Source organism: Micromys minutus (genome assembly GCF_963924665.1).
Source record: "Micromys minutus genome assembly, chromosome: 22".
Classification (NCBI taxonomy): Eukaryota; Metazoa; Chordata; class Mammalia; order Rodentia; family Muridae; genus Micromys; species Micromys minutus.
The window spans coordinates 13,116,535-13,259,853 of NC_137957.1; the positions used below are offsets into that span (position 1 = coordinate 13,116,535).

General features: G+C 46.9%; 3 protein-coding genes across 4 annotated transcripts in view; 2 read left to right on the top strand and 1 right to left on the bottom strand.

Annotated features, from left to right (window-relative positions):
• The first annotated feature begins 201 nt into the window (after positions 1–201).
• RASSF3 (Ras association domain family member 3) lies at positions 202–61,036 on the top strand. 2 transcript variants are annotated; one of them, XM_080935254.1, is made up of 5 exons: positions 202–483; positions 53,176–53,283; positions 53,694–53,916; positions 55,789–55,898; positions 58,415–61,036. In XM_080935254.1, exons 1-5 carry the CDS (start codon positions 373–375, stop codon positions 58,562–58,564), a joined length of 702 nt encoding a protein of 233 aa, XP_080791380.1. In that variant the 5' UTR covers positions 202–372; the 3' UTR covers positions 58,565–61,036. The 2 variants fall into 2 exon arrangements, with proteins under 2 accessions (XP_080791380.1, XP_080791379.1); XM_080935253.1 differs by lacking the exon at positions 202–483 and adding an exon at positions 33,733–33,775.
• A 12,422-nt stretch (positions 61,037–73,458) lies between these two features.
• Positions 73,459–106,026, bottom strand: GNS (glucosamine (N-acetyl)-6-sulfatase). The gene is made up of 14 exons (XM_080935174.1): positions 105,767–106,026; positions 100,093–100,152; positions 96,987–97,193; positions 94,996–95,061; positions 94,497–94,595; positions 93,105–93,272; positions 91,162–91,244; positions 90,240–90,358; positions 88,121–88,224; positions 82,658–82,759; positions 79,853–79,960; positions 79,200–79,310; positions 77,817–77,977; positions 73,459–75,582 (listed from the first exon to the last, which is right to left on the bottom strand). The coding sequence occupies exons 1-14, from the start codon at positions 105,935–105,937 to the stop codon at positions 75,504–75,506; spliced, it is 1,638 nt and encodes a 545-aa protein (XP_080791300.1). The 5' UTR covers positions 105,938–106,026; the 3' UTR covers positions 73,459–75,503.
• A 16,372-nt stretch (positions 106,027–122,398) lies between these two features.
• TBC1D30 (TBC1 domain family member 30) overlaps positions 122,399–143,319 on the top strand; it is a gene marked incomplete at both ends in the record, with an annotated part of 72,809 nt that continues 51,888 nt past the window's right edge. Inside the window, 2 exons of the mRNA XM_080935305.1 lie at positions 122,399–122,759; positions 126,240–126,404. Of these exons, the coding sequence (XP_080791431.1) occupies positions 122,399–122,759; positions 126,240–126,404 (526 nt within the window). The remainder of the gene's footprint in view (positions 122,760–126,239; positions 126,405–143,319) is intronic.

The following is a 143,319-nucleotide window of genomic DNA, read 5'->3' on the forward strand; positions in this document are numbered from 1 at the left end:
GGACTCAGCAACGGCGGCACGTGGGGTGGGACCTGGGCGGGGCCTCGACGGCCGGGGGCGTGGCCTGTGCTGGGGCTGTGACTGGGCGGAGCGGGGCCTGAGGCAGGTGGGTGGGGCCTTGTCAGGCGGGGGGCTGGGTTCAGGAGGGGGCGGGGTCGTGGCGCACCAGAGCGGGGAGGCGCCTGGAGAGGGCGGCGGAGACTGAGGGAGGGGACCAGACGGCGGCTTGAGCGGCGGCCGCAGCTGCAGCGGGACGGCCGGCCGGCGGCTCGGGGCCGCGCGCCGGGAACCTCACGGGGCGGTCGGGCGCCGCATCCGGGCCTGACCGCCTGCGCCCCGGGGAGGCCCCCTGCGCGCCACCGGACCAGCAGCATGAGCAGCGGCTACAGCAGCCTCGAGGAGGACGCGGAGGACTTTTTCTTCACCGCCAGGACCTCCTTCTTCAGGAGAGCGCCTCCGGGCAAGTCCCGTTCGGGTCAGCCGGTGAGTGGCGTGCTGGGGGTCCTGGCTGGCTCCACGTGTCTGCGCCCTCGCCGGGCGATGCTCGCCTGCGGGCTGCGGGGCGCCGAGAGTGGCCTTTGCCCTTTCGGCTCCTGGAAGGTGTCGGGAGCCTGTGCAGTGGGCGTGGGCCGCCCGCGGCGAGGGAAGGAGGTGGAAGGGCGCGGAGCCAGACGGCCTGGGCCGCTCTGCTGGGGACGCCGGCTGCGGGAGCAGCTCCAGGAGCCGGGAGGTCCCCGGACCACTCGGGATGGCTTCTCCGGTAGCCCTTCGGGGGTAATGGCCGGCTCACCTTGCGGTCCTAGCTGCAGTTTGCTTCCATGGCCCTGAAGTGGCTTGAGGGCACGCAATGGCCTGGAGGGACCGAGCAGCCCCCCGTGGGAGCAAGCTGCGGGGCGATCATAGGTGATCACTAAAGTCTGGGTCCTATCCGGTCCAGTTTGCGGGTGCTGCACACGTCCTAGGTAGACTTAGCTCCAGAGGGCTGAGCTTTACGCCGGTTTCTTCCTTTTTTGGAGGAAGGGTGCCGTGGGAAGCGTGGCTTGGGAAAAGTCAGTACGGGAAGTTGTGCCAGTTTCACAGATCGTGACAGGGATTATTTTTTTTTAGGGGCGTCTTCCAAACGGGGCACTTTGGCCGGACTTGTAAGGTCGGCGCTTAAACCGGTGGCCTTCTGGCCCTGGAAGCCGCACCAGGGAGCGTAGCCAGCTCGGTCACACTTTTCAGATATAGGAACTTTAACGGAACAAACTTGTTGCTCCTAAAAACACTACAGACGCACACCAGAGGTTTCCGTCAGCCCTGGAGATGAAAAACAAGAGAAACTAATCGTTCAGGGGCCCAGTGATGGAGATTGTGGTGGAGAGGAACCTCTGCCCAGATTGCCCTTGCCAACCCTTTTAAGTTTAACAGGCCATTTCCTAAAGCAAAAAATCTTTATCAGATTTGGAAGTTCTAGGCTTTTGGTCTATTAAATTTCCAAACGAAAAGGAGGAGGAGGGTGAGCGGCTAGGATGAAGTCAATATTGCTAACAATTGCTAACTCTTGTGAAGGGCTTAAGGGTATGTGGTCTCATGCTTTTACCCTCAGACTTAAGGCTACTCTCTTTACTAGGGGACCTTTCATTTTCAGTAGGACGTGCTAATGGATGAATTTGGAAGTCAGAGATAAGCCCCGCCTGGTCTACCTCCTGTGGGTCAGTTTTTGTTTTTGTTTTTGTTTTTGTTTTTTTTTTTTCTTAGTTTTTCCCTCACTGTAGGTCCTTCACCTCCTCCCATTCACCTTGTAAAGAGCTTGGGCCAGTTTGAGCTCAGTGTATTCCAGAGGCGACTAGTCATTTCCAGAAAACCTGGGGGGGGGGGGGTTCTTGAATTCTACTGGGGTCAGCCAGAATGTTGTGGTTGAAGTTAAGTTTGAGAATCTTGTTTGGGCTTTTAAAAAGTTGAAGCTGTAGCTGGGGAAGCTGAGAGTAGAGAGCTTGCCTAGTACTTATTGCATAACATGGGGGCTGTGGTTCACAGAAGTGTCTGTCTGTCTGTCTCCAGACATGTTAGCAGGAAGATCAGCAATTCAAGGTCATCATCCAAAACCCAGACACACACACTTCAAGCAGCATTTTTTTTTCTAGGTTTATGTACATTTAGAGAGTCTAGATTATAAACATCCACTTTGGTAATCGTTGTCTACTTGTGTGTATGTGCAGGTCTGTACGTATCGTGTAATACTGTGTATCGAGGTGAGGGTATGGCGCGCTGGAAATCAGGGCAGTAAGAGCCACTTCCTGGGCCCACCCATTCCCTGTCTTATTTTGAAGCTCTGTGGCCTGTTGATTCCTTCAAACATAGCAAGCGGGATGCAATAAGTTATAGGAGTGCACGGAAGAAAGGGTTCCTGGTGAGAAGGGGTTCTGCTGTTTGGTTGATTGATTTTTGAGACAGGCTCTCTACATATAACTTGGCTGTTCTGGAACTCCTGTGTGAAGCAGGCCCCACCTGCCTGTGCCACCTCTGCTCCTGCAGCCATTCCTGTCTGGACCGAGAATGTCAGCAAGCAGCTTGTGTTTTATTTAAAGAAGTGACTGTATCTTAAGTTCCTGATTGCAAGCTTGCAAGTGAGGAAGTAACGCCCAGAAAACAAATCCGCACTGGCTTAACATGTCTTCTGGGTTGGGTCAGATAACACTTTTTTACTTTGATATGATTATGAGGTAAGAGATACTTTTTCTTTCCTCTATGGAGCTTATTTATTTATTTTTTTGTTAATTAATTTTTAAAAGTTGGATATTCTCTGTATTTACAAATGTTGTCCCCTTTCCCCCCACTTTCCTCCCCCCCTTCCCCTCCACTTGTTTCCATGAAGGTGCTCCCTCTCCCAACCACCCTCTCCACCTCAGTGCCTTGGCATTCCCCTACACTGGGAAATGTGCCTACCTGGGAAAGCACACCTTCAGAAACTTCTCCCATTGATGCCAGACAAAGCTGTCCTCTGCAACATATGCAACTGGAGCCATGGGTCTTTCTATGTGTGCTCAGTGGTTGGTGTTTTAGTCCCTGGGAGCTCTGGAGGGTTTGGTTGGTTGATAATATTCCTTCCATGAGGTTGCAGATCCTTTCATCTCCTTCAGCTCTTTCTCTGGCTCCTTTGGGTCCCAAAAGAGACACTTCTTACACAGTACATTTACCTCTTCCCTAAAGGATGGTGAGAGCCCTTGCCGCAGGATCTATTCTTGATAGCAGAAATACCCCTCCCCCATGCTTAAGTTGGACCACCTGCTGGGAAAGCTCGGAAGTATGGTTTCAAAGCCAGAGGGCTCTGCTGAATACAGGATGAGAAGGGAGGAGTGTTGGAGAGTCAGGGGTAGACATTTTCTTTCTTCTTCTGCCAGGCAGGGAGACATCCAACTTCTCTCCATCTCCAATGATAACAAAAAGAGACATAAAGAAAATGGTGTCCTTTTCTCTTTATATTTTGTACCATGTTAGTCTTAAAAAAAAAAAAAAAAAAAAGGGAATGTGGATGCTGCTCACCGCATCCTACCTCATGGTTCTCCCCCAAACCGTCTGGAACATTGATCTTAGGAGAGAGACTGCTGAGTGGTTGTCTATGGCAGGCAGGAGCTCTGATCTTCTGTTTTCTTAGCAAAAGGATAACTTAAAATACCATGTTCCCTTGTAAGTATGGATGTGTATATATTAAGGCTTTCTTAGAATTTCGAGTCCTTCTTGCACATAACTTCATGACAGCGCTCAGTTCTGGTTCGTGGATTCACAAGGCTTCAGAGGATCTGTTTTTAGTTTTGAGCAGAACCACAAATGTTCTGTAGTTACTAAAATCAGACTGCCTAGAACTGTAGGACACACTCACAGCCTAAAACTATTAATGCAATCTGCTAAACTTACATGTGGTCGTTGTTTGTTGTTTTTTTTTTTTTTTTTTTTTTGAGACAGTCTGATGTAGCCCAGGTTGGGTTACATAGCTCTGTATGTAGCTAAGTAAGACCTTAAACGTCTTAGTTCTGTCTCCACCTTTAGAAGTGGTTCACAATATCAGCAGTATTTTGGCTATACCAATTTTAATCCTATATAACTGAATACAAGCATTTCCACCAGCGGTGCAGTTTTCTTTACTATTTTATTTTATGCATATGGTGTTTTGCTTGCAAGTGTCTGTATCCTACATAGGTGTCTGGTGCCTGCAGAGACCAGAAGAAGTTGTCAGAGCCCCTGGAACTGGAGTTAGAGGTAGCTGTGAACCGCTACGTGGGTGTTGGGAATTGAACCTGGGTCCTCTGGAAGAGCAGCTGGTGCTCTTAACAGCTGAGGCGGCCCCCACCAGCATTTTTGCTTGGCACAAGCTGTTTGCAGCGTGCATCTTGCCGACATGACTATCCTTACAGTCTTAATCCATTCAGCATTTGTGATTGTGTCAGCAAGAAGCACAATGGCATATTTCTGTAACTGGATTTCAAAAGGAAATCAGTCCCCAGCCCTTCTGTAACCTCGAATGAGCAGTGTTTCCGCTTTTGGCAAACATGCAAGGTTTAGAATTATTTGGGAGTGGTGACAAAAAAAATCTATGAAAAAAAAAGACTAAAAATATCCAATAATGTGATTCTTCTTTTAAGCCTTCCTTTGGCAACTGGTGCCTGTCATACTGTGACCATTATTTGTCTAGTCACACACGAGGTTGACCCCATTCTTTGTGGGGTCTCACCCCCAGTTCTTATTCCTGAATGTTAGCCACTTGCTTTCCCCTCCCTCCCTGGCATAAGTGACTGCCATTTCAAAAGGCCACATTTGGAGGCTTGAAGGCCATTAGTCAGAAACCATGGTGGAAAACTAGGGTAGTGTATATGTCCAGGTACGTCTTGTATGATGTATGTATCATAGCAAGTGCAGCTTAGCTCTCTGCAAAGTTATATACATCCTGCTTCTTAAAGTCATGGGGTCCTTCAGTTGAACATGTAGGTAGGGAAAAGTCTGACTACAGTGCCTGAACCAAAGACAAATTCAAAATCAGACACACAGTGAATCTCTGTGCCTGTCACTGCTCAGTGTATTTATTGGTTGCGACAGACTTCACTACACTCAGGTTCCGCGCACACACCCTGGGCAGTTTGCACAGTACCTGTTGACACACCACGCAAAGTTAATGGCTGTTGCCTGAAACGCCTCGTGTGAGACTGTTCTGTGTTTCGAGCTACGAGGTTCTGGTCAAATAAATAAATGGTTTTCTGCTCATATAGAAACATTATGCTTAAGTTATAGGGAACAAAGATGATTTTTTTTTCTGTTATTGTTCTTCAATGTGTAAATACCAGTTTAGCATATCTTTGAATTGTGCTGTGTTAGCTTATTTACTTTTGTTTTTGAGACCGGCTGTCTCTATGTAGCCTTGGTTGCTCTGGAACTCTGCATGTAGGCCAGGCTAGACTTGAATTCGTAGATACCCACCTGTCTCTGCCTCAGAGTACTGGGATTAAAGGTTTGTGGTACCATGTTTGGAAAAGCATTTGCTTTTTAAAAAAACAAACAAACGAATGAATGAATTTTGGCTTGGGATTAGGACAGAACTAACTCTTTTTCTGAGATGATCCTAAACATACGTTTGCCATTTTGTATGTGTGTGAATTTGCATTCGAATCATTGCCAACAATAATGGATATAAAATCAAATATCAGCCAACTCTGAAAAATGCTGAAGATTCTGTGTCTGACAGTATCAGATGTTCAGTCAAGAGGTAGGTAATTCCTCATGTACAAATAAACAAGCATAACTCTCCTAGTATGCAAACTTGCTTTTGTCCTTAGTGTTGAAATATTTCACACACACACACACAAAGAATTGTTATAAAACAAGTTCCCTTAAAATAATTTTTACCCCTATTTACTTTCTGTGTGTCTGTGTGCACCTGTGCGTGTACACACTTACATGTGCCTTGGTGCTTTGTGAAGGTCAGAAGACCACTTGTTGGAGGCCCTTGTAGGCCCTGGAGGCAGAATTCACACCACGGATTGGCTTGGAGGCAAGTGCCTTTCCTGTTGAGTCATCTCAATCTTTTTTTGAGACTGGGTCCTTTGGAGCTCAGGCTGGCCTCAAACTCATGATACACTGGCTAATGTATCTGATAACCTTCAGTTTCTGATTTGGGCGCTAGCAACAAGTCAGAGTTTCCTGCATGGCAGGCAAGCACTCTACCAACACAACTGTCTCCAGCCCCTAAAATACATTATTTTTTCATGATTTGACACCAATGATGTTTGGTTCTGTGTGCCTCTTTTACATACCCATAATCCTGCAGTCAAGTTAAAAGTTCCTCTGGAGAAAAGGGAATTTGACTAGGAACAGTTCAAGCAGCCCTGATAATAAATAAATAAATAAATAAATAAATAAATAAATAAATAATAATGCAGGGAGTTCGTATTCTCTGGGCTGTGCAGGCATTACCTGTGAGACCCAGGTGTCCTCCGTCCCATGTGTTAGCCTCTGTTTAGTTTTCAGACAGAAGCTCACCATACTGCCCAGGCTGTGTAGGCAATCCGTGGTCTTCCTCCCTCAGCCTTCTCGGTGCCTGGAATTTTAGGCACACACCACAACTCCTTGCTTGCAGCTTCTTGTTTCAAGACAGTGAACCACTGCTTTGTATATTCATTTCGTGATTAATTTATTCAGTCACCTTTGAGGGTAGGAAACTGTAAGCAGAGATGATCAGGTTTCTGATTAACCAAAATATAAACCAAAGTAAACAACCTTGTGATCAGATTTCTGGTTAACCAAAATATAAACCAAAGTAAAAAACTTCCTTTCATTTTCCTAGCCCCCTTCCCCTCCTCCCCTTCCTGTGCTTTTCAACTGAGTCTCAGGAAGCACATGATCACCAACTTGCTCAGTAGCTGAGGACCATCATTAACTCCTGATCCTCCCGGCTCTACAAACCAGTGCTGTAATTAAAAGTGTCCGGCATCATGCCCTGATGGGGTCCCGGGATCTACCTAGGGACCTTGTGTGCACTTGGCAAACAGTCTGTGTAAACAGAACTATATCTCCAGCTGATAGTTTTCATTTCTCTTAGTCCAGTTAACTCTGGCTTGGCTGTCAGCAGCTGGTGAAATGGCTTTTATTTTTAGTTACTGTTTTTTTTTTTTTTTCTCCCCCAGTTCTGATGCTTGAACACAGGACTTAGAGCTAGGTAAACATTCTACTAGTGAGTTACACCCCAAATCCTTTACTATTTTTGTCTGTTTGTTCCAGGCTAGGTAGACCAGCTGGACTCCAGCTCCCAGATAACCTGCCTGCCTCTGCTCTCCGGTGCTGGGATTACTGCTATGCACCAACATGCACAGCTAAGTCTTTTTTAATGTAAAAAGTCAGCTGTGCTCTTGACTAGAGGGTAGAGACTGGAGTGCATGACTGAAATTTGAAACACATGTGAAAAACTGTCCTAACGGGCTCTTGGGTTCATGTGACCCTGTCCAGCACATTGGGGTCTCGTAGTTAGTTACCAAGCCCATGAAATGTGGCTGGCCTGAATTGAAATGGACCGTAGGTTAAAAAAAAATACCCATCAGATTTTAAAGACGCAGTCTTAAGAATGTGAGATACATCACAGTAGTTTATAAAGATATGTTGAAATGTTAAAAATGCGAATATGAAATATGTGACCTGCTCTCTTGAGATGTAGTTTACTCATCTGCAGAAATCATCTGTGTTGGACGACTCCTGAATAAAACCATACAGTGAAACATGTTACACATACAGATGACAGTGCTTTAGGCATATTGGCCTAAATTAATCTTACCCATTCTTAAAAGCTTTATTTAAGAACATTCTACATTTATTTACTTTCAAAAATTGTTTTATTTGTCTTTGGAGGCAGTCTTCTCGCTTATGTAGACCAGGCTGGCCTTGAGATCTGCCTGCTGCGCTTGGCTCTAGAGTTCTGGGATTTAAAGGTGTGTGTTACTATGCCTGACCTACATCTACTTGTGTGTGTGTGTGTGTGTGTGTGCGCGCGCGCGCGTGTCTGTCTGTCTGTCTGTTTGTCTGCCTAACACAAATACCACTGAGCAGGTATAGAGGTCAAGGACAGCTTGTCTGAATCGGTTTCTTTCTATAGGGTGAATTTGGGGGATCAAAGTCAGCTTCCTAAGCTTGGCTGCAAGCGCCTGTATCTGCTAAGCCTCTCCATCGTCACCTGTTCAGTTTTAGACACCTGGAAACTATAAGGGTATGCATATGGCTGGAATTATATTCTGGTTGGATAGGTTTGCATATTAAAGCTGACTTAAAATCTTCATCATCTGGGTGGCAGTGCCTGGGGTCGGGGGTACCTGCCAGGCATCCTTGGAAGAGTGTTGTCTGGGAAGGGGGGCTTGCTCACTGCTGTGGGGAATAGTTCCTTCGTAGCCCTCGCTGGGTCATGCAGATCGGCATTTTAAGGTTATGAAACTTGTGTGTGGGGAACCCCCCCACCTCACCCCCATATGGATGTGAGCTAACAGGATAAAACTGGCTTGAAGGCATGCTACATGAAACTCTGTCCCGTTTACAGAGAGAAGGGGACTCATGATTTCAGAGTGTTAGAACAGAGAGCTTAATACGTATTTTAGGTGCTGTGATTGCTAACTGCTGCTCCATGATTCAGTTGGCTAAGAATAATTTACTGATGACCCTCTACCATCCTCAAGTTCTTTCTCCAGCTACTAAACAAAGGGAGCTAATGAGAGGAGGGAAAAGGGATACATTTGGAAACCAGAAGAATGGATGGATGTCTTAGAAAGATACTGGCTTTAAAAAGACTTGGAATGGAATCAACCAAGTTTCACTTTAAATAATGGCCCCCAGCCAGTGGTGGTGGTGGTGGTGGTGGTGGTGGTGGTGGTGGTGGTGGTGGTGGGCGGGAGTGGGGTGGGGGGGAGCAGTGGGGTCCAGTGAGAGAAAGATGGGGAGGGTGCTTTTCTAAGGTCATCTCCCCAGTGCTTGCCTGCATGCTAGGCTGGGTTTTAGGGATTGGGGTGAGTTCTTGGGCTCAGTTACTACTCTGTAGACCATCTTGAGCCTGACAGCTCATCTCCGTTCAATCACAGGGTACTGAGATGGCCTTTTTGCCCATGCCGTACCATGTGTCAGTTTCCTTCCCTCTTCAGGAGGATAATGGTGTCTGCATGTGCTTCCCGTTGTTCACGTAACTATTCACTGATGGGTACCTGGGTTACTGTAGCCTTTGAGTGGCCAAGCTGTACCGATGGGTGAGAGGCCTGCTTACAACCTTGCCACGCCTACTCAGAAATACCATTATTGAGTATCATTTGGCAATTCAATTTTTGATTTTTTTTTTTTTGAGAATGTTTGAAGTCCTGCTCTTCAGACCGAAAACTCTGGGATACTACTGGTGATTTTAGCTTTCATTTGATGTCTATATTGTGGTTTATTAAACAGATTCTAGGCTCCGTTTATTGGAAAAACACATCTGCGACCAAATATATCAATAATTTCTACAAAAGAACTGCAAGTACTACTTTTATTATTTCGCCACTGGAGTTGGATGCAGGCCGGGTGGGGGCAGGGTTGGTGCTATGCCAGTGAGTACTTTTTATATGCTGGTCATGAACATTTTGAGTGTGAGGTTTTTCCATTATGGGTTAATCTTTTTGGATGTTCAGACATGAAATGGTACCCGGCATGAGTTCAGACCACTTGTGTGACTGTGGCTCTGGGCTGCCTTGGCTTTTATTTTAGTCAGTTTCTTTGTACCAGACCCATAACTCGCTTAGCCGTCAATGCAGGGGAAAGAACCAGTTGTGGTGGCCGGGAACTGAGGGGCTGAGGTAGATTTCAAGGGTAGCCTATGTTGCGGAGAACCATCCTGTCTCCAACAGCTTTAACGCCCAAGAGCTCACTGGGTGTCTTGTTCTTACTTGATTTCCATTCCTGTAATTAGCAGCGACTTTAGTATTTTTCTGTTTTGAATCTTTTTGCGTGAGCCTGGTTCTGCCCACGACCTCTGACCTTTTGTCTGTGAGGCTGGTAAAATCTGGATGACTCCAGTTCAGAGCCTGGTGATCAGATGGTTCCCTTTTCCTGTGGTCGGGTGAACTTCAGGCTATCACTATAATAATAATAATAATAATAATAGTTATTATTATTATTATTATTATTATTATTAATTTTTTTCATTTCTTACCCTGTAGCAGAGGGACGTTCCATATTTTGGGGCTTTGAAATACTTGAGACCGTGTTGCAGGCTGACATCACTGAGACCCTGGCACTCAGCTTCTGGAATGGCTCTTGCTTTCGTTGTCACGTAGGACAGGCATTGCCAGGAAGGCAGAGCCATGGAAGAATGGGGAGCCGACTGTGTCCCCCACTAACCGCATGAAACGAGACTGTAGTTGCTGTTTGTCAGGAGACATTAGGGAAAGGACGGCAGGACAAAGGCCTGAAACCCACCCAGCAAAGAGAATTGCAGCGCTTGCTAGGTTTGTAGTGTTGCCAGAGGCAGTAAGTGGGAGTCCAGCATCACACCCACAGAAGTTGGTGCCTCTAGAGAATCCCTGTTGAGTTGTTACGTTCTGACTAACTCCTTTCTACGCTGATGGAACTTTTTCTTCCTTCAGCTTTTATTTTTTTTTTTTTAATTTGTGTATTTTATGTATATGAGTACACTGTCCCTGTCTTCAGACACAGCAAAAGAGGGCAACGGATCCCATTGCTGATGGTTGTCAGGAATCGAACTCAGGACCCCTGGAAGAGCAGACAGTGCTGTTAACCACTGAGCCACCCACCCCCCCTTTTAAAGCCAAGAAAACATTTCTAAAAGAATATTGCTGGGTGGTGGCAGTGCCCACCTTGAATCCCAGTACTCTGGAGGCAGAGACAGGCAGATATCTGTAAATTCAAGGCCAGCCTGGTCTACAGCGTGAGTTCCAGGACAGCCAGGACTGTACAGAGAAACCCTGTCTCCAAAAAAAAAAAAAAAAAAAACCCAAAAAAATTGAAAAAGAATTCCTGTTTGGTTTTAGGGTAGATGGCAAGTGAATCTATATTCTCAGTTCTGGTATTTGTTGTCAACGTGGTCATAGGTGTTTTTACATGCACACGATTTCGTTTTCAAACTGCAAAACAAAACCAGTAAGAGAAACTGTTTGAAACTGCACAGGGAGGCAGGCACCCATGCTAAATGAAGTCTAGTTTGCTGTTGTGACTTGTAGTCAGTGGAGCATCCTGGAGAGGAGTAGAATGGACTTCGGTCTATTGTTCGCAGGGTTTCTGTGGAGCTGAGATGAGAAGTAAGTCCAAGCGATTTTACTGCTGCTCGATGCCAGCAGATGCAGGTTTTATGGCATGAGTCGTGAATTCAGGGAAACTGGACCACAGTGAGTAATTTCCCAGCTATGGGAAAATGTAAATATTATGTACATAGCTAAAGAAACAATAACATTACGTTTGTCTGTTCCAGGTCTGTCCCTGTTTGTTTATACAGGCTTGCTGATGGCTGTTCTTCAGAGCCAGTCTTCCTGAAGGGGAAGGTGCTGCCCTTTCAGAGTGTTCTGAAGTTGGAAAGTTGCTTTCTTGAGTTTCCTCTGACCACCATTGATCGTGTTATACGGTCGTTTAACACGGAACCACCTCGCTCAGTTTGATCCTTGTTCTCTGTTAGAGGGAATTGGCTCTATAATTATTATTCTTATAAATTTCTAAATTCTTATTATTTTGTGTGTATGGGCCTTTTGCCTGTATGTATGTTCATGCACCACAGGTATGCACTTCAGAAGTTATGAGAGGGCATCGTATCCTCTGGGCCTGGAGTTACAGACGGTCGTGAGCTGTCACGTGGATGCTGGGGATAGAAACCATGCCCTCTGGAAGGAAGAACAGCCATTGCACCAGACCAGTGGTTCTCAGCCTTCCCAAGACTGTTCCTTTAATACAGCTCCTCATGCTGTGGTGACCCTCAACCGTAAAATTATTTTGTTACTACTTCATAACTGTAGCTTTGTTACTGTAATGTAAACATCTGATGTGCAGTCCCAAGGGGTCTTGACACACTGGTTCAGCCCCTTCTTTAATCACTATAATAATCATTCTTGCCAGATGGTGGAGAGAATCTGGAGGAAGGCTCTTTAGGGTAAGAACTACTTTTCAAAGGTAAATCAACTTCAGGTTCATCCTGCTGGAGGGAGGGAGGTCTGGTTCAGTTTTGTTTGTTTCTTCTCTGTACACACACATACTGCAACACACACACACACACACACACACACACACACACACACACACACACACAGACACACACACACACACACACACACACCATTCTGTTTGTATGAAGGTCAGAGGACAACTTAATGGGAGTGAGTTATTTCTTCCCTTCTGACATCTGGATACTAACTCAGGTCATCAAGCTTTTTAAAAGCTGATACAGCTGGGTGGGCTGAGTATACATCCAGGCAGTATACAGCCGGGCGGGCTGGCAGTGGTGGTGCTGGTCTTTGATCTCAGGACTCAGAGGCAGAGGCAGGCACTCTCTTGAGTTTGAGGCTAACCTGGTGTATAGTGTAACTTCAATTTTTTTTCAAACACCTATTTTGAAGGACGGCTCTTAGACACTTTAACTTCCCTTCTAGCCCATCACTTACCAGAGGTAGTGGGAAAGAAAGGATATGGGGGAAGTGGAGCTGTTTAGAAAGGTTCTTTGGAGCAACTCCTGTCTATGTTGTCTGGAGATTGGCAGTTCAGTCCATAGGTTAGCAGCTCAGTCCATTCCCAAACCTTACAGATATGCCAGCAGTCCAGTTCAGTAGAGTCTGAATGGCAAACAGGAGTCAGCAGCGGTGGCACTGCCTAGCAGGGACAGCCAGGCCTCAACCTCAGCTTGAGTCAGCAGGAGGGACCAGGAGGAATTCTAGTAGAAGCTTGGCTCTGCCTCTCAGGGAAGCTAAGATCAATGAAGACTCAAGACTTGCAGCCATTACACAGTAGCTGTATCAGCAAGCCAAGCCCAGCCTCCATCACGGTCCATGGAGTCCTATTTATACCCTCCAAACACCACATGTCCTCCGTGTGTCCTGCCTTGGCACGTGTGTCTGTCTCAGCTGATATCTGTCAATCAGCCCGAGTCCTAGAAAGAGGCAAGAAACCGAGGCACACCACCAGATGTTTTTTGGTGCATTTCTCTCTATGGAGTCCCAACAAATGCAGCTCAACTACGCACTGTAAGGTGGACCAGTACATGTGTGTCGTTATCAAAAGCTCCTTCATCACGTGTCCTCCTACGTGCTTGCTTTAGCAGAACATCCTCTCTCCAGTGTCTGCTTCAGCCAAATGAGCCTGCCTGAGCCTTTCGCCTGTGTCCATTTCAGTTAAACGTCCCTCATGTGTTGCCCTACCAAAACATCATCCAAGAACCCTTAAACTTCCGCTTTAGTACAGAGTTCCAGGACACCCAGGGCTACACAGAGAAACCCTTGAAAGAAAGAAACAAACCAGCTAGGCCTGGAGCCATGCTGGGGAGGTAGACACAGGAGGACCTCTAGAGTTTGCTGCTCAGGCTCAGCGGGAGCCTTTGCTTCAACAATGCTAGGTGGGAAAACTCTTATCTTAACCTTTACACACACACAGATGAACACACGTGCACAATGCACATGCATGTATGGACATGAATATGTGGTTTTTTCGTGTAATGCTGGGATGGAACCCAAGGCCTTGCGCAAGCAGGCAAGTGGTCTAACACTGATCTCCAGTTGGATATATGTTTGTGAGTGATGGATTGACTGGAGCAGCTATGCACAATAGTTTGAGTTTAAATCAGGCTAGCTGTGTGCCTCGGGCAAGCCATCACACGCCCCTAAGCCCCATCCGTAAACCAGCAGCCTGCATAGCATTAATAAATGTTAGCAGTTGCTATCTCTAAGAGATCCCACCCACTACATGTTAACTGAGCAGACCCTTTAACCGAGCAGACCGAAGGGAGAACTCAATGGAGCTGAGATTTAAAGTGAACCATACAGTCGGCCAAAGGACGGGAGACGACACAGCTAAGTCTCTGGCTGTACTGACTTAAATGGACAGGGCACCTCAGTGTTGTTGATAAGGAACGCCAGTTGTTCCTGGAGGTTATTACCATTATTTAACTGCTTACCATATCTTCTCCACGGTGTTCTTGTTTACCTGGGATGGAACTTTGCCCCCCTCTAAGCCTGAGGTCGCCTAATATCAAGATGTTACCAGCTTTTTCCTTTTAAGCAGGCCACCCTGGCTTGAGAGAAGATATTTGATCATATAAAAGTTTGTTTTGAAGTGTAAACTCCCTTGCTTCCTGGCACTTGGCCTGGCTGCAGGATCCTCACTGGGAGTTCTGTTCACTTGGGTGACACCATGCTTCCTCTTGGGGGCCTTTCCTTTTTCCTACAGAGTCCTGTGCTCATTGTTTGGGGACTTAGTCACTGTGCTTCTTCTGGTGTACATGACATCAGATGAGATGAGATAATGTCCACCTACTGGGAAGGGAGCAGGAGCCATGGCTGCTGTCCTCTGGGCTCTGTCCTAGGTTGTGGCTGGCCGCTCAATCTTCTCCCACCCACAGTGTCCGTCTCAGCGGGGAGGGACTGCTGACAGCTCTGGGGATTGCAGCCCTGCTGGATGCTTGCACACTTTGAATGGACTTGCTTATGCTTGAATGCCGAGTTGAGGAAGTGCAGCCAGTCATGGGATCTGTTTGTCCAACCCTGCAGAGTTCCTTTCTACTCTGGGGGTGGGGGTGGGGGTGACATTTGGGATTTTTTTTCCTTTGGTGACATAGAAGTGAATATTCAGCAAAGGTTAACACATTCTCTCTCTCTCTCTCTCTCTCTCTCTCTCTCTCTCTCACTCACTCATTCTGTGTGTGTGTGTGTGTGTGTGTGTTTTGAGACAGGGTAAGTTGTGTAGCTTACCTGGAACTCAGAGATCTGCCCACCTCTGCCCTGATGATGCACCCCTGCTGTCAGGATAGTTTGCTATTTCAGGTGTTGGCATTGTTGATTAGCGACAACTTGGTAGGAATTTTTACTGAGGCAGTGTTTCTCAGTATGTTGGCTGGCGAAGAGGACTAGAAGACACCTAGGGTTTTTTTGGAGGGAGGGGGTGGAAGGTTAGGGTTATTTTTGAGGCAGGATTTCTCTCTGTAGTCCTGGAACTCAATCTGTAGAGCAGGCTGGTCTTGAGCTCAGAGCTCTGCCTGCCTCTGCCTCCTGAGTGTTGCTGGGACTAAAGATGTGCACCACCGTGCCCAACGAGACAGCTAGTTTTGAATTTGCCATTACCATTTCTGGGAACTTCGAAGTCTCGTTTATCAAGCTCCTTGAGTATTGGTTTCATAATCTTTAAAACAGATTCTGAAAGAGGAATGATTGCTGTACTCTTCATCTCAAGTCTCTCTGAGCTTCCAATCTGGCCTGGAAGACCTGTTTAGAAGTTTACAGAACAGTTTTTACCTGTATCTTCTAGTGTATGTAGTTGATTGTAAATTTTCAGCTTGTGTCATATTGCAAGGAATAATGAATAGTTTTCGAAAAAGAATCCCATCTCTTTTGTTTATTTTCATCTGCAAAGTGATTGAAAATCAGAGCACTTGATATCTGAGTTTAAATTTCACTTGGAGTCAATTTTGTTGTTTATGGAGAAATCTTGGGAGAGATGACATTCTGGTGCATTGTTGGGCATATCAGGGGGCTTGCGAACTTAGTTTTCTGTCTTCTAGATAATCTAGATTGTGCATTTGACAAAGACAGAATGCTCTCTGGTCTATATAATACTGTAGTTACCAGTTGGTTTCTAGAGGACCACTGTGGGAAACCATCCTTGAGCATTTTGTTATGAAAGAGTGCACACACTGAGAGAGTGCACACACAGAGTGCACACACTGAGAGAGTGCACACACTGAAACCTAGACGGTCTCTCAGCCGGTCACTCCATATGGCCTGTTGGTGCAATAGGAGCTGGAATCAGAACACAGATGTGGGGGTCTGTGGGCCTTGCCTTTTCTTTTTTGTAAGTAGAAGGAAGTATGTGCTAAATCACGATGAAAATATATATTTAATGATACACAGACAGGCACAGAGTCTTTATTACCAGATGAGTATGCTCTGTTTCAATGTCATTGGCAGCAGTGCACACCCACCACACTACTCATGGAAGTGTTGTCCTACAGTGTTGTGAAGGCTGTTGCTTTATTAGACTGTGTGCTTTATTCTCTCCTCTCTCTCTCTCTCTCTCTCTCTCTTTGTGTGTGTGTGTGTGTGTGTGTGTGTGTGTGTGTTTGTGTGTGTGGTGCCTGGCACAGGAACAGAGAGAGCCCGATTGATTTTTGTTTTATAGTTACTGGCATTGTCCAGAGCCTTTGTGTATGCTGATTGTTAGTGAATTATATCGCCGGTCTAGTTGCATTTGCTAGTTTACCATATGGTTTTAATATGGTCAGACTTGTGTATGAGCTGTAATCAAGAAGGAGAAGTTGGATTAAGGCAGAAAAACAAGTGGCTTGTTGTTTTGTTTTTGCTTTCGATAGAGTGATAAGAAGTGGTAATAGGTTCTGCATTCACGTGGAAGTGAGAGATTTCATCTGGAATGGAAAGGGCTTTGGCTCAGGGTGGAGAGACCCGGCTCCTGGTCCACACTGCTTTATTAATCCTCCTAATTACTTCTCCGACAAATTTTTTTTTTTTTTTTTTTTTTTTTTTTTTTTTCTGGAGTGAAGGAAGGTTAGGGAGGATTTCTTTTCTCATGAATGTGTTGGAAGTACACAAAGGGAACTGAAGCGAGTTGAAATGAGCAAATATGAAGAGTTGTTTCTCTTGTGAAGGAGGACATGTTTTGAGAGAGATTGAGGGGCTCATGGTATATTTAATTCACCTATTTTTGGTGCCAGACAAAGTACTACACACACAGTACTACACACACAGTACTGAGAAAACCCACCAGTGGTGCTGTGCTGTTTAAGAATCCAGTCGGCTTGCAGTATAGCCCAGTTGAGAAAGTGCTTGCCGTGGAAGCATGGGGACCTGAGTTCAATCCCCAGAGCCCATATCAAAAAGATGTGTGTAGTAGCTGGTGCCTGTAATTACAGCTCTTGGGAAGTGGAGACAGGCATGTAGATCCCTGGGACTCATCCAGCCAGCCTAACATGTGGGTGAGTTCCAGACCATCAGAGACCCTGTCTCAAAAACAAGGCAGTCCTCTCCTGAGGAACAACACTTGAGATTGACCTCTGCTCTCCACATGTGTATGCACACGTACTGTTCACACAAACACGCACGCACTTGCATACACAAATAGAACCCTCTGCTTAGTAAGCAGGAAGGACAGAAGAGGTGTGGACTGGCCACTGTTGGGTTGGTGCAGCATGTAGTGGGGAGGAAGTGTGCTGAGAAAGAGTTTAATTTTTCATTTGCTTCTAATATCTCCCCTTTTCCAACTGGTATGCACTTACACTGCCAGTAAATGTTCTTCAGGATACTGTCTTTAGCTGGTTAAATCCTATTAAGAAATGATACAACTTGTTTACACTGGACACTTCTCAAGACTTCCTTGCCTACTCTGTAGTTTCTTACCCAGGCTCTCTATTTTTCTGCTTCTTTGATATTGTCTTCCTCTGGTTGCTACTGTCCATTAAGGATTGTCTTACTGAACAATGAAAACTATCACTCTGGATAGCTCTGCCTATAGTAGGCATGCAGGTGAGTCATGATTATGGGAGGGTTAATGTGAGTCATTCATCTTTTTCTCCCTCCCCAGTGAAATCCCTATTGAACCCAGGGGTTTAAGCATGGGAGGCAAGTGCTCTACCCCTGAGCCACATACCCAGCCCCACTTCATTGGTTATTTTACTTTAAAAAGGGAAACAAAACTACTTTTATGTACTGTGTGTTGGGACGTTGGCTGTCAGAGAGCAAGTCTAGGAGACTCTTCTTTATGTGGAGCCTGGGGATCGAACTCAGGTTGTAAGGCTTGACAGCACATGCCTCGGCCTTCTGAGCCATCTCTCTGGCTCCACCTAATTTTATATATTTATAAAATTTATGTATATATAAAATATAATAAATGCATTGTGTGTGTATGTGTGTGTGTATTTTGCTTGTTTTGTTTTGCTTTTTTGAGTTTTGAGACAGGGTCTCACTATGTTGCCCTGGCTGGCCTGGAACTCACTCTGTAGACCTGATCTCCCGCTTCTGGGATTAAAGGTATGCCTCGCCATGCCCGGCTGACTGTTTTCATCTGAGTGATTTATTGTTGTTGAGACACTGTGTGTCCCAGAGTAGCTTTGAATCCTGTATAAACGAGAGAGACTAGATCCCTACAAGTTGTCCTCTGACCTCTGTAGGTGTCCTGTGGCACTTATGTGCTGTGTCCCCTTCCCTCAGAGATACATATGAATATGCACATTCATGAGCAACACAAATAAATAGAAATGTAACAATTAAAAAATACTCACAGAGACCTAGAGTTTAAAAAGATGCTGGGAATACCAAGTCCTTCTTTGTAGTGTCAGACATATGGCTACTGTCACAGTGTCTAAGTGAGGCTAAGTTGTAGCCCTCCTGGTGGCTGTTTAGTGGTCACTCAGTGGTAGGGAGATCCCAGCACTATGGAGTCTCTGGGTAAGATTGGTGATACCGTGCCACCCCTCTAATCAAAGTGTCACGGCTTCTTCAGCAATAAGGTCTTACAATCAGGTTCTGATAGGCAAATCTTGGAATGGCAATAGCCTATTGTTTTGGTCACTCCTGACCAAACCAACTTTCTTATTTTCTTTCTATTAGGGTTTTTCTCTCTAAAGCCCTGATTGTCTTGGGCTCACTCTTGTAGACCAGGCTGGTGTCATTCTCAGAAACCTGCTTGGCCTTTTCTCCTAAGTTCTGGAATTAGAGGTGTATGCCGCTATAAACTATACCTTTCCTGCCTTTTTAAATATTCTGACTAGGGTAAGGTGAAATATCAAAGTAGTTTTAATTTGCATTTCCCTGAAGTCTCAGGATGTCGAGCACTTTAAAACTTTTTCTTAGTATTTGACTCTATTACAGTTCCACAGCCCACTTTTAATTGGGTTATCTGTTTTCTTGGGGTTTTGCTTTTTGAGTTTTGTATATTCTAAATACTAATCTTCCATGGGATACAGAGCTGGCAAAGATGTTTCCATACTATAGGTGCCTCTTCAGATGATTGGCGGGTTTACTTTTTATCACAGAAACTTTTCAGTTTTGTGAACTTGATTGTTGGTCCTGTTTGTTTCTTGGTGTAGCCAGAATCCTATTCAGAAAGTCTACGGGGGACTGTATGCTGAAGTCTAACATTGAGGTCTCTGATCGATTTGTGGTTGGTGTGTGTGCAGGTCAGAGAAATGGTCATTTGATTTGATTGTATGTAGATGCTCCACTTTCCCAGCGCTATTTGTTAACATCTTTTCTCCAATGTGTTTTTGGCTGTAGGTGTGGGTTTATACCTGGGCCCTCTGTTCTATGATATCAACCAGGATATGATGTCTGCTCTGGCCTGTGTACCCTGCTGCCCTTACTCCTGTGACTTGGTAGCCCAAGCTGAAATCAGGAGTTGCCAACAACAGTTCTTTGTTATTCAGAATTACTTTGACTAGAAAACTGCAGGGGACCGAGGCAGTGGGGAAACCAGAGAGAAGCACTACTCTGGTGATCATGAACTCATAGTAGCTGTGGTTGCCTGCATAAAATCTACAAGATTAAGCCACAGCCACTCAACGTTTTTTGAACAGAGGACGGGATCAGGAGAGTCCCCCTCCCCCAGTTCAGTAACTGTTGACAGTTGATGGTTTCTGAGGGAAGTCTTGAACAGGACCACCACACCCAGCATTCCCCACTCCCCCATGAGTTCTAGGAATCAAACTCAGGTCCTGGTGACTACCCTATCTTCCCATTCAAGTCCTTATCTCTCTTTAGTATCTTTGACGCAGAGTGTACGTGTCTATTTTAGGGTTTTACTGCTGTGAACAGAAACCAGGATCAAGGCAACTCTTATAAGGATGGCATTTAGTTGGGGCTGGTTTACAGGTTCAGAGGTTCAGTCCATTATCATTAAGGTGGGAGCATGGCAGCATCCAGGCAGGCATGGCATAGGAGGAGCTGAGAGTTCTACATCTTGTTCCAACGGCAGCTAGCTGAAGGCTGACCTCCAGGCAGCTATGACTAGGGTCTTAGAGCCCACACCCACAGTGACACACCTATTCCAATAAGGCTAGACCTCCTAATAGTGCCACTCCCTGGGCCAGACATATACAGACCATCACAGTGTCCCAGGCTGCCCTCCAACTCTTTCATACATCCTCAGCTACAACTCAGGAATGACCTTAACTTCCTGATCCTCCTACTCTACGGCCCACACCCTCCAAATTCTGGGATTACCAAAGTGGGGCCCTCACATCCTTCTGAGGTGGCTTATCTCTGCTGGGAGGAAAATGTACTGATTACCTAGTTTAACTGCTCTTATGGCCTTTCTGTTGAATAGGCCATAAAATCTGCATCTTTTTTTCTGCGTCCCTTTTCAACTGTTGTTGCAGCTGTGAAGTGAAAATGTTTACTAAACAGTAAATTCTTTGAGTCTATGTGGGACACAGGTGGTCTGAGGTGTCTGAGCTCCCCTGCTGTTCTGTGGCTTAGTGTCCCTTCCTTTTCGATTTAGCATTTCTACCCTCTGACTGTTGGCTTCATCTATAGGGTCCTGACTGTGCAGGATTCTCAAAAGAGTGCCTGGTGGGAGGTCTCGGGAGCCTCTGGCACCAAGGTGGTTTCATGGAGTTCCCTGAAGGCACCTACGCTTCTGGCCACAGCACATGCATGGTGCCCTTCACGTGTGCTCAGACATTTGACATGTAGTGTCCATAAGGCCTTGGATGAGGGTGTGTCTAAGAAGATGCACTGAAAGAGGTGGTGGGGTAGAAGAGCTGGGCTGGCTGGGCATCCAGGGTGACTGTCACATTCACAGAGATCAGAAGAAAAGGGCTGAGTGCTGTGCTCACGGAGCTTGGGCAGTGTGAGGAGCCAAGTAGGTACAAGCCATAGGTTATAGGGAAGTTAGGCTGGAATTTAGTGGAGATGTACTGTCTCTAAAGCAACGGTTCAACCTTCCTAACTCTGTGACCCATTCATACAGTTCCTAATGTTGTGAACCTCCCCAACCGTAAAATTATTTTCATTGCTACTTCATAGCTGTAATTTTGCTACTGTTGTGACTAGTAATGTAATCGTAATCTGGTATGCAGGATTTCTGATATGGGTTGAGAACCGATCTTCTATAGCAGAGGTCACTGAGATTTCTGAAGACATACTCAAAGCTTCACTATTAAAGACATTTGGAGGCAACCCCTGGGCCTTCAGTTTCCAGCCGTCCTATTTCCACGCCGACTACATTCATTGTCATCTGAATCTCATGCACTTACAACACAAGTGGAAATTACAGTGACTATGATGAATGTCACCTCAGCTGCAGAGAAGCTGGGGATTTCCGAAAGCTTCATTGTGATTAAGAGCGGTCTCCAGCCAGGTGTGGTGGCTCAGGCCTTTCATTCCAGCACTCAGAGGCCGAGGCAGTCAAATTTCTCCCAGACCGATACAGCCTGGCCTACAAATCATGCCCAAGACGTCCAGGTCTCTGCTATACAGAGAAACATTTCCTTAACAAAATAAAAATTAGTAGATCTTTGACATTTGTTTCAGGGAATAGTGGACAAAGTTCTGAAAGCTGGTTGTATACCACTGATAGTTTCTTTTTCTCTTAGATCAATAAGAGAATTTAAAACCTGGTGCATTTTTTAAGGGAAAGTAAATCACACTCCTCCTTGTCCACACACTGAGATCACTCAGGCATTCACAGTGCTGCTGAGTGTGGATACAGCACAGAGCTCTCTGTCCTGTATACAGTAAAACCGCCTTTCCTCTGTAAGGAGCTCACCAGCCCAGCCTGTGTGGGGACCAACACACTGCAAGCAGTAGCGGGTGGGTGGGTGAGCTCAGAGCCACTCACTCAGCCCTTCATGGAGACCCGTAACATCATAAATTCTGCCTCTATGGTAGCTGACGTCTTCCTCAAGCTGGATTTGCACCTATTGCAGGCACAGGAAGCTAGAACAAAGAACTTCTTTTGTGTGGTATCTGTCATCTACCTGTCTGTCTGTCTGTCTATCTATCTATCTATCTATCTATCTATCTATCTATCTATCTATCTGGTAGTATTTTATGTGTCTCAGACTAAGAATTTGCTCTGTAGCTGAAGTTAGCCTTGAACTTCTGACCCTCCTGCCCTTGCCTCCTAAGTACTGAAGTTATAGCGTGCTCCATCATCCTTGGGTTTATGCTGTGCTGGGAATTGAAATCAGGGTTGCACATAAGCTAGACAAGTACCCTGTTAGCTGAGCTATGTGCCCAAACAAAATTGTTACAATTAAAAGTCTTTTTTTTTAAAAGATTTATTTATTATATGAATGTAAACACACTGTCACTGTCTTCAGTCAGAAGAGAAGTGGGCATAGGCTCCCATTACAGATGGTTGTGAGCCACCATGTGGTTGCTGGGAATTGAACTCAGGACCTCTGGAAGAGCAGACTGTGCTTTTAACCTCTGAGCCATCTCTCCAGCCCTGTTTTGTTTGTTTGTTGTGTTTTGTTGTTTTATAGATATCCCTGGTTATCTTGGACCTTGCTGTGTAGTTGAAGATTTCCTGAACTTTTTCACCTCCTGGTGCTAGGATCATGGGCATTTTATGCAATGCTGGGGTCTGGTGTTGGGTATCCAGCTCAGGGCTCTGTGAGTGCTAGGTAGGCATTCTACAAACTGTGCTACATCCCTCTGCCTTCTAATTCATGAAACCTTCTCAAAAGTGCTCAAGTGGCAGGCAAAAGGTGCCTGGAATTTCCAGAACAGCAAAGAGCATGAAAGGGTCTTTTGGAAGTTGCCGGGCACAGTCCCTCCAGCTGAAAAGAGACTGTGTTTCCTTATCACGTCCTTCCTGCTCCAGTCACCCAGGTGTGGTTTTTGGTTTCCAAAGTACCCACTGGACTGGCTTTAAGCTGATGGTACCAGTTTCTTCATAATCTTCTACTTCCTCTTTTAAAGAACACTTATGAAACTCTTCTTCAACAAGGCCCTCAAAACAACTTTGCTGTGCAATGTAGTCATTGTCCAAAGTCTCTCACCCACTGGCAGATCAGCGGGAGGCCCTCACTGGTGGATCTGGTTCTGTGGTGGATACTTCTTGACTGAGGTACCTCTGGTCCTCTCACCTTTCTGCAGTAAAATAATGAGGAGGTAAACGCTGATTCATAACAGGACTGTGCTGGTTTGAAAGAAAATGGTGCCACAGGCTCACAGGGAGAAGCACTGTTAGGATGTGTGGCTTGCTGGAGTGGGTGTGGCCTTATTGGAGGAAGTGTGTCAATGTCAGGGTGGGCTTTGAGATCTCAGATGCTCAAGCCAGGCTGTGTGGCATTTTCTCTTCCTGCTACTTGTGGATCCCGATGTAGAGCTCTCAGCTTCTCAGCTACCTGTCCAGCACTGTCTACCTGTATGCCACAGTGCTCCCTGCCATGATGACAATAGACTAAGCCTCTGTACTGTAAGTCAGCCCCAGTAAAACGTTTTCCTTCTCAGGAGTTGCCATGATCATGGTGTCTCTTCACAGCAAGAAAACAGTGGTAAGACTAGAATTTAAAAAAATATATTTGATAATGTCATACATATGTACAATATATCTCTACATATCCATCCAACTCCCCCAGATAATGCCAACGTACCCGCCACCTTCATGCCATCCCCGTTCTTTGTAACCTGCAGAATCCAATTATTCCAACTGGGATGTCAATTGCACAATCTCACTGTCCTGTCATAGCTCTAGTAAGTTAATGGATGCCGTGGTCGTAGTCATCCAGATAGCCTTCCCCATCCTTTGGCATTTTACATTCTTTCTGTCACTTATCCTCGGCATTTTGCCAGTTGTGAGTGTCCGTGGTACTGTTCTCCACTGCTCTGGGGCAAACACACAGTGTCTTAGTCAGGGTTTTACTGCTGTGACCAGACACCATGACCAAGACAACTCTTACAAGAACAACATTTAACTGGGGCTGGCTTACAGGTTCAGAGGTTCAGTCCATTATCATCAAGGTGGGAACATGGCAGCATCCAGGCAGACATGGTGCAGGGGGAGCTGAGAGTTCTACATCTTCATCTCAAGGCTGGTAGCAGAATATTGATATAGATGGATAGGGTGAGGGTCTTAAATTTCGAACTAACAGTGACACACCTACTTCAACAGGGCCACACCCCCTGATAGTGCTGCTCCCTGGGCTGAGAAAATATAGAAACCATCACTAACAGCATGTCCATTTGAGTAAAACCACAGTAGGAGGTTGGCCTCTAGGGTTTATGTTCTATACAGAGCCATACCCAAGTTCATAGTATCAGACATGAATTCCTATCTGTGAAGCAGGCCTCACATCCAGTCAGAAAGGAGTTAGTTACTGCATAACAGTCACGCTACTCGACCAGTGCACACCTTGCTTGGGCCATTGATCTGCAGCTTTCCGCGTTCACAATCACAGTTGGTGGCTTCTCCTGCAGCTTCCTAGCACCTTGGAAGCTATTCGGCAGGGTGAGAGTTTCTAGGTCAGTTCCAGGTTGATTTCTGTGTGTCCTGTAACCAGAATGCGTTGTACAACAGGCTCTTACCATCTAGTTATAGCAAGCAACCCACAGCAGTGGCAGTAGCCTGTGTTGTGTGAGGGTGGGGTGGAGGACCTTCCTCACAGCAATTCATAGGGAGGTATCCAACACCTAGCTCTGAGACTTTCATTTAATGATCCACGTCTTCTGAGGGAACCATCTATGCAGGGCACTGTTCAAACTAATTTGAAAAAATATATTTTTAAGTTAGCATCCAAAAACTAAGGATAACCTTAGTTTCAGGTTATCCTCTCCCACTCACCCTGCTTTGACCTTCATACAGTAAGGTCATGGAGTCACTCACTGACTTGTGGGATTCTTCTCAAGCTTCCAAAGATCTTCATTTTCACCTACCTTCGACTTACATATTTTCTTCTTAATGACCACATCACTTGCCTTTGGACATATAAATGCACATGAATATGCTTATGCCGATATATGTGTTTGTACATCTATGTGTAATAACAGCTTTATTGAGATAAAATAGGTATGCAGACAACCCTGGGAGTATTTACTGTGCGTCGAGGGGGTGATGTTGGTATCCTGTATAAGCTGAGCACTGTGAACATTCTTACATATATTTTGGTGGAAATACACTCTCATTTCTTTTGGATAGTTGCTTAAGAGCAGAGTTGCTGTGTGTGGAGAAGGTAGATGCTTGGCTTTGGTACCTATCGTCGATTTACGTCCCACCATCCATATATGGGATCCCACTCACTCCACGTTCTTGCTAATGGTTGTCTTAGATACGATGCCCTGTGAGCCCCAATCTTGTTCCATGCTGGAGAGCAAAACAGGACTTAGCACATCCCACGCCTTGTGTGTGTGTGTGTGTGTGTGTGTGTGTGTGTGTGTGTGTGTGTGTGCAGACGTGCAGGTGCCTAGGGAGGGCAGAGGCCTTAGGTTTGCTGGCACTGGACTTAGAGCAGCTTTGAGTCTCTCAGTTTCCAGGCTGGGAAACAAACTGGCTTTCTGCAGAGTGCCGCACTCTCTCAACTGCAGAGCCGGCTCTCTGGCCTTCCCTGTGTGGTTTTCAATTGTCTTCACGTAGAAGCCTGAGAGAAGGTGGCCGATCAGTGTACCTGGGCAGAATGAAAATACATTGCCAACATGGCTGTACTCAGCTACTACTAACCAGTTAGGTCTGCCGTCTCAGGGACAGGCAAATGCCCACAGCAAAACCCAGCGGAAGGCTCCAAGAGCACCAGGAAAACAATCAGGACCCTGCTCACTTCTTATTTGACAGTCTGGGCTAATAAACTCAGTTTTCTTGCATTCTCTCATGATAAGAGTCCTGCTGAAATTTAAACAAAAGATCACACCCCTTCAGGTTCCTGTAGGGAAGTGAGACCTGGAGGATTCCAGGGTTTTGCCTTTCAGTTTCTTTGTTGAAAGACTCAGGGAAGCCCCTGGCTCTTGGAGATCCCAGCAGCACAGCTGGGGACGGGCAGTTCTGTCTTATTCTTGGGGAACCTGCATTTCCTGGTGTGTGTGTGTGGGGGGGTATTACCATCAGTGTGTCCAACTGTTACCATTACCCCCATCCTTGCCAACGTTTGTTATTTTCTTCTGGTAGCCATTCTAACCAGACTGAGACAGGATCAAGAATAGAGCTGTGTGCTTGTTCCCTTGAGTTTGAGGTGGTGTGGGGGCCCCTGGGATGTCTGTAGCCTACACTGGCTTAAGCCTGCTGATAGCTGAGGATGACCTTGAATTTTTGATTCTCCTGCCTGAGTGCTTCATAAGAGATGTGTACGCCACCATATAAACCTGGAGCTGGGGATCGAACCTAGGAGTTTCACGCATGCCAGGCAAGCTCCTTACCAGCTTGCAACCAACTGCTAACTACATCACCAACACCCACTAGTTTGGTTCTAATTTGCATTTCTGTGTAGGCTAAAAATGTTGAGCATTTTTCGGTCATTTGTATTCAGCCCCTTGGAGCTGTCTCTTCGTCTCGGGTGCTCACTTGTTGGCTGGATTGGTTTGTTTTCCTTCTGTCTTAAAGAAAGATAGTTCTTAACTATTTGTCCTTTGTCAGATGTAGAGCAAAGTGAAGATTTTTCTCCCAAGTTTTAGGCAGCAGGTATGAGTTCTCTTTCTTCCCCGTGTCGTCCGATCCTGCCTCTCAGTTCTTGGCTTTATTTCCTGAACTGTTGGACTCTGCCTTACACTGGCGAGTATTTTACGTTTGAGGTCTTGCATTAAAGTCTTCCATCCATTTTGAATCACTTTTTAAGAGTTAGATTTTTCGATTTTGTGTTATATGTGAGTGTTTTGCCTGTGTGTGGGTATCTGTACCATGTGTGTTTGGTGGCCCATGGAGGTCAGAAAAGGCCCCAGATACCCTAGGACTGGAGTTACAGGTGGACGTGCACCACCAAATGGGAGCTAGGAGGGGAAAGTAGGTCCTGTGCAAGAGCCAACAGTGGTTTTAGCTGCGGAGCCCTCCCTCTCTCAGGTCTGGGAATCATTCTTCTAAATATGGAAAAAACGTCCACTGTACCCTAGGGGAGCCTTAAGTGTACCTTTAATTAATTGCACCATGGATTCATCTGTTCACCCTGTCAGCCGTTCTTGCTGATTTGATCAGCAAATCGCCCATCTCCAGGCAGAAGAGGGAACAATACCTCAAAGGCAGTCCTTCCGTGATGACTAATATTGCCTGAAAACCTGCCCAACTTCTTGCATGTCCTCAGCACATTGAAATAAGTCCTTTCTCACCTGGGGAGTCTGGTTTTAGGAGTCTTGTAGATGCCTCTCCTATGAGGTTTCATTGAAGTGGTCAGCAGCTTAGAAGTTTTATATTGACTCTTTCATTTTTGCTTAAAATACACGGAGCCACTCCTTGGAAAGTCCCTGCACTGGTCTTGCTTTTGGTTACACAGTCCTGAGACTTCCTACTTGTCCACATGACCTCATTTGTTTGGCCAGATCTTTGTCTGTTGCCAGTACTGCCAATAACATAGGCTTCTTTTTTTGTTTGTTTTTGATGCTGGGCACCAAGCCCAGGTCCTTGCACACTCTACCTCTAAGCTACCCCTAGCCTAGGCAATGTATGTCTTAGTTGATGCAACAAAACACAATGTCCAAAAAGTAAGCAGAAGAAAGGGTTTATTCAGCTTACACTTCCAGATCACAGTCCATCCTTGGAAGAAGTCAGGACAGGAACTCAAGCAGGGCAGGAATCTGGAGGCAGGAGCTGATGCAGGGGCCATGGAAGAGTGTTGCTTACTGACTTGTTTCACTTGGCTGGCTCAGCTGGCCCAGGACCACCAGCCCAGGGATGGCTCTTCCCCATCAATCTCTAATTGAGAAAATGCCCTATAGCTGCATCTCACGAGGATCTTTTCTTTCTGAGTTCTTGCTTGTGCTGAAACAAAAAACTAGCCAGTATATCTGTTTCATTTTATTTTTGAACTAGATCTGTACCTTGGTTTTATTTTAGATTATTTATCTTTGAGAGTTTTTATATTTTTATTTGTATGATGTTTTACCTTCAGTTCCATAGTCAGAGCATTTATTTGTTGTTCTGTTTTTGCCGATGCACACGGGTTACTTCACTAAAGCTTGTGTCTAGGCAGCTCCCAGACTCAGCGAGTGTCCGATACAAAGAGTGAAAGAGGACTTGTTCTTCCTCCCTCCTTTCTTCTTCTAACTTCACCTCTGAAAGAGTTCCCTCAGTGTGGAATAGTGTAAAGCCATGGTGACTGCAGAAACCATAACCTTAGAAGTTCTTAAATATGTAGAACTCAGAAACCTTGATTCTGTTTCAGCGTGTAATTTGTACTAATATTGTATTTATATTTGAAGTCTTGGAATTTGTGTTGGTCTGCCAAAAATGGAACCGACCACAAGTGGGGGAGGCTTAGACAATGGAAATGTGTCACCTTTGGGTCTGGAGGTTGGAAGCCAGGGATGGAGCTGCTTCCTGAGGGCAGAAGCAGGATCTGAGGTAGAACTTGCCCTTAGCTTGGACGAGCATCCTCTCTCTCCCTGTGTGCCATGCCAGAATGTGAGGGCACCAGTCATGGGGAGCAGAGCACACCCTAACGCTTATGCTGAAGTAGTGACTTCTGCAAGGGCCAGCGATGAGGTACTGGAGCCTGGACTTGACATGTGGAGGTAAAGACACAAACTAATCCATAGTAGGAGCTTTAACAACCACCTATGGCATTTCTACCGAGCATTGTACACAGGGTAGAGCATTGGTCCCAGTTCAGGTTGACCCCCAAGAATATGCAGGTTGGTGGGGAGTCACTGATAGTGAGTCCCTTCTTGATGGGAGCCATGGAGCAAGTCTGTCTCTGAGGGAGAGTGCTGCCTCTTGCTGCTTACCAGCTCTCTGACTCTCAGTGCTGCCTAGAGCCAGCATGGACACACACGGAGCCCCTTCACCCTGGGCACCAGAATCTTGCCGCTATCCTGAATTTTAATCAGAACGCCCTGCTTAAAGCTGGTTGGACGATGTGACTGTTTTCCCTCATCCCCAAGTACATGACTGTAGTCATTTCCTTATTTGCTCTTGGCAGTGACTCCAGTGAGTGCTGTTAGTCACTTATGTGCTGTGATGTACTGGCCGTCAAAAAACCACACCAGCACCTGATGTGTGGAGCAGTGGTTCTCAACCTGTGGGCTCTGACCTCTTTGGCAAACCCCTATTGCCAAAAATATTTACACTGCGATTGAAAACAGTAGCAGAATGACAGTTATGAAGTAGTAACAAAATTAAAGTTACAGGAATATGCCTGTAGAGAAAATTGTCTTTGGGGTTGTTGGTGGCGTGGGTAGACTGGAAAGAAAGTACTTGCTAAGAGCCGCTAGATTGTAAAGTCGAAGGTCATACTCATGGGACAGAGTGAGCCGTGATCTTTATGAGTTTAGGGTTTTTTTTTTTTCTTGATTGTTTAAAAATGTAAACAGATCATGGTAAATATACTTAAACTGTTGAATTGTATTCTTAAGAGAGTTTGTCACTGTCTTGTGACAGACATGCTTAACTATCTCTCTGGATGTATTTGACCAAATAGGGAAGGTTTGCTTTGACTGTGGGTGTGGGCTCCCCAGCCAAAGGTGAGCAGAGCAGCCGCAGATCCATCCCTCTTCATCCGGCCATGATGGAATGATGGACAGCGCCCTCAGACAGCCAAGACAAACTCCACTTCCTTACGCTGCTTTTGTCAGGTGTGTGGCCGGTTTCACCTTCTGGTCTTTTCATTCCCCTAAAGGGTCGCAGTGAAAGGCAGAGCAGGCAAGCACTCGTTTTTTCTGTGTGCAGAGATACTTCAGGGTCCCAGTGGGAGCTGTTTACACAGACCAAGTCTGCAAGCCCAGAGATGACAAAAGGGAGGCCTGGCTGAAGCCCGCTCAGGCAAAAACCGATTAGAGACAAACAGGCCACCCTACTCACTTAATGGAAAACCCAGGATTTCCTGATGTGGGTCCCTTGATTGTTTAAGGACCATCAACCAAATAGTCATCTGAAGGAAAATAGAAGTTTGACAAATGCAGCGACTGTGTGAAAGAAATCAGTCTCGAAGGGGTAAACACACATCCAAGTAACCGGAGACACCAGGCTCACAGAGCCAGAAAGGCAGGGACGGAGGACAGGGAGTTAGAGTCTAATGGGACAGGGTGGTGTGGGGGACAGTTATGGGACAGATGGTATCGGTGGTTACATGGCTCTGAGCAACTTAGTACAAAACTGAACAGCTCGTGACTCATTGGCCTGGACCTTTGATCTTCGCACTTAGGAGGCAGAGACAGGAGGTCTTCAAAAAAGTCTTTAAAACCCAGTAGGATAATTTTTTTTCCTGGCCTGAGATTTCTGTCTTCTAATTCGGCAGATGCAGGGTCTACCACCATGTGGTCTTTGCCAGACTTACGGTCCTTGTAACTTGTGAGGTCACTTTGTTCTCCACCACAGACTGGCCTGCATCCACTGCCAGACCTTTCCTACCGAGGTGTGCTGTGCCCCTGAACGGAGGGACACATCAATCCTTCCCTCTCATCTGTTGTTTAGAAAAGTCAGCCAATGCAGAAGCAGAGCTCTGTCTGTCCAGAATCTAAAAATAGGTTTCACACCTGCATCATGGAATGCCGTCACTCGGGTGGCGGCAGTCCACCTCCGTCGGTCTGTAGCTCCAGAGAAGCCCAGAGGCAAAGGGCTCCAGAAACCGGGCTTTGCATCTAAACATTTGGTTGTCCAAAAAGAGCAAAGCTGGGAGGCAGCTAAGCCGATGAAAACTTGAGCCGCCCTAGGCCACGAAGTCAACCCTTGGAACCCTTGTTTTAAAAAAAGAGCAGGTGTGGGTGCACCTGCAGCTCTGGAGCCATTGTGGTGCTGTGGGAGGTGGAGTCAGGATCGCCTGACCGCTGGAGGGCCAGGTCACCTGCAGTCCTTACTGCCCAGTGACAGCCAGGTCACCTGCAGTCCTTACTGCCCAGTGACAGCCAGGTCACCTGCAGTCCTTACTGCCCAGTGAAGCCTCACGTATGCGTGCACTTGCTTATCCGTTCATCTCTTGTGTCTCAGAAATACACACCATGGCACCGGGGCTGGATAAGATTGTGTACACAGGTGTTTGTAATCCAGAAGGAGTTTATGAGAGGTGTGTTTACTTTTAAACCTGTGTTACGTTGCTTCTCTATAGTGGGAAATGTGGATCTTTAAAAATAAAGGATCCCTTTAAAAATAAAGGATCCCTTTAAAAATAAAGACACAGTGTCTCTTGAAGAGTAAGTCATGTCTGTTATGTTTATAAAAAGATAGAGTGGGGATCTTCTAGGGAGGTGTGGTGAGGTGTGGGGGAAGGGGGTGACTCTGGTGGACTCATGTTGAGGAATCCCTTCCCCCTAAGGAACAAGCCACTGGACGGTATGGAATAGTGTTTATTCAGGGCATGGGGAGGTGAGTTAAGGGGGGGGTGGAGGGCGGCCATGAGCACGTGGAGATGGGGGGGGAGAAGAGAGCAAGAGGACAAGAGAGTAAGAGCAAGAGAAGAGGGTGAGGAGGGACAAGCAGCCCCCTTTAATAGTGCCAGCATACCTGGCTATTGCCAGGTAACTGTGGGGTGGAGCTTAGACAATGCTAACAATTTCTGCATTCTAAAAATTCTTGAAGCAGAACCCCTCCTGGGTGTGGGAGGAACAGCATATTCAGGACCAGCCCCTATGCAGCTTGAGTTATATAATGCCATCTCCTCGCTAAGGAGGAGACCAAAATACAAACCGGGGCTTTATGTAAATGAAGGAGAGTTCATTTTTAGAATATTACTTGTGTGTGTATTTGCATGTGCACGCCTTTGCTGGCCAGAGTCATCGTGGTCCCCTGGAGCTGGAGTCATGGGGAACTGGATGCTGGGAACTGAATTTGGCTCCTCAATAAGAGCAATGTGTTCTAACTACCAAGCCGTCTCTCCAGCCTGATTGCTTTTTTTAAAATTATTTATTTTATGTATATGATTGCTCTGCTGCATGTACACCTGCATGCCAGAGGAGAGTATCACATTACTTTACAGATGGCCATGACCCACCATGAACTGGAGTTGAACTCAGGACCTCTGGAAGAGCACTCAGTACTCATAACGGCTGAGCCATCTCTCCAGCCCTCCAACCTAATTTCTTGAGGACAGAATGGCCCGGAAGTGTGAGAGCCACTGGGACCATGACCCTAGTTTCAAGGACATTCCTTGGCCCCATTAGAGTGTCCGGAGGCCTGGCTCCTCATCTGCTAAATAAATTCTTTGAGGGAGGAGAGAGGTGAAGTGAGGTAAGGGTGAGGATGTGGTATTTTTGGAATAGTTTGAGGTACAAAGAAATTTCCTGATAAGATTAGATTCCTCCGGGGTGAAACTCTGGGCACACAGACAGCTCAGAGAGCTTGGCCCTCAGCTCTTGCGTCAACTTTGATGCCATGTCCTAAGGTGCCTCTGAGGTGAGGAGAGATCAGTTCTGTGGGCCACCTTATTTTGGGCTGAGGTTTGTTTGCAGCGTTGACCAGAAAGCATCTTGGCCTGGGGATGTCATTCAGTGAATAGAGATCTTGCCAAACATGCATGAAGCTCTGGCCTCGGGTCCCAGCACTACATCAGCTGGGCATGGTGGCATGGATCTGCACCCTGAGACTTAGGCCCATGCCTTCAGGCTTGTCCTAACTGAGGGCAGTGCTTTCTCTTACCCCATTTTTTCAATACTCGGGGAGTTTCAGGACAGCCAGGGTTAGACAGAGAACCTGCTTCATCACAAAAGACAAAAGCAAAACATTGACATTTGTTTCCAGTAATATCGAGTACATAATTTGTAGCTTTTGATCTTCATAAATTCCCTTCAAATTTTACTGTATTCTAAACTGTGATGACCTTAAATTGCGCTTTCTCTCTCTCTCTCTCTCTCTCTCTCTCTCTCTCTCTCTCTCTCTCACACACACACACACACACACACACACACACACACACACACACACACCCCGCTAAGTCGGGATATGGGGGGACAAAAGTCATGAGAAGACTTTTTGCTTTAATTTGTTGCCTTTTAATGCAGGCCTCAGCACAAGGTGATGTCATCTTAGAGGAAAGAATGTCTCTGTGTCCTTGAACTCACAGAGATCCACCTGCCTCTGTCTCCCAAGTGCTGGGATTAAAGGCATGTGCCAACTTCCTGCCAGCAAAGACCTAAAACCCTAAAGTTGTACATGCTCTTGACCTGCTACATTTGGAAGCCATTGTACTGTATGCCCGAAGGGAAGATTAGAGTCCTTTGTTTGAGGTGCTTGAGAGCTTGTGTTGGTCAGTATTGTGGAAAAGCTGCCTCAGCAGGTTTGGTGCCCTGACAGAAAAACACCGCACAGTGCTTCATAAGGAGTTCCTACTCCTCAGTATAATCTAAGGGGCGACAAATTGATAAGTTTGCTTTTTTCTTATAGAAGTAGGAAAACTGATTTTTAATATGTTCTCTCTTCCTTCCTCCCCTGACCCTTTCTCCCTCCTTCCCTTTCTCCCTCTCCCTCCCCCCTCCCCAGACTCAGGGATCTGCCTGCCTCTGCTTCTCAAGTACTGGGATTAAAGGTACTTTAATGTGTTCTTCCATTGACTAAAATATACTGTGTAGAAAACGTGGAAATGAGGGGAGAGCGGGGTGAAGCTGTGAACAGGTGGCTTGTATCCAGTGTCCTTGTTCTCTGAAGGACCGCACCCTGCTACAGTGCATGCCTGGGGTGCTCAGTGCCTGGGGACTTGGCAGCAGAAGACTGTTGTAGAGAGTAACTCCTTGCTTGTAGACCTTGAGTTTAGATCCTGGTCTCCCTCAGACCTTAGTGGTGGACAAGTGCCCTTTGCTCCTGTGTTGGTGATGATGATGATGATTTCTTAGATAAGATCACCTGCTCCGTGCACAGCAGGCTCTCACAGTTCTCCCCACACCTCTTTGTCCCTTCATTCAGAGGTGTTTATTGAGCCCAAGTGCTCCTGGCTTTGTTCTACAGGCCAGGATCCAACTCCTGAAAATTGCTACCAAGGGAGGTTTATTTGAAATAAAGAAGATAAATAAAAATACAGCGTGGATTCAAGCCCCTCTCCTCTCTATCTATGCACCAGAACTAAGAAAGCGAGGTTGTAGCTCCTTCCAGCATGTGGGAAATCTGGGTGCAGTTCCTGACACTTGTTTTGGGGTTTGGGGTGTGGATCAGCTCTTAAGAAGCATTTGTGTAAGCACAAGGCCTGGTTTGAATCCTCAGTACCCACATAAAAAGCAGGATTTGGTGGCGTGCACAGACCTATAACCCCAGCACTGAAGAGGGGGAGACTGTAGAGCTGGCTTGCTGACCAGCCAGTCCAGCTGAATTGCTGAATTAATTCCAGATCCGTTGAGAAGCCTGCTCTCAAAAACAAGCTAGAGAAGGAATTGAGGCAGGCAATAAACATTGACCTCTGGCTTCCACATGCCTGAGCACTCATGTGCATGTACACCCATACACACATGTGCATGCGAGCACACACACACACACACACACACACACACACACACACACACACAGAAAACTTCCATGGAGTAGTTTTATGCATGTGTGCCTATGTGTGTGGAGGGAAAGAATGCTGAGTGATTGTAGCTGCACACTTTTCATGTGGAATGTGTCTTTAAATCCCAGATGGGGACCAGACCTCACCCTTGTGTTGAAATAAAACTTCCTGTCTGTCCCTGGCCTCGTGGGTCCTGGATCTTGCCTGACTAGGGATGAGGACCCCCAAGGAGAAAGCACAGGGCTTGAGGGAGAATCGAGTGTGTGGTCTTCAGATGGAGACTACTTAGAAGAGTGTCAAGCGTTCAATAAATTTAGTCATTATAGGAGTCAACCCTGATACATCCTGTCATAAAATTCAGAGCTTTAACTGGAAGCCAGGGCCACTGTCTTGGGAAAGTGTCTTGGAAGCGGTTCTTATACAAGTACCAGGTGTGGAGCACGTACAGCCTTTCTCACTGGTCTCTTCAAGTTCCCTGTCGTCTCTCCACCTACCCTGCCCCTGCAGCCATCTATGAAGACTGTGTTTAAAGCAGGAAACACGGACCTTTGACAGGGCTCTTGACCTTGCTACCTAGAGAATGGTCAGGGGGAAGACAGATATCCTCAGTCATTAGGTCTCCGAAAGTGTGTGCACAGAGGAGGTCGGGCGGTTGAGAAATGCAGTGCAGATGTGGCTCATGCTCATGGGAGGAGGATAAAACCAGACTGTGATGCGTTGGTTCTCGGCCTCCCTAATACTGCCACTCTTCACTCCAGGTTCTGCTCAGCCATAACATTGTCTTGTTGCTCCTTTAGATCTGTAATCACACTACAGGTAGGAGTCATGATGTAAATACCTGTTTTCCAGGCGACCCCTGCGAATGGTCATTTGACCTCCCCCAAAGGGTCATGACCCTCTGCTTTTGTGACTTTCAGTCTGGCTGTATCTTGTTTCTAGACTGAGTTTTCAGTTTGGAGAATGCAGAAGCCACCTCAGGGGTGTGAACTCACCGTGTTTTCTTAACCTGCCTCTTAGTGGGTTGCCTTTTAGTTTTGGGAACACGGATTCTGCGGCGTGTGGGAAATCACACTCTGAGGTGTTCCCTTGGTGCGGCAGCCCCTTATTTCAGTCTTCTCTGGACAGTCCCTGATCTCAGTTTAATAGCCATTGCTAAGTCAGTTTATTGACAGGTCCCTTTAAAAAAATATTGCTCGGGCTGGAGAGATGGCTCAGTGGTTAAGAGCACCAACTATTCTTCCAGAGGTCCTGAGTTCAAATCCCAGCAACCACATGGTGGCTCACAACCATCTGTATGTAATGAGATCTTCTGGTGTGTCTGAAACAGCTACAGTGTATTTATATATAAAATAAATAAGTAAATCTTAAAAATAATTGCTCTATCCCACACCACTTTGAGAAAACCAGACTTCAGAATTAACAGGTGCAAAGCACACCATGGGGTGTGGTACTTGGTCACCAGGTCATGTCAGATCAGCAGAGTGCTGAGGAGCTGAAACAAGAGAAGAGTCAGTGTCTCCATTGCATTTGAAGTGATTTGTTTCTGCTCAGGAGATTTGGGATGATTAAGATGGGCTCATATAAATGCATCTAGCCTGAGATGCACGCCAAGGCTGAATCTGACCAGTTTAATACGTTTTTAGAAATAGGTCACTTTTGTTTTTGTTGTTTTCTTCTAAAGAAAAAGTTTTACCATGTATCTTCTTCATCTGACCTTGAACTCTCCTTGACCCTGTCGCTTCCACCCCCTCAGATGCCAGCCTTTGCCAAGTATTTGCCATCCCACCCAGCAGCCCAGCAAGCTTCTTAATATTTTGAGAGCTCCTGGGGACAGGTTGCCCAATTTATAAACGTTATTTTACTGTTTATCATTATTATAAAATGCCAACCTTAATCCCAACACGTGACGTCACCAGATTGTGAAGAAGGCCTTTTAAACAAGGCCCTCGGAGGGCATAAGGTTCATTATGTTCATTTTGCCAGCAAGAAACCAGGTCTAGAGCTGAGTGCGGTGGCACATCCTTAATCCCAGCTCTCCAGAGGCAGAACACAGACGAGTGGATCTGTGAGGGAGAGGCCAGCCTGGCGTACATTAGTGAGTCCCAGGACAGACAGCCATGACTATGTAGAGAGACCTTGTCCCAAAAGAAAAAGAGCAGGTTTAGAGAGACCAAGAGATGTAGAATGTGCCATTAGGTTGCTTTTCCTGAGGGCAGCCTGAGTCGGAAGGTCTGGTGTGGCAGTTTGTGCCTTACTTTCTGCCTTGGGGACTTTTCTTTCTCAGAGGCTTGGCTTTGGAGGCAGAAGGTCACCAAGCCTCAGCCCCCGGTTGCTGTAGCACCCAAGGGCCGCCAAGCACCGCCTGGCTGGAATGTTTGCCTTCTCAGCCTTCTGAAGATGCCCAGAGGTTTCTAGCTTTGCTTTCCTCTCAGTGACTCTGTTTACCTGGAAAAATGACTGAGCTACTGTTGATTATTAGCGCTCACAGGAGCGGGGTCCAGTCTCTGCCTTACTGGGAAGGAAGGTAGAAAACCAGAGCAGACAGTTCGGTCACTAGATACCCTGCACACTCACCCGGGCAGTAGATATGGTTTGTGTCAGTGTCTCTTCCGGCATTTCTCATGCTACTGTCATTGTCTCCCTGGGAGCTGGAGCCACCTGGCAGTAGACTGGAGTCCCCAGCACTCAGTGGTTACAGTGAGTTATAGAATGCAGATCACCTCTTCACATGTGTCTGTGCCCAGACTACCCTTTGAATGATAAGGGAAGTGAAGCTTACCTCGCCGTGTTTCTCACCAGTGAGCTGGCAGTGACAGCATGCCACCAACAGGAGATGGGAAGATCAGAGTTCAAGCTCATTTTAGGATGACGTAATAAATGAGAGCTAACCTGAGCTACGTGAGATAGTGTCCGAAAGAAAGACAACAGAAATACAGAATGGAAGGAAGAAAATCAAATCGTCATTATAAGCGTTGTTAAGCTACACTGGGAACTCCGAGCTTCATCCTGGGGAATGCTAAGGACTCACCATGGATTTTCCTGGGTCTTATGATGCTGTTGTTTGTTACTGTTTGTTTTGTGATTATGGCCATGCTAGACAAGTGCTTCGTGCCAAGCTGCTGTATCCCACCTCCAGACCTCAAGCTGAAGGATACAGGCCTTCAAAGACTAAGCCCGGCTCTTACATACATAGGGACGGGACCAAACCTCCACATTGTCTTCGTGAAGCATTTGTTAGAAAGGGTGGGCTGGGAGCTGTCTCTCAGTCCTCTCCAAAGCAACCTGTGTACCTTGGGGTACTCACACCTCTGTGGTATAAATGGGAGAGAAAGGTGACCAGCATGGGTAATACTACACAGCCCTTTGAGAAGGGCTGTGACGTTCTCAAACTCACAGATGAGGATGAGGGCGGCAGGCTCTCTGGAAAATAATGCTGAGTCTTCGATGAGCCGGTCTTGGAAGGGCCGACAGAACAGGAGCCTGGAACTCCAAGGCTGGTATCTTTTTCCGAGAGCAGCAGGTGCCGCCAAGCCCTCTGGAGGCTGAGCATCCCATTCCAAATTCTGGAATTTGCTTTGGCTCTAGCTTTGGCCTGTAGGGGCAGTTTTAGAGGCTTAGGGAGGCCCAGGCTTGCCCTGGCTAGGGGACATCTAAGCCATTGTTAGGTGACATTCTGCTTAACTGGTGGTTGGTGCTCATCTGTGCTCATTTCTCAGGGCTTCTCTAAGATACACAGAGGAAGGCAGCCGCAAACTGCCCCAGCCCAGAGCAAACACTTGAGCATGGGACGGAACTAGTTAGCAGCATGGATTGCTTATTCTGTTTGAAGATGAGGGAAACAAGCCACAACAAGGAAAGCCAGATATTCCTTTCTGAAGGCCTTTCCCACTTTATCCTTCTTCCCTTCTCTTCCCCCCCCCGCACCCCCCCATGATGCTAGACTCTAATACTGGTTTGAACCCCAAACCCTAAGGATATGAAATCGCTTTCTCAGAGTCTTCTCGCGTTCTTTTCCCCTTGCAGGACTAAGGTCGGCAATGGCTAACTGAAACAGACTCTAAAAATACCTCCTAGCAGCACACTAAGTGTTTTTTCTTTGTCTAAAATTAGCCCACTCGAGCCGTGTGTTCTGGTTTTCCAAAGCCCTCCATTGCTGCCCTGGGTTTCTGTGCCGGGTGACATGTTGATAAGGAAGCCAGCCAGTGGTTGACGGAATGACAGGGCGGTTTATGGAGGGGCCTCCTCCCCAGGACCCTTCCCCTCGTCTTTGCCACGCTCATCCTGTACCTACTGTCTGCTCGGTGGCAGCTACCCTCACATTCTTCCTGCCACTTCTGTGTGCTACACGAGCCCTTCAGGGCTGAGCTCATGTTTCTTCACAGTCCCCTCTGCCTAGTGCAACTATTTGCTTTAGTATTTAAATGCAGGATAAATATTGTCAGAGGCCAAAGCAGGTCCATTAACTAAGCAGCAGGAAGCAAAATATCATTTGGTGGTGGTGTCTACAAAGAGATTTTTTTTTTCTTTTCACATGAAAATTAAGAAGTTGGGAGGGCTGGAGAGATGGTTAAGAGCACTGACTGCTCTTCCAGAGGTCCTGAGTTCAATTCCCACATAGTGGTTCATAACCATCTGTAATGAGTTCTGATGCCCTCTTTGGGTGTCTCTGAAGACAGTGACAGTGCGCTCACATAAATAAAAACATTTATCTTAAGAAAATAAAAGAAAATTAAGAAGTTGAAGGAGGAAGGAAAAGTAGCCAAGAGCCCATGGCCCCTGGGGCTATAGGAACTGGGACCCATCACTGGTAGAAATGTTGGGATTGGTTACCTCCTATGCACTGGCTACTTCTAAGACTTTATCTTGCTTGTTTGTTTATTTGTTTATTTCTAAAATAGTGCCTTTTCAAGAGTTTATTCTGTTCTGTGAAATCTCCAGAGCACTTTCCTGCCTGTGCCCATGATCAGTCGAGGACACAGAAATAAAGTGCCTGGAGACTGAGTCATCTCCATCTCTGATAACAGATGAAGCCTATGTGGAGGGGCGTGGTTTGTCTCTGGACAAGCTACCTTCCTCAGGCTCCTCTTGGCTCACCCAAGTTGTGCTGGGAATGTAACTCGGTGGTAGAGTTGCCTGCTAAGCATGTAGAAGGTCTTAGGTTCAGTCCTGTTCAGCAAAGTGGGGCATGAAAATGACCCCAGTAAAGTTCTATGTCTTTCCAACTTAACATACTCATCTGACAGCAGGAGTTTTGCTTCGTTTTCCTGGACTTTAGAGTCCATTTGGTAGACAGGGCACGGTTCTGGAGTTGGCTGGGCTTCATGGTCACAGTCACCATTAGCTTTTATCTGTGCATCTGTACAGAAGGGATAAAAGTCCGACCTTGGGTTCATGGTGGGCTACAGTGTGCCATGAGTGGCCTGGACCCCTGCTTGGCCCTCTCACTCCCAAAGTATGTATAGTGCCGGGTCCAGAGTCACCCGGCCAGCCTAGTGTCTCTCCTGCTCAGTGCTGTTCTGTTCTGCTTAGGGTTGTCCGCAGCAGAGTGCTACTTGGCTGTTTATTGCTTTCTTAATTTGGGAGGGGAAAATGTTTCTAAGCAAGTGAAGTTTTAAATAGAAAGAAATTCCTATATTACATGTACCCTAGGCCAACTCAGTCACACCTGGAGTTGATTTTTGTAGTCAGGGGTTGGACAGCATCCCTTGTGTGACCCCGAGGAACAAGTGTCCTTCGTTCTATACTCTGACTTCTAGAACACCTCTAACTGCCGGTTTGAAAAGTTAAGTTTTGATTGCATGTTAGAGGGCTCCACCAGAGTTGCCAGGGCAGGAAATCGACAGTTTAGCTATAAGGGTAGAAAAGACAAAACCCTTCACATCCTTGCGGAAGGAGTCTGGCCTGAACTAGTGACATTCCTTGCAGTCCCTGGTCCACTATTTCCTTAGCTTCCACAGTACAGCATCCTGTGTCCTCAGGGCCACTTGTTCAGGCGATGCTACATGAACCGACCCTCCCCTGATGTCTTCAGCCACTTCCTGTCTGCTCTTCAGCATAGACCAGAGAAGGGCAGAGCTTCTCTACCGTGTTCACTAACTTGCACACAGTCCTTCAGCTAAATCTATCTCTCCCCTTCCCTTCAATGGCCAAATCAACCCAGGCCAGGGCTGCTGGCTGACCCTCTGGACAGTGGGGGAGGGCCTGCTGCTGATCCTCCAAGCCAAGGAAAGGTGGAGCTGGCTTCCTCTGGCCTTTCAGCTTCCTGTGCACATCACTGCAGGAGGAAAAGGAGCTGGAGGCTGTGTGAAACCTCGGCATAGAAGAGCCTTCCCCCTCCCCCCTGCAAAGAGACAGTGTAAATTACAGACAAACACTAATAACAAAACCACAGACAGCCCCCATCCTAGGGGCAGCTGCAGGGCAGCCTGTGTTTATAAATTAGTCAACTGTGTGACATTAGGAGCCAACTATTTTGGCTGTGTGTGTGTGTGTGAATGTGTGTGCCTATTGTGTGCACATGTGTGAATGTGTGAGAATGTCTCTGTGTGTGTGTGTACATGTGTGAATGTACATGTACTTGTGAGTGAATGTGTGCATGTGTTTGCACAGACCGTAGGGATATTTCTCTACCTTAGAGCTGTGGTTTGCTCTCTCTCTGGCGCCTCATTTCTGCTATTTGTGGGTGCACCTGGCTCTCAGCCTTGCCTAGCTGGTGTCTGTTGATTTTGTGGGGCAGTAGGCATGTGAAACTGGCACTCAGTTCTGGTAAAGTTCTCATCTGCCTTGTGATTACTTTTGCTTCCAAGGCTATTTGTTTTTCATACGGAAAAGGCCACTTACCAGCCCCAGACTCTACTTCTTCCTCCTGATTGAGCCAACCAGACACTGAAGGCGTTTGAAATGTTTGTAGTTCTTACATATTTTTCACAGAAAAAGAGAAGGTGTGTGTGTGTGTGTGTGTGTGTGTGTGTGTGTGTGTGTGTGTAAAACACTATTAGCATTTTGGCATACTTCCATATTTGGGCACTTTATTAGGTCTCCCAGGCTGGCCAAGTAGCCAAGGATAATACTGAACCTGGTGCTCCTGGCTCTGCTCTGAGTGCCGGCACTGAACGCATGTACTACCACATCTGGTTTATGGGTTTCAGGACTTGAACCCAGGACTGCCTGCATGCTGGGCAGGCACCCTGTCTGCTGTGTTGGCTGTTTATTTATTTATTTGCTGTGTCCGTACTTGGTAGAGCAGTGGAGTGTCTTCCCTGGCCTTTCAGTTAGAAACTCTTCCATGAGCCATATGGTATGTCAAAGGATATGATGTTATCTGGCCCCAATACTTGAAATGGTTTTCCAGGTTTTGAATGGATTCCTTGGTGATGGCTGGGTAGAAATTCTTTACTTGCCAAGTGTAGCATCATCCCACACTCTGATTACCAGACCCTTAACTGAGTACTTCTTTGACAAAGTAACCTGCCTCCACCGCTCAGCATGTTCTCCATCAGAGTGTGAAGGGTATGAGGTAGTGCCTGTGAAGTAACTGTGACAAGATTGACCAGGGGGAGCTCTCCAACCTCTCTCTACCTTGACTAGAGAGACTGTGGAAGAAGAGAGCCGCAGAGTGGGGCCGAAGATGGGGACACCTCCTACTCCTTGGTGTGGAGTGGCGATGTCCTTATTCTGAGCCTTTGCTGTAGGCCTTGCCAGAGCCCTCTATGGCAGGAAGTAGGAATGGGCTGGGTTCACTGAGCAGGGCAGCACTGCTGCCCTCCTGGTCTGACCAGCCTGGTTCTCACACACTGGGACAGCTCACACCTGGATCCTTCCCACATTCTCCTCCCAGCTGCCCCAGAATAGGAGGCAGGAAGAGGATCCCCATAAAGGATGTCAGGGAGTTCCCTCTGCCTGGCTCCTGCTTGTCTTTGCTCTCAGAGGGTGCAGTCTGACCCCACTGGCAATAAGAAGATAATCCTTGGGGCTGCAGAGCCAGTTTCCAGATGGCTCCACCAAGGTACAATGGCTTGCAAGCATCCTCCTGGGTGCTGGGTTTCATCCTCTGTGGTCCTCAGTGTCCTTCTGAGAGACAGGCCACCAAGCGGGGCAAGCACTTTCATTGTGTCTTGCTCTTGGCAGACAGTATTATTTAAGCCATGCCTTTTAAGGCCTAGGAACCAGTTTATCAAAAGAGCCATCTTGGGGGCCGTGCAGGGTACTACAAGAGGAATATTCTGACAAGGGATGACTGGGCTGGATTAATGGGAACCAGTGATCTAAACAGTTTAACCTAAACTTCCTCGTGAGCTTTTCAGACTTATTTCTGTAAAAGCAAGCACTCAGAGCTAGGATACTTACTGGTAGAGTAAGTCTTAGGATCTGCTAGGCTCTGCAGATCCTTAGTTCTGTGGACCTGGGGTGTATAAGATCAAGCAAGTGCTAATAATGCTTAATTAGTGAGGCCTCGGAGGGAAGGAATCAGAGCTATGTAATTGTAAGCCATAGTGGAGTTCAGTGTGACCCCTTGGACACAGTCTTCCCGTCGTTCTGGCCATTGGTCTTTATAGTTCTGTTACCTGAAAACTCAGCATCTAAGTTGGAATAAACATTTTATATGGTGGTAACTTATACTTGTAACAGGAAAAGGAAAGACAACACAATTCTTTCCCGTAGACCTGTTTCAGATCAGAGTCTCCCTGCGTACCTTGTGCATGCAGTGCCTGCAGAGGCCAGAAGAAGGCGTTAGATCCCCTGGTTGTGAGCCTCGTGTGGGTGGGTGGGAATAGAACCTAGGTCTTCTGGAAGAGGAGCCACTTAACCACTGAACTGCCTCTCTAGCCCCGATTTCTGATTTCTGATTTCTTTTTTGTTGGAGCTGAGGCTCACCAAGTCCCGGTCCTGTGCTTGCAAGGCAAGTGCCCTACCACTGAGCAAATTCCCTTCCTCACCCCCAATTTCTGATTTTACTACGACTTCTTTTTCCTCTTTAGTTGCCAGGAGTTTTGTTTGCCCATGTCTGCCCTTGACTGACGTAGCCCCTGCTGGTGGTGGAGCCATCTGCTGGGTTTCTCAGCTGGTCCTTCCCAGGACCAGCATTCCTTTCTGGCTGGTCTCCAAAGGAGCCTGTTCGATTTCCTTTCTCCGGAACCTGGCCTTACCACAGAGTTTCCAAAGTGTCATGGAGGCCGTGGCGGTATTTGATCTTACTTCCAGACTCTGACCCGGTGAAAACTTCCAGTGCCCCTGGGCTGCCCTGAGGTTGGGGGGTGGGGGCCCTGCACCCTGGTAGCAATTGCCCTTAGCTGATGGCGTGTGACCGCTGGATGACTCTAGGGTCTTCCTCCAGATTGCCCAGTGAGATGCTTAATCTGTTGGAATCTGGGGCAGCAGGTCTGTTACTTTTTCTTTGCCTCTTGCTTCTTTCCTGCCTCTTCCAGACACTTTATTTTTGTCAGTTTTTCTAATCTTCAGCACACTTACTTTGTAGTACTTGATTAGGGGAACATTGCAAGCTGGTAAAATCGAGTGTTAGATGATGTAGGGGGACAGAGACCAGAGTTCAGGGCTGTTGGTCATCAAGGAACAGAGGCTTTTTGAGTTGGCATGTTCTTAAAAAACCTTCTGGCTCTGGGGAGGCCTGGGCTGACCTTTGCCCAGGCGCCGGCTCACCTGCTACCTCATTCTTTCGATAGTTGCCTAGGCAGATTAGCCACATTTGTGTGTGCATGGCCTCTCTCTTACTTCCTTTGCTGCCCCCCGCTAAGACTAGCTATGAATTGTGCCGTTCAGAAATGAGTAGCATTGTTATTGATTTCCTTTGAAAACGTTTCAACCTGTGATGTCTAAGGCTGAGATACATTATATACATAATCTGGTATACGTTAGGGTCCGGACCTCAGACTGGGGCACTCCTGGAGAGATGGGGCCACCTCCAAGTGTGTTTTCTGGCTCCAAACAAACGAGTGGCAGTCTGCCGATTGGCACGGGACCCGGTTTTAAAAGCACGGCCATATAGGGTATTGGCAGAGTGGTAACTGGGGCTTTAAAGAGTGAGGTCATGGGAGGCCCAGCTGAAGCGCTTTAGTGTCACAACTGCAATTAATCTTATTAACATGGTCGGCCTGGGATGCTTTCACAGCCTGGGCGTGCCGGGGTGTTTACATGGCACACTTTGAAGGGCTCTTGGCTTTTGATGCAGAAGCATATAAAACATTGCCTCTGATACAGCAAAGCCCCCATACGCCTTTGCAGTTATCAGGTTTTGAGCAAGAACTTGAATCTGGTTGATAAAACACGCAAGAGGCTAGATAGACTGCAAATGCAGACTTGCAGCCAGGCTTCGGGACCGACTGCGTTGTTGTACAGGATAGAGCCTGCCTCTCTGTTCCGACCCAGCTGGTTTGAACACAGTATTCTCCCGGTAGATTTAAAGACACAGAAGGGTGGCTGAGAAGCCTTAGAAGGTACCATGAATGCTGAACCTGGATGTGTGTGATGTGTGCACCTCTGGGCTGCTGTGGGAGGGATGGCTTCCTGTGTGGAGTTGGCTTGCTGGGGTGGCAGTGGGAAAGGGTGGTGACAGGTGGGGGCTGTGTTGACCTTCTGAACACGCTGCATTGTAAGAAGAGATTGCTGCAGACCAAGCTTCAGACAGTAGCGGTTGCTTAGCTTTTGTCATCTGTTTAAATTTAACTTTCGTTTGCTTGATTGTTTTTCTTTGTTTTGCTTTTGTTTTTTTTCAGAACAGGGTTTCTCTGTGTAGCCTTGACTGTCCTGGAACTCAAGAGATCTGATTGCCTCTGCCTCCTGAGTGCTTGGATTTAAGGCCTGCGCCACCTCCCGGCATTAAAAAAAAATTTTTTTTTCAATTAATAGTTTAAAATACCCACCTTTGTCCTCTGGTGTCATTTTGATTGTTAATAAGTAGCCTCGGGGACAAAGGATGCTTCAAATTACCAAGTTTGACTGATGTATTTTAGGCGTACTAGTTACAAAACCCAGAATACAGACTAAGTGAACAGCTAATGAGACACTAGAACGGTAACTCACCATCATCAGACTGAAGGCGGAGGCTAGTGGCTAGCTGGAAGCCAGCTACATGGTGAAGGGAAAAAAATCTGTTTCTGTTTAATGCACTGACTGGGTCGCAATTAACCAGCAGTGCCAAAAAAAAGTCTGTTCTTCGCTGGGTGCTTTTACCGATTCCCTAACTGCAGGGCTTCCCAGAGCCTGAGCCTGAGGGGTGGTATAGGACATACAAGAATGGTGTGCACCCTATATCGTAGGACCAACACTCTGGGGAGGCACAGCTCCCTCTACTTCTCAGGCACCCACTCTCCTATCTGCTTTTCTGCCTGAGCCACCTGTTGCAGTAGGGATGACTGGGTGGGGGTTGACCAGAAGGCTGCAGGCTGAGTATCTTCTGGCTACATAGGAGGGTTGCCTGCCTTCCAGCTGAATTCAGGCAAGATAGACTCCCCAATCCTCACAGGGCTGGAAGTGCAGTGCCAGCTCTCAGAATCTTGCCGGTTAAAAGCGTCTCACTCCATCTGGCAGGACAAAAATCCCAACTTCTGAGTGGCCAGTCCAAATCAACATGCCAGGACCACACACCAAGAGAACCACACAGTCTCTCTGAACGTGGCACCCGTGGGTTTGTACACATGAGTGAACTTCGGAGGTCACAGACCCACCTTGAGCGTCTGTCCCGGGTCCCGTCAGGAGTCTCCCCTCAGTACACTAGCATGTGCCCCAGTGTGTTTCACTTTAGCATCCCGTTACATTGTCTCCAATTACATGGTTCCCTTGGTGATTTTTGCCTCTTCTTTGTTGGCATCAGCTGGTTGTTTTTTAGATTTGTGCGGTCCAGTGGAACAATTGAAAGACACTTGGAAATAGTTTCCCCATTTCACCCTCGGAAGCCACATGTGATTGATCCCTGCCTGCTGAAGGCTTGGGCACAACATGGCTGCTGGGTAGTTATGGTAGGGATTGAAAAGTTGTCCCTTGAAAACCTTCAGTATCTTAGGAGTGTTTCACAGACAGCTGAGTTAAATACAGACTTGTCCCCACCATCCCTCCTTACATAGGAGGTCCAAGGGGCCCGCTTAGGACCTTGAAGCATTAGCTCTGTCTGACAGCCCCTTCGGCATCCAGCCCATCCCATGGCTGGTCTCTACTTTGTATATCTAAAAGACTTCTCCCCAATGTTGTATACTGCTTGTTATACTTTAGATCTCAGTTTAGGAGCACATGCATGCTTGTTTTCAATCACTCGGCGTCAGTCGTGTGAAGCATGCCTATAACCCCAGTACTAGACGTGGAGGCAGGAGGATACCCTCCGCCTCATACATAGCAAGTCCTCAGCCATCCTGAGATACAAGGGATCATATCTCAAAACAAATCAAAACCCTTTTCCCCATTCCCTAGGAAAATAAAAATCTTTCTTGCTCATCTGGAGCCAGGGTTTCTCTGTGTTCTCTTTGTACCTCTATAGTCTAGTCAGGGTTTAAACTCACAGAGAATCCACCTGCCCCCGCCTCCACCCCCACATGCTGGGAGGGGCCTTTTTACCTGTCAGTCAGCCCTGCCTTTGCTTGCTGTCCTGAACTTGTTTCTTTTTTCAAGGGCAGGGATTGAGCCCGGGTCTCTATGGAGACCAGGCTGGCCTTCAACTCAGAAGGCTGCCTGGCTGAACACTTGAGTCCTTGCCTGCATCACTGCAGGGCAGTGAGCATCAGGACTGCAGGAGGAGCCTCTGTAGAAGACAATTAGAAACCTGTGTTGTTAGTTTTCTAGTGGCTACAACCAGATATGCATGGCAAAAAGCAACAGTCTGGCATGGTGAGGAACGTGTCAAAGCTGGAGTTGCCTGGTCCGTGGTGCTCACCAGGAAACCAAGGAAAAGGAATGGCAGCGCTTAGCTGGCATATCTCTAACCCCCCTTTATTCAGTCCAGGACCTCTGCTCAATGGGACTTTGCTGCCCACAGTTGGGGTGGGTCTCTTAATCCACTGCAAGCACAGAGTGCCTCAGTAATGTGTTATGTGTTTCTCAACTCAACCAAGCTGACATTTGCAATTAACCACCACAGCCCCACCATACACTGTGTTACTTCTTCCCTGGAACCAGGCCTGGCTGGAATATGTTTATCGGAGTCAGTGACTGGATTCAGTTCACCTTAACTAGCCCTGAAGCCCATCTGCGGCCAGGGCTTTGGGGCTCACTGCTCCAGGAAATGGGCTGTTTTAGGGTGGACAGCACTAGATACGTTATTCTCTGTGTAATCATAAGTCCAGAACGGATTCTGTCTCCGTGTAAACAGTACCTGAGGCGTCAGTAGGCAGAAGCCTGTCTTCAAAGCGGGAGGTGAGATGAGAAGCAGGAATTTATGATTACAGTCTAATCTGGAAGGAAAGCACTTGTTCCCCTGGTCAGGTTACCCTTGGCTGAAGCAGGCTGGACCCAGATCCATCGGGTGTCTGAGAGCCAGGAGGAAGGGGGAGTGCACCATTTAAAGTCCGTCTGTCCTTCCTCTCTCCTTGGACAATCTGGGGTTTTGCTGTTGGTTTTGTTTTGTTTTGTTTTTCTTCCCCTAGCACCCTGGGGAAGATCTGTAGCTTGCTTATCTTCCTTTCCCTTTTTAAACTTTAATATTTGTGGGTGTGGTACACTCCTGAATGGGCACATGTTTGGCGGGTGGAGGCCTCTCTTAGTGGATTTTGAGACAGGGTCTCTGTTAGTTGCTGCTGTATATTGCAGACTAAGTGCCCTGCGGTGTTCACGAGTGACCTATCTGTCTGTCTCACTACAGGAGCTCTGGGCTTTGTAGGGGTGTGCTACTGTGCCCAACTTTCTCTGGGGAGTCAAACGCAGGTCTTGACACTTGATGGCAAACAGTTTACCCACTGAGCCATTCCCAAAGACCCTCCTTCCACAGAACCCAAGACCTTGGGTGTCTCACACAGCGCTCTACCTATGACCCATATCCCCAGTCCTGCCTTATATCCGAGAGGCCGTGGTGCCAAGGGAAACAGTCACCAGGCATGAGTGGGTGGGGCCCTGGGAGTAAGGCATACTTCACCGGGGCTGTCATCTAGGAGGGGCGGGAAGGCGGCAGTCACAACTGCCTCTCACTGCTTGAAGTCCTGTTTGGTACCAGTGAGCACTGATAAATAATTGTCGAATGATGGCTGGTGTTGTATCCTCTCAGCTGCAGGAGGCCTTGGCTTTGTTCCACAGATCTTATCTCTTAATGAAAAGGCTCTTGTTCCCTGAAAACTCAGTGGTCCCTAGGGGCTACAACTTTCTCCTTCGCCTTTGAAAACTTAAGTTCAAAGCTAGGCTTGGTGATTAATGCCTGTAAGCTCAGCACTGGTTGTATAAAGGAGGCATGTGTTTGCACAGTTCACAGATAAGAGAAAGCCAGGGCTCAGAGGGGTCCTGGGACTTGCCTTTGGTCACAGGTAGAAGTTGGTAGAGCCATGATTTCAGACCTAAGTGAAATTCAGATTTCTTTACTAAGCTAAATAAGAGGTAGTGATGGGGGCATATTCATCTCCCTGTGGCCTCCCTTTATGGTTTGAGTTTTTGGGGTTTTGTTTGTTTGTTTGTTTGTTTTTGGTTTTGTTTTGTTTTTGCAAGATGAAGTTTCTCTGTTTGGCTTGGTGCTTTGTAAGCCCCAGACTGGCTCCAAACTCACGGATTCATCCACCTGCCTTGGCCTGTCCCTCCATGAGCAGGCTGTTTGAACTTTTGTTGTTCAGTGTTTTTTTTTTTTTTGTTTTTTTGTTTTTGTTTGTTTGTTTGTTTTTTTAATTCTGATGTCGCTTTAGAGTTAACCAGGAACATGGGAGTGTTCTCAGGACCCCTCAGATGTGTGTGGGGTCTGTCCTCGGAAAGCCTGTGAGGAAGAGTAGCCTCAGATGCAGGTCTGTGTCTGTGAAGTGGTGGGTGTGTCTCTTCTGAGAAAGTTCACTGCTGAGAAACAAACAGCCTGGAAATGGGGCCCCACCCTGGAAGTAAATCTGACCTAAATTATGCTCCTTGGGCATGGTGGCTGAAATGCCAGGGATAGAACTCTCCGTGTGGCTTCAGACAAAAATGACTTGTAACCTGCCAGGCAGACGCTCTGGGGTGTGGCACCAGCCCCTCCCTGGCTGCCAAGGGCAATAACCCTGCATTATTCACAGCGGCTGCCCCGTCCTTCCCCGCCCTGCCCTGTGAGAATCCTGACTGTAGTCCGCAGCACCACTGCTCATCCCTGCCTCTGCTTTTTGCCATTTTTCTCCCCAACTCCTTCACCCCACCTGAGGTGCATTTTCTCCTGTCTCCCCCTCCTGCAGGGTTGAGAATGTACACCTAGTTGTTCTTTCCCAGGCTGGCAGACTTGGGAGTCCATCTTAAAGGCTTAAACAATCTAGAAGTTTTCCAAGGTTGTGGTCCTTCTCCCATTTGGGCCCTACCTGAAGTCAGTGCCATTTCCCGCCCCGTCCCTGCCCCTCTCCACCCAGTCTGTGCGTTCTATCTCTGCACTGTCTGCAGTTGAAGTACCTTTGTGTGCCTGGTACATTCACCTGGGCTACCCAGGGAACAGGCACCTTGAGATGGGACAGCTTCAGTGAGTCTCCTATCCCACCCTCCTCAAGCAAACCTGTGTGATTGTTACCTGAGTAGATACCCTGCCCCCATCCCACCCCCAATCTATTTATTATATGTAAGTACACTGTCTTCAGACACACCAGCAGAGGGCATCAGATCCCATTACAGATGGTTGTGAGCCACCATGTGGTTGCTGGGAATTGAACTCAGGACCTCTGGAAGAACAGTCAGTGCTCTTAACCACTGAGCCATCTCTCCAGGTCCCCCCACCCTTAAAAAAAAAAAAAAAAACAGCTTTGGTTCTCAATTTCCCAGGGTTTACTGTCCAGTTGATCTTTGAATAACAAAGTGCTCAACCCAGAAGGCCCTGAGCTCCAACCCTCTGGATGTTTTCCAGTCTTCCCTCTGTTTAGTCTCTGAGAAGTAAAGATAACCGTCCGTATGCATTCCTCTGTGTTCAGGTGTGGGTTATCCTGGGGTCATGGCTCCTTTGATCTTTCTCATAGTGCCTGTGGGCTTCTGGTCCAAGGGGCCTGAGTCCAGGTCCTTGTCTTTGCTTTCTAGCACTGCCTTTGCCCCCTTCCACTCTTTTCCTTGGGATTCTTGCCTGTGTGAAGCCCCGGATACACGTGCAGTGCTGTTTGTGTGCAGCTAGTGGTCTGGGGGCCCTTTAGCGCCCTTGATCCCTTACCTGGAGCCCTGTCCCTCGCTCGGTCTCGAAAGAACAGCTATCAGATCAGATTAGATCAGATCAGATCTTTGCAGGCAGTGCTGCTCTAAGGTCAGGAGCTCTTCAGATATGGCCTACTCCAGACTCCAGGAAACGAGCAAACAGACTTGAGAGGGGTGAGCAAGCCCCGAGGCCCAGTGGTAGACTAAAGAACATCAAGAAGGTAGCCTGGTCCTGCTGGAATGCTTGCCTAAGAGCCATTCTGTATTCCGATGGCACCCCTCCAGCGGCGCCCATTCTGATCGTTCCTGGTGTATTTGTGCCATTGCCACACAGTGGGGAATACCCATCCAGCTGTTAGCATGGCGTGCTCTGGCTAGCTGCAACAGGCATATCTTCATACTCTCCTTTTCCAATCTGCCCCCACAGTTTGAATCCGAAGGAACACATGTTCTTTGCATTTTCAAATGTTGGTCTACACCAGAGCCTTGGAGACCTATTTAGTGAAAAAGAGGTAGGATCTGGATTAGGACAGAACTAACTGGAACTTCCTTGGAAGGGCCGGTTGACTGCAGACCTCTCCCGTTTCCTGCCTATACCACAGAGAGACTAGCTAGCTCAGTTTTTTGAGAAAGTATTAAATGAAATGCCCATGTGGAGATACTTACAGGCTGCCAGACAGTTCAGCTGGTGAGCGTCGCCGGGCTTTGGGATCAGGCTCCACTCAGCAGCAAAGTTTCTTCTGGCACGTTAATTCACCGGCTAGAACTCACGTGCACACTGGGATAATTACACCAGCTTTGCGGGCAGTTAGGAGTTTTACATGTGATCCAGTCTGGTGCCTGGTATCCCTGACTAGCCAGACAGTTAGGCACTGTGGGTACATGGATATACCTGTTCTAGTTAGGCTTCCATTGACAAGATAAGACTATGACCAAAGCAACTTGGGGAGGAAAAGGGCTTTCGTTTTCTTAGAAGTTAGTGTGTCGGAGCTAGGCAGGAACTGATGTCGGAGACCATTGAGATCTGCTTGCTTACTGGATCGCTGTACTGTTGGTTCTGTGTCAACTTGACACAAGCTGGAGTTATCACAAAGAAAGGAGCCTCCCTTGAGGAAATGCCTCCATGAGATCTAGGAGGGAGGGCCCAGCCCATTGTGGGTGGAGCCATCCCTGAGCTGGTAGACCTGGGTTCTATAAGAAAGCAGGCTGAGCAAGCCAGGGGAAGCAAGCCAGTAAGTGACATCCCTCCATGGCCTCTGCATAAGCTCCTGCTTCCTGACCTGCTTGTGTTCCAGTCCTGACTTCCTCTGGTGATGAACAGCAATGTGAAAGTGTAAGCTGAATAAACTCTTTCTTCCCCAATTTGCCTCTTGGTCATGATGTCTGTGCAAGAATAGAAACCCTGACTAAGACAGACACTTGCCTGGCTTGCTTTTGTGTAGTGCCCAGGACCACCAGTTCATGCATGGCTCCGCCCACAGTGGGCTGGGTCCTCCCACATCAATCATCCAATCAATCAAGCATTTGTTACTGGGAAAGAAAGGCCAAAGAGACTAGGTTGTAGGGACAAGAAGACCATATGGTGGGGTAGAGAGACTCTGGTCACTTATCTTGGCACTTATTTGGAAGGTAAATATGCCCTCTGGTAATTGTGTAGTCTGAGGTTGGTGATTATTGCCAGTTACTTAGTTTTTATTTTCTACTTTCTGCTAATGTATACTATAAAGCTGTAGAGACCAGGACATTAATAAATGTACTTAGGAGAAGCTTTGGGTATGCCAGGCACAGTGGCTCACACTTCAATCTCGGCACTCTGGAAGCAGAGGCAGGCAGGTCTCTGTTAGTAGTTCTAGGCCAGTCTGGTTTATATAGCAAGTTCCAGGCCAGCCAGGGTCACAGAATGAGACCCTGTCTCAAAAGTAATCATGCAACTAAGCAAACAACTTTGGAGGTAGAAATGCCCAGTAGCAGGTAGTCTGCAGAACTATATTTTTACAGAAGGAATTTAGCAGAGACAGATTTTTGGACTAATATTTATTAAAGTCGTTGGTGGATTGACTTCCGCTTCAGGGAGAGATGCTGCTCTTGTGGAACAGGGATGAAACCTGGTTTATCTGTACACACCTCCGCCCACCCCCCCTCCCCACCCGTGGTTGTTCATGCGTGATCATGGTTTGTTTTTCTTCTAGGATGTGGAGAAGGAAAAGGAAACACACAATTACCTCAGCAAGGAGGAAATCAAAGAGAAAGTTCATAAATACAATTCAGCCGTCACAGACAAGCTGAAGATGACCTTAGTAAGTACCTTCCTGGTTTGCCTGGCTCTCACTGAAAGACAGATGGGGTCAGGGAGCTGGCTGGGGCCGGGGTGAGGAGAGAGAGACACAGAGAGAGTGTGTGTAAAAGTACAAACTGTCAGGTTTGATCCCCGAGACTCACAAAAAGTCCAGATGGAGCAGTGCACACCTGCAATGCCAACACTCCTACAGAGAAGTGGAGAGCTGTGCACGGGCTTCAGCACTGGTAGCCTAGAACACCCAAGAGCGGTGGCAGCAGACACAGCAAGAACAGAATGAAGGACCCCCGCCTGAGGTAGCCCCCTCTCTGCACTCTTTGGTGAAACTGTTTTTGAGACAGAACTGGGTAGAAGTTGTTCACCTTCCCATGTGGCTTAGATCCGCTCAGTGTGCCCTTCTTTGTTCTTCAGAACTCAGACGGGATTTACACTGGCTTCATTAAGGTGCAGATGGAACTCTGCACACCTGCCCAGACCCCTCCCCACCCCAGCAGCAGCGGCTGCGTGAACACACTTCACATCAGCAGCGCAAACACCGTGGGGGAGGTGATCGACGCTCTGCTCAAGAAGTTTCTGGTGACCGAGAGTCCCGCCAAGTTCGCGCTTTATAAACGTTGTCACAGGGAAGACCAAGGTACGTGGCCACACTTAAAATGAAAGCGGTCCCTCTGTCCTGTCTCTCTTGCTCATTAGCAGAAGGGCAGCTGATAGATGCCCTGCCAGAGGCCAGAGACAGACTGGAAGCCACACTCTGAGGGCAGATCTTTATGATTGCTGGCTGTTTGTACTTTTGAGTTGAAGAGTGTTAGGCCTGAGGGTCTTTGAGGCATCTGCACGCAGCAGGCAGGTGTGGAGGGTTTGCTGGTCTTGCTGCACAGAGGGACAGGCTTAGTGAGGGTGTAGTGGCAATGATTTTAATGCCTGTAATGCACCAAAGGTCACTTATGTGGTTGAAGTTTTCAGTAATGCTTTTACATTTGCAGCTCATGTGCATGTGCTAAGGCTCAGTAAGCCAAAGGCACGCTTATAACTCACATGTTAAAACAAATGAATGCTGATATCAGGTCTACCTGAACTTACACAAATGCCCAGTGGATAGAAAAACATTAGATCACCTCACAAAATAGGATGGGATCTCCGGGAAGTAGTTTGAATGGAAGTTGAGGTCTATAATTGTAGTGGTAAATATTTAAAAAATCAAAAGGTACCATGCCACGCTACCGCTGGCCACTCTCTGTCCCCAGCAGTCTCTCTGACTACATGGCTACCCCCATCAGTGGCCACCTATCTGCTGCTCTCTTGTTGTTCTGTTCACATTTCCAGTATATGGCCCCTGTGGGTATAGTCTCAATTCCCTGTAACCCGGTAAAATCAAAACTCTAGAGGCATGTAATTTATCAATCAGATTTCTATCAGTAAATTTTCACCTCACAAAATGTCCACACAATTAACTCAGAGCCATTTGATATTGATACAAACTGCCAACCTAGATAAGACAAATTGTCCTGTGATTCATCCATCCCTTATAAGATATAAGGTAGCCAGCCATCTGTGGCTATGTAAAGCCACACAGATCCAGGTTGTCCTTCTCTTCCTCCATCTTGGTTCTTCTCTCTTCTTTCCTCTTCCTGTCCCGTCCCTCCTTTTCTACTGTCTAGTCACATATCGTTATCCTATGCCCACCTGCACATAGACATTCATCTACATATAATCCAGGCAATAATTACATGATAGCAGTGTCCTGTAGCTGCAGAGGGTGACACACAGCCTTCTCTGAGCATGTACATTTGTCAAACACAGGCTCTTTGAAATAGAAAGATAGGCAAGTCAGAAGCCACAGGCTCAGCAGCCTGGGGAGGAACAGCCATCAGGAAACTACAGTGCAAGTTGCACACAGGGAAGATCTGATGACAGTTTTAGCTTGCTAGCAACTTTGCCAGCACAGGTGGGCATCAACCATACAATCTAAAATGGCAGTGTCCTGCTGAACCGTCACCCTAATGGCTGGCAAATCTTCAGACATAAGAGTACATCTGTGCATCTAAAAGACACACTGAGCTTGTAGGACAAGCTCCTGGCCTGCTGAGCTGCCAGTCCTTACTTAATCTGCAAAGAAGTTTGCTCCTGGAGCTCTGGAATCAAATAGTTTGGTCGAGATGCTTTTGTAGTTTTTAAAGGTGTTAAGGTCCCTCCCCCACCCCAACATTTCCCATCTTTCTGAAAGGGTCAGAATCATCATAGTATATGTGATACAAATTCATTTCTTCCTATTCAAGGCATGGTGTATACTGGGCAGTTTGTGCCCTTCTGATCCGTGGTGTTAGCATGAGAGAATGGTGATCTAGAGGCTTGAGGAATTGTGGCCTGTTACTGTGGTGTGTCAGAATTGTGTGTGTGTTTCTGTGCGTGCACACACACTTGTGCATGTTTGATGTGGCCTGTTACTGTGATGTGTCAGGGTGGGGTGGGGAACTGTCTGTAACATGCTGTTTGTCTCCCTTCCCAGTGTATGCCTGCAAACTCTCTGACCGGGAGCACCCGCTGTACCTGCGTTTGGTAGCAGGGCCCAGAACCGACACGCTTAGTTTTGTTCTCCGAGAACACGAAATTGGAGAGGTGAGTGGGGGGTCATTCTGGTGGCATCAGATGACACAGAATAGCTGGCCTGCTTTATTGCTTCAAGGAGCTGAGGGGGGCAGCAAAAGGGAGAGATAGTTAGCTTACGGTATAATTCTCTGAACATCATAGTGCTGTGTGCTCCTCAGAGGTGGGAGGAAAGAATCCTTACTTATGCTCACATGGAGAGCAATGCCCACCTCTTCCCAGCTCCATCTGACTCTAGCTGTTTCTCCTTCATATCTGCTGCTAAGAAAAAGTCTAAAGGGAAAGAAGGAAACCCGACGGTGTGCACCGGCATCCCCTTCCCTCTCCGTCCAGTCAGATGACTGGGGACTTGTGTCTCTCCTGTCCTCCCCTCCCCATGGAGGCTGTATTGGGTGTTGCAGTAAATAGTACAACGTGATTCTGTTGCCTTCGTCTCCACGTGGTTCCCTTCTCAGGCGGTTCACTCCGCCAGCTCTGTTGCTCCTGTCCCGGGTGGATACAACCACCCTGGCGTGTTGTTTTCACTCACTTCCCCTTGGCGTGTTGTTGCCAAGCCTTAGACACACACATCCCAACTCTGTGGTGGGCTTTATGCACTCCACCACTGCACCCTTTGAACTCCTTTAAGTAGTCACATCAAAGCACACACCAAACCACTCTGATCCAATAGGTATAATATAATCTGCTAACCTTTATAAGTCAAATGATCTTGTACAATTCCATCCCTTATAAAACATTCAATAACAACCTTATTTATGAAGAGATGGGACGAGAGAAACATAAACATCTGTCTCCATCTTCGTTCCTCCCAGAATCTCTCCTCCTCTCCTCCTCTTCCATTTTCTTAGCCTTTTCCCCACCTACCTCTCCACTGTCCAATCATGTATCACCTTAACATCAACCCACACTGGGGTGTCCATTGAAAACCACTTCAGGGTGCCACGTAGATCATGTGCCTGCTTTCAGTGATCCTGGAGCAAACTCTGCAGCGCAGGCACTCAGGCTCGACACTGAGGTGTCCCGTGGACCAGTCCACAATGCTGAGAGAGCCGGCTTAGTCAGAAGACCTGGGCTGTGTCTCAGCAGGAACACCACACAAGGCAGCCTCTGATTATCCCAGCCACTCGGGAAAGGTCTAGAAAGTAGTACGCACACGTTCCTAAAAATGCTTACTGTTCTTGTTGTATATGTGAATGTACTTTGTGGGCACATGTGCCACAGTGCACACGTGGAGATCAGAGGACAGCCTTCCACAGCTCAGTGGGTCACAGGGAAGAACTCGGGTCACTGTGGTTTTACACAGCAATTTCCTTGATATTCACTGCTTTTTAAAAGAAAATAAAACCTGTTTTTAAAAATTATGTTTTATTGTTCTGTGCGGATGTGTGGACATGCACCTGTCATGTCATACGTGTAGGCGTGAGAGAGGAGTCTGCTCTCTCCCATTGTGTGGGTCCCAGGGATGGAACTAGTTGTCAGGCTTGGCAAGAGGAGCTGTTAACCACAGAGGCATCTTGTTGCTTTCTCTCCATTGTGTGTGTGTGTGTTGAGTGTGTAACTTGTGTGTCTTATGTGTGTGTGTTGTGTGTGAGTGTGTGTGTGTATGTCTTCTGAATGTATGTTTGAGTGTGTGTGTCTTATAAGTGTGTATGTGAGTATGCGTGTGTCTTGTGAGTGTAGTGCCTGTGTGGGGAGGGGTGCTGTTAGTTAAGAGAACTCGGCCTCCAGGACAGGAACCAAACCCCAGGTATTGAGCTACCTCCAGCTGCCATGGAAGGCAGGCTAGGCAAGGGAGTTTTAGTCATTACAGTCTTGACTGTGAGCCGGGCTTCAAAGTGGCTCAGTGAGACCTGTTAATAAATAAGCCTAGCATTGGGTGGGACGGGAAGAGGAAAGGTCCCGGAGGCCTTCTCAGGAAGGTAGGTGTGAGGCCTAAAGGGTGGCCAGAGGATTGGTAGGCCAAGCAGAGCAAGGAAAACGGCACTGAGCTGAGGTACTGAGCAAGCCAAGGGCAGGGCTGGAAGGTAGCGCATTTCTTCTCTCATGTAAACGTTCAGGGGTGCCAAGTGTTCAGGAATATTTAACCACGCGTACTTACCGTGGCTGTGTGTGGGGGAGGGCTTCGAGCTAGAGGTGAGGAGAGAGAGCAGTAGAGCGAGAAGTGGGGAAGGAGGCTGTGCAGGGTGAGGAGTGGGTGAGGGGAGCTGGGGCAGCAGATACGGGCTGAAGGACTCTGCGGAGTTGAGATTGTAAGGAGGGGGAGGGAGGCAAGACTGAAGACAGCAAATGCAGGTGTGGGGAGTTGGGGGGGGGAGGGCTTGGTGTCACATGCCACAGTAAAACCAGCACTCAGGAGGCTGAGGCAGGAGGATCACGAGTTCAAGACTAGACCATACAACATAGCAAAATCTTGTCCTGGTGATGGGAGGAGGATCCAGCCTCTCTTGGTTCCGGGGAGGACACCGAAGTGATCCTGTCTGGGTCATTCCTGGATCCTGTCATGGCATATTTCTCTTTGCCCCCGACAGTGGGAAGCCTTCAGCCTACCGGAGCTGCAGAACTTCTTGCGCATCTTGGACAAGGAAGAAGACGAGCAGATGCAGAGCCTGAAGCGGCGCTACACAGCCTACAGGCAGAAGCTGGAGGAAGCCCTGGGCGAGGTGTGGAAGCCCGGCTAAGGCAGAGGGCTCTCCCGCCAGGAAGGCACAGCTCGGGGACGCATGAGAAAGCCGCATGGATCGCCTCTCTTCTCGGAGAGCTGTCTTCGTGCCCTGTCTTCCTCTCTTCTCTGTAGACACAGTTCTCAAAGCCTGGTCACACAGCATCCTGCGCCTCACGGACTGGCACCAAGGACTCTGCTAGCTTGTTCTGTTCTGGCAAGGCGATGTTACCTCTTGCAAGCTGTGAGCCGTTAGGCATCATGCGCGTCCTGGAGTCCTTGGACGCATGGACTCTGGGTTGATGCTCCCTGTTTTCTTCTGGTTACTTTAACGATGTGATTTTGGTAAGCTTCGGGACTCGGAGGTGAGCTTTCAGGCTTTAACAAGCAATCTCTATTTGTCCTGTGGTGAAACTGCCTGCTTAGTTTCTTCTGTTAGAGCAGTCTGCCCACATGAACTGAAAGACCCGGGAATTTAGCAACTCTGGGGGATCGGGAAAAGATTGTGGAGGAGTTTTGACGAAGAAAGTAAAAAGTATGTCGGGAAGGCAGAGGGAGGCAAGGGCCCAGGGCTCGGGGAGTTAGCATGGCTTCTAAGTTAGTGTTAGAGGAGAAAGGCGTGTTTGTCTGTAAAGGAGCTAAAAGCATTCAGGGTCGATGTTGAGCTCAGTTAAAGATTGCTTAATTTGCTAGTGGTAAAATGTGGGGTCAGAGCCAAAGAGTTAGGAGCTCAGCCCAAAGGAGGGGTCCATGAGCTGTGGTCGCCCTGCAGCGGATTTAACCTTGACCAAGGTGTCTGTAGGTAGGCTCGCCTCAGCTGGACCTGACCTGTGCGTCCATTCCGAGACCTGCTGGCGTGGAGTGGACGGTCCAGGGTTTAGCTTCTCTGTAGGTGGGGCCTGACCATGTGCTGGTTCCTGTTAATGTAGGCTCCCCCTTCCCCCCAGGAGGTTGCTCTCAGAGTTAAAAAGGAGTTTGGTAAGGGCAGCTGCTTCCCCTCAGCTGTTAACTAGAAGATGCAGCAAGGCCAGGGCTCACAGCACACTTTGTGACAAGCACCCTCTTTCATCTGTCCCGCCCTTCCTCTTCCCTGCCCCCTCCAGCCCCACATCACCCTCCAAAGTTGTTCTCACAAAGTAGAAGACAGGGATGTTCATTAAAGGCTGGGCCCTACCGCATCCTTGCCTCTTAAGAGACCTAACCAAGGGCCCCAAGGGAGGAAAGTCCACACCCAGCCGACTGCACGACAGGCGTTCATTATGGAACTATTTTAACACAAGTGTCATGTCCCTTCCAACCAAAGAGACGCATGTGCAATAGGCAGGCGCAACGGCCTCATTTCCTGCAGCAGCTTACAAACGGAGGGGACGGTGCTCCGTGCTTCTGGGGGTGGGGTAGGGCTTACAGTCGGTCTGTTTCTAGTCTAGATAGATTTTGTTGTTTATAAATTCCCAAGGAATTGTTAGCACGAGGACACCTGATGGGATCTTTTGGAAATTCCAAGGTGCTCCAGCTCTTTGCCTTTCTGTGAACCGTGCCTTTGATGGAGAATCTGTCCCCTTTGAGGTGACTTGTCCCTCCTGACTTGTCAGAGAATGTCGCCCCGTGGGAGGCAGATGCGGGTGTGGGTGATGCTCCGAGAGCTCCTGAGACAATCGGATCTTCTAAGCTGTTAGGAAGAGTTGGAAAAAAAAGTAGAGCTAGCTATGAAATATGGATGGCACACCTTGTTTAATTTTGCATGTGATTTCTTTTCCGTGCATCAGTGAGGTTTAGAGACATTGTCATCCAACACGCTGCCTTTGTCATTCAGGGAATGCCTTCATGGTTCTTGTACTGGTTTTGCCATTCAGACTGTGGCTTGGGTTTCGTGTGTGCTGCCACCAGCCACCTGGCCTTCTAATGACTCCTCCCCGTGTGCTTAGTGTTTGCGGAGCGTCAGTTTCTCAGATCAAGACACTGTCAGAACCTAAAGTAGCAGCTGAGAGGTATCTGTGAATTTTTTTTTTTTTTAACTTGAAGTAGACCGTATGAAGCAGCGCCCTCTGTGTTCATCCAAACCTCACTCGATGGCGTGCGCACTACATTTTGTGACTCGGGAATGTCACTGTATCGGAGATCTGCCAGGCCGTGCGTGGTTCCTGAAGACTGATGTTCTCTCTCAGACACTGGTTACTACAGCAGCAGAATTAGAGCACAAAGGAAGGAAAAGGCTCCAGAGGCCAAAGATCTTCCTTTTTTAATCCGTTGTTCAGATCCCGGGGAAGCTCACCTTTACTGCGATGCTGTTTTCTCTTCAGAATGTGATGGTACAGGAGCGGGGTTAAATGAAGGCTGGGGCAGGGAAGCATTTTGAATCTAAAGTTAAAAGCTATATTTATAATGTTGATGAGTTTAAGTTTTATTTTTATAGGGCAGATATTTTTTTCTCCCCTGAAATTGTGTCTGGAATGGCAAAATTGTTTCTATTATTAAAAATTGAAGTTGTTAATTGATAAATTCGTATGTCTTTATTTATGTCAGCACGCTAATATATGTGTAATACATGTAACATATATACATCTGTGTGTGTATATACATATGTACATATGTTTGTCATGGTTTTGGAACAGTTTTTTTTGGAGAAGAACATGGTTCAACGATGTTTACAAGGTATGTTTTAGTTTTGTTTTTTTTCTTTGTTATTCTAGCTCTGTTTCAATGTTTTAAAATATTAAAATTGTTTTCTGTGTGAAAACAAACATATGCCTTGGGAACTGTAAGAACCATGGGAGGTGGACTTCTTGCTCCCACTACCAGCAGAGGCAGGAGGTTCTCAGAGGCCCGGCCACCCCCTGCTGTTCTGTCTGGCCATTTTTTACCTGCAGCCAGCTACTTCCACAGCAGGGTGTGTTTGGCTTAGGTTCCTGCAACTGGTTTTACAAATGATTGGAGAGGCTTGCTTGGATTTGATGGCAACAGTGTCCCTCTTGTTCTGTCCCCAAGGCTGCATGAAGCGTTCTCTCTACCATGCTGCCCCCTAGAGGCCTCGTTGGGACAAGGGCTGAGCCATGGGAGGAATAGTTAACTTTTTTGCCACCTTTTTTCTAAAGGCTCTGGGTAGGCATTTCAGCATGATTCCTGACTCCTCACTCCCTTCCCCAAGACAAATCACAGACATGAGAATTTCTCTTCACTAAAGGCAGGTCATGGAAGCAAGTCTTCTGTCTCTTTCTGTCTTGGAGCTGGACCTCAAGGAATCATCAACTTGTGAGGCTGGAGAGATGGCTGAGAGCTTAAAAAGTGTTGAACTGAAAAAGATCAGTTTCCAAGCATCCACACCGGGAGCCCACAGCCTTCTGCATATAGCTGTCTCAAGGGAGATCTCAGGACTCTGGCCTCTGTGGGCCCCTGAGGGCCCCTGAACTCACAGGCCACACCCACACATGTCCACATAATTAAAAATGAAAACACTTAGAGAAAAGGAAGCGACCTTGGGTTGAGTTCCATTCCTCACACTATGTCAATAGTATTGTTAATAAAAAGAAAATTATTTGTCTGAAGTGCAGCATGAGACTCCATTTCTTTTTTATTTTTTTAAAGATTTATTTATAAACACACTGTAGCTGTCTTCAGATACAACAGAAGAAGGCATCAGATCTCATTACAGATGGTTATGAGCCACCAGGTGGTTGCTGGGATTTGAACTTGGGACCTCTGGAAGAGCAGTCAGTGCTCTAAACCGCTGAGCCATCTCTCCAGCCCCCCTCCCCCCATTGATTCCATTTCAACTGCTGTTTATGCTTCACTGCAGGCTTGTGTAGTGAAGATTCTATTAGCATTTCACAACTGCCCCACCCCTATTTGGAGAGCTTGGGGAACAGTGCTTCTTGCCCGGTGACTTTCTTTGTATTTTATATTAGCTCATACAGGTGGGTATCTCCCAGCCTTCTGGGAGCTGTTCTCATAAAATGAGTATGAGGAAGGGGGCCAAGGGAACCCAGATTTATAGCCATGTAACCCAGGACTTTGTTAGTGTCTAACGTGTAGTGAGTTTGGGGGACTAGAAGAGGCCATCTTGCAGGTGCCCGCCGCAGGATTCCTCGCTTGCTGGTGGGGAGTTTTCGTATCTTCCAGGCTCACACCGTGGATCAGTGTTGTGAGTGTAACACACAAGAGGGACAGACTTCTGAGGATTTGTTTTTGTTTTCAGTATACAAACACTGCATTGGGGTGCTGTCAGGTGGTTCTAATTCGGTGTTTTGTTTTGCTGAAAGGGGAAGTCTCTGGTACAGCCTAGGTCAACATGTCAACCAGGTGCTAACCATGTACCAGGCCTTATTTAAAAGGCTGACGGTGTAGCAATGTATCTGTTACACAGGCAGTGGATTAATGTGAATGTTACACTCAAGGGTGAGGAAACACTTTGCAGGGCGGTCCCAAGGCAAGGTGTGAGTGATTGGCAGGCCTCTGACAGCCTGGCTTCTCAGCCATCTTGTTCTCAAGCTCCATAAAGTGTTCCGCAAACTGGTTTGCAAAGAACAAACACTACATCCCCTCTGAGGGGCAGATTTTGAAAAGCAGGCTTGTTCTGGAACAGAGGGACCTTTTCACCCATTTATTTGCTTACTGGTGATTAAGCTTCATTGATGGGAGTGGGGTCATTAGGGTGGTGGTTCTCAACCTCTGGGTCATTACCCCTTTGGGAGTCGAGTGGCCGTTCCGTGGGGGTGACATATCAGATCTACTGCATATCAGATATTTACGATTCATAACAGTAGCAGAATGACAGTTACGAAGCGAATAATTTTGTGGTTGGGCGGGGTCACCAGACCTATGAAAGAGACACAGCCTTAGGAAGGCTGAGAACCACTGATTTAGGGCCTAATCCTAAAATACAGAAGGAACTGGCTTGGGTTTCCTTTGAGGTCCAATACCTGGGAGGAGTAGGGGGGCAGGGAACCGTTTCCTGTGTTCCTCTTGCAATTGGTCAGATAAAAATTCCAATTAAAGAAGGATCGGGAGCAAGCCAGGCAAGCCACCCTAACTTGCTGTTGGGTTGAGCCTCAAGACAGGCACCAGCTTTGCAATAAGTATTTAGTCTGCCCTGGGCCGATTTCCGACGCCAGCCGATACTTGCTTAATTTGTGTTGTAGAGAGAGAGAATCTCTAGTCAACAGGGTGGAGAGGAAGGCCCGTGGAAGCCTGAAGGGGCGGGTCAGCTGAAGAACCACTTCCAGGTAAGCCCTATCTTTCTGCTGGGTGGGTTTAGGCTTTGGTTTGGTTTCTGGTCTGGTTTCATCTTGTTTTGCCTTGCTTTTTGGCAAACCACTCCCAGTTGACTGTGGAGTGATAGGGGTGAGAAGCACCTTGTGATTTAAAGCTCTGGTTTCTGAGAGACACCCCTGTGAAGACATCACAGACTTCATTTGCACCAGTACAGAGACTCGGCCATCTTAACAAGCTCGCAGCCCCACGCCTGGGCACCGAGCTCTTTGTTTGAAGCTCCTGTCTTTGTTTTTGAGGAAGGTGAGTTGAAACTCTGAAATGTTTATACACTTGGCAGCATAGATCACTACACTTTCAAGGCGTTCTCTCTCTTTGTTCCGGAGAAGGAATTACTTTAGCCAGTCAAGTTTGTGATAACTATTTGTTTTGTTTGGTCTTTTGAGATAGTTTCTATGTATTTCTGGCTGCTCTGAGACTCACTCCATAGTCCAGGCTGGCCTTGAACTCACAGAAATGCACCTGCCTCTGCCTCCCAAGTGCTGGGATCACAGGTGTGCGCTGCGGCACCCAGGTGCTGCCGGTCTTCCCATCACCTGTCTCATTATTTGTAAATTCTGCCCCGGGCCTCAAAAAGAAACTCCCAAGCCTCTCGGTTTTATTAACTGAACAATTTTTCTTTCTGACAGGCTCTCACTTTGTAACCCAAACTGCCCTATAATTTAGTGTGGCGCCATGCTAGATTCCAACTTGCGGCAATCCTCATGTCTCAGCCTCCATAAAGTGAGATTCCAGGAGGAATGACCACCCCCTGCCAGGAAGCGCAACAGTGCTAGGATCTGGGAGGATTATGTGTGGGGAGAACATGGTGTCCCCACCACCCCTTCATGGGAACAAGGTACACTGTAAACAGTCAAGTGTGCTGGAAATGACTCCAGGTGCTCTGAGTGACGGCTGAGGAGGCCAGAGAAGTGGGGGAGGGGTTACCAGCAGGCTACAGAATTTGAGAGTCTTTAAAATGGTGAGCTGGCTTCTGAGGTTCTTTTGACAGCATCTTATGTCTGTTAGGACCATTCTGGAGGTTTTGTATTCTCTTGTTCTGAAGAAAAAAAAAAAAAAAGATGAGGTCATCCTTGGCAAGGGGCACATCTGACATCCCAGTCAGACTCAGTTGCCCCTTGTTTGTTTTTTCTGGGAAATGGAAAAGAGGTCTAAGGAGACTCAATCCAACTGCCTGTCTTTCATGGTTAAAACCCTGGGGTCCATTTCCACCTCCACATAGCCAAGTGTGGAAGTCTGTCTCTAGTCCAGCACTGAGAGGCAGAGGCAGCAGCAATTCAAGGCCCTCCTCAGCAGCACAGTGAGTTCGAGGCCAGCCTGGGCTATGTGAGACCCTGCAAGGATGAAAAAATGGGAAAGGCAGAAGTTGTTGCCACGGGGCTGCTGTGAGGAGGACGTGAGGCAGCGGATGAGGGTACCCGCACACTGCCCATCTCGGAGCATCTGGGTACCATTAGCCTCCTTTCTCAGTTCTTATTTAACACTAACATCCTGTCTGTCAGTCCCCAAGAGGAACCCCTTTCAAAGCAGAAAAGTTTTTGTTTAGGCATCAAAACATCGTATTTGCACATTCAACAGCATTTTGCTCTGTGCGTCGTCCCTTGGATTTTAGATTTTATTTTCCTCTTGCCCTTTGTCCTCTGTTGATAGTGTAGACACTTGGTGGGGTTTAGAAGAATATGAAAGGGGCTGGGGGAGATTGCTCAGTGGTTAGAGCACTGACTGCTCATCCAGAAGTCCTGAGTTCAATTCCCAGCAACCACATGGTGGCTCACAACCATCTGTAAAGTGATTCATTGCCCTCTTCTTTTGTGTCTGAAGACAGCTACAGTGTACTCATATAAATAAAATAAATATAAAGAAATGGATCAATTATCCTAGAAGACCATGAAAATACACCTGTATGAGTTTGTGTGAGGATGTTTCCAGAAATATTTAAGTGAGCAGAGAACTCGATGGGTCTGTGCCGGACCGTCCTGGGCACTGGGGGCTGGTTCATCCCGGGTGCTGGTCTGAGTAAAGAGAAGCAAATGGGTTGTGGGAGGGTGCAAGCTGGAGTTTGGATCCAAAGAAGTCCTCACAAATGCCAGGTGGGTGTGACAGCTGTCTGAAATTCCAACCTCAGAGGGCAGAGCTGGTCCCAGGGCTAGCTGCATATGGAGACTAGTTATACCGAAACCACAAACCTTGGTTTCATTGTGAGACTGTCTCAGCAAATAAGGTAGTGTGGTCAAGAAAGATTCCTGGCCTTTGATCCTGGCAGAAGCAGAGACAAGTGGATCTGTGAGTTCAAGGCCAGCCTGGTTTATGTAGTGAGTTCTAGGTCAGCCAAGACTACACAGTGAGACTTGTCTCAAATAAATGAGTACCATAATTTTGTTTTTAATTTAAATTTTTTGGGTTTTCAAGACTGGGTTTCTCTGCATAGCCCTGGCTGTCTTAGAACCTACTCTGTAGACCAGGCTGGCCTCATCTCAGAGATCTGCCTGCCTCTAATCTACATGCATGTGTGTATGCACATGCACACCTCCACACACACACACACACACACTTTCTCCTCTCTGTAAGCCTTGTTAGTTTCCTAATGTGAAAGGAATTTGGTTTTGTGGGTTTTGTAGCACGTGAGCTTGAGCCTCAGGTCTCCAGCAGGAGAACCCTGTGTCCTTCCTTTGAACTATAGGCACCTCCAGCCCCTACACGATCATGTAAACTCTGTGCATTGAAGGTAGGCAGCTAAAGGAACTAAAGAGCTGGAGAGATGGTTCAGAGGTTAAAGAGTGCCTGCTGATCTTCCAGAGGAGCAGAGCTGCCAGGGCCCGTGTTGGACATCTCTCAACTGCTTGTAACTCTGGCTCTAGGAGATAGGGCACCTTCTCAGGCAGCTGTACGAATGCTTATACACACACACACACAAACACACAAAAATAAATCTGGGGTTTTGTTTGTTTCTCTGAGACACGCTTCTCCATGTAACCCTGGCTGTCCTGGAACTCACTGTGTAGACCAGGCTAGCCTTGAACTCACAGATCAGCTTGCCTCTGCACCCTGAACTCTGAGATTAGAGGTGTGCACAACCGCTGCCCGACGAAAATGAACTTTTTAAAAAGAACTAACATAAGGTAATGCTTGTGGGGTCTCAGGTGTGAGCTGGTGACTTATATTTCCCTGAGGTTCACCCATTTTGTCTCTCTGGCTCTCCCTTTGAAAGCTGGCTTTTTCTCTTCCGTTTCTGTCACCTTCAATTTTGACTTAGGAGAAGTTTTTGATCTTGGCCTTATGGGTTTGGCCAGACATGGTTGTGGAGGCCGAAGGTGTGTGAGCCAGAGGGAATTGGATCTGTGGCGCGGCTACTGCCAAGTGTCTGTTTGTATTTTTAAAATGTATGCTTACAGAAGGAAATGGATTTAAACATAGAACACTGGAGCGTGTCGGGCGATTGGCCGATTTACAGCCTTCTGCTATGTCATAGAGGCAGTTACAGAGCACGTTCTTTCCTGACATCTGTCATTTCTAAGTCAAGGCGATGCCCGGTGATGCAGACCACAGACCGAAGCTGGAGGCCTCCATCTGTGTTTTTTGCCACAGTCTCTATGGCTGTAAATTCTCACCCCCTTCCTAAGTGGGAGCATGGAAGCTTGCTTACATCTATCACCCCAGCACTCCTGAGGCTGAGGCAGGAGGAGTGTGGCTTCAAGGGTAGCCTGGGCTACAGAGTGAAGTCCTGTCTCAATAGCTCTCAGGGATAATCACAACAATAAAAACATTGGGGGTAGGGCGCTGGAGAGATGGCTCAGAGGTTAAGAGCACTGGCTGCTCTTCCAGAGGTCCTAAGTTCAATTCCCAGCAACCACATGGTGGCTCATAACCATCTGTAATGGGATCTGATGCCCTCTTCTAGTGTGTCTAAAGACAGTGACAGTGTATTCATATAGATAAATAATTTAAAAAATAAAATCAAAACAACAACAAAAGAAAACCCCAGATTCCCTCAATTGGTGATTTCCTTGAGGCCAGACATTATTTTCTCTGAGCTGGGGACTTCCTAAAGGTGTGACAACAGCTTTGTGGGCAGCTTGGAGATGAAAGGGCCCTCTCTAGCCACACCCAGTTGCTGCTTTAAGGCCAGTTCTGCTGTTGCGTTTGCCCCTGGCTGAGCTCTGGGCGGTGCCTTGGGGGCATTGTAGGGAGGAAGCCAGGATCATGGGCCTGAAGGTTCTCAGTCCTCAGTCCGTGAGGGGGCTGGCTCGCTGAGGACTGTGGGCTTCGTTGTGGCAGCATCTGGGACAGTGCAGTAGAACCCGAGGTGTCATATTGACCGAGTCCTCACGTGGGAGACACCGAGTGGCCTGGGCCCTAGGGGTGTGAGCAGAATAGAATGGCTGCAGTCCGCTGCCATCCCAGCGCTCAGAGGAGGCCCCGGGAGGTGCTAACAGGTGCTTTCTGCCTGCTATCAGCTTTGGGGGAACTACAGAAGCCCACTGGAGGGGGGCTGTGATGAGCTGCCAGCCGGGGAGCCCATTAAAATAGTTTCCAACATATGCTGGTACATTTAGCAACCAATCCACAAAGACACATCTACTCTCTTTCGTAATAGGTGGGGACTCGTGGCTATTTATATTCCTGGGTATGTAACATGCGTGAACTTAGTGGGGCGGTGCTGGGTTTGCACAGTGGGCAAGTGGGAGCGCTCAGCTTCTTGGTTTTCTGAGAAAAGTGCTGCAGGCTCCTGGAATGCCCTAGCTGTTTGGTTTTCTGTTTGTAATCCTCCTGCCTCCAGGAAGATAAGGACTGAGGAGGAAAGACCACAAACTGTCATAATGCCGGGAGTACAGTCACCGGGCACTGAACCTGAACGATGTAGCTCTGTCCCCTTTGGAGATAAGTTGAAGAACTGTTCTGTTCTGCTGCAGGAACCTGTAATTAAAGAAGGCAAAAAGAAGGGACAAATCCTGAGACTGCAGAATGAGCAAAGCTTAACAGAAAACTGGATGTGAGGCAGAGGCTGTAACTCAGTGGTGGGGCAGGTACTTAATGTGACCTAGCAACCCTCCTGTCTTGGTCTGCGTTTCTGTTGGCTGTAATAAGACCCCAAAACCAAAAGGAGGAAAGGGTTTTGTTTCATCTTCCATCATCCTGGGAAGTCAGGGCAGGACCTCAAACAGGGCAAGAACCTGGAGTCAGGAGCTGATGCAGAGGCCATGGAGGGGTGCTGCCTACTGGCTTGCTCCTTATGACTTGCTCAACCTGCTTTCTTATACTAGTCAGAACCACACACCTAGAGTTGACACTGCTTGCTTTTTTATACACCCAGAACTGTGGTACCACCTCCAGAGAGTTGGGCTCTCTCACATTCATTATCAACCAAGAATTTACCAAGGGCTTACCCACAGTTCATTCTGGTGGAGGCATTTTCTCAGTTGAGGTTCTCTCTTCCCAAATGACCCTAGCTTGTGTCAAATCAAAACTATCCAACATTGGATCTGTACCCCCATCTCCTCCAGCCAAAAGACAGTCTAAAAGGTCCATCTCCCCTCCCCCCTTTTTTAGAAGGATGACCCTGGATGAGCTTGCCAAGGGAATGAACATAGTTTTTGGTTTTGTTTGTTTTTAAGATTTATTTATTATATATAAGCACACTGTAGCTGTCTTCAGACACACCAGAAGAGGGCATCAGATCCTATTACAGATGGTTGTGAGCCACCATGTGGTTGCTGGAATTTCAACCCAGGACCTTTGGAAGAACAGTCAGTGCTCTAACCACTGAGCCATCTCTCCAGCCCTCCCCTTTTCAGACAGTTTTGCAGTGGCCTAGAACTCACCACCCAGCCCAGCCTAACCTGGAGCCCACAGCAGTCTTTCTTGGCCTCTCATGTGTGGGGATGACAGGTGTGGTGTCATCAATCCCAACATTAAACCTGGATCTTTGAAATCCTGATTTTGATCTTTAATATTTTACCAAGCAGCTTTTTGAGCTTTGAAAACCTAAGCTGGGGGCTGGAGAGATGACTCAGTGTTTAAGAGCACTGACTGCTCTTCCAGAGGTCCTGAGTTCAAATCCCAGCAACCACATGGTGGCTCACAACCATCTGTAATGGAATCTGATGCCCTCCTCTGGTGTGTCTGAAGATAGCTACAGTGTGCTTATATATAATAAATAAGTAAAAAAAAAAAAAAAAGACCTAAGCTGGGGTGGGGGGATCTGTCCAGTGAATTTTGTTGTTTTGAGACAGGTACTCACCATGTAACTCTGGCCGGCCTATACCTTGATAATGTAGACCAGGCTGGCCTCAAATGCACAGAGATTCACTTGCTTTGGCCTCCCAAATGCCAGGATTAAAGGTGTACACTACCATACCTGACCCTGACATGAGATGTAAAGGCTTAAAAAATATAGGTGCTTTTTATTTCTCTGTGTTCTAGGAACCTATTACCTTCAGTTAGGCCAAGAGGATGGAGACATGTGCATGTACACACACACACACACACACACACACACACACACACACACGAGAGAGAGAGAGAGGGGGGGGGAGGGAGAGGGAGAGAGAGAGGGAGAGAGCTCTAAAGTGAGCAGCTTGGGTCTCACAGAGAAGTGGGGGAGGGTCATACAAGTTTTTGTTACATAGTCTCATGTAGCCCTGGCTGACTTCAATCCCTAGTTAAGCTTGGCCTTGGAGCCCTGATCTTGCTCTGCCTCCTGAGTGCTGGGAGTGTTGGGAGGCATCGCCCTGCTCCAAGTGCTTCCCTTTACGACTGAGTTCTAAGAACTCTCCTAAGCTATGGTACTGTAAGGGTTGGTGCTCATATTTCATAGTCACCCATTTGTGTGCATATGTACATGCTTGCTGTGGGTGTGCGTGCACATGCATGTGGAGGCCTGAAGCTGACATTGGGAGCCTTCATTAATTATTTGGTTGAGACAGGGTCTCCCAGTTGAGCAGAGTTCACTGATACTTCCAGTCTAGTTGGCAGGCTCATCCCAGGATTTCTCTCCACTACAATCACAGCTCGGGTCTCCACACCCATGCGGCTATTAGAGATCCAGTCTCATTCCGCACACTGTGCTTGTCCAAGGGGCCATCTCTCCAGATCTTTGGTGGTCACTGAAGAGGATCTTGCTATGTAGCCAACACCGGACTTGACAGAGTGGCTCTGAGTGTTAGGATTGTAGTTGTCAGCTGCCACACCTGGTCCCATTTCTGAGACCTCAGTACAGGGTTTTCCAACTTGGGTCCTGTGGATTCTGTGGCTTACGGACCAGACTTTATTGAAGAAAGGAGGGGGGAAACAAAGACCCTTGTAGAAAATCTGGCTCCTGGCTGGACAGATGGCTCAGCAGTTAAGAGCACTGACTGATCTTCCAGAGGTCCTAAGTTCAATTCCCAGCAACTACATGGTGGCTCATGACTATCTGTAATGAGATCTGATGCCCTCTTCTAGTGTGTCTGAAGACTGACAGTGTACTTATATATAATAAATTTTTTAAAAAAAGAAAAAATCTGGCTCAAAGGGACAGGTACCATCAAAGTTAGTTGGGTCTTCTCTGGTATTGATTATTTGGTTATCAGCACTGAGTGCTCTCGGCATGGCCGTGAGATAGAACTTAATTTCCTATTTCCTAAAGGATGATTTGCATGGCTTCCCCCCTTTATTTTTTTGGTTTGGTTTTTCAGGTGGTTTGTGATCAAGCTACACCCTTGTTTTCTGGTTAGCACTAGGCATCCCCTCAAGAGTCTGACCCAAACATCTGCTGATACTACACATGGTTGAAGGACAGAACTGACTTCCAGAAATTGTCTTCTGACCTGCACACACATGCACATTTGTGCCAAGTGTGTGCACACATCCCCCAGATTAGAACATATAAAAGTGCAGTGTTCATCTTAATGACTTGCCTACACACACACACACCCTTCACCTTAAATGCAGGGTTATAAAGCAGCTCTTCTGACCACATCACAGCAGTTGATGGCTGCTCTGGCTTCTAGACTCCATTGGGAATGCATCCGACCAGGTGACCTCCTGTTTAATTAGCCAGCTGAGAGGTGTTGGGTAAGAGTCCACTGTGGCCCTGAATAGTTTATGAGAGTTATTTCTCAGGACTGTTGGCAGATGAGCAACTTCAATGGATGAGGCAGTCTTCCTCTGGGGCAAAGAGCAGGCTTGCTGCCAACAGGTTGCTTCCACCTAATGCTCATTTGTAACAAACCCACCATGTGTGTTTCCTCAGTATAGGAATTTACCTGACACCCACCAGTGTTGGGGGAGACTGACAGGCATGTGCTACCTGCTAGCCGAGCCCCAGATCCAGAAGTGACTCAACATTGTGATACACACACATTAGTTCTTAAAAGATTTTTAGTTAAGTGTGTATTTGTGTGGTTTCATTTGTGGGCACAGTACCTGCAGAGACCAGAAGGGGGCATTGGATCTCCTGAGGCTGGAGTTACAGGTGGTTGTGAGCCACCTGATGTGGGTGCTGGGAACCAAGCCTGGATCCCCTCTTAACCTCGGAACCATCTCTCCAGCCCCCAAGTCACCTTATCCAGATAGTTGATCTGTTAATTTTTCAATGCTTGACATCTCCTTGGTCTGTGAAGCAACCCTTGATGTCTCTGGCTGGTAATTTGTGGCCAATTGTTTTTCTATGTTGGAACAGAGTCAGTTATCTGTCAGGACTCTCTCTCTCTCCCGTAGGTGAAGAAGCCTCACCAAATTAAGTTTACGTGGTGAACGGGGTGGGACCCAGGACTTTTGTGCACAGAATACAAGCTCTATTGAGCTGTAGCCCCAGCCCCTGGCTATTTTTATGTTCCACCAGCAATGTAGTCGTAGTTGTGATAGACTAGACAACCTTTATGTCTAGGATTAGATATTTACCTCTGTAAGAAAGTTTGACTCCTGCAAGATGTCATTTTTCTTCTAGGGAAAGCGCTCAATCCCCGAGTTACCACAGTAATGCACCATCAAAGGTGAGTTAGTATTTTTTTTTTTAAAAGATTTATGTATTATGAGTTCTGTGGCTGTCTTATAGCATCTGATTCCCTTACAGATGGTTGTGAGCCACCATGTGGGTACTGGGAAATGAACTCAGGACCTTTGGAAGATCAGTCAGTGCTCTTAAGCACTGAACCATCTCACTAGCCCCTAGTCTGTTTTCTTAAAAGCTGCTCAAAGAGGCTGTAAATCACTTTTCAGCATGTTTTCAAGAATAGTTTACAAATATTTGTGTGTATGCAGGAAACTGTGGAGGTTAGAAGAGGCATCTGGTCCCCTGAGCTGGAGTTACAGATTGTTGCTAGCTACCATGCTGGGGCTGGGAACTGAATTGGGGGACCTTTGCAAGAACAGGTGTTCTTAGCTACCGAGCCATCTTTCCAGGCCTTGGATGACTAGCAGGGACTAGTGTCCAAGAGCTTTCCAGGTGGAGGGCATACATGAGGAGAAGCCCATCCTTACTAGGTTGTGGCTAACCTAGCAGCCAGAGGCATATCTCAGGGACAGGGCTGACCCTAATCCTTTAAATGTCAGCCCTGGGTTTGGTCCCTAGCACCATGAAACTAGAGAACGCCAGGAAGCAGCCACCTTCCTGTACCTTGTGAGAACTGCTACTTGTGGACTAAAACAAAGGACACATTCCCACTAGAACAGAAGTCAGTTTTAATTCATTGAAAAGTGCAGCAGTGACCAGGGTCCGTTGAAGGGCACTTTCTAAGTGAGCGGCTGAGAGGACAGGTCCAGGGCAGAGTAGCTTCTACAGCAGGTGATGCGAATAAAAGAATTTACAAAGTCCATTGAGTGCTGGTGAGCTCAAGAACCTCAGGACGCCCATCTGTCCCAGCGGTGATCAGCTGATACCCCTTGCTTTTTCTCAAGAATTCTGGGCTGCCATCTTTCATTAGGAAAAAAGTAAGATGATAAAAGATACTCCTAAATCTGAGAAGACTTCTCACAGATGAAGGTGTAACTTCCATAGCCACTCTTTATATAAAAACCCGGCGCTGGCAATTCACAAGGTGTTTGCAACAGTACCCTTGTTGAACTCAAGGACACTGTAATGTGTACCCTACTTTGAAATCGTGTCTGAGGGGCAGTTTTAAAACTGGGAATCTTTTAAGGCCAAGTCCCTGCATTTCATGTTGGTGTTAATGGTTCTCCCCTTTGCAAAGGCGGCACACGTGGACCTGGCCTTCAGAGGGGGCGTCTAGACTGTGAGTCTGGAGCACGAGGCCGGCCTCCTGCAGTGTGTCTCTCGTGCAGCCGTCTTGTTACTAGCTGAGGTCTACTCGGATGTCTGCAGGAACTGGAAGCTACAGAGACCCACTGTGTCACCTGCTCTGCGTGAGGGCATCGAGGTAGGAGCACCTACTACAGCTGTCATCACTCTGATGTCACCACAAAGCAGAAGAACAGGACGTCACAGTCTGAGGCCTGGTAGGAGCGGCTAACCTTTGTTTGGGAAAAACCGTGGCCAACTTTCACTCGTTCTCTGATGACGGTTAGAATCCGAGTGGAGTGAATGAGGCCAGTATCCACACTCAATTTTGTAACTTTTACTTTCAAACTTAAATTTTCCTCCAGAGGGGCCACAGCAGAGGTGTCCACTCCACTGCCTGCTGGCCTCCCAGTATCACCAAAGTCGCTGGGGTCACATGAGGTAAAGGAATAAACTCAATGGCTGTTCCCCCAGCATGGCCTCTGGAATTCTCAAAGTGGCTTCTAGCTCTGTCTTACGAGTTAAAGCTGAACTCACTGCCTAGAACAGGATGGAACCGGGCTCCTCATTCCGTGCTGTCTGGCCAGCGCTCAGCCCCCCTCTGTGGAAATGTCAGAGTGGTACCAGACTTTAAGGAATACAATGCCATCTGGCAGCGAGGAGCCCTGGCTATTCAGGACTGTGAGAGAGAGCTTCTGTGGGAGCCGGGGAGGTGGAGGAAGATGGTCCTTCCCACCACCGAGACACTAATATTTTCAATGACAACATCAGCTGATTGCAACCAAGCAGGATGACTTGTGTGTGACAATGACACTTGAGAACCCCCAAGGCCGGCACTTTTAAGTGCGGCCCTTCTGCCCACTGATCCAAGAGCCAGATCGGCTTGCTCATGAGCCAACCCCCCCTCCCCCGCGGTTCCTTCTCCACAGTGCTTCTGGGCTCGCTCCGTGCTCGCAGCCACTGAAAAGCTGAGGGCTTCTTAGGGCAGAGCTTGGGGTGACAAACTGCACATTCGCCACACCACAATGAACGTCCTTTCTCTATATGTCCACAAACAGCAGCTCTTCTGAGGGCTGTGCGTGTTTTTGATGGTGAGGGGCTCAGTGTGAAAGGCTATACAGCGCTTTTGGTTTGGGGGCTAGCTACATACCAAAGGCTTTATCTCGCTGCCCTGAAGTATTGCCATTTATCTGAAGAGTTTTACACATTCAGACTTCACCACGCGGAGACTCATACACTGTGCCCAGCCAAGATGAAGGAACAAGGAGAGGACAGAGACCTCAGGAGTGGTGGTTGTCATCTGAGAGACAGGTCAGCCACTTCTGATGGGGTCAGATTCACAGTACTGGAAGTCAGCTGACTGGGTTATTTTCAAACAAGACTTGAGACAGCAAGGCCAGAGCTCCCCGAGGCACGGGCTCCTACTCCAACCACGTCATCGGAGAAGGGTGTGCAAGGATCCAACTGGGCACACCTGCTACAGAGGATGCTTCGAGAACCTTCTCATTCGGACACTGCCGTGATTGCTGAACATGAGACGCAGGTCAAACCTGTATCTGAGGGAAGGAAAAGGAAGATGTCACGTGAACTCTAGCTAGCCATGGAGACTTCAAAGGCACATCCTCCAGCAGAGAGCTGGCCGGAAGGACTGACACACGGAGCAGGAAGCCTGGTCGGAAGAGGCTGTCATGTAAACGTGATTTCAGTCGCTGAGAGCATTTCCCACACAAGCTGTGAGTCGAGGAGAACAAGGTTAACTATAAGAAGCAGGAGGGAGCTTCCTTCACACAACAGCAACAAACATTGCTACATGGCTTTGGCTGGGCTGGAAACTGCTGTGTAGACCAGGCTGCCTCAGGCTCCCGAGTGCTGCGCTCTACGGCAGGGAGGCTAAGGAAGGAGAGGCGAGTCTGAGTCTAAAGCCTCCAGATGGAAGGGCTGGCCTCACTTAACCTCCGCCACAGTTCCGAGATCTTTCTTTTTATAGCCACTGGCACCTGGGACCACATACAAACACAGGTCTCACATGAGTGCTTGTGCTAGGTTTATGAATTTAGATAACTCCAAACTGTCTCTGACCATCAAAAAGAAAGGCAGCTACGTAAAATGTATGGATCCCCCAAAGTGAGTGCTCAGTGGGAACAGCTGTGACACATTGGCAGATCACGGCACTGGGGTCACCAAACCTGCCTGGGGGCAGATCTCTGCAGCAGCACTTTTTAAAAAAGACGTATTTATTCATCATTTAAGTACGCTGCAGCTGTCTTCAGATCCCATTACTGATGGATGTGAGCCACCGTGTGGTTGCTGGGAGTTGAACTCAGGACCTCTGGAAGATCAGTCGGTAACCGCTGAGCCGTCTCTCCAGCCCTGCAGCAGCACTTCTGTAAAGAGCCAGATGCTCTGATCAGGACTGTGGACCATTTAGCCACAGACACTGTGTAAGAAACATGTGTGGCTGGGTTAACAGCTTGTGCCTACAGGATCCAGTCTGATGCAAGAGGATCCTAGAAGGCCAAATGTTTGGCAGAAAAGACTAACCTTGGATGATAAATTAAAAACAAACTCACTTGGTGTTTACATGCAGCCCACAGAGAGCAGCATCTCAGTGCTGAAACGTCAGGGTTGAAATAAAATGCTGGAGAACAAGACCATGTGCAGCCTGTGACCCCGGGCAAATCGCATGAGTAGTTATTGACAGTGACAAGCATGTGCCTGGGCTCTGGAAAGCCGACAACTGATCCATGCCCAGGACAAACAGAGCAACACCCGCAGCCACCGTGCTCTGGCTGTTCATACGATGTGGCGGGTCAGCGTTCCAGCGGCTAAGCCAGCAGGGATGGCTGGCCACATGTCATAATCCCAGGGATCTCTCCTTTCAAGGGTTTAGTGACAGCTTTCAGTTCCAGACCAGCCTCGACTATACGGCTAAAAGCATTAAGTCCATCTGGTTTGATAAACACTGTGCAGACATCTGGGAAGGGGAAGGCTGGATAAAGAAAGCGATGGACCAGGTTTACGGCACTCCCTCCACTCAAACATTGCTTGATTTAAGGTAGATGCATTGTCTTTTCTGTACAGTTACCTAGCTATTTAACAGATTTTCCATGTTAGGAAGGCATGGTGGCTAACACTTAATTGTGGCAGCACCTGGGAGGAAGAGGCAGCTTGGTCTACATATCAAATTCCAGGACGAGAGACCTGTCTCAAAATTTCCAGCTGCGGTTTAAACTGAGGGGATCCCGAGAGGACGCAGGTGAGTGTTGTCTGACCAGCGTGGCTGTCCCATTCTGACCGTGTGTGGACTCTAACAGTCCACGAGCCACTTCTCTACTTGTTCACCGCCTGGGCTCCTGGGCAGCGGCAGGCAGTGATCTGCAGGCACAGCACTGTAAGCAGATCCAGAGGGAGGCAGGCTGGGAGCACAGGTGAGCAAGGTCCGTTACATTTGACAACGGTTTCCCTAAGTGTTCAGTACTCTGAGAAATAAAGCATGCTCTCAGACCAGGGCTGGGTGGGATAGGCCAGAGCTATCCAGTGCCACCAAGTGGAACCTAGGACAAGAAAGCAGGGCTGAGCTTGCAGCCACAGCAGCCACCGAAGGTACAGAGCCAAGTCCAGTTTATTTTCCCAACAAAACAAGCTGACATAGCAGGGACACAGCATCCTCTCAATAAAGCAGAAGACCAAATACTGCTCAAAGCACAAATGAGCCCCTAGCTTCCCTCTGTCTTCCAGAAGAGCCTGACCTCTCGAGACAATGGCAGAGTCACTGAAGACAGACACTTACCCAGGGTCAAAGACCCCTGGAGTGCGACAGGTTGGCCCGGAACAGGACTGGAGCATCATCAGCCGGTAGTTCATCTTTCCCAGAAGCTCGGGGTCTATGCTCTTAGCAATGTTGGTGATCTGGTCTGGATCTGCCGTTATGTTATAGACTTCCACAAACACCTTGAGGTAAAAAAAGGAAGGAGGAAAGAAGAAAGCAAATGTTATACTGAGTAAATACTCCTGCGGCAATTATTCCTAAATGGGAAGGGAAGGAGGAGATGGAAAACCAAGGCCTGTCAATCATGGGGTCTAAGGCTCCAAGATCCACACATGATTGCGTGCTGCGCTGGGTACACTGTGTCAGACATGTGGTCCCAGGTGGAACTGCAGCTCCCTGCCTACCCCACATCTTCAGGAAAGTAACTGACCATTCAGAGCAGCAGTTCGCAGCTGGTGTTTTCCAGGGGTCACCTAAGACCATCGGTGTCCTGACAGTAGGTTAGTTATGAAGCAGCAATGGAACGAGGAGTCGTGTTACAGACTCAGCGTTAGAAAGGACGGGGACACTGGAGAGTGAGCACAGGAGAGCCCTCGGTGGCCTGGCCTTAGCGTCAAGACACACTGCCACTACTCGTGAGGGGACGCTGGAGGCCACACTTTCCCCTTGGACTTAAGCAACAGGGTGGAGGAGAAGCATCCTGACTTCTGGAGCAGTGTAGTCTGGGATGGTTTGTGCGCACAGTAGGCAGACTGCTGGGCATCGGCACCTTCCACAGCACACTGCTCTCCAACAGAAGGCCAGGACGTGGGGGTGAACGTGGCTCTAAGGCCTTTAAACCTCCGCCCTCAGACTACCACTCACATTACAAACAGATACACAGGTGGAGGACAGCTCAGCTGGAGGGAATCTTGCTTTCGAGCTGTACAGGAAGATGGGTCCATTTTGAAGGACAAAGGTGAGCACAGGCTGAGCACCTGCCTGACACTGCACCCTGGCGTCCACAGAAGCCTTCAGATGACCTATGCTTATCAATGAGGCTCAAGCCCCATCTTCTCCACCTTCTCCTGGGTAAGCCAGAGGCTGGCCAGCCTATTGGGAAGTGCTAGTTCCTGTCTCTGAAGCACCTCACTGCTAGCCCTCTGGCCAGGCCAGTGAGATTCTGAAAGAGCCAACTGTGTGGAGGTGGTGCAGCGAGAAGACTCCGATGAGAACACTCAGAATGAAGCTTTCCATGACACTGACCTTGTGAGCTGCAGGAGACCTGAGGGGGGAGGTTGGGGGTGCAGAGAAGAAACACACCTTCCCTGGGTAGAGCTCTGGGGTCATCTCATGCCGCCACCAAGCCCAAGCAATGGGCACGGTGTGGGGGTGGAAGGGGTGTCCAGGCACACGGCTCCTCACCTCTTGGTCGTCGAACTCGCAGTACTGTAGGTTCCACATTGGTGACAGCGTCCTCACGCAAGCGTAAGTATTGTTGTACGCATCCTCACACACACAGTCCGGGAAACATTGCTGGAGGAACAGTTTACAAGGTAAATGAGGGCTGTTCTGACCGTTTCACAATCTCAGCCACACAGGCTGGCTGAAGACAGACACCGGGAATGAGAAAACTAGAAATGAGTCACTCTGCAGGACTATCTGAACGGTCATCCCAGGGTGAGAAGAAAAGCACCACAAAGGACCAGACTCATGTCTTCCACAGTCGGCCGTGTCCTTTAGACACAGTTTAAACAAAACAGCCCGTCTCTGTTCTTCCCTGCTGGCCTGGAACTCGGTCATCTGCCCAGGTTTTCCTGGAGATGCGTGTGCAACACACTGGGCTGGTTCCTTCACTCAGAGCACTTTGCTGTCAGGAGAACCAATGCTCCACCCCCAAAGCCTGGCCAACGTGGCTGTCACCAGTGATAGCGGAAGTCATAGGGACAAACCCCATCTCTCCCGCTGTGAGGAGGGGGAGAAGCGGGCATGATGCCAGCAGCGTCGTCACTCGGGTGACAGAGGTGTCTAAACAGCACCTGCCGTGCGGTGACGGTGACGGAGGATGAGCTACTCACAGACACTCCAGGACTCAAAGAAGGACAGGTCGGGTCGGTGACATTACGCCCTTCTCCTTGATACTCCACCAGGACATCTGACCTCCAGGTTAAGTTACTTTCCCCTTTCTAGAAGGAAGAGCAGACATGGCTCCTTGAGGCACGAACTGATAAGTGAGCAGGCATTCACACCGCCCACAGGCCCGAGACAGCTCCCTCCCTAACTAAAGGGAGTGCGTGGTAAGACGGCCGTGCGAAAGCTCTGCGGTCATTTATGGTGCGCAGTCTTTAGAGTACGGCCACACTCCTGGAATGCTTGCTTTACTGATCCTCTAAGGTGTGTGGTGCAGGCGATGATGACAGCCAGAAAACAGGAATCCAAGGTGGGGCAGGTGGCTGCGGTCAAGGCGGGCGTGCATACAACGCCTAGCCTGGCAGAGGCTCTGCATGCCCTGAGCAGCGGAGAGACAGGAGGTGCTGGGGCGAGGGGTGCAGGCCTTGCACAACCATAAGTCACGTACAACCCATACATCCCGTTTACTCTCTGCCACACGCTAGCAGTGTGGAGAAGGAGGCAGCATTGGGATGCGGACATTTGAGACAGGCAGACACACTCTGGCAAAGGGAAGCCTCTAGGACGGGCCATCTGGGGATTAGAAGCAGATGAACTCAGGAGAACATACGTCCAGGTGGGTTGTGAACCCCAGCATTTAAGAGGGAGAAACAGGAAGAGACTAGGGCTGAGAGCCAGGGCCTAAACCTTTGGAGGCCCTGAGCAGCAGGCAACCTGGGCCAGGGACATGTCTGCAGCACCAACTGCTTGGGGGGCTGAGGCACAAAAACTGAGATCCCATCTCTCGGAGAGAGAGGGAGAGAGAAGGGGGAAGGGGGTGGGGGATGGCTTTGAGTAAGGAAGAGCAAAGCTGCTTCAGAAGCCAGCCAAGGACAGGTGCTAAAGGAATAGAGAAAGACTGAAGGAGACCAGCTCGGAATGGGACCCTTTTATCAGTCTAATGTCTTCAACAGCTGGGTAGCAGCATGCTTGACACCAGCCATCTCAAGCCCTAGGGTCGTCTTTCTGCTGCTAGTGACGGATGCAGGGTCTCACACACGACAGGCAAACCCTATGAGGGACACACGTGCACAGGAAGCTGAGCAGCGCTGCTGAGGCGGGGTCTCTAAGTGTGCTGCTGGATCAGCTGCGAACGCAAACTCCGAGGCTGATTCATTAGTCTTAGCAAGCCCCTGGCACTCGTGTGTCTGAGAACCGTGCTTGGAAAGGCACTAGAGCTGGGGAATGGGTACTAGCCTGTACGAGGCCCTCAATGTCAAGAAGGGAAGGCCGTGTGTGTACGTTTATGTTCTGTATGTACATGATCTGTACATCTGCCCAGCTCAGTAGCCCCAGGATAAATGAATGGGACTCCACTCCAATCTAACTTCACCCCGAAGCCAGGGCTGGGTTAGAAGTGGTCCCGAGGCTGTGAGCTGCTGACCTGGCCCGCAGGACAAGGCTAATACAATCCAAGAAACGATGGCTCTTCCCTGCATTTCGGTTCACTTAAAGCCACATGTCAGCTGACCTGATCTGCAAGTGCACCATAAAACAGCATGGTGGGGCCGAGACGCTCAGGACTGACAACATGGATGGACAGACAAAATGCATGTCTCCCTGGGAGAGTGGGACTCAGAGTGAAGTGCAGACAGCACAGCTCCATTCGTACTTCCAGGGACGACGACTACACAGAGGTAAAGGGCTGGAGGCCGCCTGTGGGCCGGGAAGGGAGCAGCGGTGTGTGTGTGTGTGTGTGTGTGTGTGTGTGTGTGTGTGTGTGTGTGTGTGTGTGTGTGTGTGAACGATGACCGGGGATGATGGAATGCTCTGGAATTAGACTGACAGCCAGACAACTCCAAAACACCAGAAATGCCTGAACTGTCTGTCCCCCCTCATATGTGCCATATGAACGGAGCTGATCTGAAAGTGGCTCGTCTTATTAACAAGGAAATGTGAAACTGACCAAATCCTGTCTTGCACTCAGCCAGCTGGCAGGCACTAAACAGACAGCTTATATAGCACATAGGGATTCTCAACAGGATGAGTCTGTGAAGCTGGACCACCAAAGACACTATGCGGGAAGAGACGGGCAACCAGCTCACGGTACATTTAGGTAACGGAGTACCAGATAGCCGAGAACAATATGGATCCATCTTGGAAACAATCTACTGAATCTTGAATCAAGCCCAGATAGTGCGGTATTGTGTGTGTGTATGTGTGTGTATGTTTAAAGCTGTCCCAAACTGTTTAAGGTAACATACATAACTACCAACAGAAAGGTGTAACTGGTAATACTGGTCTCTCTCAACCTGTTTCTCCCTCCCTCCCACCCCCCACTTTGGTACCCAAGGCCTTCTGCCTGCAGCTGCGCCCATAGCTAACACTCAGGTGGGAAACGGGCCTGACGGTTGGTCAATCCCAGCCTCCAAGGCTCTGCAGGCAGCAGGCTTCCTTTACTTCAGCATCTCTGACTGACCCTCCACCACCTGAGTCTCCTACAAGGTTACTCATCGCCCTCTCCCTGGCTTACTCTATAGGGACTGCAACCTCTACTCTCAGACCACAGATTTCTTCCTGGGAGGAGAGAGGAAGAGGATACAGGCAGCTGAAGGTGACACACGGTCCAGTCAGACTTTTCCTTCAGGGAACTGCTTCCCGCCACAAGGCCGGAGACAAATCCTGCTCTTTGCCTCAGAGTTAGTAGCTTATCTCTGTCCACCTGGAGTTAACTTCGGGACTGGGCTCTGGGTTGGCGCTGGCTTTATACTCACCAGGATGGGCAGCAGGGACATCCCATCCATCTGTGTCTTGTTCAGGTCATAGCCAGCGAGGTCCAGGATGGTGGGACCCAAGTCAATATTGGAGACCAGCATCTGCGTGAGAGAAGCGATCCGTCTGAGACCCAGCTAGTCTCATGCCCCTTTCCCACCCAATAACCTCTCAGCAGCATACCGGACACCATGACCTCCGGATAACCTGCTCTCCCACCCAGGGACAAACAGTCAACTGCAACTCAGGGCATGGGCTTGTGGGTCGCACTAATGCCCTGCAAGTCCCGTACTTCCCATGTCTGCGTGGTTACTATCGGGCATTCGAGAAGCCTCTGTAATTTCCTCATCGTGAACACGGGCACTGCTGACTCCCCCTTGGGTCAGCTGCTCACCTACTTGGAGTTCACATTTGCTCATTAAACTTAACCCCCCATGCATTCCTTAACATTTTTTCAAAGATTTTTTTAAATTAAAGTTAGGTTTACTGGGAAGCTGCTCTTGGGTGGGTGAGTTTGCTGGCCCCACGGATGGAGGCAAGTTGCCATGGGGAAAAGGGGGTGGGGGAGAGATGATTTATGTATTTTTAAGTGTAAAAATGCCCCAATGTATGTGAATGTATCACAGGTACGCAGTGCCTACAGAACCTTCCCTCTCTCCCTCCCTCTCCCTAGATGGGGTCTCTATGTAGCCCTGGCTGTTCTGGGACTCACTATGTAGACCAGGCTGTCCCCCACCCACAAATCAAGGAAGATGAGCTCATGTTATTATAGTCTTCAAAGTGACCACTACTCTGTCCCCAATTTATTTTAAACAGGGTCTGCCATGTAGCCCAGGCTAGTCTCAAACTCGTGATCCTCCTGCTTCAGCCTTTTCAATGCCAGGTTACAGGTGTGCTCCAGCTGCCTGGTCTTGCAGTAGACTGTGAAGGCCACAGAGAACTTACTCTAATTGGTCAGCAAATTTCCTTAAACAGCACAAAACACTGCTTTAATGAAAACACTCTAGGGCCCGTGTGATGGCCCAGGGGGTACTAAAGGTCACTAAGCTTGATGACCTAAATTCAATCCTGGGTCCCACAGGGTGGAAGGAGAATCAACCTCCTCCCCACAAGCTGTCCCCCAACACGTGCACCATGACACATGCATACATACGCATAATTAAAAAAACTATATTAAAACAAACATTCTAGAAACCAGAAGCAAAAGTCTTACATTTTCATCTCAACTTATTCTCTTGGTTAAGAACATAGTTTTACTTTTGTGTACAATACTTCTAAGGACCTAAACCAACATGGTTCCATTTAAATACAGTGGAGAATATGTCAGTTTTAATGTTAAAAAAAAAAAAAAAAAACCTTTACTGTGTGTGTGTGTGTGTGTACAAGCACTCACATGTAAGCTAGAGGACCTCAGGTGTCATTCTAAGACAGAGTCTCTCATGGGCCTGGGCTCAGTGACAGCCTCAGCGAGTCTCTGGCTCCTGCCTCCCCTGTGCTGCGATCACAGCGTTTTCCAGATTCTGAGGAACGAACTCAGGGTCTCATGCTTAGGTGGCAGCTTGGCCTACAGGGTGAGCTCCAGGCCAGAGAGCCCTTGTCTCAAAAACAAGATGAGAAACCAGGCGCGATGGCTCGGGCCTTTTATTGGAGCACAAAGAGGCCCTCTGGGAGACAGACACCAGCCTGGTCTACACAGTGAGGACAGCCAGGGAGACATTGTGAAACTATCTCCAAAAAACAAAACAAACAAACCCCCTCAAAAACCCAAACAACCTACCAACCCTCCTTCCCCTCAAAAAAAGAACACAGTGAACAGCTCCCAAGGAACACTACGTAGGCTGTCCTCTGGCCCGTGTGTTACACATGAAGTACATCTTTTGAATTATGGGCAGCCCAACAGAAAGATTGAAAAAAATATCAAGTAACTGTCATTTTAAACTTAAAACCAAATTGGAAGGGCTGATATGACACGCAGGGGCAGAGCCAGCGCTAACACAGCCTGGCTCTGAATCTATTAGCGTGTCTTGGCAGCTGTCGTGGGTTCCATTCCATGGGGACAATTCAGGAGCAGCAGTCCATATGTCACTGAAAGTGCACCAGAGCTGTCTCCAGAGAGTAACCAGACCCACAGACATGGGTCAGTTTCCTTCTTTCAAGACCCCTGGGTGAACTGAGCAGCTTGCTCACGGTTGGTAAGTCTGGATGTAACTAAAAGATCACCACAGGAGAAACACGAGCCCCCTAGAGTCCAGGAGGTGAGCGGAGGAGCCCGTGCCATAGGTGCTTTTCGGAGTTAAAGCAGGGTACAAGATAAACTGTGCATGCTAAAGCAGTAAACACCCAATATGAAAATAGTAATTATCAGTCTCACCGAAACACCCTTCAGATTCCAGGCTGCATGTTGGGGAGACACTGCCATAAGGCCTTTGGCTCAATGGCAAAGCCTGGCAATGCCGGTACCGATCAAGTCATTACGATTTGGCATAAGAACCACAAACACACAACACGTCCTCAGGATGCTTTCTTCCCATACACATGCATGGACCTTCTAGAAACAGGGCAGGAATTTTGCCTATGAAGCAGGTGGCTTCAAAATCTGCACATACCATGTAAGGAGACTAGAGACCTTACATGGTTAGGGATTGTGAGCAGAAAATTCCAGTGAATTTCTACCCTTGGTCTCACAGGCTTGATTAGCTGTGCAAACCACGGTGAGTCCTCTCAAAACACACCGGGCTTCCGGACACTAAAGCTCGACATTAACCAAGGAGGGATACACTCCATGCAGGGCTACTGCAGGCAAGTCACATAGCACCCCAGAAGGCACCAAAGGGTCCATCTGCCAAAAGAGCTAGGAGCATTTGAGAGAGTCTAGCAAAGGTTGAGCTGCTGCAGTGGATCTAGGCAGAAGCCGGGGTATCACCCAGTTACACTGAGTAGGGATGAAGGCGGCAGTAGGCTGTAGGCATGGCTCAATGGCTAAGAGTACTGGCTGATCTTCCAGTGAACTTGAGTTCAGTTCCCAGAACCCACGCTGGGTGGCTCACAAGTAATTCTAACTACAGTTCTAGAGCAATGTCTCCCAGCCTTCCTAACGCTGTGACCATTTAACACAGCTCCTCGTGCTGTGGTGACCCCCAACCATAAAATTATTTTGTTACTACTTCATAACTGTAGCTTTGCTGATGTTATGAACTGTAATGTAAATACGCAGGATCTGACATGTTGGCGATTGGTTCTAATGTACACCTGTCTGCTATACCCGTGAGCCCAGGAAGTGTGGCAGGACACCCACTGTAAGGACAGACACAGCTCTTGTCAGTTCTGACTCTACTTACCACAAAACCCACTTTACTAATGTGGGTGCACCCCAGTGTAGGTGGAGGGTGAGGTGTGAATGTTAGAGTGTACCTCTAACAAGTAAACTCAACTGGATGTGGAGTTAGCTGACAGCGGGAAGGATGGGTCACACATGGGCAGAGTGTGAAGACACATCCTAGGGGAACTCCTAAGCCAGAGCCTTTAAGCACAAGGCTGAGGTGAGCAAATCAGTCAGAAGCCACCAGTCACATCAAGGCCCAAAGGAGAGATGGCCCACTCAGGAGGGAGAGAGAAGGCCCACTCAGGAGGGGAGTGTTCAACGTCAATGGTGCCTCCTGCCCCTTGCTTGCTGGTTCTAACATCTTTCCTTCTCATTGCTCTGCTGAGTGCTGGATCCGACCTGGTGACTCCATCCTTCTCAACATCCTTGCCTGTGCTCCAAAGCCCAGAGGCCTCTCCTGCTGTAGCCAAGCTTCCCTGCTTCTCTGACACAGGGACTATGAATTAACCTTCCCCTGCTGCTCCCCGCTATGCCCAGGACCTCAGGTTGCAGTGCTGACATAAGGCACCGGATGGACATCCTGCCCCCGGGAGGGTGGGCTCAGCTACACTGCCTGAATTCCGGAGTGGGGCTCTGCTGCTTTTTAATTACGAGTTTCGACAAACCAATTCTCTTGATCCTGCAGACTCTTCCTCCATAGCATGGGGACCAGAGGGACAACCTCCTGGGTTCTGGAGGTTGGGTGAGTTATGCCCACAACACTCAGACCACCACCTGTCACTACGGAACAGCTCTGACGAGCCAGATGCTGCCTCAGTTACTCAGGAGAGTCAAGGCCTCCGACTTTACCACATACTTGGCACGAGGAAGCTGCTGAGGAGAGGGAATGGCTTGTTCCTCCTGCAGCAGAGGACACTCACTCCACTTCCTTCAGTTTCTGATGGAACATGCAGTCCCAGGCTCCATGCTTCTCAGAAGTGCACAGCCTACCAATATGGACGTCGCACTCCGATCAAAAGCCAACCTCGGTAAGGCACACTTAAGATCAGCTGACCTCTCAGCCGGCTGGCTTTAAAAGGACTGGCCTGTTCAGAAAGTGCCAAAACTTGTGGTGGAACACGGGTCTTAGGAGCAAATGCACCATAGATGATAGCTTTGAAGGCCACTGTATCTTTCTGGGGACAGTTTAACAGTGAAGCACCAAGTGCACTGGATCAGGAAGTAGGGGGACAGTTTAACAGTGAAGCACCAAGAGCGCTGGATCAGAAAGTAGGTGAAAGGTGGGGAGTGAGGGTACCAGTGCCACCACCAAACACAGACAGCCCAGAGCACCCGGATGTCTGGGTCATCTTGGGGTTTTAAATCCAATTATGTGTTTGTTCCTTTTCTCTGGTCTCAGAGCTTAGGTGATGATGTAGAATCAGGGACTGCGTACTGTCATCTCCTGACCACTAGGGAAACGTGTTTAGGATCAAGTTAACCAGCACCTCTATGAACCAAGTGCTTCAATGAGACAGGCCGGGAAAGACTGAACCAATGGGAAGAAGATGCTGCGCGTCACGGGCCGGGAAGGGAACAGAGCAGAAAAGCTTTTGTAAGGAAGGGGAAATTGCTAGATAGCATGCTCTCCTGATGTGTACCAGGAACTTGGGAAATAAGATTCTGCAAGTACAGGAAACGGTGAGATTCACAAGCCACTCCCTCCCTGCAGACTCTTTGGTGGAACAGTTGGCTTCCTGGGGAGGGTCCCAGAAAAGCATCTCCCATGAATCGATATGGATGAAGGATGGTTAGTGATGTCAAAGAGAAAACATTTTCTTAACCAATGAAAACCAGAAAACCATTCAGGTACAAGTGCATGTATTCACATATGAAAGTAACTGCCTATATCCATACACAGAACACACATGAAAACTTAAGAAACCCATACAATTTCAGACAGTGACTCTGATGAGAGTCGCTCATGCTGAAGTCAATCTTGAGATGAACCACGAGAGTGGGAATTCACAGGGGGCAGTGTTCAGCTGCAGGAGAAACCACGGGCAGAAGAGCATATGTCGAGCCCTCCTCCAGGAGGGACAGCCACGTTGTCAAGTCACACAACACGCTGCACATACAGGAGTGGCTGCAGTCGGGCACCTACCTTGCTTGTCTGGTTTGGTTTGATCCCAGGCCCTCGAACCAACAGTGGAACTTTGATATCAAACTCATACAGTTGCCGTTTGTCTATTGGCAGAGAGAACTGCCCTGGAACAAAACACACAGAGTCAACACAGAGCCAGGATGGTGTGCAGCACACACACCATCGAGTTGTTGAAACATTAAGATGTCTTAACTGGTTTTTAAGATTTTTTTATTCATGTGTTCTCTCTCTCTCTCTCTCTCTCTCTCTCTCTCTCTCTCTCTCTCTCTCTGTGTGTGTGTGTGTGTGTGTGTGTGTGTTAATGTATGTCACATGTGTGCATGCCGAAGGAGGTTAGAAGGAGCTGTTGGATGTCCCAGAGCTGGGGTTACTGTCAGGCACCCGACTCGGGTGCTGGGAAGTCAGTCCTCTGGAAGCGTTCTACTTAAACATGAGCCATCTATCTTTCTAGCCCCTTAACTCAGTTTTATAACAGAGAGCTTACACTCACCTAGTTTTTCTTGCCACAGGACAGGAAAAACAATGTTTACCTTCTCTAGATAAATAACTGTGAAGAACTTGTTCTAAACAGGACAAACTGAGAAAAAGTAACATCTGGGAAACTGAAAAGACAAATACACACTTATTTATGTGTATGTGGCCTGACCAGGCGAATGTTGTCACCCACACACTGCCAAATAAGGGAGGAACAGACCCTGTCCCTGAGACACTGTAGTACAAGACCATGAAACAAGGAAAGCCTCCTGAGACATTCCAACAGACCATACTAAGGACAGAGTGAGGGCGTCAACGGTTGGCAAAATTCAGTCTGAGGAAGAGTTTTAGCTTGCAAAGGGGATCGCAATGACAGGTTCATAGGAAGGGACCAGGTTAGACCCCATCAACACTGGCACCCCAAGTGAGACAGCCAGCCATGGCGGGCCTCAGAGCTTGAGATGGTTGGCTTTCTCTGCATCACCTGAAGGTCAGTCTCAGCTCTTACTACCAGACCACAGGAAACACTGAGTGGAAATGAGCAAGCAAGTCCTCACAAGATAGCATCTAGCTGAGCCAGAGGAAGAAGTGTTGTAAAGGACAAAAGATGCACTTTTCTCAGTGGATCAGTGGCACCTGAGACTCTGAGGCACTCAAAATTCAAGACTATCTGCTTAGTAAATTAGACAGGCCTGGAACCATAAGTGCTGGGAGCTGCTTCAAAATCTCTAGAAAAACAGCCGGACCCCATGGTTCTCCATGATCCCAAGATGCTAGAGGCCAAGGCAGCAGGGTCATGAGGTTAAGGCCAATCTAAGAGATGAGTGAGACCCTGATCCAACACCCAAGGGCTGGGGATGTAGCTTAGTGGTAGAGCACTTGCCTAGTGTGCACAAGGGCCTTTGTCTAAATGCCAGCACTGCAGATTCCACCTGCCACACACACACACACACACACAGAGAGAGAGAGAGAGAGAGAGAGAGAGAGAGAGAGAGAGAGAGAGAGAGAGAGAGAGAGAGAGAGAAGGCAGGAAGAACACTGTGGCTGAAAACTTGATCAGGAAGGCAAGAAGGTGGTTTTTTTATTAGTTCTTCCTAACACGAAGAGGCAGGATGTATGCTGACCAGACTGGCCTCAAGCAATCCTTCTGTCTTAGCCTTCTCAGTAATACAACAGCACACACATCACAGCCATTTCTACCCACACAATAATAGGATAGGTGCTGTGTCAGTCTGTTTAAATGAAAGCAAGCCTGCTGTTAACTCAAGGGGAAATGTATAGACACAGGAAACAGAGAACACGTCTTTAGCAATAGGGGTACATGTTAGAAAAGGGTGGAAGTCAAAGTCAGACTGCAGTTTTCAAAAGCCAGAAGCGCTCCCCAAATTATAAGATCAATAGTAAAACTGTGCTTGCAAGAAAATTTTGTTTCCTGTCTACAACAACGTAAGTTCCACTTATCCTACAGATGCGATCTTCTCACTTTCCCCGTGCTGACTCAGCTCTGTAAATGATTCTGTGCTCCTGCCCGAGACCTGAGCTTAGCGTCTCACACAGTGCACGATGAAACCTGGCTTCTGTGGAGATGCTTCACCGAGGAGTGCTGAGGAGGAGCCTACGTCTGCTCACCCCACCGGCCACTCACCTGTGTGGTAGCCGTTGTCTGATGTGTAGAAGATGTACGTATTGTCCAGCTCGCCAGTTGAGTCCAGTCTCCTCACCAGTTTCTCCACAAGGTCATCAACTGAGAGCAGGGTTTGCCACCTGGAAGACACGGGGTGGAGCGGCTCAGGGGCAATGGCCGCACAGAAACACTCATCTCCAGTAGAGCAAACGGCTCATGCTCAACTCTGTGCGTCACTGCAAATTCCAGAACACGGTAAGTACCTCATCAAACCTGTTTCCGAAGAAACAGGTCAGGCTTTTAGTGATGAGCGGATTTTACTTTTCACGGCTTGCTGTATGAGAACTGAGCTACTCAGAAAGGAAAGGTGGTAATTCGGTATAGATTACTACAGATTGGTTCAAGTACGTCTGTGCTGCAGTACTGTTTAATAGTCCAAATGCCAGGCGCTGGTCTATAGGCAAGAGGCCACAGCTTGTCTTGTCTGTTGCCTGGTTTTGTAAAGTTTAGCACATAGCAATATTTTCATATTGCCCAAGGCTGCCTTTGTTTTGGGACACATGGCCTGCAGTCTTATAACATTTACCCTAATTATTATCTGGTGCTACAAAAAAAAAATGTTTACAGACCTCTGGTCCAAATTCAATACAGTCTAAAAAGTGACATATCACGTCTTGCATCCAAACATCAAGTTTAAATACTTCGCTCAGTATTTGGGCTTTTTGTCACATTCTTTACCAGGTCTTAACGTGAATGGTTTAATCAGTCTTGGGGTCCGAAGGGTATCTGGTGCACATGAATATAAAGGCATGTCTGCGTGCTTCTGAGGCGGCAGTGCCACGCAGCATCTCTCCCACCGACCTGCCTCCATTTCCTCAGGACAGGGATGCTTCCATCCCTGCTCTCAGACCACCCACACTGCGGACGGAGTAGCGGGGCTTACCTCCTTCTGAAGGCGTCATCTAGGAACTGTATTGAGGAGTTCGTCATGGGAGTCTTGGCTTGCCTAATTAACCAGTGCTTGTTCTACGGTTCAGAAGAAACAAACGTTAACACCAAGTCACCACGGTCACACTCAGACATTCCTACAGTCCGTAGACAGAGGATCGTTCACTCTCTAGCAAAGTGCCTGGAAGCTGTTGAAGCCACGTTAGACTATGTTGTCCTGTGCTTCCGCAGCAGCGTGACACTTGTCAGCAGCAGCGATTAGAGACTCTGTGAGAGCCTCTGAGCTGAAGTGAGATTCAGCTGGTAACTCTGACCCCAGGTCAACTATGGCTACAAATGGGCAGGTACTAACTTACCTCTCTTTACTTCTGTCTGTAAGCCCCTGCTTTCCACTGATCTGTCAACCCTGGGGCAGGTCCTGTACTTGAATTTAAAGCTACAAGTTCTGCACTACTGGACTGGCAGAGCATGGACGCTTGGCTCCCAGCGCCCACACAGGACAGTTTCAACTGTCTGTAACTCCAGTTCTAGGGCCACTGCGCCCTCTTCTGTCCTCCTTGGGTACTGCACCCAAACCACACCAAAGACAGACACACTGAAATCTTAAAACATTAACAAACCCCTTTCAAGTCCAGTTCTGGAAGGTCCTTTTATTTACACGCAAACCACATTTCAGTAACAAAAAGGATGCTCAGATGACATCAGCTCTTTATGCATTCTTAATAAAACTACATTTCTCCAACCTTTCTTTGGTTAATAGAAATTCGATCTTAATCCTCCTGACGGAGGCTCACTTCAACTCGCACATGACTGGGACATCTTGTTGCAGTCACTTTTCTAACCCAAGGATTTCAATATTACTGTGCTCAGTAATACTGAAATATTAAGATGCTTCTAGTAACTCTCTTTGGAACACAAAATTGAGACCAGTCCACTAGTTTAAAATCAGCTTCTCAACCTAATAAGCACAGGCCTGAGTTGTGGCACAGAGTATACCAGATGTTTCCCTATATTTTAATCATTACTGTAATCAAAGGCTTGAGACCTGCCACCTTAGGGGGGCAGCAGGAGGGCAGCATCTGGCTCATCTCACAGACAGAAACTGATGCTTCTGGCTCTGACTTTAAGACTCATCCTGTATCATTATGACTGAGGAATACTTTGAGGAGACAGGCTCGGTGGCAAAGACCTCTGATCCCAACAATTAGGAGGCAAAGGTATGAAAGTCGCTGTGAGTGAGGCCAGCCTGGTCTAGAGACAGAGATAGTGTTTCACAGAACGTACTAAGGAAAACGGTTTGGGAGACAGTGAACAGAAGGAGAGAATGGTGTGTGCCAATGTTTCTGTTGCTGAAAATGTGACTTCTGTCTAAAGAGGAAAGAAACTTCACATGTGGACTTTAAGTTTCAGGAAATATTTTGATAGGACTTCTCCCAGGAATCTGGGGTGCCCAGTACCTTGGGTAGGAAAATAGGGGAAAGGGAAATGGCTTATTAGATACATTTTAGGGACAAGGGTTGACTGATGAGGCCACTGCTTGGGTAGTGGCATGTACAGTGGCATGTGCCTTGCCACCTACACACTATACTGTGGCTCCTCTCTCCATCCTATGCCTTAGGTGAGAATCACCCAAGCCTGCTGCAAGTGCAAATGTCCCTAGGGACTTGGCTTAGCTACTCCCAGGACAGAGGAGGTGGGAGACAGGCTTATAGTCAATCAGACGTGGCAGTGCCTTTATCGTTCCTAGGAATCTCGTCTAGCTGCTCACTGCTGCTCACGGTAGGGACTTTAATCTGTATCTTTAAAAACAGTTTTATAATCTGTTGTACTAGGGCAGGTAAAACAGTCTCTCCAGAAGAGCTCAAAGGAAGCCCCTTCCAAGGCTTGAAGCTTCCTGACCAGCGAGAATGGCTTACTTCAAGGATCAGAGGAACCTACCGTCCCATGGATATTGAAGTTCTTGTTTCTTGGTGCGATGACATTCTGGAAAGCCTTCTGGTACTGAGGTGCAGCTGTCCATGGTGAGTGGGGCGCTGGAGTGGAGATCATCATGAAGAATGGCTCAGAGTTAGACTTGTAGTCCAGGAAGTCCAAGGAGAGATTGGCCTGACACACACAGAGAGCTGTCATCTCCTGTCCTGCCTAGCAACTGTGTGCAATGGGGAAGGTTCTCTTGGTAGACAGAGCACGCAGGGTCAGTGTGGATGCTAATCTCAGATATAGGTTATGTCAGGGCTGGACCATGCCAAGGTCTGGACCTTGACAAGTCCACCAAGGAGAGTAATTGAGACCTTAACTTTCTAAGACCTAGAGTTTATGTTCCTCAAACAGTAAGGGATAGTAAACTGTCCATTTTAGTATTAATTTATAGTCATGACACCTTAAGGAACACTAAGAGGGCCAGTGGGAGGGTTTGGCAGGTAAGGTGCTTCCAGCCAAACCCAATGTGCTGTGTGCCCTTCGCAGACCAATATTGTGGGAGGAGAGAATCAACCCCACTGTCTTTTTTTTTTTTTTTTTTTTAATGTATGTGAGTACACTGTAGTTGTCTTCAGACACACTAGAAGAGGGCATCAGATCTCATTACAGATGGTTGTAATGTGGTTGCTGGGAATTGAACTCTGGACCTCTGGAAGAGCAGTCAGTGCTCTTAACTGCTGAGCCATCTCTCTAGCCCCAACCCCACTGTCTTAATCCCAACTACGAGGTGTGCAGCTGCCAGCGGTTTCTCCCCAGTTCAGCCCTGCGTCCGCCTCATCCAGAGGACACTCTCTGGACAATGCTCTCCCATCCTTCAGGTTTCTGCTCAGAAGATACCCATCTCCCTCTACCCTCTGACTTACCTTACCCATCAGTGACTAATTAAGTAATAAATGAACGATCATCAGTAAACAACTGCGTGTACATATCCCCGCCCCCAGAGGTTGCCTTCCAAGGACCTGGTCTTTGCCCTCTCCAGGGAACAACTGCAGTGCTATGTGCTAGACTGTCAGCGGAAGGTTTCCCTTAGAAACATGTCAGGTTGGGAGCAGTCTACCTGACCTCAGTGCTTTACAGGCACATGGGCTCGCCCTGTGAAGGACACCTGAGGAGAGTCTCTGTGGCCACCACAGTCACAGATAGTGGCCTTTACCTCTGGAGAATATGAGACTCGAGTCTTGGCTTATATGCAGAGAAAAACAGCCCAGAGGTCTTTAATAAGCTGAAAATATTCTTTGGCAGACAGACCTAGTCCCTGCGAATTTCTGTTTGCTGGTACAAATCAGACTCAGCTGCTGTCTAGACAAAGCAGTCATGTGTGAGGCTGGGCCGCTGAGCCTCAGAACTTACCAGAACATCTGTCAGGTAGTCCAGGCTGTAGTTCTCACCATGTTTCCGCGCCTTCCCATTGATAGAGAGGGTGTAGTTATAGTATTTAGAATTCTTTTCCTATATGAAACAGGAAGTAACATTTGTGAGGAAGTCACTATACAAAGGCACAGTGTGACCTGCTGGGCTAAAGTGCCCTGTTTAAAGGCGACGAGACAGAAGAGGGGCAGCTGTCTGCATCAACACTGAATTGGGTTTGAGGAGCATTATCATAGACTAGCAGGGTTTCATTAGTCTATGCTGTTTTAAAAGCCACACTTGGGTCAGGAAGACCAGGGAATCACATGGCTCAGGCCACTAATGGCAGGAACATACCTGGGATGAGGTGACTCACCAGCCAACAGACTTTTGTTACAGAGACAAGTCACCTGCCAGAACACTTGGGCCGGTACGGGGCTGAGTCAGAGGACACATGTTCTGTGTCTCTAAGCTGTTATCACTCACCTCCGTGGTCACTTACCAAGGCATACCAATAACTCCAGCCCAGAGGCACATGCTCCAGTCCACCTGCATCTGGGGCTCCATACTGAAAGGACAGTGGGGCAGGGTGTTAGAGCCCCTCAGAGAGTCCACACAGTGGGGCAGGGTGTTAGAGCCCCTCAGAGAGTCCACACAGTGGGGCAGGGTGTTAGAGCCCCTTAGAGTCCACACAGTGGGTCAGGGTGTGAGATCCCCTTAGAGTCCACACAGTGGGGCAGGGTGTGAGATCCCCTCAGAGTCCACACAGTGGGTCAGGGTGTGAGAGCCCCTCAGAGAGTCCACACAGTGGGTCAGGGTGTTAGAACCCCTTAGAGTCCACACAGTGGGTCAGGGTGTTAGAGTCCACACAGTGGGTCAGGGTGTTAGAGTCCACACAGTGGGTCAGGGTGTGAGATCCCCTTAAAGAGTCCACACAGTGGGACAGGGTGTGAGATTCCCTTAGAGAGTCCACACAGTGGGTCAGGGTGTGAGATCCCCTTAAAGAGTCCACACAGTGGGACAGGGTGTGAGATCCCCTTAGAGAGTCCACACAGTGGGTCAGGGTGTGAGATCCCCTTAGAGAGCCCAGACAGAAATAGGCAACTGAGAACAGCTTTCAACCAGTGCCCGAGACAACGGGTGCACGACTTGCCTGAACACACAAACCAGTTAATGAGTGGCGAACTCTGTAACCCAAGCCTTCTCTTCAGCAGCCAGTGACCATGTCACTGTGCTAAGCCTGGCCTGCCAGCTGTTCTGAATGGCCAGTGTGCCATTCGATCATTTAACATACAAAGACAGTCAAAAGAGAACTTGTGCAATGTGAGTTACGGAACCCCAGACGTCGGTGTAGACGGCTTTGTTTGTACGCAGCCAGGCAAACTCACCCGGAGTGTCCACAGTTGCATCTCTGCTACAGTGGCACTGTGCCGTAGCTCTCGGAGACATGTGGCCTTTAAGCTCAACATTTGCCATCTGGCTATTACATGGGACCTATTCATGGGTATGTGCCGTGTTCCAACTGAATAACCTAAATGACACTTGGCTGTTCATAGCCAAGAGAATCAGACGCTTGCCTATTACTTCCGCTGTCCTGATAAAAATCAACTTTGGGGGCTCGATTTATTTGATAAAATGATTAGAAGAGGCCACAGCACACCCCTACCCCCATCTAAATACTATTTATTTAGTACTGCCCATTAAGGCAGAACAGAACCTCTGAAGACTGTCTCTGCACCAGTGGTTCCCCTCAAACAACCTTCAATGTGCAAAGCAGCCCAAGTTCCCTTCTGACCCTCCAGCTGCCCCGATCCCTGCAACAGAGCGTCTTCCTGCTTCTCATAATTCTTTCAAACTGACTCATCCTCCCTCAAGGCCAGTGGGCAGACCCCCTCAATGACAGGGAGAAAGGACCACAGAAAATTCATGTGACATGAAGAAGGAAAGGATGTCAGAAAGCACACACCTCTTCATCCAGCACCCCAGTTTAACTGTCACTGGAGAGAACCCCAAACACCCCAGTACAGCATTTCCTTTAAGCATAGATTGTAGGAAACTGAGACCAAGGTGGTGCATTGGGGCTCTGCAGCCCTGAGTGGCAGCCACAGTGAGGGCCATGTGCTTCCACGGCCTCCCAGCCACGGCTGAGCCCTCCCGTCACACACCCTCCACAGGCTAGTCTCACTTTCAGTCTGTCCTCACTCTGCAGGTCAAAAAATGAGCTGTACCCCGAACTGTTGTAATTCGGAAACGATTCTCAGAAACCTGAGCGCAGCATCGAGCCCCTCCCCCTTGATACTGAAGAGGAGGAAATGGAACAATGACACTGTGACAGCCACATGATCAGAAGAATCCCAGATGAATGGGCAGATCAGCTGCACAGAACCAAACCCGTGAATAGCATGACTCGAACTGATACCAAGGAGAAAAGTAGTGAAATAAACGGATTCCCTTTTCAAATGCTGTTGTAAGAAAGCAGACCACTCCGCATACCTCATTTAAATACTTCCCAGCAAAGAAGGTCTGATAGCCGCACGCCGACCTCAGGATCGCTGGGAAAGTGTAGGGCTCCTGGGTCTTCTGCCAGGACTTGCTACTGCAGTTCCCCTCCAGAGTGTTGTTCACGACGTGATGGTTGTGTGGGTACTTTCCAGTCAGGATGCTGGCTCGGCTGGGGCAGCAGAGAGCACTGGGCACATACTAGAGAGGGGGCGTGAGAGGGAAGAGGAAGGCACTTGTTTCAGCCTCTCATGGAGCAGAGCCTGTTCTTTACACCCCTGAGCTGCTTGTCAGACACAGCAGACTATAAAATGAAGTCAGTGAACTAACTGTTACCTGAGAAACGGGGACCGGGAGGCAGGTGGGAGAGGTGAGGTGGAGCTGGGTGTAAACGTCATAATTAAACCCGGAATCCATGATGGCATCCTTTAAGTATTAAATTTGGTTTGCTGTTGTTTTTCTGCTTTTCAGGTTGACCTAGCAAATGCGAAGCATACACTCCACCACTGAGCTAGCTTCCGGTTCTGACTGGCATTTTAAGAGGCTCAACAAGGGTTGAGGTCTCCACACGAACGCTCACTCCCTACCACCGCCCCTTTAAGCCGTGTTATTTGCCCTCTGTAATTCCGCTTTAAAAACACGTTAGTTATGTACGCATATGTATGTGCTGTATGTGTCTTCACGAGTCTGTCACTTGTGTGTGGGTGCACACATGGAAGCCAGGAGAGAGTGACACCCTCACAAGTGGGGCAGGAAAGGAGGCGCCACAGTTCGAGCAGCTTGCTGAACAGTCTTGAAGACTGGCACGTAGCACCGACCACTAGCAAGGCCAATGGCCCCACGTGTAATTTCTACATTGACCGTTCTTCTCTCCTGGCCTCGCTGGCTTTAACTGTTGAATTGACGCAGCCTAGAGTCACCCAAGGTGGGAGTTTCTGAGGGACTGCCCAGATCAGACTGGCCCGTGGGCATGTCTATGGGGACGACCTTGATTGTTAATTGATACAGGAGGGTCCTGCCCACTGTGGGTGACGGCATTCCCTGAGCTGGTCCAGGGTTGTATAAGAAACACTGTTGTATAAGCTAAGCCATCACGGTGACACACACACTGTTAGTCCCAGCACTTGGAGGCAGAGGCAAGTGCAGCTCTGAGTTTGGGGTCAGCCTGGTCTACAGAGCAAGTTCCAGTGCAGCCAGGGCTACACAGAGAAACCCTGTCTTGAAAAACAAAACAAACAACAATAGAAACCTTCAAGTCAGTTAAGCCTGGGTTCAAAATTGAGCCAGCAAGGCCAGCAAACAGTCTTCCTCTGTGGTTTCTGCTGGAATTCCCGCCTTGACGTCCCTCAGTTATGGACTGTGACTGTATGCTGTGTGCCTAATAAAAGCTTTCTGCCCCAAGCTGCCTTCGCTCAGAGCGTTTTACCACAGTCGAAAGGAAACTAGAACATTTCCCTTTTTGGCCTTTTATGGTCAGTTTCACATAACGCTGAAGGTTCACACTTCATCGTAGATCCTAGCTAAAACATCATCTTATGGGTTAGATAGATCTCTGGTGCTGACAAAACCCATCCACGCTTGGGCCTGGGTCTCTAGTCCAGTGGTTGAGCAAATGCACAGCAAGTCGGACGCCCTCGAGAAATACTATCTTGACTACTATTACCCAGGTAATATATAGAATCATTTAGTTGGATTTTGAAAAGTCTTAAAACTTTAATTAGAAGTATATTTTATTTTACAATAGTGTCTTTTTATAGAAATGATGTGCCTATCAACATATCAAGCATTTTTTCAAAAAGTACTGTTGCTTGTATCAATTTTTTTTTTTTTTTTTTTTTTTTTTTTTGGAGACAGGATCTCACTATGTAGCCCAGGCTGGCCCCAAACTCACAGAGATCTACCTGCCCCTGCTTCCTGAGTGTTAGGGATAAAGGCTTGCACCACTGTCTGGCTTCCTTGAAGATATCATAACCATTTCTGGCCACTGCCTGTTGTTCCTAGAGTGAAGTTTCTGCTGCTAAATGGAGCTCTGTGTTCTTTGATATGTTTTCTTCTTCTTTCTTCTCTAAAGTCTCACTATGTGACCCTGGGCAGCCTCTGCCTCTTGCGTGCTGGAATTAGAGGCACATACCAACATACTGGGGTCTATTTTAAGTTGATACGTGGACTGAGTTTTCCAGGTTAGAATGAACTCTTCCTCCCTTCAACTACTCCTTCTGTGGACAACGCTAATCCGTGTAAAACTTGCTGTGGCCTTACACCAACGCATTCATCATGTGCTGATTCATGGAACCAAAATGACCCTGAGGTGGACCGTCATACTGACTTCATTTAAAGCAGGGAAACCAAAATCCAAAACGAAGCTAGGAACAGGCAAATAAAGAACTAAAGATCTGTTCAAAATTAGGCGGTCTGGCTACAGAGTCTATACTTAAACCTGAGCAGGGCACTGTGCTATCACTCAGTGAGGTCGACACCCTTACGGAGTTTTGTGCATGGTTCTTGGATATGAACAGTTGGACTTGTTCTGGGTCTCTGATTCCATACAGGCCGTGTGTGTGTGTGTGTGTGTTTTCAGGGTTAGCTAGCAGAGCGCATGAAACGTTCACTCTGTAGCAGCTTACACAGCATAAATGTCCTTCATTTGCACAACCAGCTTCAACCCTCAAACAGTAAGGATTTCAATAAAATTCCCAAGTTATGCAGCACTGCACACTAGCTAAGAAAATACCTGCAATTAGTCAGGTGTATTGGCACACGCCTTTAACCCAGCACTTGGGAAGCAGAGGCAGGCATATCTCTGTGAGTTTAAGACCAGCCTGGTTGACTGAGTGAGTTCTAGTACAGCCAGAGCTACACAGTGAGATCCTGTCTCAAAACAAACAAACAAGCACTCCTCAAAAAAAAAAAAAAAAAAAAAAAGAGAGAGAGACCAGCAATTTATCATTTCAATTAAAAAAATAAAACTCTTCATACCAGGAACTTCATTTAAAAAAACAAGGAACAAAAGCAACAACCAACCCACTAGAAATGAAGCATGAGGCTTCTTCCTGGGGTGTGATATGATATCTAACGGCATCGCGTTGGCTTCTAAACTTACAGCGCTGGAGAAAGTCATCCCCTTCTCTCCGATGAGTGCCTTGGTTTTCTTCAGTGGTGTCTACAAAGTAAACAATTCCTCGTTAAACAGTGTATGATAAAACACAGAAATCAAAATTTGTGTTTTGTTACAACTCAGATTTATATTTTATCTTGTGTGTGCGGTTGTTTTGCCGGAATGTGCATGTCTGTGCCTCATGTGCACGCATGCAGTGCCAGCGGAGGCCTGTAGAGGGCATCAGATCCTCTGGGAACGGACAGACGTACAGACTGTTAGTGGTTGTGTGGGTGCTGGGAAAACCTGGGTCTACTGCAAGAATGAGTACTCTTAACCTTTTCAGCCACCCCTGCAGCCCCTTTCATCTTTATCTGAATCATTTATTTCCAAATGGTTAGCTCTGGCACAAAGTCAAAAGTAGTGATTCTGGAGATGAACGTCAGGTAAACCCTGTACAAGTAGGAAGCCAAAGTTCATAGCTAATAATGCTGTTCGGTTCATGGGGGCCGCAGGTAATGAAATCACGGTGCTCTCTTATTTGCCAATAACCCCAAGGCATGGACTGATCAGCAGGGAAGCTCACAGTCATGAATGGGGAAGTAATGCAACACTTAGATTATGAAAGCCAGAGAAGGTCACAAGGTTCACAGCCTGCTTCCAACCTTCCACCGTAAGGATGGAACCCCGGCACAGTAAGGACAGAAGGACTCCACTGACTAGCCCCTGCAGTGGTATGTGAGTCAGACTATAGCATGTGTACAGAGGCACACAGACCCTGTTCATCATAGATGTAATTACTGCAGGGCTGGGGACTGAACCCGGGCAAGCACCCTCCTACCAGCTACATGGCCAGGCCTATTGGTGTGTTCCATCTGCACTTTTCATCTCTTGTGCATCCCCTAAGATCTGAAAAAGCACAGGGGAAAGTTATCTTCACCCCAGAAGGCAGAGACAGTTTTGTAACTATCCATCAAAGGCACACTGATCTGTCTTCACTTCCTGGACAGCAAAAACTAAAGCGGGTGAGGCTCATGAGGAGGCCTGTAATGATTCTGAAAACCTTTCAGACCCAAGAACGAACTGTATAAGTCTTATGTCCACCAGGACAGGCCATCCAGAGACTGCTCCACCTGGAGATCCATTCCATATACAGACACCAAACCCAGACACTATCTCGGATGCTAATAAGTGCTTGCTGACAGGAGCCTGATATAACTGTCTCCTGAGAGGCTCTGCCAGAGCCTGACAAATACAGAGGCCGACGATGCTCACAGCCAACCACTGGACTGAGAACAGGGTCCCCAATGGAGGAGTTGGGGGAAGCACTGAAGGAACTGAAGGGTTTGCAACCCATAGGAAGGACAACATTACCAATCAACCCCCACCCCCACCCGAGTTCCCAGGGACTAAACCACCAACCAAAGAGGACACATGGAGGGACCCATGGGCTACATATGCAGCAGAGGACGGCATTGTCTGGCATCAATGGGAGGAGAGGCCTTTGGTCCTATGAAGGTTCAATGCCCCAGTGTAGGGGAATGCTAGGGTGGTGGGAGTGGGTGGGTGGGTGGGGCAGCACCCTCATAGAAGGGGAGAGGGAATGAGATAGGGGGTTTGCTGAGGGAAACCTGGGAAAGGGGATAACATGTAAATAAATAAAATATTCAGTAAAAAGAAATAGAAACTAAAATACTTTGACAGTTGAGGGTCACCACAACATGAGGTATTAAAGGTCACAGCTCTAGGAAGATTGGGAACCAGTGGTGTAGAGAAAGAATGGGGACCGAGAGGGATTCAGTCATCAAACTGATAAGCACGCAAACCTACCAGCAGTGTTAGGTTTACAAGGAGACTCTGGTGTGTCATGTGCTAATCTCAGCAAACACTGAGCTAGGCGAAGGCGGCAGGAAACTCCACCTTGCCCTCCCTCACCACTGCTTTAGGACCTGAGCAAGGTAATCAATGACTTCAGGTGACCAATGACCTCAGGTAGTGCAGGTGAGAGAGAGTACCGCAGGCTACGTGACACACCTGGTGGGAAGAAAGCGGGAACCTACTTCAGATGAGCAACCTGTGGGGAAAACAGCTCGAGAGACAGAAGGGAAAGAGTGGGAGACAAGGCTGCGTAGGCATTTCGGGTTAGAGCTTTACGTGGTAATCTACGTGTGGCTCAACAAGTCCCAAGCAAGAGACCGCACTATACTGGAAACACATCCATGCTAATCTGAAGGGACGGTGGCTGGTCAGGTGGAAGCCATGTGTCGGTATTAAGAAACCGCCGCTTTTATGCTCATGAGCAAATTCCCCTTTATAAAATCCAAAGGGCTCACTGACTTTCCTGACCCCAAGTATTAGCACTCCAAGGGTTTCAACGATTCCGTAACTCGGTGGCTGACTTTCCCTTCAACAATGGAGGTTGTCTCCCTTTAGGCAATGTCACATTTATTCCTTCCCTACATTCCCACATGGCTCCTGACCAGACGCACCCTCTTCCTAGAGTAAATGATTTAAAAAAAAAAAAAAAAAACCTGTGCATTTGTAAGCAATCGTCCATCACATCATCATTAAGGGGATAGTTCGGGGGATGGGGGAGACATACCCTGTAAAAACCAACAGAAGCCGAGTCTCTCGGATGACACATGGAACAAATACTGTGCAATGTTAAACATGAAAGGTGAGGTGACCACACATAACACAGAGCAATGGTGACTGACGGGCTGGAGAGATGGCTGGGTAGAAAAGGCTGTTCTTCCAAAGGACCCAGGTTTGATTCCCAGCACCCACACGGAAGCTCACAACCACCTCTAACTCTTCTAGCTCTTCTGATACACTCTTGTGCCCTTTGCAGGCTGTACACACATATAAGGAGGCAATCTGTTTTTGTTTTTTTGTTTTTTTTTAAAGTGGTGCATGCCTGTAATCTCAGCTCGTGGGAGGTAGAAGCAGAAGGAACAGGAATTCAAGTACATCCTCAGCTACATGGATAACTTGAGTCAGCCTGGACCACGCTGGATAGTTTTATGTTAACTTGACACAAGCTAAACTCATCTGAGAAGAGGGAACTTCAATTGAGAAAACACCCCCTTAAGACTGGGCTGTAAACAAGCCTGTATGTAGAGCATTTTATTAATTAGTGATTGTTGGAGGAGGGCCCAGCCCATTGTGGGTGGAGCAAGCCAGTAAGCAGCACCCCTCTGTGGCCTCTGCCTCAGCGCCTGCCTCCAGGTTCCTGTGCTGTTTGAGTTCCTGTCTTGGCTTCCCTGGATAGACAGGACAGCCAAATAAACCCTTTGCTCCCTAAGTTGGTTTTGGTCTTGGAGTTTCATCACAGCAATAGAATTCCTAACTAGGACATGGACTGTATTGGAAAAAGGAAAAAACAAAACAAATCACATTGAGTGAAAATCATGGGGTATCACTTTTGATCTGAGCCAGTGTGGGCGTGTGTGTGTGTGTATGGAGTCCTCACTTCTTAACTGTTGTGGCAATCTGAAACACAATTCCTCTCTCTGATAGAGACACTAGGCATAAGGCTTTATTCATAAATTACGCACTGTGGGTGAACCCCACCGACGACATTCCAGAATGCCCCTGAAGACTCAGTGCAAAGCTCCTATGCGGCCTTGAGTACCCCAGACAACATATTTACTTAACTCCTTTGCATCTCATCTCTCTCGCCAACACTGTCTGCAGCAGAAGGCTTCCGTGACATCAGAAAACAGAAAGAGAAGACGCCCCACGCTCTGCCCGGCACCACGGAAGTTCTCAACCGTCATTACCACCTCAGCTCTTCACTCCTGTCATCCTATTTGACAATTACTGTCACCGCTCCAACAGGGGGCCCCAAGAAAAGTCAGGATTCCCTCAAGTGACAGGAGCTGCAGCTTTAAGACAACCAAACACCCTTTCCTTGTTTATTCAGTGTCCGCGGCTCTTGTGGGATCCAGGAAACGAGCCTGGGTTGTGGACAGAGCACCTGTGGGAAGCTACAAGCTCCATTTGTTCTAGTTTCTCCGGCTACTACAAATACTTCTTTAAAAGAGAACCTAGGGCCGTGGAGATGATTCATGGGGTCCAAGCCCAAGGAGTTCAGTTCCCAGGACCCTAATGGAGAATGAGAAAAGCTGTCTTCTAACCTCCACTCCATTCAGGCCCCTGAGGCATGCGGACAAATACTCCCCCTAAACACACATCCTTCTGGGATAAAGAAGCAAACAATCAAACAAGAAAGTTCTAGAGGCAAATACTATTAACACTATGCACAGACAACAGCTGTGCTAAGTGACAGTCACTGAACTGGGACACCTTATATATAAGTAGTGATTTTTGTTTCCTATTGAGTACATTAGTCACTGGGAGAGGCAGCATTTTTTTTTTTTTAAATCTGGTAAAGTTTTGAAATTCCAACACTGGTGAGTTCAAGCCTAGCCACGGCTATGCAGTGAGACCCTGTCTCAAAACCAAACGAGATAAAACAAAAACAAAAAGAGAGCTATGGGAACAGTTGGAGTGATAGTAAAATCTAAGAGGGAAAGTAAGTCAAGACTTTTGGTACAGGCGGTGGGACTAGCTCTGAGGGACTGAGGAGAGGACTGGCTCAGCAGGCACGGGCTTTGGGGTGCCCTACAGGACTGTGGATCCTGTTGGGGGGTGGAAGGGGGAAGAGAGTCAGCATCCTTACGGCTCAGGGGGACACCAAGCAACAAGGCAATGGGGCCTATGTAGATAAAAAGAAGGGCCAAGGGGTGGGTAAGGCAACACCTAAGCACCATGTAGAAAAAGACAGCCCACTGAATGCAAATCGCACGTTACTGCCCAGAAACACGGGGCTCTGCTTTTACCATTAGTATCACACGTGACACACGGAAAACCAAAATGTTGGCAGCTAATCACTAGACTGATTTCACAACTCACTGACCAGCCGGGACCGGCAACTTGAAGAACATTGAGCTAGGGTTAATTACCACACGGGATAAAGTAGGACCCTACCACTTAGAAGTTTCACAGCTTCAGCCATCAGCTGAAAGCAGAAGGGGAACCGAAAGAGGGTATAGAGACTTTCTTTCTTTCTTTTTTTTAATGAGAGCAATGCTGACCCAGGACGGAATGCCACTGGAGGGCTGGTCCTAATCTGCCCCTCCTGCTTCAGTGCTTTGGGCAAATCCCTTGAGCACCATTGGCGTGCATGTTCCCAAAGGTCAAATTCCGGAACCTCGAAAGAGCAGAAATGACTCTCGGAAGGAAGCGTAGTCTTCATGACAACACCCAGTAGACATAAAGTGGAGCCCTGACAGTAATGGCTCAGCCGGGTGTTCGATTAGGCTACATGAATTTGGGTTTTTGAAGCTTCTTAGGCAACACACTCTCAGTAACAGCTACAGCCTACAACCCACTTTCAAAGCCATCACGGAAGCACACACGGATGCCGACTTTGATGTGGCCTCGGATCTCCCTAATCAAATCACTGGCCTCCACAGGTTTGCCTTGAGCCGCGAGTGTACACTGCAGCAGTGTAAGGACCAGGCTAGAGGCACCGTGCGCCCGGTGCGAGCATGTGGGTGTGCTCGGCAGAGGGAGCTGAGCCCAAGCTCACGGAGGACCCGGAGTGACCGCGCACACCCACCCACGGCCAAGCCGCCCAGCAAAGAGGGACGGGGAGGGCGTGGACAGGAGTTACCATGCCGCCGAGCTCCGCATCCTGGTCGTCGGTGAGCAGCAGCAGCACGTTGGGCCTGCGAGCCGCCCCCACGAGCCCCAGGCAGCCGCCCAGCAGCGGCAGCAGCAGCAGCAGCGCCGGCAGGCGGCGGGGACGGCCGGGCCGGGGCCAGGCGGCCGACGGGAGCCGCATGGCCGCCACGCTCCGCGGGGGACCGAGAGCTGCGGGGAGACGCGAGGTGAGCGCAGGAGTCTGGGGTCAAGCTTTCTCTCCCGAGGCGAGATCACGTGAACCGGGGGCAGGGGGCGGGGCGCGCCGTCACGTGACGGGCGGCCGTGGGCGGGGCCTGGGGAGCCGCGGCTTGCCTGGGCGCAGGGCGGCCGGACAGAGCTAGGACCGCGCGGAGCCCGGCCGCGCCTCTGGTCAGGCGGGCTCCTGATGCTGGAGGAAGCTCGGCTGCCGACTGGAGATGGAGTCAGGAGGCAGCCGGCTCATCTGCCCTCCGGAGAGAAGCAATGCACGCGCTGTGTACATAAGATCAGCTGCTGGTTAAAGTTCCGGCCAGTTTTCGCAGATGGAGATGAGGTTCTCGTTTGGCTCAGCTGGCGGTGTTATTTCTACTTCCCTCGGATGGCACGTAATTTCAAACAATTTAGGACAGTCTTAACTTTACGCTACGAGCTCTTGGCCAACGTTTCAAATTTTAATCAAACTTTAATTTGCATGTATTTTGTGTGTTTTTGCGCGCTCATGTACATTCCGCGGCACTTGTGTGGAGTCAGAGGGCATCTTGCTGGAGGAAGGACAGAGAGTCCTTTCTTTCTGTGGAATAAGTTCGGGGGATCTAACTCAGGTTTGACTGCGGGTGCCTTGGCAGGCTCAGACCCATCCTGGCCAGTCCTCCTTGGTGAGTTTTTGCAAACCTTCTTGGAAGCTGTTAGCCAATAGCAACAAATTCTTTGTTGAATAAAGCCTTCAGGTAAGCATTTTAAGTTAGCTGAATGGACAGCTCTGCCTGCGTCCTTTGACTTGCTGTTAGGGATTTCTGCGAGGTCAGTGTGCCACATACCAAGTGAGCACTGTTCTGTGCAGAACAGAGTAAGTTACAGCCATTTGCCACTTCGTTATGTGTTGGACTTATACCTTTGTGATTTTTAATCTGTATGCGTGTTTGTCTGCATGTATGTATGTTACCATTCCTGCCTATTTCCTGGGGAAGTCAAAGAGAGCATCACAACCCTTGGGGCTGGAGTTTCAGATGGTTGTGAGGCACCACGTGGATTTCGGAGAGTTGTACCCTCTGTAAGAGTAACGTGTGCTCTTAACTACTGAGCCATCTGTCAGACAGCTGGGTGTAGTATCTCTTAAATACATTTTCTTATTTTTATATCTAAAATAAAGCAGATATTTTGTAATAATATACTATATTTTACAATTAGTATAATATACAATAAAAATGTACAGGATCTCTGTGACTTATGAGACACAACAATGTGGTCCACCACTCACAAAACTGGAGTTAGGGAAAGAAGAAATAACTTTTTAAAAGAAATAATAGCTACAAGATGTCTAAATTTGGAGAAAATAAGATCCGAGAAGCTCAGCCTCATGCAGAAAACCCAGAGACAGTTTTCCCCCAGTCATGATGGCAAATACCTGTAATTCCAGCTCTTGGGAAACTGGGGGAGGAGGCTTACACATTTCAGGCTAACCTGGGCTAAGGCTATAAGAACCTGTCTGAAGAAAAAGTCTCAGAAAAACTTAACAGCTGACCACCTACTTCACTGTAAAAGACTAACTCAATGTTAACTTTCTGGGCTGGTAACAAGAATGTTCACTCTCAGAATGCTGTTGTGGAGGAAGCACCTGAAGTACAAGGTTTTCAGCTACTAAGCTAATTTTAAGCCAGGCCGGTAAATTAATTAACTAATTAATCAAGGACCCATAAATAGATGCATCATAGTAAAAAATATGTTGGAAGACAAAGGGGGAAAAGCAGCAAGAGGAACATTCTTACCTATTACAAAGGACTCCAAGAGAACCAGCAGTGCAGTTCCTCTGGGCTGCCACAGTGCCCAGCCCCCTGCTTTAGCTTTGAGCTTGCAGGCTTGACTGTCAATCATGTCAGAGTTTTCATCAGTTGCTGTGCTGAAAACCACTCTATGGGTCTAGTGCTGCTCAGATGGGATCCCTGGGAAGTTTGTTCCTTTTTCAGCAACCTCCACGCCATACTGTCTGTCTGTGAGGTTCAGTCAGATTATCCATATGTATTTTCAGTGATACGGATTCAAAAAAGGTAAAGTATTTCTTTAACTACAGTTTGCTCAAAGCCAGATGTTGGTCTGGAGATGAGAAGGCTCAGTGGTTAAGCACACTTACTGCTCTTGCAGAGGACTGCTCACAAACTGCCTCTAACTCCTGCTCCAGGGATCCTGGCAGGATCTCCTGGCCTTTTCGGGTACCCACACATGGTATGCACACTCACACAGAGACGTACACAAATAAATACACATAACAAAAATAATTCATTTTTAAAGGTTAATAACAGAAATTATTGAAACAAGGACTAGAAAAAAAAATCCGGGGGAAAAAAGGCTCAAAAGCAATTTCTTTGAGTAGATAAACAAAACCGGCAAGCTGTTGCATGCCCTAGCACATCCCTGCTCAAGGAGGCAGACTGGCCCTGCAGAAACAATCACGGATATGATTATTATCTCTCATGATCTCAGGCAACAGGTGACTGCAGGAGCCATGTTGCATGGACTATCTTTGCCAGGGGAAGTAAAGACACCCTCAGCTAATTATGAGGGTATTGATTGGGTAAGTACATTCTTATCTAACTCAGTCATGAAAGGGATTCCAGAACAGTTTCTGTTTGTGGGGCTTTCACAGCAAAAGTTATTTACAGCTTGGTTTCACAGCACAGTCCAACCAGATGTAAGCTTTTGTGCATCCTGGGGAACACTGATCTACCAATTATCCTGATGACTTTGCGCTGGCCATTCATGCTAAACAGGAAAGACTAGAATGATGGTTTTATATGCTCCAAGAGGAGGGACGTGGACCCTTTGAAGTATAGGGATTAACACATCACCAAAGTTGTTAGACGTCCCAAAGTATTCCAGGATCTACCTTCGGATGAAAATGGAATGGCTGCATCTTGTATTCCTTACAGAGGAGGCTCGAGCTGCCTGGTAGAAACTTTTAAGTCAGAGCCTTGATCCAGGCAGCAGTTGTGGTGGCATATACCTCTAATCTCAGCATCCCAGAGACAGGCCAATGACAGAGTGAGTTCCAGGACAGCTAGGGCTGCACAGAGAAACCCTGTCTCAAACAAACAAACAAAAAACCCAAACAACTAAAACAAAATAAATCACCGCCTCAAAATATTTTACACCAAAGAATACAGCCACAATCAGGTACTGAATGCCAGGAAGGCTGTCAGCAGTGCGTGAGGGTCGGCTGGAGAAGAAAACTGTGGTGGCCAGGCAAGGCTACAGGATCTGTAGGCTGACATGAAGCAAAACATAGGGCCCATTTTGAAGAAAAAAAAAATCAGCAGGAAAATGCCAACTCTATCGAGACATAAGTCTAGTCCAGGGCTCAGGAGTTTGAGGCAGGACTGCAGTAATGTCAGCCTGAAATCCTATTGCAAAAAAGAAAACCTCATAAAATCTTTTTACATTTTATTTTTTAAAGATTTGTTTCTATATTATTTTATATATATGAGTACTCTGTCTGCATATATGTGCTTGCATGCCAGACAGGTCATCAGATCCCATTACAGATGGTTGTGAGCCACCATGGGGTAGCTGGGAATTGAACCCATGTCCTCTGGAAGAGCAGCCAGTGCTCTTAACTACTGAACCATCTCTCTGGCCCAAAGCTATTTATTTTAAAAATATCTTATTGCTCACAACATGTAACAAAGTTAGAGACATGGCCTTTATAAGCTGGAACTGCTTTTTAACAGAGGACCAGAGTTTGGTTCCCAGCACCACCTAGTGTGGCTTACAATTACCAGTGATTCTAACTCCAGGGATCCAATGGCTTTCGTGGGCACCTGCGCTCATGTGCACACACCTATCCATATGTGTGTGTGTGTGTGTGTGTGTGTGTGTGTTTTAAAGTATTTATTTACTTTAAGTGTATGAGTACACCATAGCTGTCTTCCAACATACCAGAAGAGGGCATCAGATCACACTACAGATGGTTGTGAGTCACCATATGGTTGCTGGGAATTGAACTGCTATTCCAGGACCTCTGGAAGAGCAGTCAGTGTTCTTAGCTGCCGAGCCATCTCATCAGCCCCCTCATATAGCTTTTTAGAAAATAAATCTTTATAAAGTAATAGGTGTTATAGTGTTACATGATTAATAATGTCATCTGAAGACCTGCAAATACATTTTGGGTGTTATAATTTTATATAATAGATCTAATAATGAGCCTTTATAGGTATGATACTTGACTGACTATAAGATTTCTCTGCAAATTCATTTTTCACAGGCCGCTACATCCTTCTGCAAATTCATCTTCAGTTCTTGATGGAAAGCAATGCCAGTTGGTCCTAGGAAATGCAGATAACTTCTGAACTTAGAGAGGCTCTGCTGTTTGATGTGACGCTTACTGGAGCTGACAGGAGTATCTTGTAGGCCTTTTAATAATGCAGTACACATCACACAGAATTTCAAAATGCAAGTTTTTGTACACACCACATTGACAAGGCCTGTAGAAAGGTTTTCTGAGAAACACTTAACGTTTATTACAGATCGGTTCTACTTACTTCCGAATTTAATTTCAAGTGTGAATTATAAATTACTATTATTTTATAATTGTAAAACTGTTTCTGGTGTGATGAGCTCATTGTAATGAGCTGGAGAGACGGCGTGGGGGCTAAGAGCACTGTTCTTCTCCAGGACCTGGGTTCCTAACACCCACAGAGGCTCACACCTGTAACTTCTCCTCTCGGGGTCCCGATGCCCCCTCGGCCTTGACAAACACAGGCACATACATGGTGCGTATACATACATGCAGCCAATCTGAGTTTAGCCTGGTCTACATAGAGAGTTCCAGGCAAGCCTGGATTACTTAGAGAAACTGTTTCAAAAAATAAACAGAAGAAGATTTGTGCAAATGCTGCAGAGAGAGGCAGTGGAGAGCAGGCTTTTTTGCAGGGCCTTTCCACTACTGCTGTCTCCAGCCCTGAGTGGGTGTGTGCACACAAGTACGTGCAGTACGTTCAGACTCTTACCTCTGTCCTCTTGCCACTGTACCTACCACCATCTGGGGAGTTCTGGGCCAGCCATGCCCAGGCTACAGAGTGAGATAGGAGGGCGGAGAGCAGGCTCCCTATACACAGAGCTCTGAGAGTCTCTACGTCATGAGGCACCAAGTGACTAAACTTTCTGAATACACACCACACACACACACACACACACACACACACACACACACACGCACGCACGCACGCACGCACGCTGGGGACAGCATACCATGACGGGGACTGCCTGCAGCACGCCAGGATGGAGACGTCTCGGTAGCCTACAGCAGCTCTTTGTAAAAACCATTTCTCCTAACCTTAGCCCTGGACAACTGCTACACAGTCATTTGCACATGACTACTCTTCAGCTGGCTTTGGTGTGCATAATTATTTTATTATATCTGACTTCCTACCGCCTTCTCCTTCTGCTCTGGCGAGTTCTGTGTAACTAGATGTTCCTTGATTGAATGATTCTTAAACAATTGGAAATTGAGGCACAGGGGCACAGCACAGCCCTAATGGCCCAGGTGCGTGCTGTGGGCTCTCATCTTGGAAACAATGCAGTGCCTGCACAGTGGTAGCTCCAGATTAATGTTTGACTTGCAAAGAAAGTTTGAAGAAAATATTGGAAAATGAAATAAAGCCTTGGGACCCTGAGAAAGGGAAAAACTATTGAAGTTATGAAATGAGTTTTGCACATTTGAGAGTAATTCTTGGTCTCCATTGGATATGTATGGATGAGAAAGTATAGAATGCATAAAGTTATAGACGAATAAAACTACGTTAGATCACTGGGACTTTTAGGAGAGTCACTGTGTGCAATGTGCAGAAGCAGGAAGCTAGTGAAACTGTGAGTTAAGGGTTAACCTGACTCTGGCCACTGCCTGGCAGCTTTGAGTTCACAGGAAAATGCAAGTAGCTGACCTCGGAGCTCAGAGCTCTGAAGTATAACCAGTCAAAAGTTAAAGTGTAAGTAATGAGAAGTTTGCGATGATTATTATTTTGGCCACAGGCGTGGGAACAGGGGAAGCTTGAAACTTTGGGGAACAATTGTAATTCTTGATTCTTTGTGGGATGTGGTCATTCTTCTGAATTTGATTTGGCAATGATTGTATAGTATCTTTTCTTCTACCTGTTTTTGGAGCAACAATAAAAGACCCGGGCAAGAGAATGGAGAGCAAGTGAGGTGAACATGAGCTGTGCATGGGGTGAGTGGAGAGACTGTGAGAGAGAGTGTAAAGAGGAGAGAGAGAGAGAAAGAGAGAGAGAGAGAGAGAGAGGGAGGGAGGGAGGGAGGGAGGAAGAGGGAGAAGGAGGGAGAGAGGGAGGGGGAAGGAGGGAGGGAGGGAGAGAGAGAGAGAGAAGGAGGGAGGGGGAGGGAGGGAGAGAGAGAGAGGGAGGGAGGGAGAAACTTTAAGGCTTGAACAGTTGCCTATCAGTCAGTTTGTACCCAAAAAGTTGTCTGTGCCTGTTTATTATGCACCTTCCAGAAATCCCTGCTTCCAGCTGAGAACTCCAATCCTGTGTCAAGGCTGGACCTATATATATATATATATGTATATGTATGTATGTATTCTAATATGATATATTAGAATGACTGTAGTTCAGCTGGTCCAACAATAGCTGGAAGGTGCAAGAAAACATTTGACCTAACATTTGTCCTGCCTACAAGGCCCAGGACAAAGATGGAGCAGAGACTGAGGGAATGCCCAACCAATAACTGGCCCAGCTTTAGACCCAGCAATAGGCAAGCACCAGCCCCTGACACTACTGATGGTACTCTGTTATCCTTGCAGACAGGAACCTAGTGCAACTGTCCTCTGAGAGGCTCCCAGAGCAGCTGGCTGAAACAGATGCAGAGACCCAAACAAACACTGGACAGAGCTCAGGACTCTCGTGAAAGAGGTGGGGGAAGGCTCAAGGGATCTAGAGGGGACAGGAACTCCACAGGAAAGCCAACAGAGTAACTAACCTAAACCCTTGGAGGCTCCCAGAGACTGAACCACCATCCAAAGAGCATACATGGGCTGGACCTGGGCCCCTTGACATAAATGTGCAGCTTGGTCTTCCTTCGGGTCCCCCAACAACTGGAGCTGGGGCTGTGCCTGACTGTTGCCTGCCTGTGGATCCTGTCCTCCTAACTTGACTGCCATGTCTGCCCTCAGTGGGAGAGGATGTGCCTTGTTCTATAGCTCTATAGCGACTTGATGTGTTAGGGTGAGTTGGTATCTGGGGGTGGGGCTCCCCCTTCTCAGAGGAGAAGGGGAGGGGGAGGGAGGGAGGAGCTTTGAGCAGGGCTGCTAGGAGGGGGGAGCTTTGATCAGGATGTAAAGTGAATAAATAAATAAATGAAGAAAAAGAGAAAAAGAATCCAGTAGTTTATTCTACAAAGCTGGACATCTCAGTGGCTGTCACTATATATTGGGATGTGAAAGAAGTAATTCTCATGCTGGAGAGGGAATGGCCTTGCCAGAGAGGTAGAAGCAAGCAGGCAGAGAGCCAGTGTCCTTCTTGTATAGGCTTTCAGCAGAAAACGTGGCCCAGATTATAAAACCCTCTGCTAAAGATCTGGACTAAAGGTCTGTTGAAGACCCAGGTTATAAGTGGATTGTCCCACAGAGAAATCTCTCACAGCTGCGCCCAGTCATTTTTAGGTGTTTGTTCATTCCAGATGTACTTGATGACTGAGACAGCCACCACAGAAGGTAAACAGTACAGAAGCAATGCCAGAGGGCACAGACAGGTGCCACCTCTCTGCCCACCCATCAGACTTGCTAATCCAGAACCTTACAGCAAAAGTATACCCACCAAAGGCCTACCACACCAGGATCATTGAGGTTAGGCTCCCTCCCAATACCGACTGTGATAGGGACATCTGGGAACCAAAGCCATCCAGATGGTTAAAGGTCCTTGAAAAAATTCAGACAACAAAAGCCAGGGTAATCTGACACCTTCAAAGTACAGCTTCCCTTCTACAGCCAGCCCTGGATATTCTAACACTAACACACACACACACACACACACACACACACACACACACACAAACACGTGCTCCCGCACACAAAACCACAAGACAATGACCTTAAATCCAATCTTACAATGATTATAGAGGCCTTTGAAAAGAAAATGAATAAACCCCTCAAAGAAATACTGGAAAATACAACCAGACAGGTAGAAACCTTTTTTTGTTTTTTTTTTTGTTTTTTTTTTTTTTTTTTGTAGTATAGAATAGAGTTTATTTGGGGCATGGGGAGGTGAGTTGAGGGGATAATAGATACAAAGAAAGGCAGAAAATGGGGGGAGGAGGCTGGCCATGAACATGTGGAGGGGGGAGGGGAATGGGGAGAGAAGAGACAGGGGGTAGAAGGTAAGAGAGCAAGAGTCCTAGAGGCCTTGAAAGAAGAAACAAATCTATTAAAGACATACAGGGAAATACATTTAAACTGGTGAAGGAAATGAGTAAAACTGTTCAAGACCTAAAGTGGAAATAGAAGCAATAAAGAAAACAGAAACGGAGGGAATCCTGGAGATGGAAAACCCTGGGAAAAGAACAGGAACAACAGATGCAAGCATCTCCAACAGAACACAGGAGATGGAAGAGAGAATCTCAAGCATAGAAGATACAGTAGAAGAAAATGTTAAATCTAAAAAGTTCCTGACACAAAACATCCAGGGAATATGGAATACCATGAAAAGACCTAACCTAAAAAATAATGTGAATAGGAGAAGGTGAAGAGTCCCAGCTCCAAGGAACAGAAATATTTTCAGCAAAATAAAAAAAAAAAAAAAAAACTTTCCCAACCTGAAGAAAAGAGATGCCTATAAACATAGAAGAAGCTTACAGAATACCAGTTAAACTGGACCAGAAAAGAAAATCCTCCCAATACACAATAACAAAACACAAAATCAACAGAACAAAGAAAGAATATTAAAAGCAGTAAGGGAAAAAGGACAGGTGACATATAAAAGCCAGGCCTATCAGAATTAAACTCCACTTCTCAACATACTCTAAAAGCAAGAAGGGCCTGGACAGATATCCTGCAACCTCTAAAAAACCAGAAGTGCCAACCTACACTACTGTACCCAGCAAAACTCTCAATCACCATAGTTAGAGAAAACAAGATATTCCAAGACAAATCCTAGTTTATACTTAAATATCTATCCACAAATCCAGCCCTACAGAAAATACTAGAAGGAAAACTCCAACCCAAGGAGGATAAGTACATCCAAGTAAACACAGGACATAAGTAATTCCATTCTAGCAAAAACAAGGACAAGGGAAAAAGTTTTCCAAGCAAATGGACCTAAGAATCAAGCTGGAGTAGCCATTCTAATATCTAACAAAACAGACTTTCAGTCAATATTAATTAAAAGAAACTGGGAAAGACACTTCTTATTCATCAAAGAAAAAAAATCGATCAATAATATCTCAATTCTGAACATCTATGCCCCAAACACTAGGGCATCCACATATGTAAAAGAAACACTGTTAAAGCTTAAATTGCACATAGAACCTCACTCAACAATGGGAGACTTCAACACCCCACTCCCACCAACTGACAGGTCATCCAGACAAAAACTAAACAGAGACATATTGAAACGAACTGACATTTTGAATCAAGTGGACCTAACAGACATCCACAGAATATTTCACCCAAACACAAAAAGAATACACTCTTCTCAGAACCTCATAGGTCCTTCTCCAAAACTGGCCATGTAGTCAGTCACAAAGCAAGCCGCAACAGATATAAGAAAATTGAAATAATATCTTATTATTATCAGACTACCATGGATTAAAGCTGGAGTTCAACAATAACAGAAACACTAGAAATCCTACACACTCATGGAAACTAAACAACTCTCCACTCAATGGTCTCTGTCTTGGGGAAGAAATAAAGAAATAAATCAAAGACTTTCTTGAATTCAATGAAAACGAAGGCACAACATACCCGAATTTAGGGGACAGGAAGGCAGTGCTAGGAGGAAAGTTCACAGTACTGAGTGCCTACATAAAGAAATGAAAAAGGTCTCAGACCAGCAACTAACAGCACACCCAAAAGCTCTAGAAAAAAAAGATGCAGGCACACCAAAGAGGAGTAGAAGGGAGGAAACAACCAAAATCAGGGCTGAGATATAGAAACAAGGAAAACAATGCACAGAACCAATGAAACCAAGAGCTGCTTCTTTGAGAAAATCAACAAGACAGACAAGGCCCCGGCCAAACTAACTAAAAGACAGAGAGACATTATGAAAATAAAATTAAAAATGAAGAGAGACTTAACAAACAGACAATGAGAAAATGCAAAGAATCATTAGGTCTTACTTCAAAAGCCTGTACTTCACGACATTGGGGGGAAAACTTAATTAAATGGATAATTTTCTAGACAGATACCACTTACCAAAGTTAAACCAAGATCATATAAATGATTTAAACAGCCCTATAATCCCTAAGGAAATGGAAGCAGTCATTAAGAGTCTCCCAACCAAAGAAAGCCCAGGGCCAGATGGTTTTAATGCAGAATTCTATACGACTTTCAAAGAAGAGCTAATACCAGTACTCTTCAAACTGCCACAAAATAGAAACAGAAGGAACACTGCCAAACCCATTAAATGAGGCCGCAGTCACCCTGATACCTAAATCACACAAACACTTAACAATGAGAGAGAATTTCAGACCAACTTCTCTTGTGAACATTGATGCAAAAAAATACTCAATAAAATATTCACAAACCAAAATCCAGGAACACATCAAAGACACCATCGCTATGATCAACTAGGTTTCATTTCAGGGATGCAGGGATGGTTCAATATACCAAAATCCATCAACATAATCCACAATATAAACAAACTAAAAAAAAAATCACATGATCATTTCATTAGATGCTGAAAAAGCCTTTGACAAAATCTAACACCCTTTCATTTTAAAAGTCTTGGAGAGACCAGGGATAAAAGGCACAGACCTAAACACACACACACACACACACACACACACACACACAAAGCAATGTACCAATTGCCAACATCAAATTAAATAGAGAGAAACTTAAAGCAAAGTCCCACTAAAGTCAGGGACAAAACAAGGCTGTCCATTCTCTCCCTATCTATTCTATATAGTCCTTGAAGTTTTAGCGAGAGCAATCTCATAGCTAAGGAGAACAAAGGGCTACAGATTAGAAAGGAAGAAGTCAAAGTATTGCTATTAGTGGATGAAATGATAATATATTTAAGCGACCCCAAAATTTTTACCAGAGAACTGCTGCTGATAAACAACTTCTGCAAAATGGCTGGACGCAAAATTAAAAAAACAAAACAAAAAACAAAAACCCAAACCAGTAGCCCTCCCTTCTTTATACAAAAGATAAATGAAAGAAATTAGGGAAATAACACCCTTTATGATAGCCATGAATAATGTAAACTATCTTGGTATAACTCTAACAAAGCAAGTGAAAAACCTATATGAGGACAAGATCTTCAAACCACTGATGAAAGAAACTGAAGGAGATCTCAGAGGATGGAACAATTTTTCATGCTCATGGACCAGTATGATTGGCATAGTGAAAATGACCATCTTACCAAAAGCAATCTACAGATTCAATGCCATTCCTATGAAAATGCCCACATAATTCTTTACAGACCTTGAAAGACCAATTCTCAACTTCATATGGAAAAACCAAAAGCCCAGGATAGCTACAACAATGCTGAATAAAAGAACTTCTGGAGGTTTCACTAGCCCTCATCTCAAGCTGTACAGAATAGTAATACAATGCAAGGTATTGATATAGGTAGACAGGGTGATCAATGGAATCTAATCGAAGACCCTGAAACAAATCTGCACACCAATAGACACTTGATTTTTGACAAGGAAACCAAAGCCATACAATGGAAAAGTGAAAGCATCTTTAACAAATGCTGCTGGTGATCTGCAGTCACCTCTCAGCACTTTGTTCAGCCCTGCGTCTGCCTTCTGCTGCCTGCTGCAGAGAGGAGCTGCCAAGCCAGAGAGCAGTCCAGATGTGGAAAGCGAATCGCTGGTACAGCTGTGCTGGGTCGGAAGATGATGTCAGATCTCTCTGGCTTTAGAAGGCTCCAAGTGCTGCTGTGTGTGTGAGGGGTGTGTGGGAGCTGATGGTCAGTCACCGCAGGGTTCTTGGGGTTCTGCAGTGTGGAGAGGGAGGTTGTGAGTCCTTTCCTGTGACCTCCTCCAGTCTTAGCATGTGTCAGGCCCTGCTCTTAAAAAAAAAAAAAAAAAAAAAAAAAAAAAAAAAAGGCCTACCTTGCATTTCTTGAAGTCTGTATAAAAGTTGATGCCTTTTAAAAAGCACTAACCCCTGCTCCCCTTGTAATCATCATTTCAACTTTTTTGATTGAGAAATCCAAAAATCTGCCTCACATAGAGCAACTGAACAGGAAATGCAGATCATATGACGTTCTGAGCAGATGATTAATCTTTAAACAGCACAATGAAAGGGCAAAATGGAGTCTCCATCAGACAAAACTGTGTTCAGCAATGTCAAAATTCTTCTGACTTGGCCAAGGAGAAATACTTCTTCAACAGTGATTAACACTCACTGCCAGATATTAGAAATTATAATTCCAAACACAGTCCTAACTTTCATCATACGAATTCGTGAGGGTTTCCATTGCTGTGATGTGACGCCATGACCAAAGCAACTCTTATAAAGGACATTCGATGGATGCTGGCTTACAGTCTCAGAGCTTCAGTCTGTCTTCATGGCGGGAAGCATGGCAGCATCCAGGCAGACATGGTGCTGGTGATGGAACTGAGAGTTCTACATCTCAATCTGAGAGCTGCCAATAGGAGTTTGTATCTTCCATGCTGGCTGGTAGGACCTCAAAGCCTACCCACACAGTGACACATTTCCTCCAACAAGGCCACACCTATTCCAAGAAGGCCACGCCTCCTAATAGTGTCACTCCTCATAGGCCAAGCTTTCAAAAACATGAGTCTATAGGAACCAAACTTATTCAAACCTCTACAATACACACACACACACACACACACATACACACACACATCAAGGGGGAGTGCTCAGGGGTTAAGAGCACGTGCTGCTCTTCCAGAGAATCTAGGTTCAATTCCCAGCATCCACAGGGCACCTCACAACTGTCTGTCTGTACCTCTAGTTCCAGGGTGTAGCCCATCTTTTTGCTACTTTGTACATTCTTCTTTCTTCCACCCTTCTCCACACCTTTTCTTCTACCCTTTCAAACCCCTAAAACTAAATAGAAGAGAAAAAAGAGAAATATATAAAGGGGGAAAGAGACATTATCGTTAGATGACTACTTCCTATTGATTATGGGCATTGAGTTTCTTGGGGCAAGTTGATCTTCTCCATTAGAATATCTAATTTCTTCTTCTTCTTCTTTTTTTTTTTTTTGCACACAACTACTTAACAAACCATGACCAAGAGCAATCAACAGCAACTAACTACAACTAACCAGTCAACAACCAAACCTCCCAAGGGACCAACCCACCCCACCTTTTAGGGGCCTAAACTTTACTAAGCTTTATATACCCTCTGGAAAGTTCCCAGAATTCCAAATGTCTTATACTTACAGAAACTATCTGCAGCTGGCAAAACTATGCCTCTCCTAGAACTCAAGACAAATTATAGTCAGCTGCTGGGGACAATCTGAAGCAGCCCTACATCCCACACCTGGGATTAAAAATGAAAACATATTTCAGTGTTTAATTTTTAAATAACCAAAATTCTCCCAATCCCAGGGGATCCAACAACCTCATTCAGACACGCATGCAGGCAAAACACCAATGCATACACACACATACACACACACACAAGGAAACTGTTAAGAGTCTTGTTTTTTAAATAAAATGGAGGTGCTAACTGGCTTTTATACTGCTGTGATAAAACACTTATCAAAAGCAACCTGGAGAGAAAGGGTTTCACATACACAGTATAGTCAGCCATCAAGAAAACGCAGAGCTCAAAGCAGGAACCCGAAGGCAGGGACTGAAGAGGAGACCTCAGAAGAATTCTGCTTACTAGTTCAACTCCTTCTAACACAGACAGACAACCTGAGTCAGCTCTTCTTCATTACCAGTTTCCCAGTTTCCCCTCTTCCAGTAACTGTAGGAAGTGACTTTTTGATTCCTTTAGAAATATAAATGCTAACAATCAGTTGTTTTCTTGGTGTCTTCATCTTCCTCAGATCCCTTTGAACTTCTGTCACAGTTTCTAGGGGACACACCCTAAAAAGAAAATCGTTGAAGATAGTCCATAGTGGAGGCAAACAAAGAGAAGCCAGGGGGAAGTTTACTGAGAAGAGAAATGGTTGCAGTATTTGCTGCCCGGGAAAGTCGTGCGTGCTTCAGACTGTCCTATGATAAACATTCCAGGGTTCATTCACTCAAGCCACAGGCAACAGGGAGAAAGAAAATGTCCTGAAAAGATTCAGCGTGGTAGGAGCTCATCTCTTTCTTGTAGTCCACGAGAAGGTTGACATTTATTTATTCTTGTGCGTGGGTCTCATGGTATGCATATGGAGGTCAGAGGGCAACTTTTTACGAGGGTGGGGTCTTCGCTTCTACTTTATGGGTACCAGGCATTAAACACAGGTTGTTGGTGGCAAATGCGCCTTTACTCGCTGATCCATCTCACCATATTTTGAATTTTTATTTATTTCCAAAACAAATATTAAATTAATAATCTCTAAATATTTATGTTATCAACAAATATTTATTAACACACATTTATCAACAAATTTATTAAAATATGTTAATCAATGTATTTGTTAATAATATTAAATAATTAAATATCTTAAAAATAAAACATTTTTAAAAGCGTAGTCTTGAACTCAAGGTTATTCTCCTGCGTCAGGTCTCCCATGTTCTGAGATTACAGGCTTTTGCCACCCCCACTTTCATTCATTTTAATTTATTATTAGGCAGTAGCAGAAGATAATCAGTTATAAAATCAAACAACCCTGTTTCTGGTACAAGGTTTTAAAACTATTATATATATATATATATATATATATATATATATATATATATATATGTATGTATGTATGTCTAAGTGTACATCTTTTTGTTGTTGTTACCGTTCATTTGTTTTGCTTCTTTCGAGACAGGGTTTCTCTGTGTAACCGAGCTCTGGCTGTCCTGTGCTCCCTTTGTAGACCAGGCTGGCCTCAAACTCACAGAGATCCTCCTGTCTCTGCCTCCTGAGTACTGGTGGAGATCAAAAGAGGGCATCAGATCCCCTAGAACCGGAGTTCCAAGCAGTTGTGAGCTGCCTTGTATGGGTGCTAAGAACTGAGCCCCTGTCTTCTGAAGGAGCAGCCGGTTCTCTTAACTGCAGAGCCATCTCTCAACCCCCCCTTATATGTTCAAATCCTGTATGCGTAGGGCATACAAAGTTACAGCTTTTATAACCCACATTAGCTCCAATTTCTTTTTCATTTTTGGCAGTAGTGGTCAAGGGCATCAGGTTTGTAGTCACAGGGTCAGGCTGTGCCCCACCATGTAAGAAGTATAATAAACAGGAAGCTTCCCACTGTTCTTAGAAGCGCCTTAGGCGTGCAGACCGTTAACAGCTTTAGGCTGAGGAGTATTTGTGTCTCCAGAGAGGCAGACATTAAGAAAAGTTCAAGCTTCCTTCCTGACAAGTCAATTAACCTCCGCTTCAAGGCTGTCGCCGAAAAGCAAGGACACCACAGGGTTAAACTGACGTCCAATTAGACTAAGTTCACAAAGATATTTAAGGTATCGAAATTCTCCTGAAGGCTGGTGTAAAGACCAATCTCTCCTGGAGCTAGAGAGATGGCTCACCAGGCAGAAGTACTTGTCCAACCAGCCTGGCAACCTGAGTTTGACCCTCAGAACCCCCTTAAAGCCAGGAGTTTGCCCCCCAGAACCCACTTAAAGTTAGGAGAAAACCGACTGCACATCGCTGTCTGCCCTCTGACCTCCACAGGGCTCATCATGGGATGAGCGCGCACGCACGCAACAATAATACACATTAAAAAAAAATAAACCTCTCATGAACTCGAATTCCCCTCAAAACCAGCTCTGGCGACTTCTATTAGCTAGGTCAACTCAGGAAGGTTTAGTAAACCCACAATCAGTGTCATGGAATTTTGTTGATCTGAATCCAGGTCTTTTATTGGAGGAAAAGGGTCCACAACGTCACTAAATTCCCAGCACTTGCCAGATGGTCAAGGTTTTTGTGGAGCCTCCTGGACGCTCGGGGTCAGGTGGGAAGGAGGACCCGGGCGCGGCGCCCGCGGACGTGAAGCCGGAACTCCCGGCCTCCGCCCATTGGTTGGCATTTCGACCCCGGCCGGGGACTCTCTGCTGCCCGCGTAGCCGCGCCCTCCCGGAACTGGCGGGCGCCGCGGCGGTTCGAGCCATGGAGGTCCTTCCCGCGGGCGGGACGCGGGACCCGCAGCCAGCCGTGGAGGCGGCGGGGCACCGGGCGGGTGAGGGCGACCCGGAGCCGCAGCCCGACGGCCGCACCAGCCGCACGGCGTCCCTAGTGAGCGGGTTGCTCACCGAGCTCTACAGCTGCACGGAGGAGGAGGAGGTGGCAGCCGGCGGGGACCGTGCGTCCCAGGGCCGTCCCCCTCGCAGGGACAGCCTAGACAGCTCCACTGAGACCTCGGGTTCCGACGCATTCCAGGGCGGCCGCGGCGCTGGCGACTCCCGAGTGCTGCAGGAGCTGCGGGAGCGGCCGAGCCTGCGGCTCCAGATGCTGTACCTGGAGAGGAAAGGTGAGCGGCGGCGCGGGGACTCCTGCCTATCTCTGCCACCTGTGCCACCTGCGCCATTTGCCGCATCTGCTCCAGTTGCCCACCTGCGCCACCTGTCCCACTGGATCACCTGCACCAGGTGCCCACCTGCTCCACCTGTCCCACTAGACCACCTGCGCCAGGTGCTCACCTGCGCCACCTGTACGCACGCCCCGAGAGTCTCTCTTCATCTGACTCAGGAATCTACTGCCGCTCTCTCCCTAGACTAGTCCCTAACGCTCAGCCCCTCCCCCTCTGCAGGTGTGGCTCAGAGCGTGGTCCCAGTCTGCCCAGCTCCCCCACGCCGCTCACAAGTCCCAGGCTAGGTAGGGGCAGTGTAGACTCTCACTTTTCCTGGAACAGCTGTTAGGACTAGTTTGGAGTTTTTTCCGTGTTTACTAGAAATTTCCTAGAGGACCCTGGGAGAAGAGAGAAGACTTCTAGGGCTTCCCACCCCGCCCCTCCCCCTACCTCAGCCACGCAGCTTGGACAGGGTTTAACTAGTGAGGCGGAATAATTCGATAATGCAGTTCGCAGCAGAGCGCGCGCATTCAGTGCCCGCCAGAGCGCGAGTTCACAGCAGGTTTAATCTGGGTCTCAGGGTTGAGTGGAGTCTGAGCGCTTGGCCTTCACGGTGCATTTAACTACGGCTACCTTTCACCTGTCCAGAGAGTGGAGCTGAGAAATGGCCTTGGTTTCCTCAGAGAATAAGCTGATTTGATGTTTCTTCTGTTATCAAAGTCTTAGACTCATGTTCTGGTCGAGATTTTTTTTTTCTCGCTCCTAATAATGATAGCTTACGTTTCAGGCATCGGAACCTGCACAGCTGTCTTTTTGCATAGATCTAGGAAAACCTCGATTTACAAAATTTAGTAAGGCGTGGGGAACAGAAGGCCAGCCGCTATCATATTTCTTGCAATATTGTCCGTGAGCTAAATGACCATGGGAGGGATAAAGAGAATTTTCCATTGTTCTTGTGCTTGCTATATCCAGTCTAGCTGGTTCGGGGTGTGGGTGGGGGAGATTCAGGAAAAGAATAAATCTGTCTGCTTGTGCAAACACTTCTCAGCTTCCTTTTCGGACTTCTAGTGAAGTCACCCCCTGCCTCTTTGGCTGGAGACATTTTATTTTATTTAATTACCTGACTGCGCTAATATATGTTTATACCCAAACTCTTGCTGAAGGGCAGATTCCGACAGAATCAGTTTTGAAAATTAGGACCTGATATAACTTTAGAAGGCATAGAGAAACTGATAATTTCCTTTTAGAAGAGAAAAGCTGGCAATTGTACAGAGGTCGCAGTCTGCAAGTGGATGTCAGGAGCATGGCTGCTCTGTTCCCTCACAGAACCCGCCAGAGTCCGTTTCTTCCCCGTTTTCACCTCCTTGCTGACCCCGTTGCTTGTGAACCCTTTCTTTCCTAATAGTTGACTGTGTTGGATGAGCAAGATGCGGTATATTGACACACGGTCTCTGGGGACAGACATCACTGTAACACCGTGATTAGGCGATGGGGTCACAGATGCAGCTGTTTGCGGAAATACTGCTCACTGGGTGTTGGCCGTTCCAAACTAAGGGTTGTGATCCCCCAGAGAGCCAATGCAGATAACCTGCCGGCTGGTTTTCTTCTCTCACCGTTTAGTGTTTCAATGTATCCAGACAAAGCTCCTGCAGGTCTGTGCTCTAGGGGCAGCAACAAAGTAGCTTGTAATGGAAATTGGATTGTCTGTGGTGGAGGGAATGAACTGGGAGACAGATCCCTCGGTTACGGTTATCAGCTGATGTTATTTAGCTATGTAACCTCGGGCAGGCTATTTACCCAAGCTAATGTGTCTTAGGTGCTCTGTGAATGTTCGAAAATACACCACAAGCCTATTTATCATAGGGTAAAATTTCTTCCAGAGGAAATTAGCCAGTTTTCCAGCTGATCATTTCCTCTGTTACCTAGTGAGAATCAGGGGTCATGATGGGCCAAGAGATGGATTCTGCTGTGGGATGTTTATTTACCTGTTAATATTACTGTGGAAGACATTTCTACATGGCAATCAGAACACGTCCCCATAAGTAATATATAATGTAAAGAAATACAGAGTTGTAGGTACTTTAAGAAAGAGCAGAAATAAGTTAGGGGTTTCACATCCTACTGTTGTAAGAATATAGACTTTATTCTTTTTATTATTAAAGTTTTTAGTTCTTTTAAGTTTTTAAAAAAATATTATTTTACGTGTTTGGGTGTTTTGCCTGCCAAGGTCAGAAGACAGGTCAGATCCCCTGGAACTGGAGTTTCAGAAAGTTGTTAGCTACCATGTGTGCTAGACTTGAGCCCAGGCCTTTGAAAGAGCCAGCCACGCCTCTTAACCTCGGACTCATCTCTCCAGCCCAAGAATGTAGAATTATTTGACCTTTTAAGAGGAAGTACATTTTCTGCCGTGTATGAAAATTCTTGCCGTTCTAAAATGAAATGTGCTAACCAGGCTATTCAAAGACCACATATTTTAAAAAATCAGCACAGCCACATTCATCTTCATTACTCAATGTGCTGTTGATATTGATATTTATTTTTAATTCATAATTAAAGAGGTGTGTGCTTTTTTAAGCTGTTTCTTATTTTTGAGGTCTTGGGGTTTGAACAATCAGGACCTTGCACATGTTAGGCAATGCCTCTACTACTGAGTCCTCTCTTGCTTTTTATTTATTTATTTATTTGTGTGTGTGAGTGTGTATGTATGTGTGTGTGTATGCGTGTGCATTTGTGCCTGTAGAGGCCAGAGGACAGTGTGCCACCATGATGGAATGTTCTGTGTGGTGCTGGTTTTGGTAAACTTGCATGGTAAGTACTTGACTCTCCATGACACTTAAGCTCTTGAGACAGTATCTTAGTTGTATCGTCTGGCTTTGAACTTGTGATCCCCTGCCTTAGTGTCTTGAGTAGGTGGCATTATAGGCCTGTGTCACCAGGCTCAATAGCATTGAAAGATAAATTCAGGCTGAAGAGATGGCTCAGTGGTTAAGAGCACAGACTCCTCTTCCAGAGGTCCTGAGTTCAATTCCGAGCAACCACATGGTGGCTCACAACCATCTGTAATGGGATCCGATGCCCTTTCCTGGTGTGTCTGAAGACAGCTACAGTGTCCTCATATACATAAGATAAAAAATCCTTTTAAAAGTCCTGCATTAAAAAAAATAGATAAAAAGATGAGTCATACCTGGAGGTAACAGTAAAAGTAGGGTCTCAGGGATCTTTGCTTACTTGTTCTTGTAGAATTTGCCTTATGAGCACAGCGGGAGACGAACGGTTGGCTCATTAGACTGGAACATCTTAGCTGAATCACGTACATGTTATCCTGGATGGAAAGCTAGAATTTATGGATTTAAATTCATTTTCTAGACCTGTACCTTTTGACTGGTAGCGCACTGGGGATTTATATCCCTTTCAAGGGATTAATTCTTTCTTTCCTGTTAGACTCCGGGGAGCTGAAGACCATTCTTCGAGAGCTAAGGTCCAGAATCGCCATCCAGTCAGCCAAGTTACTCCGGCAGCTGAAGCAGAAAGACAGGCTTCTGCATAAAGTTCAGAGGAACTGTGACATCGTCACAGCCTGCCTGCAGGCTGTGTCACAGAAGAGAAGTAAGTCCAGGGCTACGGGCTGTTTGTCCTCCCTTGCCACTTTGGCCTGCAGTGAACCTGCAGCAGGGACACGTTTGCACTGCTTTGAAAAGTCCAGGAAACCAACCGACCAGCACAACTTTTCAATTTTAAATTTAAAATGGACGCCTGATGTCTAATGTTAAGCCCTAGCTTTATTCTTCTTGAGCGGAGGGTCACATTTCACTCTGACAATAGTTACTTTTTAAAATGTGATACTAAATGACCCTTTAACAAGCATCAGACAGATGTAACTTAAAGCAGTGTCCTTGCTCCTTTGATCTCTGCGCTCTAATGATTAAACAGTTGTCCTAACCAACCAGAGCCGCTCACAGCCTGCTCTGAAACCCAAGAAAGGCAAAGTATTTGAACAAATGAAAGCCTTGTCTTTTTGTCTTGTGTTACCCACTTTTAGCCGAAGGCTGCCTAGCTTGGTTGTTTGAATTAAGAAAATGTGTTCAGTTACCCAGCCGTCTTAATAGTTAGATACTAACGCTTGTGAGTTAATTTTGTAATTCTTCATACAGTTGCTTTATGCTCTATCCTGCTAACATTTGCATCCTTTTTGTTAACACGCAGCGTGGCAAAACGGGGTTCAGGTATGGCAAACACAGGTGCAAGTGTCTTTCTGATAAAATGCCTGGGGTGGTGTCTTGGGGTGCATGTCAGAGTTGCTTCTTCTTATTACTTTCCTCTGTCACATTTTACATGTAAAGTAACAGATTAAAGTTGCTTTTTTTTAAAATTCCAAAATGAAGATGTGCCTGTTTTCAAGAAACAATGTCTAGGGCTTGATTAGTTTTCTATTATAATACAAATGAGCAACTTAAAAGCCTGTCTAATCACCTCCTTCCAATACACTGCCACTTGCTATCCTCAACTTACCTCTGGTTTTGAGATACAATGCATAGAAAGCCAAACGCTGCTTAGCGCTCACAGTGGAATGATGGTGGTCCTCACCAAGAGGAATACAGTCAAGTGGGTCGGCTTTCCTCCAGTCGGGCACTTATCTGAAGAGCTAGAGAAGGATGGAGGAAGGGCGCATGTGTGTGCATGGATGTGCATGCATGTTGGCATGCATCATACGTGATAGCTCTTCATGGGTTCTGACTGATTCAAATGTGTTAAGTAAAAATTATACCCCCTTCTATATGAGAGACTGAGAGAGTGGCTTTGATGTTTTTCTTTCAGTTTTGCTTTTAGTCTACTTAGCTATTAGCTTTTCCACCTAAAGTTAAAAGCATGGAGTTTTGATGTATAGGAAGCTATAGGGAAGGTGGAGCAGGTGAGAAGAGGTGGGGCTTGGCGTACCATTGAAGACTGTTTAATGTTAGACTTTAGATGCATTTGATTGACAGAAAGATTGGCACTAGACAAATGTGCCCATTAGCACCCAACTCAACGTGTGAATCTCTGACTGCATCCTCCCGGTGTATTTTAAATATGTCTCAACTCTAGTCAGATTTTTTTGGTTTGATTTTTTTGTTTGTTTGTCTCATTCTAGAGAATATGGGGACTTTCCTGAGCTTTTCCCAACAAGTTCAATTCCTTCCTTGGTGGTAGAAATACTTTAGAGTTACAGACAATGACATTTTCAAATACAATGTGTTGACTTGCTTTATTAAATGGCAAAGTTGGGGCTGGGAAGATGGCTTGGTGGTAAGAGTATGTATTTGGACCTGATGTGATTGGATCTTCAGAGCCCAGGTGGAAGCCAATAACTTCTTACACTTCATAGTTTCCTACAAAAAGTCTATGGCAGTGTTTAAAACTCTCCTATTGCTGAGAGGGAACACCACGACCAAGGCATCCTTTAAAAGAAAGCACTTCATTAGGGGCTTGCTGACAGATTCAGAGGATTGGCACTTGACCATCATGGTGGGTGAGGACTGGCAGCAGGTAGCCAGGCATAACATTGGAGCAGTGGCTGAGATACTTCTGATACACAAGCAGGAGGCAGAGAGGAAGGAAGAGAAAGAAATGGGGGTCAGGGAGGGGGAGAGAGAGAGGCAGGCAGAGATAGAGAGAGATAGAGGCAGGCAGAGACAGACAGATAGACAGACTGGGCCTGGCATGTGCTTCTGAAACCTCATAGCCCCACTCTCAGTGACACACCTCCTCCAACAAGGCCACACCCCCTAAATCCTTCTTAAACAATTCCTCAAGTGAGAACCAAACATTTAAACATATAAGACCGTGAGTGAGGGCCATTCTCACTTAAACAACCACAGACAGCAGCTCTTCACTTTACAACTGAGCCGGGTGTAAGGCAAGCATGACCAGCTAAATATATGGTGGTACCTGCCTGTGCTTTTAGCTCTCAGTGGCCTGAGGCAGGAGGGTCAAGATTTTTGAGGTCAGCATGGGTTACACTGCCAGACTTTAATTAAAAAAGCAATTCAGGCAAAAGGAGCAGGACCAATAATTGTAGAAGAATGTATTTTCCTTCCATATCACCTAAGAATATCTGTTTTAATAACCATTTTAGTACTTATTAAAAATAGCAGCAGCAGCTGTAGTCATTTATTGAGCACATGCCTTATGGCCAGCGTTTGCTTTCCTGGCAACAGCTCCTTCGGGCACATTGTGTGAGAACCTTGGGGTTCAGCAAGTTTAACTAATTGGTCAAAAGTCACCTTGCTAAGGGATTGAGAAATAATTGAACAGTGGTCTCAACAATCCATATTTTCCACAGTAAATCACAAGTGCTCTGGTTTCCCCCGTAGTTCTGTGACATTGTTGGAGTATTGCTGAGTTTTGTAATGCGCAGAAAACAAAATGATTCCCGGTCGATAGCAAGCCCTGCTTTAGCACAGTCTGTACAGGAAGGACATGTTTATCTTGGCTAAATGACTGTATGTATGAACATAGCTTGGCGTGTAGGAAAACCCACTTAAAGGCTCAGATAATGAAAGGAATTAAAGGGAGGCAGGGCGGTCAACAGTTTGAGGTGAGATCGTGTTACCCAGTGAGACCCTGACTCAGAATAACATGAAACCTCAAACAGAACATAGAAAAAGGGTGACTCAGGATCAGTATTTGTTTGATAGAAGAGGATGTTTCCCTTCTATATCCAAGAGTGGGCTGTTGAGATTTTTTTAAAAATCTGTTCTGCTTAACCCCCTTCCCCTGAAAGCAGAAGCAATGTGATTAGCACCCCACGGCTTTTCAATTTTCTGCTTTGGTGTGGTAAATGTCAGTCTGGTTGAGCTAGTAAAATACTATTACAAATTGGGTAATAAAACATGGTTGCGACTTTAAGGTGTGATAAGAGACAACACAAACAAAATGTGAATGTGTGTAGCCACACAGAAGTCTTGCCAATACACACAAGCTTCCTTTATTCTTATAGTTTCTTAGAAATGTTTGCAAGGGCCAGGTATCGTGTCAAAAAGGAGAGAGTCCTTCAAGTGTATATGTGCAGGTGTGCAGGTATATATATGTACAGGTGTGCAAGTATGTATATATACAGGTGTGTGTATGTTGTGCACATGTGTGCACTTGTATGTGTAAATCAGAGGCTAACTGATGGGAGTTGGTGCTCTGTCTCTACTGTGTGGAACCAGGGAACTGAACTCAGGTGATCAGGCTCAAAGACAAGAGCCTTCATCCTCAGCACTATCTCATTGGAGGTCTTCGTCCTCAGAGCCATCTCATTGGACGCCTTTGTCCTCAGAGCCATCTCATTGGACACCTTTATCTTCAGAGCCATCTCATTGGATGTCTTTGTCCTCAGAGCCATCTCATTGGACGTCTTCATCCTCAGCACTATCTCATTGGACGTCTTCGTCCTCGGCACTATCTCATTGGATGCCTTCATCCTCAGAGCTATCTCAGAATTTCACAGTCTGCCATTTTGTTTTGTCACAGCAGTGTAATAGTGAAGTTTTCTTTCAGTAATGGCTTACAGAAAGAAGCACATCTAAAATGGCTTTAAATTCCTGCATAAATTGGCAGACCTAATTAAAAGCTCAGGGATATGCCCAGGGATTCCCCCTCCCGCAGTAACACATGCTAGTAGCTCTTCAGTTGAGGGGTGGGGTCATGTCATATATCCTCCTCTGCCAACTATGACAAAATGTCCTGTGCAGTAAGACTACAGCTGCCAAGTTCATGCGCTCAGTGGTCACATTGTTTTTACAGCAACTCTCCCCATCTTCAGCTCTTACTGTCTTCCTGTCTCTACTTTCACGTTGTTTCCCAAGCCTTGGCAGGGCTGATGGTGACATTTAGGGACAAACACTCAACAATGATTTCTTCTCAGCACCTTGACCAGTTATGGGTATAACCAGTCCTAACTGCTTTCCACTGGGAAATGAGGCTTCTCTGACTCTGACAGCAGCACCAATTTATAGGTGTAAATAAGCATTTAGAAGACAATTTGAGGGCACAAGATGTCAGTTTAGGAAAACAACAGTAGTAGCTTGTCCCACCACAGGGTTTGTGACCTCCCAAACCTGGGTTTTTGACCAGGTCTACAGTACCATGCATGGATTTTCTCCTGTGGAATAGACTTAGTTTTACCTGGTAGGTTGATTGTATAGTGTGAAGCATCCTCAACTAGTTAAGACTGTGGGTTTCATTTTGCTGGTCACTTATGCATTTTGGCGCCTCTGCATGCTGTTATAGACTGTTCTGATAATATTTTATGTGAGGTGTCCATTTCCCTTAATGAACAGTCTGACTCCCATTGGCCCCAACGGCTTGTATAGCACCTTGTGGACTATGAAAACCTGCCAGTAGGGAGGAAACGTCCTAGTCACCTCTTACTTGATTTTTCTCTCTATGATCTTGAACTTTGGATCATTCCATCTCTGCCTCCCAAGTGCTGGGATTATAGGCATGTACCATCCAATCCAGGTTATGAGGGATTGCAGAGCAGACCTGGGGTGTCGTGAGTGCCAAGCCAACATGGTTGTGTTTTAGAAAATGATAAGAAAGAAGGGATACGTTGGTTGGAGGCGAGATAAGGTGTGGGGGAAGGAGGTGCCTCTGCCAGACCAGATGCCTCAGAATGGTATCGTATAGAATAGACTTTATTCTAGGGCATGGGGAGGGGAATAAAGGGAAGAGAGACAGAGAAAAGCAGAGAATGGGGGGGGGGAGAGGGAGAGCAGGAGCAAGAGGATAGAACAAGAGCAAGAGGGCAGGAGAGAGAGGAGGGGCCGTGTAGCCCCCTTTATAGTGAGTCAGGCACACCTGGTAACTGTTGCCAGGTAACTAACTGTGGGGCAGAACCTAGACAAAATTCCAACAAACACTCTATCAGCTGAGCTGCTTTTCTAGTCCCTCAATGACACTTCTGCTCAGGAGACTCAGGAAATCGTGTAGTCAGCACTATGTTTAAGGCTTGGTGCCTTTTACGTCCTGTATAAAAGAATTTTTTTCTTCTTGTTCTTTAACCCCAAACTCACAAAGATATATTAGATTCTAGAAACTCTGTTATATTTTATGTTATTTGTGTAGTGCTGAGGGCCGAGCTGAGTTTACACAGCTTCATTATTTCCTGAGTATTCTGTTATCTCGACATAAACCTACATGTAACCTTCTCTTAAGACATCACACTGCAGAACGTAGCAGTTTTGGCTCCTAGCTTCATCACATACTTTGCATTTAAAGCTGTAAAGTTATCAAAAAATATCCTGGAGGGTGTTTCAGACATAGACTCAGGTGCCCAAACTCCCTCATTCCCTCAGACTAAAGCAATTTCACTTACTCCTTAAAACACGGTCTACTGGGAGGGAGGGGGTAGGTGGGTGGGGGAGCACCTCATAGAGGCAGGGGGAGGACGGATGGGATGGGGGAGCACCTTCATAGAGGCAGGGGTTAGGTGGGTGGGGGAGCACCCTCATAGAGGCAGGGGGGAGGGGAGATGGGATGGGGGAATTCCAGAAGGGAAACCAGAAAAGGGGGTAACATTTGAAATGTAAGCAAAGAACAGATCCAACTAATATAAATAAATAAATAATAAATGGATACATGGTAGTACACAATGTGTCACCACACAGAGGAGGATTTAAGACACTTTTTATTTTAAGGTCTATATGTGTGGACATTTGCTTATCAAGCTTAAGTAACAGAAACTACAAGTCTCTTAGAAACTCCCAGATGGGGCTAGATAGATTGCTCAGTGGTTAAGAGCACTGACTGCTCTTCCACAGGTCCTGAGTTCAATTCCCAGCAAGCACATGGTGGCTCACCACCATCTTTAATGAGATCTGATGCCCTCTTCTGGTGTGTCTGAAGACAGCTACAGTATACTACTTATATATAATAAATAAATATTTAAAAAAAAGAAAGAAACTTCTAGGTGTTCTTCTCTGGGTGAAATCTCTCTCCAATGAACTTGCTTTTGTTTATACGTCTGCTCTTGTGGACAAGCCTGGTTGTGAAAGGACAGGGAAGACTTCTATCTGAGGTAAAGCTCTCAGAAGAGGCCACAAGGCCTTTGGGGCCTGCTCTGTCATTGGGTTTCTGGGAGAACTCACATGCTGTCTTATTGGGGGCATTAGAGGGAAACGTTAAAATGCAGTGTGTGTCAGCAGGCCAGTTACTGAATGGCCAGCTCTTTTTTATTCTATTTTGATTCTGAGCGCCATGGCCTTGCTCAGCAAGCTCTTAGCAGCAAGTGAATGCGCAGTTCTGTGAGCTTGGAGGGAAGAGACAGCGTTTCAGCAGCGCCTCACAGGACGAAGTGGTTCAGATATGAAGTCGCCCAGCCTCCTGGACATTCTGTCCAGAGATGTAGCCCAGCATGTGTGTGGAAGCGAGGACAATGTTCAAGCCTCTGTTTCCACTTTTCACTGTTATGCTGGTTTGGGGGAATCTAACTTCAGGTTATCAGACTTGTTCAGTGAGTGTCTTAGCAGTCTACTATGATAAAGACTAAGACAGTAACTAGAAAACAGCCTTTTGAAGCCCACTTAACTTACTCTGTTGCTGTAATAAACACCCTGACCAAAAGCAACTAGGAAAGGAAAGGTTTTCTTTCACGTTACAGTGTATAGACCACAACACAGAAGGAACTTAGGGGAGGAATTGAATGTAGGAGCCGATGCAGAGGCCATTGGATGAATGCTGCTTACTGGCTTGCTCCCCCACAGCTTGCTCAGACTGATGTTTCTGGTCTCATTTGTTTGTTTAGAGCTCTGTTTAGATCTCTTATTATGCAGCGCTGGTTGTTATAAAACTCACTATGTAGAATGGCCTCTAAGTTGCAGAGTTCCACCGGCCTCTGTTTCCCAAATGCTGGGATTAAAAGCCTGTAGCACTATACCTGAATCAGACTGCTTTCTTATACAACTTGCTCAGCAGTGGGACCACTCACAGTGAGCTGGGTCTTCCCACATGGGTCATTAATCAAGAAAATACCCTTATAGACTTGCCTACCAGCAATCTGATAGATGCACTTTTTTGATTGAGGATTCCCCTCCCAGATAATACTAGCCAAACAAGACAAAACAAAACCAACCAGGACACCAATCATATAGCGGGGAAGAAACTTTCAAAGAAGCTGCATGTTTAGTCTTTTCTCAGTCGGACTGGTAATCCTTGCCCATCTGCTCATAGTAACTGGACTCACTGACGGGGTTAACTGTGAGCATCACTGAAGATGATGTGGATGTACAGTTATGATTTTTCCAATCCCCTTTACTGTGTTTAGTGTGATTTACACTCACCTCTGGAATCAAATCAGATGTACTTTCCCCATCAGCCATTGTAACCTGATATTCTATGTGTGTGTGCGCACACATGTGTGCATGTGTGAATGCATGAGCTCATATGTGCATACATGTGTGTATAAGTCCATTCCTTTGTTTGATGTATAAAAAGAAGCTCTGAGTGTCTGTCTGTCTGTCTTTTATATTTTAATATCACTTTCTTTTCTTCGGGAAATAAAACGTTTGAGTATCTTATAGCTATGCATTGTGTTTTTACTTTTCACAGTTTATACCAGGGTATACTGAGAACGCACATAGTGTGTGAGCTTGCTGCAGTAATACCTTTTGAACTTCCAGTTTCTGAGGATTTGAGACAAGTGACATATCTTCATGTGACCTCATTTATAAATGACCAGAGTTTTAGAAACTCTGTCTTGGGAAAAGGAGAATCCAGCGTGATTTCTCTTTACCCACAAGCTTTGGTTGAACACCGTGAGGCCTGAGGGTAAGAGTCTTGACCACTCAGCTGGATTGTGACCGTCAGAACCTGTCATTGTCAATTACAGCCAGCAGGGGGAGCACTCTTAGGCTTCCATAAGAGGTATAAAAATTCATACTGCGTGTGTTAAGTCGTCCCAGGAGGTAAGATAGCCTACAAAATGCAAACTGATACGGTCTGGGACAGAGTATATGAACGGATTGAAGGGGTCCTTTTAAAATTCACTTTCTGGGGCCTAGAGAGATGGCCCAGAAGTTAAGGGCACCGACTATTCTTCTAGAGGTCCCAAGTTCAATTCCTAGTGACCACATGGTGGTGGTTCACAGCCGTCTGTAATGGGATCCGATGTCCTCTGCTGGTGCGTCTGAAGACAGCTACAGTGTGCTCACATACATAAGTAAACTTCACTTTCCATACATATTATTATTTTCACATTTGGTTCTAATAGAATACTTTTTGAAGTGGGGTGTTTCAATCACTTTTGAATGCTAAGAGGAGCATCGCCGTCTAAAATATCCTTTCTAGAGGATATGTGTGGAAACCTCACTCATTCACTTGACAGATATTTCCATGTATTTACAACTTACCAGACACGATACATTGTAGGTGATGAGAAAGATGCCTAAGATTAATCCCGCATGATTAAAAGCACGTTTTACCCTAAGTGGACATTGAAGATGAATTTGAGAACTCTTCCCCAAAGCATAGGTTGCTGTTTGAACGGCGAGCTGCATTCTTCTTGTGTTGGATGTTGAGTCTACAACAGCATGCGCAGTGGTAATATTGCACACGCTGAGCGCCGCCTTGTAGGAATTTTGATATAGACCTTCGATTCCATTCTCTGCAAAGAATAATTATTCCAGTGTGCCAAATGTTTTTATGTTTATTGAAGTTATTTTGGGATTAAAAAAAAAGATCTAATGTCTGCCCCTCACCTTCCAACATCCAGATTTGATTGACATGAATCGACACATTGATTTGTAAGCTTTTGGGACTATTCTTAGGGACAGAAAAGTTTGGAGACCCATAAAACTGTTCCTCAACATTGATGGGTCCCCAACGAGAAGGACAGGAGCGTTTTCTCTTTAATCCCCTTCCCGCTTAGGAGATAGTCCTCCCTGTAAATCCAGGCTGGCCTGGGACTTACAGTGTAGCCCGGGCTGGCTGTCCACTCCCAGGGATCCTAGGCATGGACCACCACACTCAGCTGAACCCTGGGTCTGTGACCCTGTATGGCAGTCCTGATCCAGCAGCGATCACTGATGGCCACTGCTTGTTTAACTGCGTGTTTACATCCTGCATGTTCATGGTTCACTTGCACGCACACAGAATAGTGGTCCTGCTCTCCCCTGGCAAAACCCCAACCTGTATCTTCTACCAATCAGATCTCTATAGCATCTTGTGTGAGCACCTACTGCTGACTGTGGCTGGAGGGACAAGATTATCTAACCCCTCTTTAGTGCTGTGACCAATAATGTGATGGACAATTCTTGCTGCCAGCCATCCTATTTCATTTCTCTAGTTCACACTCTTGCCTCTGTCCCATGTTACATTCCATTCCATTTCCTTGCCCAAACCTACTTTAATAAGAGTTCTTAAATGCTTTAACCACCCTTCTAGCCCAGCACCCACCAGAGGAAGTGGAAAGGAAAGGCTAGCAGGGCAAAGGAGGATGCGGACCTGATTAGGAATGGTTCTTTGGGGTGATCCCGATCTTCAGTGTCAGGATAGCAGCAGCTCAGTCCACAGTGAATCAGAACCAGCGGTGGATCCACTCAAACACTCAGGGTTATCAGTAACGCCCAGTGAAGACCAGCAAATAGCAGCAAGGCAAACCAATGCCACACAGCGGCGTCCACTGTTGGGTATAATATATTATACCCCTTTCAAACATCGTGTGTTCTCTCAAGCGTCCGCTCCAGCAAAACATCACATGTCCCCTTTCCAGGTAACACCTAGAAAATCCTCACATGTCTGTTCTCAGTAAAACATCCTCTCATAAGCCAGTTTCCAGAACAACATCACTTGACACAACCGAGTCTCCAAAGAAACCAGAAATTTTCACTTCACCTTACTTTGTATTTTAGTAGAGAAAATATAAGCAACCAAAGAGTTCTATAAGCCAGGTGTAGAGGGATTGCACCTGTAAATCCGAAACCTAGGAGGCAGAAGGAGAAAGATAGTATATTCCAGGCTGGCCTTAGCTATATAGCAGGACCATATCTGAAAAGATGAGAAAGAGGTAGAATGTTCTCACAGTCCTGTTTGAGTGCGCATGCTCTTTTCCTATGACTTGGGATAAACAAGCCACACCTTTGTATATATTGTTGGGTCAGTCATCTTTTCTCTACCCAGGAAATCCCCACGATTCTCACCTGTTTGCTTGGATCAGTTTTCTTTCCAATTAATTTTTAAAAAAATTGTGTGTACACAGGTGTTCTGCCTGCATGTATGTCTGTGTGAGGGGGTCAGATCCCTTGTAATTGAAGTTACAGACAGCTGTAAACAGCCAGTGCTCTTAACAACTGAGCCAGCTTTCTGGTCCTTTTTTTTTTTTTTTTTTTTTTTTTTTTTAGTTTTTTTGTTTCTATATATTTTTAATGAAAACTAACTCTAGGTTTTGGCCAACTAGCTTAGTGGTAGAACACTTGCCTAACAAACACAAGCTTCTGAGTTTATGATGAGTGTGCACCTGACCCTGTCTCTCTCCCCAGTGGTTGGAGATGATCTCTTTCTTTCCTTTTTGTTTCTTTAAACCTGTTTTCCTAGCATTTTTGCCACCAACAGTTTTACTTGCAATGAACAACTTGCCACTGAATAAGTCGTGGGATGGTTGTGGGATGAACAAACACCTTCTCACAGCAGTCTAAGTGGAGAGATTTATTTTGATGCTGCAGATTGGAAAAGAACAATTTTTGATGTATTTCATGCCTAGTTTACTCAAGTCCTTTGTGTGTATGATCATGTGTATCTGGGTGCATGTATGTCTTTCCATGAATTAATTACTTTGAGACAGGGTCTCTCACTGACGTAGAATTCTCACTATTCAATTGGCTATCTGGTCAGCAAACTTCAAGACTTGTCTCTTCAGTTCTGGGGTTACATGTCTACACCAGAATGCTTGGTTTTATTCTGGGAACTCGGCTCAGGTCTCCTGCTTAGGCTCCAAGTACTTTATCAATTCATCCATCTTCGTAGCTCCTCCCCCTCCGCCCCACCCCCAACTCATCCATCTTCGTAGCTCCTCCCCCTCCGCCCCACCCCCAACTCATCCATCTTCGTAGCTCCTCCCCCTCCGCCCCACCCCCGTTTTCTTTGTCCAATCTTGCCCTCTCAACACCTTCACAGAAAATGATTCATTCAGGGCTTAGCTGTAAAGTGTGACACATGTCTGTGATCTCCTTGTAAGGTTTTGGTCATGGGTGGAATTTGTGTAGATGGGTGATGTGGTTTCAGTGTGTGTCCCTGAGTCTTTCAGTATAAAGCTTTTGGACCGGTCACAGCACATCTTGCTCACACTACCTAGTATGTCCAGTAGAGGGCAAACCAGCTCCTTTCCTCTGTCGGGGGAATTGAGATTCTGTTTATTTATTTATTTAATCAGTTTATCAGTTTACAGGATGACCAACATTCTAGACTCAGTTGTGTGACTAAAAATTAGTAGGGAAATGGTACGGAGTCACTTCCCTTTTCCACATGCAACTCGACACGTGGAGGGAGCCCCTCTTCATGGCTCGTTCCGTGTGTCCTGTCTTGCGGTCCTCCCATAACAGGCACACAGAACTCAACGCTAAGTCTTGGTAAATGGGACAAGTTTGGGGTCTTCAAGGGTTGCCCGATGTCTCTTAGTGGCTCATCACAGAGGCTCCCCTGTTCAGTGCCCAATCAGGACTCACAACATGGCGACTTCCCCACAGAGCAGAGACTTCTCTGTAGGTAGATGTCTTTACATATCCATACAAAGAAGGGTTGCTGTTTCTGTTCTTGGAAGGTCTGATAATAATCGTCCCTTTAAAGGGTTGTGAAGTTAGGAGTTTTCTACTACTTGTGTGTGTGTGTGGGGGGGGTGCCTTTGTAGCCCCAGGGGTGTGATTACAACTGTGCACATGGTGGCTTATACTCTCTGTGACACTAGGCTGCTGTCACATCCTGACCCAGAAGGTTTGGGCTCAACTGAGACTCCTGCTTCGGTCTATAGAGGACCTGGACCTGTAGGCGTGTCTCCCTGTGCTCCGCTCTCTCGGGAGCCTGGACTTGTTTATCTGTCTTAGATCTCCCTGCTTGTCTTGCTTAGCAGTTTGTAGAACAATATTTTACCTAGGGATTTACCAGTGACCGGAGACTCATTTCCCGGGTATCTCACTGAAAAAATAACTTTTCTGCATTTTGTCTCTGGGTGAGTTAATCCCACATCAAAGTTCCTGGGGAAACGGTCTTTTCTGCTCTTCTCCTCCTGAACCACACTTAGGAAAAAAAAAAAAAAGTAGAGTAATTCATAGTGATTCACACCTGTAATCTCAGCGCTTGAGAGCCCGAGGCAGGAAGATGGGCCACAAGTTCAAGCCCAGCAGGAGCTGTCTTAGAAAATATAACTGCAGTTTTATTCCCGAGGAAGGAAACGGTTGTCTATGTTGTGCTAGTAATCCATCAGGTCCCTGTGAAGGCCAGTGAAATGGACAGGCCCCTGTGTGGGCATCTGGTGTTAATGTCATGTCCGAAGCCATGTCTGCCACACAGATCGCTGGGGCCAGGATTTCTTTTCTTTTCTTTCTTTTTTTTTCTATTTCTTATTTATTTATTTTTATTTTTATTTTGGGGGGCCAGGATTTCTTTTTATTATTATTATATTTAAATTTATTTTTATTTTTATTTACTTTTATTTGGGGGGGGGCAGGATTTCTGAAGTTTCTTAAATCCAGTTAACCACCCTCATGCTCCAGTTTTAACCCGTTTCCCTGGAACCCATATTGATAGCGTGTATCAGTGTCACACATGTAGTTTTAGAGAGATCGAATGACCCAAGTTTTCCCATGTTCAGCACGAAGTCCTTCCCTAGAGTAGTACCTTCTGCTTCCCTCCTGCTCCCATGGCCTCCAGGCCCTGGCAGTGAAAATTGTCCTCTTGTATTAGAGCCAAACCATAGCAAAGTCCATCCAACCCTTCACTTCCAGACCCACCGCTTCTCTTCAGTCTCCAAAGTGTCCCCACTGTGAAGCTGGAAAGACACTTTAGTAAAGGTTTTGGGGTGATGAAGGGAAGGTGTAACATGGGAGAAAATGAGAAATGGGCATTGAACTGAGTCTTAGCTGGTATTGTCCTCAGCCGGTCTTCGTGTAGAATTCTATAAGAACCTTCTCCTTTAGGTCTTGATAATCTACCTTATGGCTCAGCTGTTCTTACTTTTAGGAATTCAAATTCAGAGCTTGGACCTCAGCTCCATGGTAGAATGCTTTTGTTCTGAGTCAAAACCTCAGTCCTACAGAGAAACAAATAGAACCCCAGCCAAAACAATTGAACCCTACAATGTATCAAGTCACAGGCTTCCTATCCTAGGAGACAAACTTACATCATGGTGTAACCTAATCTTTCTTGCACAGAAGAGTCAGCCATAGGTAGCTTTGCTGCATGTAACATCTGTCTGTGTGGTTGCTGTTTACCTGGCTGAGTTCAAACAGCATGGTGAAGAAATTCTGTTCTAGTCTCATTGTTGCTGTCAAGATAAAATACTTTGTCAAAAAGCAACGTAGGGAGAAAGGGTTACTTAGCTCACAATTCCAGGTTCCTGTCCATCATAGCAGGAAAAGCCAAAGCAGCAGGAACTTAGAATGGTCACATCACATCCATGGTCAGAGATAGAGAGAAATGGATGTGTGCACACTCAGTTGCTTGCTTGTGCTCAGTGTTATTTCTCCACACTTATGTAGAGTCCCTGCCTAGGGAATGGTGCCACTCACAGTGGGATGGACACTTCATATCAGTTATCTTAAGACAACTCCCTATAGGTCAACCCAACGTGGAAAGCCCTTTCTTGTGACTTTCTTCACAGGTGATTCTGGGTTCTGTCCACTTGACAATTAAAACTGACCACAGGTTCTCAACATTTCTCCTTAACTAAAGTTCATTTTCAGCCAAACTGTGCACCAGGTACTGTAATGCAAACATTGGACATACAGCCCATGTTGACTCTATCAAAGTTTCCACATGATAAATGATTCATATGGCCTTTATTTCTCTACCGAGTGTAATACAATGCAAGAATTTTAAAACACTTAACAAAACAAAAAAACAACCCAGGACATTTTGGGTTGAATCATCTCAGATGATTTTTTAATTCTGTGACACAGTATTACAACAGCTGCTTCTCACTGAAGAGGGAACACAGCATTAGCATGAATATTACTTCTAACTGCTCATATCCCGAGCTCATATCTTTGTCATACACATCTCTGTACAGAGGGTCCTCAGTTTACCATCACCTCCGTTAACCATCCACCAGCCTGTTTCCCTTTTGATGTGAGGCAAGTTAATTTTAGAAACCACTTCTGGAGTTTCTTGGGAAACTTGAAGGTTGACCAGATTTCTCCTTACAGGGGAGCTTACAGGGTGAGTCGGTGCGGAGAGGAACATTTTGGATGTTTAGTAAAGCCCGTCTCTCGCGTCCTGACTGACCGCTGCAGGCCCTGTCTTGGTGCCTCCTGTGCAACATCCAGGTCTGCTGCGTGCACCTCCGGACTCGTACGCCCCCTCTGCTGTTCTAGAGTCTAACCGACACAGCTGGACTGACCTTGTTGAAGCTGCTTGGTGGTTATCTGTGCCATCACTGTATGAGTAAAAAATGTGAGAGGACTATGTGGAAATGATGAGAACCCACTTGGGACTGAGAGCAAGTCTGTTTAGAACTTTTGAACAAGCTTTGATCTTGTTCAAGTAAAGTTATCTGGCTGTATTTTATTAATGTAGTTGTTAGAGCGTGCCTTTAGCCTTAAACTGGCATTTAGATGTACGACTCTGGAAGTCATTTAATCTCTTAATTATTGACACTCTTTGTATTTCTCTCTGTTGTACGGCTTTCCCCCGGGAGATGTGAATAATCTGTTCATCACGGAAGCGATATGTCAAAGACCAAAGCAATGATTCCACCTAAGTTCAGCTTTCTGAACCAAGGAGTTATTGGGGATTTTTAAGTGTAAACAGGGGTTATTTACAGGACAGAAGGCAGCTGCATTGTCAAAGAGCCCACCCTAGCATGGGCAGTGGCTTCCGTAAGCGGCACCATTGCAGTTTCCTGTACAATGTATGGGCTGTTGTGCCATTGAGAAGCTTCCTTTCCCTGCAGTTACCATTTACATCCATATCGAGGGGAGGTGTCTCAGGAGCCAGCCAGCCAGTGTTCTCCTAGGAGGAAGAAAATGAGTTCAAGAGGGATTAAAAAAAAAACTTGCAAAAATTCCTGCAAGAATGAACTACTTATATCTGTGGATTGTGTTATATTATAGTCACATTTTCTGTTCCTATAAAATTCACCCTCCTAATGTCTGTACTTTCCCCTGGGATTCCTATGTTACTGAGCTAAATAGGTTAAAACATGCAGCCCAGTGTTTAATCCATGGTGAGCAGCTGATACCTGATATTGCTATCCTGTCCATTCTGTCTGTCTTTTAGGAAACATAATCTTAGAAAGTTGAGACACCTAAGAAAAATGCTGGTTTTTTTTTTAAAGACTTTTTTTTTATGTGTATAGGTTTTTTGTCTGCATGTATGTCTATGTACCATGGAGGCCAAAAGAGGGCACTGGATCCCATAGGAACTGGAGCTACAGATTATGAGCCACAATATCGGTGCTGGGAATTGAACCTGGGTCCTCTGGAAAAGCAGCCAGTGTTGAACCACTCTCCAGGTTCCACACTTCCCCCCTTCTTTTGGACAAGTTGTTTCTGGTTTTAGTATGTACTTGGAACTGCCAATTTGGGAGATTGTTGTTAGTACATTTAGATATGTGGAATTTACCAGAAAACTTATCTGTGCTGCAAAGAGAGAGAGATAGAGATAGAGATAGATAGATAGATAGATAGAGAGAGAGAGAGAGAGAGAGAGAGAGAGAGAGAGAGAAAGAAAGAAAGAAAGAAAGACCAGAAAACTTCCTATAAATGGTGGGCCGTTTTGGGCAAACTTAAAAAAAAATGTAATGACTCAATCTCTGATAATTGCAAGTCTTGTTTAAAAGCTCTAATATTGGAGAGAGAGAGGCGAGGGGAGGGAGAAGGAAGGTGGCTCATTTAGATTCTGCTATGAAAGACTGATTTCCTGTTTGCAATAGTCTTGCTGAGACAATGACTATGAGGTAATTAATATCAGGGCTTTATTAACTTCTGAAAAATAAGAAAAAGCTGATTTGTCTGCTTTGTAGCAAATGCTCATTGAGTGACATCTTAGAAAACCAAGGTGAAAGGTGGGACCAATTTGTCAGTTGAAATGAATACCTTTCAAAATTGATTTCCTAGCATTTTAGATAAGATCACCAGGTCGAGCTGGAAGAGATGGAACTAAAAAGTACAGGTTCTTGCTCACGTGACCTGGTGGCAGGGCTGGAAATCTGTGATCATATTGCTGCTGTAAGGCAAGCATGTCAGCATGGTAGCACTCACCTTCAAGCTGAGCTTTCCTGAAGCTAGCCTGGTCTACAGAATGAGTTCCAGGACAGCCAGGGCTACATAGCGATACCCTGTTGTTAGCAAGC

Bases quoted from the DNA above. Each gene is read 5' to 3' on its own strand.
- GNS (XM_080935174.1), bottom strand. From the start codon at position 105,937: ATGCGGCTCCCGTCGGCCGCCTGGCCCCGGCCCGGCCGTCCCCGCCGC. The intron at 93,273-94,496 runs GTAAGTTCTGAG...TGTGTGTGTCAG, and splicing joins ACTACCTGACAGATGTTCTG to GCCAATCTCTCCTTGGACTT. The intron at 91,245-93,104 runs GTAGGTTCCTCT...TCTGAACCGTAG, and splicing joins ACTTCAATATCCATGGGACG to AACAAGCACTGGTTAATTAG.
- RASSF3 (XM_080935254.1), top strand. From the start codon at position 373: ATGAGCAGCGGCTACAGCAGCCTCGAGGAGGACGCGGAGGACTTTTTC. The intron at 484-53,175 runs GTGAGTGGCGTG...TTTTTCTTCTAG, and splicing joins AGTCCCGTTCGGGTCAGCCG to GATGTGGAGAAGGAAAAGGA. The intron at 53,917-55,788 runs GTACGTGGCCAC...CTCCCTTCCCAG, and splicing joins TTGTCACAGGGAAGACCAAG to TGTATGCCTGCAAACTCTCT.